Source organism: Podarcis cretensis (genome assembly GCF_951804945.1).
Source record: "Podarcis cretensis genome assembly, chromosome: 1".
Taxonomy (NCBI): domain Eukaryota; kingdom Metazoa; phylum Chordata; class Lepidosauria; order Squamata; family Lacertidae; genus Podarcis; species Podarcis cretensis.
The window spans coordinates 118259594-118403772 of record NC_137170.1 but is presented as its reverse complement, the minus strand read 5'-3'; the positions used below and the strand labels follow the sequence as shown (position 1 = coordinate 118403772).

Below are 144179 nucleotides of genomic sequence, written 5' to 3'. Positions count from 1 at the left end.
CAACCTCGGTTTAAGCCGGTAGATCATTCATTACGTGATTAATTTGCAGAGATTTCAAGGCACTGCGTTCTGTCTGTTATTCTAGAAGGAGAGTGAAGGGAGGAACGGAACGAGAGATAAGATGATACATCGATGGAATGATTGCTACCTGCTTTAAGCTGGTCTGGGTGTATATACAGCCCTTCTCAGGGATAGCGCAGGCAAAAGTGAAGGGGATGTTTTGCAAAATAGCTCAACCTTGGTTGTTTCTTTTTGAAAACATTGTTTAAACAGTCTCTCTCTCTCCACGTGGGTGATAATGTAGAATTTATTTGTTACAATAAGAGAAGAAAGACACAGACAGAAGAAGGGAAATCTGTTTAAGTAAACAATAAAATAGATTTACTGTAATAATGATGATATTTACAAGTTCATGTTGGGGAAATGGTATGGATTTTTAAGCAAGCGGGTTACTGACTAAATACTGGCCAGGGCGCTTTAGGGATACGCTGGTAAGGTTTCTGTCACTCTGGGATTAACCCAGTTGGAGGAAGAATCCTTTATATCTTTATCAGAGAAAAGATTTTATAGAAACATAGTTGAAACTAGCAGTAAGGATGATCGTATACAATTACATGATAACTCTGACTGAAATATTTAATCTGGCTGGCTTTTATTACAAAAAGAATTTAACAAAAGAGGCAAATCAGCAATTGGGAGGGGGGGATTGTGTTGGTTTTTCACCTTTATATGCAATGCCTGCCTGTGTCCTTAACATTCTCATAGCTAAATAGAGATGCAATGCGTGCATCCCTCCCCCCCCCCAACTATGATCAGTGTCATCTATACATGGAAAAACAACAATACGAAATGGTTTTGTTTATTTTCTTTCTCCTCTTTCCCTCCATTGCAACAGGTTCGGGACAATGGAAGGGCGTCTACAGTAAGTGCACTTTTTTCCCTCTCCTTTTCGTGTGTGCAAACATCGCCTTGTCAACGTTTGAGTTTGTAAACAGAGATGGTGTGTTTCTGATGTTTCTGCAAGGCTGTTTTGTACTGGACGGCTCGTGGGGCTTCAAGCTTGCTCTCTCTCTCTCTCTGTCTCCCTCTCCCATCCTCCTGCGGTCTGTGGCTGCAGATCACAGCAAACGCTGATGGTGCAGTTTCTGGGGAGATAATTGCAGGTGAAGGTGCCCATCTTTGTGCCTCTCTTAAGCTCTTTCCAGCTAACGAGCAGGATTAGCATTTTAACAGGATAAAGTCATGCCGCGTTTCCCTGTGCAAATGTTGAATCTATCATGTACCAGGGCAAGCACTTCTACTGGTTGGCTCCTCTTTTGGTGGAGATCCAAAATACGGATTGCGCTTGCCCTCTCGGTACTGCAGCCTTTGAGGATGAACTAATGCTCCAACGAGGAGTTATGCTCTAAATGCTGTTGTATCTCCTCCCCTTTTATTTTGGGCATAAAGGCCTGCTGCTTGCAATGGAAAGGTGCACTCCTAGTCAATACGCATAGGATCGCAACCAAGGCTGTGTTAATGACGTTATTGTTAGGCGTCAGTGAAGTGTTCCCGAGATAGAGTGGTTGACATTTATATGAAATACTGGAAGAAAGCAGATACAGACTGCTATCTGAACTTAGGGGAAACAGGAGGTTAAAATAATACGAGAGGGAGGGTTGGATTTCAATAAAGGGGAAAGGAAGAAAGGCTATGATTAGTTCAATGGTTGCAAGTATATGTGGCTTAATTATATGTGGAGCATGAGTTCTAGCCTGCTGTCCTGGGATACAATACATTACTGTACCTCCCTATTTAGAAAAAAAGGGAAACCAATATAACCATATGTTACTCAACCTCTAAAAGCGATTATTTTCGGCACAACATCTTTCTGTCTCCTTTATGCTTTCCTTCCTTAGCTCTGAGCCATTTACTTTGCTAATTTTAAATCCCAGCCTGATACATCGATCTGCCTGTTTTAAAATCACAATATTGTGCTGTGTATGGCTTTTGGATGGCTTTAAACCACTAAGAGGGTGACTGGGATTTCCCACATTTTCTTCCTTCCTACTGAAATCCCCCCCTTTTTTTGCCCTTGCCTCAGTTTTCTTTGGCCAGCCTTAAAACTTAACAAGAAAATAAGCACCACCTTTTCATTTTGTATCCTTCCTTCCTTCCTTCCTTCCTTCCTTCCTTCCTTCCTTCTTCTTCTTTTAAAAAATATTCCTTAAACTTAGCTGCAGCATACTGATTATGAACCAGAATACAAAAACGGCCTGGTGGATCAAAAGAATTTGTACGGGCAGTTGAGCACGAGGTGAATGTTTAACGCTTTTGTTCATCAATAACTCCTTTGGCTTTGACCTGTCTGAGCAAGTCGCGCAATAAGGTGAAACGCAGGTCACAGCGTCTAACAAATATGAAAATCTGGGCTATTGCACAAAATATTCGAACGATTCTTTTTAAAAAATGTTTTGTTTTGTTTAAATTAAAGAAAGCCCTTTCTCCGATTAGTCCTGTCCCAGGCCACCCCTTAATTCCGCTTTCCCCTAGAAGTAACATTTGAAACTGTATATTCTGTAGAATTGGACCGTTTTGCATTTCTTGCTTAAATACTTACTCATCAAAGGGAGCAAGAGTATGGAGTACCCACGCATTCTTCTCATTAGAAATAAGAATGCCTCTTTAGCCAACTCAGAGAGCAGGTACTGATTCAGAAATCCGTAAAGTAATCCACTTGCTCTTCCATTTCTGTCCCAAGGAGACCACCTTCTGGAAAGAAAAAGCCACCCCTAATTCCATGAAAAGGAGCAGGTCGTTGCTTAAAAAGCCATTTGCTCACAGATGCTTAACGATATATATGCATACATGTCTATAGATACATACATGTGTGTACACACACATACACATATACATATATGCACACACACGCAGACACGTACATATATTCCCATTCACTCTCGCTCTGATTTATCCCAAGTTGGTTTGCTTAGAATACCCAACAGAGGGAGAATGGAAGGGAGCTGACCGCAAGACAACACAGAGGAACCGGGTCAGCCACAATGCATGAACTTTTGGAATCCTGTGTGTTGCCGTCGACAAAGTAGAAATAATGAAACGCTGGGATATGTTTGTAAATGATTTAAGATGACCTCTTGCCCTGCCCTTCACCATCAACACTATTGCATGAAAACCAAAGGACAGTGGTGTGGAGGTTCCCCCCCCCCTTCTTTTCATAAGGCTCAGATACTCTCCGCAGTTAGGAGAATATTCAGCTTGAGGGTAGTGGCATCAAGGTAAAAATACAAAAATAGAAATAGAAATAATTCCATTTAGTTGTTTTCAGAAACGAATAGTTAGCTTTCGCCTATATAAAGGTCCCTTTGCATCAAGACTTTTATTATGGGATTGAAAGGCGGATTGTTTAGATCAACATCATGCTATTGACAAAAAATAAATTAGCTGACAGCCTTTCTTTTTATTAAAACTGTACAGTTATTATTTGAATGGTGTGTTTTTTAAGCGCAAGTGCTTTAAATGCTGAAGAATCCAGAGCTATTGTCACGTAGATTATCTGAAAATCCCGTCGTGAGAACTCGTTACATCTTGAAAAAGACCAAAGTCACAAAAATGACACTTTTTTGGTATGCTTTCCTATGAAATCATTATATTTTTCAAATCCATAATTTCAGACCTTTACCCCAACAGAGAGTAGTATGAATTCCTCGCGAGCGAGTCAGAGGGATCAGGACGCTACAGTGACGCTGCCTTTGTTACCCACCCTCTGTAGACGAAAGCAAAATGTTATTACGTTGTCTATATATACCCTGTAGAACCGAATTTGTGTGGTGTTTACATAGTCACAGATTCGATTCTAGGGGAATATATGGTCGATGCAAAAACTTCACCTTTCTGCAAATGGTTATAAGTTATAAACATAGAAGATGCTCAAAGACACATGCATGTTGGATGCTATTGCCTCACTCTGGTATACTAGGACATTAAAAAAAATAGTTCTATATTTGTTGCTTATTTTTTAAAAAAAATATTACAGTTATTTATATCTCACCATAAACCTGTTCGTATTAATATAATTAGTCTGCAAAGAATTTGTGAAAATGCTAATTGGGCGGTTAATATGTGCTTGCAGATAATAATAAAGGGTGGCTAAAGTAACTTTGATAATACCGATTTCTGTATTCGTTCCCATGCCCCAATTTTCTCCAGATTTTTATGTTAACGTTGGACGCCAATAGAAACAGTCGCCTCGTTTTCTTGTACTCTGAAATAAGGCTATGAACAATTTGAATATTGGAATTATCTTATTAAAGCTTTTTTTAAAAAAAAAACAGCCATTTTTTTTTAAAAAAAACAGCCTTTTTTTAAAAAAAAATTTTTAGGTTGAACTTTAGAGGTCTCAGGATAGTTTGTTATCTGCATGGAGTTTACAAAAACAGATTGTTTCGACACTTGCAATGTAAATTCGAAGCTAGTTACTTATTGCCTAATTTTGTTCTGCCCAACTAGATGCTGGTAACTTTTGGTTGACCCCTGCCAAACAAAGGCAGAGGAGATCCATTGTACATCATATTGCCCTCTTGTTTGATGTCTTCTTCTGATTTTCTGTCCTTTCCCTGGTTTTCGACGCTTCCTTCGCTCCCCTTGCCTGAACTTAACGCTTTGGCTCTTGATTGCTGAAATGTAACCAACTAATGTTTTCATATGATCCCCGAAACTGTAAACCAAAGGGCATCAAAGGTTAAGAAAGTCAGATGAGACAAAAGGCTTTGATTTACCTGGGGGAGGGGGGGAAGAGGGCAGATGGGGTTGGGGCGTGGGTGTCAGGGAGACGGCCATCTATTGATGAATCGTGTTTTATGGTATTCATATCTCTTTTTGGAGGGAGGGAGGGGGGGAAACCACGCGAATCATCAGACAGCATGTGGGTCCACTTGATTACCCGTATATTATTTAGTGAAATTTGTGGAAATTATGAGGTGCACACACAAATCCGGTGATAAACCTCTCTGCCTCCCGATTGGCTGAGCAGGTCACATGGGCGCCTAACTTTATTCAGTTGACAGCAAGTAGGAGGGCTCTCTGGAAGGAGAAAAAAAGACAACACGAGAAAAATTAGTATTTTCTACCTTCCGAAATTAATGGCCATGAGTTCGTATATGGTGAACTCTAAGTATGTGGACCCCAAATTCCCCCCTTGCGAGGAATATCTGCAGAACAGCTACCTTGCTGAGCAAAGCTCAGACTATTACGGTGCCTCGCAAGGCTCTGACTTCCAGCACCAGGGAATCTATCCACGGTCAAACTACAGCGAGCAGCCCTACGGTTGTAGCAATGCCCAGGGCTCGGCAGTGCAGCCGCGGGGTCACGGGCAGGAGCAATCCGGCCCAGCGAGCCACTTCCCCGGGCAGGCTGAGCACTGTCCCCCGCCTCCAATGCCCGCCACGAGGACCTGCAACCAGCAGCCCAGCCTCAAAAGCCCCAACGGGTCATCGCCACCAACAGCAGCAGGAGCAATGAAGCAGCCAGCGGTGGTTTACCCTTGGATGAAGAAAGTCCACGTTAACTCAGGTAAGCATCCCCTTCTGCTACCCACCTCGCCCACCCCACCCCACTCCGCCTCCCCCTTCTTGATTCATTACCCCACCTCACCCCACCCCTCCAAAGTCCTTTCCAGGCTTCGCGACGCGGGTTGAAATCGAGGTAGCCAATTACACTCGCCATAAATTTTTATGGCCGGGGAAATAGGCCTCTTGGTCATGTGGTTGTGGGCATGAGAATATTCCATTTCAGAAAGATGCTAGAGATATTTAAAGGTCCGCTGTTTCTATGAGGGAAGGAGGGGGGTTAGTGTGTGTGTGTGTGTGTGTGTGTGAGAGAGAGAGAGAGAGAGAGAGAGAGAGAGAGAGAGAGAGAGAGAGAGGAAGAAAGCTTGGCCATCTGTTATTAGCAAATGTAATGGTGTATATAACGGCCACATGGTTACCAGAGACTCCCTTTTCTCTCTCTCTCTTCCTTAACGCCTAATGAGAAAGTCAAGATTAGGCTGTGGGTTTGCTGTTGTTGTTGTTGTTGTTTTGGAGGGTTGGTTGTTAAGCCCTGCCTGTGGTTTGTCTCTCCCCGCTCAGTGAATCCTAATTACACCGGAGGAGAACCGAAGCGCTCCAGGACAGCCTACACGAGGCAGCAAGTCCTCGAGCTGGAGAAGGAATTCCATTTCAACCGGTACCTGACTCGGCGCCGGCGGATCGAAATCGCCCACACGTTGTGTCTCTCCGAACGCCAGATCAAGATCTGGTTCCAGAACAGGAGGATGAAGTGGAAAAAAGACCACAAACTGCCCAACACCAAGGGCCGGTCCTCTAGCTCTTCCTCGGCCCCCAGCCAACACTCACAGACTGTCTCCAAGGAGCATCAGACAGACTTGACAACTTTGTAGGGAACTTGGAAGATGGTCCGTTTCAGACCCGGTTGATTCGGAACTGAACTGTCCAGGATACACAAACAAACAAACAAATATACAAACAAGCACCCAAACAAACGCACATGCCGGCTGAAAGCAGAAACCTGCACGTAGCAGCCAACAACTCCCAAATTGTCCTCACCCTGCTTTAAGGTACTGAAGACAAATCCAACGATATTATGGACTTCGTAGGAATAATGCAAAACAGCACAACCATTCACACTCAAACAAACTCTGCATCCAGGTGGTGAGAAAGTGATAATTATAAATATATATATAGATATATATACAGAAAGAGAGAGAGAAAGATAGATAAAAGTATTTTTAAAATAAAACTCCTCTGCCGACACACAGCTATTGCACCATTACAAACGGAATCGTATTGTGTTGTTTCGTCTGGGTTCTCCAAGGAGAGAGGTTTTTTGGGGTGGTGGTGGAATTGATTCTCTTAATTTCGTTATTTCTTCCTCCCCACCCTACCCCAATGCCATTCCGGGTTGTGCATTTGGGTAAATCCTAAACAGAAGTCTCTGAAAACCTGTGAACTCTTCCCCTCGTCCCCCGCTCATCTCCGCTGTTACCGTTAATTTTTTTGTTTGTTTCTTAAGGGGAGGGGAAAGCGTTTCCATCCTTCTAACTTTTCAGAAATATTTAATACAAATATGATGTGAAACGGGTTATTTTATTGTTATTTTTTGTACTGTATTAGCGTATTTATTTATTTCTTGTTTAGGAGAAAGAAAAAGTTAGAGAGACAAACCAAAGAGAGAGAGAGAGAGAGAGAGAACGCAAGCGTGTACTCTTCCTGCCTTTCAATGTTATTCAGTGTTTTTATCTCCCATAAAAATAGAGATCTTTCTCTCCCTCCCCCACCCACCCCCTGACCCCCTTTTTAAAAATAAAAATAAAAATCTGTATATAGGCAAATGTTTTCTAGCTTTTAGAGACGAGGAGCAAAGCATTATTATCGTTTTTAAATGAAATGGATTAAAAACGTTTCCTTTTGTTCACGCGTTATACTTTGAGCCAAGGCGGGGTTGGAGGGAGGGGTGTTGTGTGGGAGGAGGGACAGAGCAAATTATAAACAAAAGGAAAGCAAAACGGGAAAAATGAAGTCAATATTTCAAGGGATTTGTGATATGGGGAACAAACAAACAAACAAGGTGGCATGGTGTTTATTATTACTATAATGTTTTGAAGTAAACCATCGTGTTGGTTTTTCAAAGCAAAACAGACGAAACAAAAGCCCAGGAATGAACTGCATGTTTCGGAAGGAAATGCTTGTGTTCCTTTTTTTGTTCACACCTAAATAGGAAATATTGGATCTGTTTTAATATAATTTCAGAGGAAGCGGGTAGGCTTAGTGAGGGAAGAATATGCTCTAATAGCATACCTCGGCATGCATCCATGCCTTTTATACTATTGTGTAGATCAACCCAGATTTGGCTGAAAGTATCTCAACCAATGCAAACCTTACATAAACGATGCTAAAACCGCCGTCCTTTCCAATTACAACTTTGGATAGGAACGAAGTAAATATAACACGCCTCCCCGCAATCAGTATGCTAAGTTTCGGGAAACTGAAAAAAGAAGAAAGGTAGATCAGCTTGTTTGTTAAGTTCGCATCCCTCTTAAATGAACAGCCATTGCCCAGGCATGTTGATTTCGACGAGAATTCTAGCACAACCCTAGCTAGACATGCCTACTCAGAAGTAAGCCCCGCAGAAGTCAATAAGACTGACTCTCAGGTAAGGGTGCATAGGCTCGCCAACCCACTCAGCCTACCGAGTGTTGCAAGAGAATTCTGAATTCCAAGAATTGACATTTCTGTGTTCTAGAATGGGGTCTTAGCGTGGTCTGTGTTGTTTCCTCCATGCCAAATAGCCACATTGGGTTCATCTTATAATCGCATAGCCCAAGTTCTGAAGGCTTTCCTTGATTAGAAAAAGAGATGGGAGGGGAGAGAAGAAGAGAGATGGATGTGTCTAAATAATAGGACGAGAGGCACATATTTAATGTAGTGGATCATGGAAGTCACGGCAGTTTGGCAGTTTCTTTTGTGCTTTTTTCCCACCAAAGTAACCAAGCAGGCTTATTTGGAAGACAGTCCTTAGACGATCAGTAGGGCTTACTTTGAGGTATTTAGGATCGGGGTCTTAGAAGGCTGTGTTCTTTTGTGTTGGGTCCTGGAGCCCCTTCTTTGTTCTCTCTCTCTCCTCTCTCTTTTTAGTTGAGTCTACTTCTCAGACTCTTACGGGGGCTCCCCTTGAATATCTGCCCGTCCGTGATATTAAAGATGGATATTCCTGCATTCACTGCGCGTCATTGTCTATGACAAAAAGCGCCCAGTTCATACATAGTGGAGACGTCTTCTTTTCTGACGCCTTCACGTTGAGAGGCTGAAAAGGTATTTTACTGAAGTTCGGGCTAAATTGTAGAAACAGGTTCATCCAGAGGACACGTTTTCCCCCCTTCGATTCGCCGTATTTCAGCCGGGAGGAATGACCTCTGAACCCTTAACCTCTTGGACCTGGAGTTCCCCTTCCTTTTCTGCTGGCACCGAAAAAAGTACCAAGAGAAAAACAGGGCTTGTTGTCAAGACCTAGCCTCAAATTTGGAGATCTAAACCCTAAAATCATTTTTTTTAAAGGGGGGAAGCATCCTCCCTAACCCCAGATTTTCACTGCGCTCAGATTTCATCAAGTCCCTTTCGAAATCTTCCTCTCAACAGAAGCTCTAGGTTAGATTGATTTAAAAACAGGGAAACCAACCGTTGTTTACATATGGCCTGTGTTGAGTCGTTTTGTCCCATGGAAGCGTGTTGTTTGGGAAAGAGCAGTCAACAACCCTAGCTTCCTTGCAGTCTAAAGCCCAAGGCAAGACTGCCTGAGCTTTGCGGGGCTTAGTAAACGTCTGGTCCCTGGGCACGTTGATTCGGAAGTAAATCCTGCGTTCAGTGGGGTATTCTCTAGTAACCGCGCAGAGTAATATCCTAGAAAGTAAGTAAGGTTGGTGGCGGTGGTGGGGATAATCTGAGAAACGGGAGGGAAGGAGAAAATGGATTTCCTTTGTGTGTCTGCGCGTCTCTCCATCCTGAACACGTTTCACTGGGAAGTTCTGGTCCATTGACTTTATTGGCCTGGACTTCTTCCTTAAACGTGCTCAGGATTGCGTTCGCGAATCCTTTGTATATTTACTCAGAAGTAGGTGTAACTGATTTCAATGGGGCTCAGTCTATGGCAAATATGGCCACGCTGCCGCTGAAGGTTGGTTTAGCAAAAGGGAAGAGGCAGTAATGCTCCACTGCTTGCAAGGAAACAATCCCTATTAAACCCAGTGGAACTTGCTTCCGAGTAAACATGTTTCCAGTGGGGCTGTCAGTAGGACAAATTTGACTTCACAATGTAGCTCATCCATCCCCAACCCAAATGACGTGAACTGAAGAACGTGTGAAGAAGAAAGGGGTGGGGGCAGAACTCGGCCAAAGTCCTTTTGTAATGTAAATGTCCTCTGGACAAATGTTTGGTTCAAACTCTTAAAGTTGTGTTAGGGGGGAAAAAACCCCTTTGAGCTTTCTTCTTCTTCTTGAAGTCTTAAATCTTGGTCGCAGTGATGTTGGTCCACTCTTGAAAGAGAGTGATGGAAGTGGGAGAGTATCAAAGGGTTTCTGCTTGATGTAAACATTTGGCCAAAAATGATTTTAAAAGAAAACGACGCACACAACCTTACCATCCCATTCATTTCCTACAAACTCTTCTCACTTTTCTGGGGGTGAGTGGAGCTGTTGATGAAAGTATTTATAATGATGGTACTTGTTTTGAACTATGCAGAGATCGTCCTGCTACCACACTGAAGATTGTAGGGGAATATTTTCTTTTCCCCTTGGAGACACAAAGTTGTATATTATTACCATGACCTCTGTGATTAAGCTGCGTTGTCTCTACGGCAGTTGTGACCCTGAGATGTTTTCTAGACTTTGCCAATTTTTTTTGCTGCCTCTGATTAAAGAACTATTTATACAAATGGTTTTCCGTCTAAGTCCTTTTTAAGCATACATGTTTGACACGCACACACCGAAATAAATACTGGTATTCTATTGTACCTCGATCAAAAAAAGCTTTGAATTGATAGCGACCCAAGAGAGGCGTGCTATCTTCTAATATCCTCCCTTGACATGTTTGCCATCTCATAGTACAGTAGAACTCTACAAACAGTAGCTAAAGAAGTATGCAGGAAGAACCTATCTTACCCTATCCTGTATTGAGAAGTAAGTATCGCTGATTTCAATAGGGCTCATTTCCAAGTAAGGGTGCAAAGGCTTGCTGCCTTACATTGGAAACCCAATTATGTTTATATTAAACCCACTGGGTTCCACAGGCTTGCTTTCAAGTAAGTTTGCATAGGGCCTTTTATAGTTCAGCCCAAGCATATTGACTCAGAAGTAAATTTCACTAATCCCAGCTGCAGTTGCTTCCAAATAAATTTATTTAGGGACACAGTCAGATTTGGAATGAAACCTCACTGTTTTCAGTGGAGATTATGGCTGATTAATTGTGGATAGGGAGGGGGGGCATGTGTATCAAAAGCTGTGGCAACCGCCATTTACATTTAAATGTATTTATTTTACATATTTCTATCCCACCTTTCAGCCAGGCTCCCAGGATGGTTTACAAAAATAGGAGAAAGGAAGGGGGGAAATAAAAATATATAATAGGTGACAGCATGTTAAAATAGGCTGTGACTTTGCCTCCTTTCACTCTCTTTCCTAAGCCTTTAATATTATCATATATATTTGACAGTATCCTACTTATTTCAGTGGGCCTTACTTCCAAGTTTTCGCCATGATCCCAAAAAACTTGTAACTAATTCCTTAAGTGCATATGCAGCTTGGGTGGCCTTTCTCAGACAGCAGGCCCTCCTCCAATCTCATAACAAGCTGATAGGGATTTTGAAAGCATTTTGTGTGTGTGTGTTTGTATGCAAACTCTCCCAACTTAAAAACAGCAATTTCCCTCCAGCTCAACAAAGCACCTAGGTGAGATTAATTAAGCTCTTTGGATCTGGTCCAGTGTATTGAAGATTAGAGTCCCAATTATTGCTAAAGCCTTTTAGTCAATTTTTAGGGCATCAAGTCTCAGTCTGAAAACCCATACTCACTTACCTTACTTCTGAGTATAGTGGGTGGGTGGTTGTATTCTTGGTATGGATATACTGTAAGGCACACGAGTAGCTGTAAGGGTAGCCCAATATCATTATTAAATGTCACAGATGGGAGCCTGAGGATGAAAGGCGATGGTATCCCTAAGCCCTCCTGATGAGCTCATGGCTTTGAATATTATGGTACATTGCTCTACACACCACATCTCATATTTGATTGGCAAAAGATGCAAACACACTCCCTCAGACTTAAAAAGTTTGCCTTCCCTGCTCTCAGGTGAATTGCTTCCCAGAAATGCAATCCTATACTGTAGATATCTTTTTAGAGGTAAGTTCCACTGGGTTCATTTGTACATACTCCCAGGTAACTGGTAGTGGATGTGTTATAAGTAATGGATTTTAATAGGTGTTTTTTCCCCAGCTGAAAATCCAATGCCTGCTTACTTGGGACATATGTTTAATTGAACACCACTGAACTCACTTGCTTGAGAGTAAGCACACACAGAATTTGGATATTAGAATTCTAGCAAAATTAACTAATAAGTGGAATTTATTCTCTAGCTGGTTTTTTTTTTGGACTGCAACTTTAGACAAGAATCCACAAAACTGAGATGTAACCTACATGTCGCTGAAACGTATGGCAGAACTCACCTTGGCTTTAGTGGTTTTAACAGTTTTAATGGTGCTGGGATTAGTCTCACTCAGTTGATGAATGGAGTAGTTCCAGAATTAATGTGGCTTAATAATGTGCTGGCAACACAGGAGTCACAATCAAAAATGGAGGCCTTCAACACATTGATATCAATTGCCTTCTGTTGTACTTAAGAGCACAATAATAGCTGATCAGACCAAAGCCCCACCTAGTCCAGCATCCTGTTCCCACAGTGACCAACCAGAGGCTTATGGGAAGCCCACTGATAGGACCTGGTTGCATCAGCACTCTCCCCACTTGAGATTCCCAGCAACTAGTATTCAGAGGCATACCTGCTCTGACACCAATGATAGCACATAGCCCATGGCCATCTTGACTAGTAGCCACTGATAGCCTTATCCCACATTATCGTTGCTGTGTTAACTGATAGAAGGTAAGGTCAATTGGACCCATCGTACTTGTTTCTGTGTGATAGGTGGTATTGCTATATAGCAGGGTTTCCCAAACATGGGTCTCCAGCTGCTTTTGGACTACAACACCCATCATCCCTAGCTAGCAGGACCAGTGGTCTGGGATGATGGGAATTGTAGTCCAAAACAGCTGGAGACCCAAGTTTGGGAAAGCCTGCTGTATATGAATCAGAATCATTCTGTGAAGGAATAACCGCCCAAACTTGAAGTCCACACTCTGCAGATAGAAACAGGCCTCCCCTTTTTTTTGTTCCTAGGAACCTATTATCTTATATTCCTTAGGAATCAATCTGTAGACGACTTGAGCACTCAGAAAGTTCCTGTAGACTTCTAACATGAAAGGCTCCTCCTTCCTTCCGACATAAACACCCCTGACAGCAATAAAGCATTTATCTGTCTAGGAGGTCGATGGCGCTATTTTTATCGGATATATTTTGATTTGTTTCCCCCCTCGCTCCCCCGCCTTCTTCCCCCTTTTACACATGTTGACTTGTCTTCTCTTGGAAGAGCAGCCAAAACTGGAATCCAAAACCAAATCATCCAGCCTGGAAGAATGAAAACAAGGAACCCCCATCCATGTATTGGAGCGAAGTATGATTTCCCCCCCTTTTAGACAGGAGAGACTGATGAGGGATTGTTGTGTGTTTGTTTGTCAGCGCACCGCCACAGCCACGAGTGGTAAAGATTCAGGACACAAATTTACGCTGAAGGCTTCTCAGCTGCCTTGTGCTCCTCCCGTTGCCATCAATTCCAGTTTGTATATTGCCTCGCCGCTAGTCCTTATGGTGCGGAAGCGGGGCGGGGCTGGGGGGGGGAGAGGCAGGATCCAGAACAAATCCTCTCTACAGTATAGTAAACAGGGACTTTTCAATGGAGCGCCTCAAGTAGCTTCCATCGGCCATGTTTGCCAAAGCTCCCCCCACCCCCGATTTCTTTTATTTTCTTTCGTGCGTGTGTGTGTGTGTCAGGAAGATGGTGGTAGTGGAGGAGGTGGAGGAGGAGGAGAGGGTTAAATCTAACCATGTAGACCCAAATCATCTTTTGCTAGGGAAGAGTCACAGCAGACAGCCTCTCAAAGTGCAAGGAAGATGATAAGAATAGATTTTTCTCCAAGTCCTGACCACGTGATGGGCGAAATAATTAATTCAGCGCGTCCCTTAAGAAACACGGAGTCGTCATTAATCTGCCAAGCAAAGGACTCTATCAGACTTGAAAACTGAAGAGATCCCAAGAATATAATATACAAAGGGGCGCAGGCTCTTTCTATGCACACCTAGCTCTTTGGCTACAGCCGAAGGGGGGGAAATTACCAATAATAAAAGAAAGAAAGAAAGAAAGAAAGCGGAGCTTGGTAGGTACACATTTTCTTTCTTTCCTTTTATATTTCGAAATCCTTAATGAACTTAGCTGTCAAATGTTTGACAAATAGGGGCCCTTCTCCTCCTGATTTGCAACTCTGCCCTAGTCAGAAGCTGTAGTAGGCATATTGGGGGGGGGGGAGAGACACCCCAATGTTTACTCTTTATTATGAGATATTCTGGTACTGAATAAGGAAATGATCTTTCTATGTTCCACAGCAGAAGAGAAAGAGAGGAGAGAGAGAGAGAGAGAGAGAGAGAGAGAGAGAGAGAGAGAGAGAAGGGAGGTCTGTCCAAAAGCTGCTTGTGTGGGGAAATGGGTGAAGATTTACTGGTTGTTTATATCTTACTGGGAACAATGATAGCTGTCAGGGCATCTGCTGCCCCATTCTTAAATGGTGAGAAAAGGCCCTGATCTTCTTTTCAAGCGAGGGTCGTAAATTTTTTTTCCCTTTGCGTCATAATAGAAGGCTATAAAACGGAGTTGAAATTTTACCCAAGGCAGACTTTAAGCAAGAGATAATGAATTCTAAGGGCACTCCACCGCCGCCACCCTCCCGACCCGGTTAGGCTATACACTATGGTGCCGTCACACAAAGACGTGGGTGATTTCAGATGTTCCGTTCGGCATTATATTTGTGGGGAGGGATGGCGTTCTGGAACCATTGAGGGGTGGGATACCTGAAGATGGGGACAGTCCCACTGGAGTCGGCATTGAATATTTTGTAGAAGACACCCAGCCAGTCTGGGTTTTGTTTTGTTTTGGGTGGCGGGGAAAAGACTCGCTTTAGCAAATGGGAATTTTGAACTGCAGTGCGTGTGTCTGTCTATGCATTTGTGTGTGTGCACATAGATAGAACTATACACGCAAATACATAGGCACATATACATATATGGGTGTGTATATCACAAAGCCAAGAGCTATCTTCCTAAGCCTTTGGCTCTTTGGAAATGCTTTGTTTTGTTTCTGGCAAGCGGTGTGGTCTTTCTTACGCGTTACTTGGAGAGCTTGTGTGATAATAATAATAATAATAATAATAATAATAATAATACATATTTTTATTACTTCCGCTATGTGTCAGGACAAAGACAGAGTTTCCTGCGTTATGAATTATACATTCAAACAATAACACATTAATTCAATTATTCAAAGATGACAAATGCTTTTGGTTTGGGATAGTGACCCAGATTTGCTCTTTCCGAATTTGTCCACGCGCGCGCGCACACACACACGAGCAAAGTTTATATATATCTTTCTGGTTTGTCCCAGAAAGAATCCCAAACTACACAAGAGACAGAGCAAGAGACACAGACACAGAGAGGGAGAGAGGCAAAGAAACGGAACCTAAACGGAAAAGGCCCTTTAATGATAACGCTGATTCCTGCGTATCGCCCAGTATATTTTATCAGTTTGACAATTGCCGGGTTTATTGTTATAAATCATCGTAAGTAATTCCTGGAAGGGTGCGATGCTGATCGCCTGCGTTTGTGTGTGTGTGATGGAGGGGTGGTACGACGTGGAAGGGGGAGAAAGAGAAAGAAGGAGGCCCAGCAAGGACTGTAAATCTTTCCATTTTATTGCTCTATGAACATATGCTTGGACTGAAAAAGCCTTAGATCCTTTACGGAGGCACATCTCGGCCAAACTGGGAGTCCCCCTCACCTCCCGCCCTCTCGGTGAGCTTCACACTTGGCTTGCAGCGTTTTCAGCCTTAATTTCGTAGGGTTGTTGCTTGCTTGTTTGTTTTAGCCGCATAATTTATAGGTGGCCCTTCTGGAAGGTGCGATCTCCACCCTACCCCACCCCCCTGAAAATATTTAGAAGTCGCTTCTCCCGCTTCTTCTTCAGCATCCTTATTCCTTTTATCTCTGCTTGATTTTGTTAGTATGCGTTTCTTAGGTTAAATTATTTTTGGAACCAGCTTTTATTTCCGACGCCGACAGGTTTTACAGCTAGACGAAGAGACATCTGACAGGAACTATATAGAGGGCTCCCAATTCAGCTCATATGCTTCGTTCCCACTGGAACCATCGGAGGCAATGGGATGCAATCCTGAGTACCTGGGATTTACCTGGAATTATGTCTCACATTCAGGAGCTTACTCCCCTGTGAGCATGCATGTAGTCAGACTCCAGAAATGCATAAAACGCGGCTGGATCCTGTGCCCGCAGGTTTTAAGTGACAGCAGATTCTTGAATATGAGTTTCTGCTTGAGCTTTGATAACAGGACTACGATTTATCTCCTCTTCCACCACCCACCCACCCACCCCGTGTGTGTGGTGTGTGTGTGTTTGTGTTTAAAAAAAAGAGACTGGTTTGCAAAGTCAGGATAAAGCAGAGTAATTTAGATAAATGCTACCACACACTTATGGTGCGTATTGTAAGGTAATACATTACTGTCAAGTTCCCCATGCTTTGGATGGTAATGAAATCTTAGGAGATTCTAGATTAGGTTGGGCGCTTTTATAGCTCCAAGTTACTTTTAGAGACACTAGACAAAAGAGCTGTAATAGTAATCATCATCATCATCATCATCATAGTAACAACAACAACGCTGCGCAATAATCTGACTTGCTTCGGACATTATTTGTGTGACAAACTCGCGAGATGGTTGTATCTGAAGAAGGTTTCTACACAGACGTAAATACAAGCGAGAGTTAGGACAGAGTAGGACAGAGATCAGATGCTTCCCCAACACCAGGAGCTCTCTATTAAGCCATGAAGACAAGGTTGATCTTCAACCTTCATCGTAGACCAAACCCAACTTTGCCGAATTTGTTTGTCCCCTACAACAACAAGAAAGGTGAAAAGAACGAGATTATTCTATACAATGGAAGGGTAACTAGGACAGAGTTACAGCCACCCTCTATCGTCAGTGGATTTTACAGAAATAGCAAAGCAAGGCAAGCCCACACATCTTCCTTCATTATGAAACTATAAAAATTATTTTGAGGAGCAATGGGGAACAAGCCCCACCCCTACTATTAACATGAGCCCCCCCCCCCCGCAATTCGTTGTGATCGCGGGTTATTATAACCCTATAGAGATCCTGGAGCCAAATTTGCTGTGATGTTGGTTCAACTTGCCGCGAATATCCGACAAGGTCTGCAAACCCCCTCCCCAACCTCAACCCCAATCTCTCCCTCCCTCCCGCCGCCGCCGCCGCCCCCCACGCCCGCTCCTCCTCATCACCATCCCTACCTACTCTGTGAAATAGTTTGCTAAGGTGATGAAGCCAATGTGGATTTCTAAAGAGGGCTCTGAAAACTACGCTGTGTGTGTGATGCCCCTGGGCACTTGGACGGTGAATGGACACCTTGACTAGAGCAGGTTATTACGACTCGCTCCCCGCCCCACCTAGGAAGGTTTTGTGGGTGCCTTTGGCCCTGTGCGTTAGCCCACCCCAGCTCCGCAGCCCCCTAGACCGAGGATACATGGGGGAGGATTTACAGAGGATAACCCGAGTGAAAGTTCCAGCCTTAATCAGAACCATCTCCTCTCTCAGGATCACGTGAACAAATATGCTTATATTTTAAGGCAGCGCCTGTATTTCTTATTACCGAAGGCTTCTTCGGCGGCTCTTTTTTTAAAAAAGATAATATATATAGCGCTATAATTGAAAAGATGATGCGTATGTGGCCTCATCGCTTGTTATTTACAAACAAAGCAAAACGATAAGCTTGACCAGCTGGCTTTATTTTTTTATTCCATGGGGTTGATTGTGAAGGATTTCCGAAATTATTATTAAACCTAACGAACTCAGAATCCATTCGCCCTCTTTTATTGGAGCTGCTGCAATCTTGGCTTGCTCTTGAAAAAAATATATTCTACCGGGAATACTGGTCTATGGAAATGCTCGAGCAGACCCGCAAGATCAGGTTTAGGAGTGTATTGTCTGCAGAACAAAGGAGGAAGGATATATCTTCCAAGCTGAAAGCGCGCAATTTCTGACCGAAGAGGACAGTTTTAGGATACAGGTAAGCGACTGCATGAGCTTGAACAAAGATGGAATCCTGAATCCCAGATCCCCTTTTTTTCTGCCCGCCCCCCACTCCCCACCACCAAGGTAATGGGAGATGAAATAGAACGTGCTAGTAGTCTATAGAACTATATATATACATGTATAGACGTAATAATATGTTTTGTTGTTGTGGAGGCTGTAGTGGTAGTAAACTTAGGGCTTTTCTGCGTTGCATTTCCCCAACCCAAGACATCAAGTGCTGGGGTGACCTGGAAGTGGGGGGAAAGAGGATTTTCCATTAGGCACTTCAAAGGAAGACATATATTTGTGTTCAAACAAGAAACCAAAAAGTAACAGTTTGGGTTAGGATTCATGACCTATGGCAAGCATCCTATATATTTCAATGGCTCTAGACTGCTCTGTTAGCCTCGGACTGTCAGACTTAATGGAATCCTCTCTCATTCACTGTGTGTGTGTATATACACATGCATATATATATATATATAATATTCTAAACACAACTAGTGGAAATCGTGTCACTGCCTATTGCTTCTGGTGGCTCTTTCTGGAAACGTTGACTCGCCCTTCATATTTCGCGTTTGTTTTACAATGAATCTGCCACCTTCTCTGAATTGTTCCCTCCCGCAAGAAACAAACAAAAGCAAAATGCTGGGGGGTGGGGGGGGGGAACCACTTTTTTGTCATACTTCTGAAATATTTTTCATGGCTTCATCTACAGCGGCGTTTCCTAGGGTCTGTGTATCTGCCTGTGTGTATGAACCACCCCATAGTCGAAAGAAATAAGAGCTACAACTCATCAGAGTTAGGCGCAACCAATCCCACATATAGTAACAAACAGTGCAGCCGCATCTGCGCCGCCTGTTTACTCGGAAGTAAATCCCACTGAATTCAACGGGACTTACTCCCTAGGTGCCTTTGGGACTGCAACACAGGTGTACTGAGCTCTGTGCTGGACTGCGGCCAATTGCCATCAAGCAGGGATCACATTATTAAAAATATCGAGTGGGTAGGTAGCTCATTTGTCTTTTACGCCGTTTCTTTACATCCAAAGAAACTCGATCCTGTTTAAAATCAGGGGCCTTAAAAGCCACTCCGGTTTAAATCCACTTTGAGAGCAATCTTGCACATTGAACTCAATGCAGATCACTCCCAGGTAAGTAATGAAAGGATCGCTGTCTTACTTGGATTTCAGTCTAGATGATTTCAGTGGGAATTTACAACTAGCACTGCGAATAGCATCCCGGTATTCTTGAATCCACAGCATTTTTACTTGGAATAATCGAACTGATTTCAATGAAAACGTGCTGCATGGTAAGCGTGCAGCGTTCTGCTCATGCAGTCCAGTCTTAATGGACGTTCACTTAGAGGTTAAGTCCAACTAAGTTCAGTGGGACTTGCTCCCTAGGAAGTAATGCATAGCTTTCAGCTCATCGTATGATCATGTAGAAAAGGAATGAATAGACACATGATTTTTATGTCGTTCCCCCACGCAAGTTTCCACCACTCCGCACATCCTACACATAGTGTTAATTCGTATTATTTTCGCTAAACAATGGAAAGGGGAAGAAAGCAGCACTTTGGTAAATGTTCTGCGCTGGTCTCTATCAGAAGAGGTTTCGAAGCAAGCGACTTTCCCACCCCCACCCCCACCCCCACCCCATTCCACGCACCTTTAGAGTCCCTTTTGCCTCCAAGCTGCGGGCCTGACAAGTTAGTCCGCTGAATCCAATTACGACAAGCGGCATTTCATTTCCTTACGCGGCGGAGGAGTCTCCTGCTTGGAACTTCACCTAAAATTTCAATCATCTCTCTCTATCTTGGAGTGGGCGCGCGCTAGGGAATCCTCAGAGATCGGCCCTGGGGTCTCAGCAAATCCCTGACAGCCCTTGGGGGAGAGCTCAGGCTTGAGGTCTCGGTTTCTGGAAGCCGCTTCTGCTCAGGAGGCGCCCAAGGCTGCGGCAGAAAACAGGAAACTCGGGCGACAGTTTGCGCATCAAAACAAACCCCAAACTAGCATGTTAAACATTTGCTTTGGCTTACTCTTTCTTTGTTTTTTCGTTAAAGAGAGAGTGAGAGAGTTTCCCATCAGCATCTTTCTGCGTTGTCTTATTGCTGCTGTAGAAGGATTCAGAAGTCGATAATTAATTAGACACAAAATGAAAACTTACCACGTTAATCAACAGCGGGTAACAATGTCTGCCTTTTTTTGTATGTGCAAATAATGATCCTTCAGCTCAGGGGCTTCTCTGATGCTGACCACACTCCCCCTTCAACTTAAGCTTTCTTCTTATACTGTACACACGCACAGAGGCACTGCTTATTTCTAATGAACTGCGTTTTTAAAGGGGTTAGGGCGAAAAAAATAAATAAAACCACTTAAAGTTGACGTCCGCCCACGTGGATGTATTATATAAGACGTTTGCTGGGCACAGGCCTTGGAAGACCAAAGATCTGGTTAGAGCATCGTGTGTGACCAGCCAGCTCCACTTCCCCACAAACTCCACTTTGTCGGCATAAATTAGAGGTGGCTCGGGGAAAGAGGGAAGGAAGGGGCTGCTTTGCTTCCCAGTTGGGCTTGGAGAGGGATAAGAGAAGAAAAGTTGGAATCTCGATTCCTTGCCAGCTCTTGGAGGGGGCTTCCGCTGGTTGTTCATTAAGTGGTGAGTTATTGCTATACAAGCCAAAGGTCATTTCAAAGGCTTATGCTTGTTAGATATTTCTCTTTATAATGAGCCGGGCTTCATCGAGGAGGGATTCCCCACCGCCTGCCCACTTGCCCTACCTACTAGCTCTGTTAATGTTCTTCAAAGTTCTTAGTTGGCAGATTTCCGATGCGAAATGGTAACGGTAGCCCCAAATTAATGGCGCGAGCTGGTTTTCTGGGGAGGGAGGGTAGGTAAATCACTCCTTAGCATCAGCAAAATAATAATAATAATAATAATAATAATAATAATAATAATAATAATAATAATAATCTGGCTACGTCTTGCATGGAGCAGCCCTCGTGTGAAAAGTGCAGAAGGGCTGCTAAGATTCTGGAAGGGGTGTGTGATGGCCGGGTTTTTCTCCCTGTGACATACCCAAGCTCACTACATCCATACATAATGCATGAGCCTCGGGTTATGGCGCGGGGGTCTCCCTGCTAGCTTTCCATTCTTCGGAGTAGAATGCTGTTGCCTTCAACCCTATTTTCCTTGTCTTCATACGCCTGATGCATATGGCTTTCTGGGGCGCGGGGTGTACTGGCGCTGGAGTACACCAAACCCGCTTTTTGTGGGTGCTTGTAAAGTTCCTGCTCACAACAACTACAATTTTTGGGGAGGTATTTCTTCTCCATTCTCAGCCGGGCACATAGAGATGCTATGGAGCCCTGTGCATGTGTGCGTGTGAAAAAGATTCTGAAAGTTTGAGTTCAGGGCTTCTGCAATTCCTTATTTCCCCAAATGGTTAAATATTAAGGGGGGGGGGGGAGAGAGAGAAAAGCATGTATGTGTGCATGGATGCGTGTGACTCTGATTCTGTGTAGATTTGCACACAGAGTATATCCCAAGCTCAGAAAGTTGCTCCAGCACTTTGGGTATAATATTTCAATAAAAAGAAAGTTAGACATCATTTTTAACAAAGAAAAAGAAACCCGCTTAAAACCGTAAAGTCAAAGAGGACTGCAGCCCCTCTGCGCACCTATCTGGGAGCATGTCCTATTGCATTATACATGTATTAGCTCTGCCTAATATATACATTATTTATGATGCCCCTGGTTAAAAACGCGACGGGGGGGGGGTCCACTGAGTTTTCCCCTTTGTTCCAGGTACATCTCCACGTTTTTTCCAAAGGAATCTGAAGATCCTATCAAAAGTGTTACAGATAAAATACAGTACAAGAAAAAACGTAACTGTGGTGAGTGTTTGTTTTTTTAAAAATATGGTTTCGGCTACATTTGTTACTTTTCCTTCTCCACGTGAGGTTTAACAGTAGATGATGGATTTTAAATGGAGCAGGAAGCGTGTATTTGTGTGTGTGTGTGTGGGGTGGGGGGAGAATCCTGGCAGTTCATCCCCCTAGGAGCACTAATACACATGATACTAATACACATGAACTGACAATCGATTTTTTTTTAAAAAAAATATATTGTTAATATTCAGTGGCCTCAAACAAATACTTGGAGTACATAGATAAAAGGTTATTGCCACGGAGGTTATTTTGTTTTGCCTAAGCAGAATTGATATCCTATCATGCCGCTTCAGTAGATCATTATTAAAGATGGTGGTGGGCTAGGAAAAGCCTTTGATGAAGCTGTACCACAAGGATCCTGCTCGGTCCCACAAAACGCAGATGCCAGCGACCGTCTAAGGACGTGAAACCAAAGGCTGGAGGAAAATGTAGTCATGATTCCGCACTAGCTAAGCATTTCAGATATCTGCCGTTGAACCCTGTTGGGTTTTAACGTGCTCCGTTTTTTTAATGGATCATGCCCCGTTCCCCCAACTCGAGGTTTACTACACAGTTACGCTCGAAGTAGATTTACTCAAGGAGCATACATAGTGTCAAGCTAGCTCTCTTCCCAACACGACGTATCTTCCCCAAGGCTACAGATGAAGTCTATGCCTATATATATATATATATATATATATATACAGTATATATATACATACACACACACACTGTATATATATGCCCTTCGAGCCAATGTACTGAGAGAGCATGACTATGTTGTAGACTGCGAGTTACTGGAAACAAACAGATGAACAGAAGGAAGAGAAGCATCTACATATCATCATAACGCATGAGCTCCTGTGTACAAGCTCATAACACCGAATATACACAATGCCTCTGCCAGCATGGCGGTGATAGCCAAAATGATCCAGTAGGACGGTGATAGAATATGGCAGTTATGGTCAATTTACATCCATCACCCATTTCTCTCTCCCCCTCCCTCGAAGAATAGCTCATTTCCTCAGGCTCTTTCCTGGCGGCCGCAGCGGATCGCTCGGTTCAACCCTGCATTTCTTCCCAGCAAAGACCCGGAGAGTCCTTCCGTCGGTAGAAAAGGGCTTCTCCCGGACTCCGAACATACTTAGAGGTTGCCACGGCGCGGTGTGAATATCAGCCTTGCTTTAGAAGCGGGGAAAGCGCCAAAAGGACAACGGCTCGGCCCTTTTATATACTGATCTGCCCCCTCGTAGGCTGCAAGAGAAGGGAATTTTTTTGCAGACTGGGGCATTCTTTCGCCGGTCTCCCCTTCCTACGCAGCCTGTCTTACACTCCGCCGTGCCCAGGTCTTTCCCTCCCCCCACCAGCCCCCTTCTTTTTCTTTCTCTCTCCTTCTCCTACTTCTTCTTCCCCCCTTCGCTGCTTTCATTCCTTACTGAAGCGTTTACTGCCCTAGCGCCAGCAAGTCATAAATTTTGCTACACAGCACCGTGACAGGTGCATTGATATGCGCAGTGAGAACTCCGGCTGCTTATTAACCACTCCTCCGGCCTCCCTCTCCCTCTCCCTCTCTCTCTCTCTCTTACTGCTTTTTATTTATTCGAGATCATATTAGGTATTGATCCCCAGCAGAATTAAGTGTAGTGGACGCATTAGTAGAGGACTTGCTTCGTATGAATATGCGGGTTGGGGATCCGATCGAACGCAATTGTCAGCGCCCGGGAACTTGTCAGAAGCGGAGTTTGGGGGCTCTTCTGTGGCACGTGGTGTTTTGTGCGTGGTGGTGGGGTGTGTGTGTGTGAGAGAGAGGTGTGTGTGGAAGGGGGTAGGTAGTTGCTGAGACTCTCATTCTCCGCCCCCACGCCCCGTAGTCAGTTTGATTTGGAGAGATTATTCCTCGCAGTGGATTGAGAGTAGTAGTAAGGGAACAATGGGATCCATTACTCTGCCTAATAGCACAACGGTTCAGACAAGGTTAACCTCTCTAGATGCTTGCAAAAGGAAATTCGAAACACGGGCACGGATATTTTGTGGCTTCCTTAGGCTCGGGAGCGAATTCTGCTCCCTGCTCTGCCTCCCACGCAGCTTGTAAACAGTTCGGGCCAAACCACTAAGTGCTTGGGTGTTACCTACGAAAAGAACCCCATTGCTTTTAGCGTATGACATCCTGGCAAAAGCAAAACGTGCCATTAGGGTTGTTGTTGTTTTAAAAGAGAGAAGGGAAGGAAAGAAAATAAGGAAAGAGGGAGAAAATGTGCGCGCGCGCGTGTGTGTAGATCTAAAAAGATGAGCCACCAAACAGTAGAGCATTGTCCATGTGATTTATGGCCCTTTGCCTCCTTGTTAGGTTCAAGCAGAGTTCACAAGCAGTTGGTATTTCAGAAAAGAAATAAAGCTCCTCAGTTTTGCAGCAATATTCTCTCTGAAGGCTTCTTGCGCTATTTGGGAGAAACCTGGTTTTGTTGAATGAAGCAGGAGGCAGCGAGAGGGTGCTGGGTTGGAATAAACAAAAACAATTCAGAGCAGACTACCAGTGAATTTGTAAATGGCTGAGGGTTGAACTTTCTGATTATAGATGACCATTCGTGAATAAATAAGTGATTCAGCGTGATTAGATACATGGAAGGAAATCATGTAACTCCTTATTGGTCTTTCTTCATCTTTGTTAAAAATTAAAAAATCCGTATCCTTCTTGTATTTCATGGCATTTTGCAACAAACCGTGTGTGTTTATAGATATAAATTTCTTCCAGTGTTTGAGGATAATACTTCATGCATCTGATGAAGGGGACTTCAAGACCAAGAAAGCTTATGCCACAATAAATGTGTCAGCCAGAAAAGTCCCACGAGACTTTGATGTTTTTGTTGTAACAGACTAACACTGCTACCCCTTCTAGAAGTGCTCACTATATTTTAGATTTCTGAAGGAGGTGGAATGGATATATAGAATATGTCCTAAATTGTATTTTATTTAAAGTTGCCTTTTTTAAAAAAATCACCACTCTTAGGCTGAAATTAATACTGCCTTACCTAGGAACGATTTATCATTTATCCTAAAAAGGTCTTTCCTCTGAGTGGACATGTATAGGATTACACTGTAAGGAACCTAACTGAAAGAACCAAAATGTGTCCAAACCAACCAACCCACCCAACTATTGTTCTCCAATTTAAAATGCAGGCACCTGGAATGTTTTGTAGGTTAAAGTGAGGGTAGTAGATTATGACAAAGATGAGAAAACATAGTAATTAGGAATGTTTTATGATAAATATGTTGTGTGATAAATTAAGTTGTAGCTATGACATCCATAAATGATTATTGGGGAGTCAGAAAACATATAAGGCAAAAAGAAAGATATCCTATAAATACAAACAATGCAAAACTGTTTGGGGGAGGCTGATAGTGACAGACATCAGCTTGTCTGGTATCATTATCAGAACACTACATTTTGTGATCATAAGCTGAGTTATTTGGATGTAAACATCCAGATTCACCAGCACTCAGTCAGCTCCCACAGAGATTTTAATTTCATAGGATTATTTGGGGACCAAAAATGCAGGGGTTCAAAGCTGTAACCACACAATTAAATAATTGGAAATTGTGCCTTCAGGCTCAAAGGCTTATGAATTGCATCCTTTAGCAAACTTGCTTGAGGGGTAGCATTTCAGACAGCATTTGGAGCTGACAACTACTTGCTGGTTGTGATCTTAAAAGATGCAATTCAGTGCATACTTTAACTGTTAGGGGAAAGTCCCATACAAACTCAGTAGAGATTTTAAATAAAACAGGGATGGGATTGGACTGTTCATCACTTACTTGTGAATAAATTTAAATTGAATTAATTCGGTCTTATCTCTGAGGAATACATTTATAAGGGATGTGCTAGGAACCCAATGATCACTGATTGCAAATGACACTTTTCATCTTTGGAAATTAGGAGTTTCAGAAAATATTTCCTAGACATCTCAGTTCTAAGCACAGATGTAAATTCAATGGACTGGCCTATTAAAAATATACTGTATGCTTCATACAAGGTATCCAAACTATACACTGATAAGCAATTATCTATTTATCTTTTGAATTCTGCTCCAAAAAGCTTGGGTCTCCATACATTCCCCAATCCATTTTATCTCCAGAATTTCCCTATAAAGTAGTTTAGTTTGAGATATAGTGGCTGGCCGAAGTTACCCAGGGTGCTTCTGGGTTTAATGGAGAAAGGAACCCAAGTTTTTCCAGTCTAAGCCCATAACTCTGAGCACCGCACACATATTTTTATATTTTGGGCCACAGATATGTCTAAGCACACTCATCAGAATCTAGAAAATAAGGGGGGGGTGGTCTTTCCCCATAATTGAAGAACAATCCCTTCTTCCAACACCCACAAAATGCAGGTTTTTATATACAGGAAATAGTGGAGATCTAATGCTACATAATACAGTAATAAGGGATTTCCCCAACCAGGAATCTTTCCTGCATGGTAGTAAACAAACAAGAGACCTTTGCAGCGAAAAACCCTGCCCTGCAAATCGCTTCTCTCTACTTTAGATAGCTTTTGCGTCAAAACAATCTGCAAGAAACCTTAGTTGAAATATCTCTAAAGACTAGGAGCTAAGGTAGCTGACCTATGTATTTCTTCTTTATATTGCAAATGAAAGTTATTGAATGCCCTTAGTTACACTTTAACTTCGTAGAAATCTTCCCAGGAAAAACAAAGCAAAACACCAAGAGACAGGATTTACAATAGAGATGGAATTTTCTCTGGTTTTTCAGGTTCCAGTTCTGGTTCAATCCATCATGTCACTCCTGGCTCACAAATAGTGGCGCGCATGCGTGACTTGAGGAAAAAATAAAACCCCAAGGGTGGGGGAGTGAAGAGACAAAAAAGGAACAACAACAAAATGTTGGTTAATATTTATACCAAAATGGCAAAGGGATAGAATGTAGAGCCCATAAAAAATGCCTCCGGCAAAATAAAGAGATATATAATAATATGGTAGAAGAAAATAATATTGTAGAAGTGTTTGGTTTTCGAGCACCGTAAAAATATATATATGCAAAAGCAGTAAGAATTTGAAGGCTAGAAATGAAATCACTTGAACAAACTTACTTTTGTAACAGCTGATCCAAGGTAATTTAGCACGCCAAGCTAAATGATAATTCTTCCTTCTTTGCAAAATACCTGATCCTTTAAAAAACAAACATCCACACCCATTACATTAGGAATAACATCAGTTTATTGTAATACTAAAATAAAGTTATGGAAAGCCATCCTTTAACACTCTGTTTTTGGGAAATCAGAGGCAAACATTTCACTCCTCTTCACCCTAGCTGGACAAAGGGAACATTGTACAGAAGGACCTATGCCTTCCTAACTCTTCAGAGACCCGTTTATCCATTACTGTATTCGGCTTGGTTTGGGCATCTCTTTTAGCTGTAGAGTCACCCACCCCCTACACTGTTAGTTGGAGGCCGGTACAATTTATTTCAGAGTTGTACACTTCCAGTGGCAAGAGTTCAAAACCCATGCCACTGTGGCATAATGGCTCTGGACCACTCATTTTTTTACACCCGATTCCCGAAACCTATACCTGGAAGAGAAGAAAACCATTGATTCCAATGGATCGTGCACCCCGGTTAACTGTGTTTAAGAGCGGGGTGCATTGCTAATTGTTCTGGAATGCGCTCTTGAGAGAGAGAAGGGAGAGGTGTTTGGTTGTATGTAAGCGAGGCCAATGGTGAAATGCACTATACTGTATTAGAGAGCGTGCAAAAAACGTCCGTGGGAATTGGCAGGAGAGGGCACCCAGTTACTTTCTTGCTAGGGGAGAGGGAGGAGCAGTGATGAGGGAGAGGGGGAGTCATATGGAAGTTTGGGCTGGGCAAGATTTCCGACAAGGGACCCAGCGGAAGAGGCGATGCAAGGATGCTGTATGAGGGTTGTTTACCACGTGGTGCATGTGTGAAAGAAACCGTGGGGGATGGGGACTGTGTGCAGGGAAGAAATATAAAGGCTACTGTTCTGTGCAGAGTTATGCTACTTCACTGGCCTTACGCACTTCCTGCCGCAACAAAATGCTTTTCTAGGGTGCTACGCTAGAGCCGAACCACCCTTCAGACCCCTGGAAACAGGGACGCCAACTTAAATAAAATATGGGGGCGCGCGCATGTAAACCCACATAACTAATCACATGACATGGCGCGCATACACTGTTTAAATGACAATGTCTATCAACTTTGGGAGGAGGGTTGACTCCCTCAAATATTTTATTGGGGGGGTTGAAGGGACCTCCTTGGCCCCTAGGAGTTGGTTCCTATGGACCCTTACTGGCAAGGGAGAATGGGTACGAAGATCGTGTGTATGCATGTGTGCGACAAAGCAACTTTCCCCCTCTGTTGGGGAGATCGCTCGAATCTCAGAACACAGCTGGACCACTGTTTCTGTGAGCATTATAAATAAGTTTGCACCTGTTCCGAGACAGCACCTTCGCAGAGCCCTCTGGTTTTGTCCGTTTTGTGCACGCTTGAGAAGGGGCGAGGGGATGCACGGATTGCCTCTGGATTCCATCCAAGTGTACACGCGTGTGTGATTTTCATGGCGCGGCCAGGAGTCCCACATGATCAGAACGTGCCCGAGCCGGTGAGCTTGGCCCTAGTATAGATCATGAATGTATGAAGAGAATCTATAGTGGTTCCCTGGTTGGGGAATGCTTCCCCCAGGGAGATTCGCCTGGTGCCTTCATTACATATTTTGAGGCGCCAGGCTAAAACGCTCCTCTTCAACCAGGCCCTTGGCGGATTAATATTCCACAGCCTTTTAAGTATGTCTATGGAAAGGCGGAGTTATCGTTTTGATGTCTTGGTTTAAATATTGACACGCATTTTATCTTGTATTTTATTCTGTGAGCCGCCCTGAGATCTTGCAGGAGGGCAGTGTATTAATTTGATTAATAAACCATTAATAAGACTTGTGAGAGGCGTGCCAAATGAGGCCACGGAAGTGTTTTATGAGGTAGCCTTGTGAACATATGACTGGCATGTGTTTGTGCGTGCGGTGTGAAGGTGAAATCGAAAGAGCTTGTGTGGTGTGTGATGGCGAAACTGGAAAGGAGTGCGAGAAGGTGAAATTCAAATGGAGTGTCTGTGTGTGTCGTGAAGGTGAATTTGGAACGGGAAATGTGTGTGTGAAGGTGAAACTGCAACGGTGTGCGTGTTTGTATAAGAGGGCAGCTGTTCCTGAGCCCTTTGCCCTCCTAGGTAGTTGCCAACGTGTGAGGAAACCACTTCCCGCTTTCCCCTCAGGCGCTCGCCCTCCCCGCTCCCTCACTGACGGTTGTCTCGTTTCTCTCTTGTCTCCGCGACCCGCCCCCATCCCGCTTCTCTCTTTTCCAGGTGGCTTCTGGGGCAGCGACTGGCCGAGGCCCGGGGCGCGAGGGAGGCCAGGCCGCGTGACGGGGTGGGCGGCGGCCCATGTTATTTGAGCGGGCTGCCGAGGCCTTGGCGACGGCGGAGCCCACCATGCAGAAGGCCGCCTACTACGACAACGCGGGCCTCTTCGGGGCCTACGGCGGCTACAGCAAAGCGGACGCCTACGGCTACCCGCCGGGCCCTCCTCAGCCCTACGCCCAGCCCGCCCTGGACACCGACTACGCAGGCTCGGCCTGCTCGCTCCAAGGAGCCGCCGCCGCCGCCGCCATCCGGGCGCCTCCGGCCCACAAGAGCGCCGAGCTGAGCGGTAGCTGCATGCGCCCCACCGGAGGCGCCCAGGGAGGCCCTCAGCAGCCGCCGGGCCTAGCCGAGCAACAGCAGCAGCAGCAGCAGCAGCAGCAACCGCCGCCTCAGCAACAGGCTCCGCCCCCCGCGCTGCCGTCGCCCTCGCCGCCCAGCAGCAACCCCGCCCACTCGGTTCCCGCCAAAAAGGGCAAAGGCGGGGCCAACGCCTCGGGCGGCTCGGCGGCCACGATTAGCAAGCAGATCTTCCCGTGGATGAAGGAGTCCCGCCAGAACTCCAAGCAGAAGAGCAGCTGCGCCCCCGCAGGTACCCAGTCGAGCTCCACCTCCTGGGGAGCAGCAAGGCCCTCTGTGCCCTTCAAGGGGGTTTCCCTTGGTTGCTCCAGTCCAGGCACACCGCGAATCAGAGAGCAAGAGGCAGGAAAGAGAGAGCAGCAGCAGCAGCAGCAGCAGGAGGAGGAGTCCTGCCAAGCGAGGGGCTGTAGCTCCGCTTTGCATGCAGAAGGTCGCAGGTTCGATTCCCGAGTGCCTCGCTCAGTGGTGCTGTTCAGAGCCGCTGCCAATCAGGGTTTAGGCAATTTAAGGGGGGGGGGCCAACCTGAATAAAATATTGGGGTGGGAGGGGGGAGACACCCAGGTAAGCCCCACCCTGCATAATCATTCACAAGATGCGGTGCGCACACACACCATTTGAATGGCAATGTCCATCAACTTGTGGAGGTAGCCCCCTCAAATATTTTATGGAGTTTTTATGGCCCTTAGGAGTTTGCTCCTATAGACAATGCTATGAAGTGGATCCACCCCAGTGGTCTGGGTTTGGGTTGGATGGACCCAGCTGGTCACCTGCAGAGCTCAGGGCAGTTCACAAGCTAAAAACAACAACGTAAAAGCACAAAATACATTTTAAAAAACCCCCTGAAAACAGTAACAACAAAAGCCAAGCCTGGATAGTTCAGTTGGTGTGATCATGGTGCTGATAATGCCAAGCTTACAAGTTCAATCCGTATATCGGACAGCTTTATATTCCTGCATTGCAGGGATCTTCACTGACCACTGGTCATCCCTGGTCTTGCTAGTTAGGGATGATGGCAGTTGTAGTCCAACAACAGCTGGAGACCCAAGTTTAGGAAACCCTGGCCTAGATGATTGTCAGGGTGCCTTCCAACTCTATGGGTCTATGAATCTAATCCCCTTCCCCTCCACCAGCACACCAAAGGCCCATCTAGTCCAGCATGCTGCATCCTGCAGTGTCTAACCAATGACAATGGGAAGCCTCCAAGCAGCACAGAGCAGCAAGAGCCTTCTTTTGCCATCTTACCCAATAATTGGCAAACTGTTCCTGAACTTGGAGGTGGTGCAGAACCTTCATGGCTAGTAGTCATTAATATGGGTGTACCCAGTCCCCCTTTTTAACTCCCCACCCCCCCAATATTGAAGGGAGGAGATCCATCTAGAACATCAGAGACCAGGCTGTGACGTTTATCTGACTCCCCCAGCCCTGCAAGATACAAGTAAGTTGAAGACATCTTGCTGGTCTTTGGGAGAGCCATGCAAATGGAATGACTTGTCTTGGCAACATTTATTTCCTCCCCCCTCCAGCTGTCATTTGAACGTTCAGCCAGAGGGCGAATTCTGTGCGACTTCAAAGCCTACATTGATGATTTCATATAGAAATTGCACCAGCCGAAAGATTTCCTCCTTTAATATTGCCCTTCCCTTGCCCCTTCTCAAAGAGGTTAGTTACCCAAGTGCATTTAAGGGGTAAAGTCTCATTTAAATAGATGGGAATTGGTTTTCAGTAAGGATTTTAGTCTGGGGTAGGAAGACAAAAAATTAAATAAAAGTGCAAGGGCGGGGAATGGAATGTGACAAACTCCCGCTCTTTTGTCATTTCAAAGTTTAGGCTCGCAAGGATCCCCACTGCAAAACGCATTGCTAGAAGTCTTATTTTAAGAGGTGTCTTCTTTATTGAAAGTGCCATTTGTTTAAGAACTTTAAAAATTGCTAAACATAAGAAATATCCAAAAAGTGTACAAAATGCAAATAACCCAACACAATAAAAAATGAAAATCGATACAACATACAATATCACCAATTTGCATTCCAAGTGTCCAGCTTTCCTCTGGCACATTGCAGTCATCCACAGACCATAGAGCTTCCTTCTTCCCACAATTCCCACCATTTTGCAACTTATCCATGGTGCTTTACATCAGATTCCAAGAAACAATGAACCAATAAATCCCCATCTTTATTCTAGCAGGCCGGTCTCTTCTCCAGATCCAGAGTGGACCGACCACCCTCCCTCTGTCCCTCCCTCCCTCTGTCCCTTACTTGCTTGCTTGCTTGCTTACTTACTGTACTTACTTACTTAGTGTTTAGACCGCTCTTCATTCTAAAAAAACGACAGAGCGATTTACAATAAGCACAATAAAGCAATAAAAGTATCAAATCAGTTATAACTCCCCCATCACAAATAAACAGTAGCGGTCCATCACCTTCTGAGACCTTCTGTCCCCAAGCGTGTGTGGCCTGCATTTGGCGACTCTGTCCTCTGAAACCATCTTGGTGGTGACAAGGTGGAGACCCAAGCATTCCTCCCCTTATTTGGCATGCAGAAAGTTTACAGACTGTCTAAACCCGAGCAGTGTCAAAGGTGTGTACAAAATGCAAACACGCAGTCTAACAAAACATGTGTTTATTATGCAGACACGCTGACGTGGTCGCAGATCCAACCACTGCGACCTTCTCCCCTGTCTTGAAATGGCTGCTGCCAACTTTCCTGGGGAAAGGGAGCCTGGAGAGTTGTAAACCCGGATTCTCCCCCACCCCGCGCGCCCGGCGCTCTTCCTATGGGAATCCCCCACTTCTGCTGTCTTGCTAGTTAGAGCACCGCCTCGGAGCTAATGAACGCGCCTGATTTCCTCTTGTTAGCTGTACCAGAGGCGGCGGCGGCGGCTCCATTGTCTTCCAAGTTTGGGAGGCCGGGGCCTGCTCCTGTTTGGGACCAGCCAAGAGAACCTTCCTGGGCTCTGTCAGGGATCGATCGATTCTTCCAATTAAGTTAGATGATTTACAGCTCTCTCATCTGGAACTGTAACTTTCCTAACCCTCTGAGAACCCCGGAGTTGGGAGATCGAACCCCATTCTCATTGTAGACACTGTGCGACGGAGGGAGGGAGTGTTGTCCGCAGCTGAAAACCTCGACTGTAGCACCGCCCGTCTCAAGAAAATAAAATAAAATCCAATGAAATCGAAGGATTTGAGGGAAGTGTCGTTTGGATCACCCTGTCCCTAAATCACGCCTCTCCCGTGCGGATATGAGGCAGCGACCCTCGCTAATTAATGGCAATTGTGCACGGGGAGGACATATCCCGGTCCTTTCCCCGTCCTGTTTCAGTTCGCTTTGAATGTCCAGATTTAATACTATGGGGAAAGTGTGGGTGGGTTAAAATTTCAGGAGGAGAGGGACCTTCAGGAAAAAGAAGATCGTGAACAGCTAAAGATGTTCCACAAATAGAGGATAATACCAATTCGGGCAGGTCTCCCGCAGTGTGGGAACTGCGTGATAATAGCGATTTGTGCGCCTCTTTCGCTCCGCGCCCCGCAAAATTGGCACCTAGTCCTCTGCTGCCCCAGAGTGCCAAAGCATTTCCCGTCCCTCCCTCCCCCGGCCGCGGCAATGTTAATACTCTCAGGCTTTGTAAATTAGCCAGCCAGCCAGCCAACCTCCTCTCTTTCTTCTTTCTCTCCTTTTTGGACAGGAGAGAACTGCGAGGACAAAAGCCCCCCGGGCCCCGCTTCCAAGCGGGTGCGCACCGCCTATACCAGCGCGCAGCTAGTGGAGCTGGAGAAGGAGTTCCATTTCAACCGCTATCTGTGCCGCCCTCGCCGGGTGGAGATGGCCAACCTGCTGAACCTGACGGAGCGCCAGATCAAAATCTGGTTCCAGAACCGGAGGATGAAGTACAAAAAAGACCAAAAAGCGAAAGGAATTATGCACTCCCCGGTAGGGCAGTCCCCAGACCGGAGCCCGCCTTTGAGCGGGCCCAACCATGTAGGATACTCCAGCCAGCTGCCCACCGTCAACAGCTTGAGCTACGACGCCCCGTCGCCGACGTCCTTTGCCAAATCGCAGCAAAACATGTACGGGCTGGCGGCTTACACGGCGCCTCTCAGCAGCTGCTTGCCCCAACAGAAGAGATACCCAGGCGCCGAGTACGACCATCACGCCATGCAAAGCAACGGCGGCTTCGCCAACCCCAATTTGCAGGGCAGCCCCGTCTATGTCGGAGGGAACTTCGTTGATTCCATGCCAGCCTCTGGCCCCATGTTCAACATCGGCCACCTCTCCCATCCTTCATCTGCCAGCGTGGACTACAGCTGCGCTGCTCAGATCCCAGGCAACCATCACCATGGACCTTGTGACCCCCATCCCACGTACACAGATCTCACTTCTCACCACACAACTCAGGGAAGGATTCAGGAGGCGCCCAAACTGACGCATCTGTAGTAGACTGGAACGCATTCAGAAAGAAAGAAAGAGAGAGAGAGAAAGAGAAAGCGAGAGAGAGATTGAAATGCATTCGCGTTTAAATTACCTCACTTTGCCCCTGATGTTGCAGTATTACTTTGAGTATTACAGTGGGTTTTTTTGTGTGTCCCTGGTAGAAGCTACCTATTTCTTGTTTTCTTTGGCGACCGAGTCCATGAAAATTATTTCCGCCCCATCCCCCATCCCTTGTTGTCCTCTTAAATGTTTTAGCCGTTTAAAAGCATGGCAGTGCAATATCCTTAACAAAAATAAATAAATCTAAACATTCCCTCAAGGGAGTAATAATTGGTAACGATGTACTGGAAGGTAAGTTGTAGAAATCCATTAGAACTCGGGGAAAGTGAGTCCTGATGAGGTGTTTACAACATTTGGGACCAAAACGGAGACTTATTTCGAGAGTTATAATTTATAAGATTTTTTTCTCTAGTAATGTGAAAGATTGCTTTGGACTTAAATAAGATGTATTTATTATTTTAAGAGGAACCTTTTTTTTTTTTTGTATCATTGATTATTTAATCCTGGTCTTCAATGTATTTATGTGGATATTTGTAGAGTTTCTTCACACCCCCTTTCCCCCTTAACTTGGGAAGATTGATTCAGGTCTTTGGTGACTATACATTTTCACCTATTTAGTATATTTGGTCTGAAATAGAAAGAGTAGTTTTGAACAGTTGTAACAGTGGCTGGTGTTTGTAGTTTATGTAAGGATTAAGCAAATTGTAAGTCATAGATTAATACAAAAACTGAAACATTACACAAAAGAGCCGATACATTTTTTATTTTAATATATATCTATCTATATATATCACATGTTTATTTATTTCAGATTGTTTGGTATGGTTTTACTTAGCATTAAAAGCTACCTTATATCTCATATATTGTTATATTCTGCTATATAGTGGCCAGTTGACTGTTTGGTCTTTGACCAACTTCTGCATACATAAATTGGTTCCTTCCTATCTGTTGCACACACCATTTCGTCTGGTTGCTTGTTTATCATTTTAAAGTTTAAAATATGCAACACCTTCAGACTTACATTTAGGAGCAATATAATATTGTTGATGTAATTAGGATTTTCTTAGCAATTCAGGCTAAAACTGTTGTTTCAGTTATTATTTTTGTTACTATTATTATTATTATTTATATGATATGATATTTATGCTAACCATAAATCAATTTTGTACAAGTCACTGGAAACGCGAACTTACTTTTGCTGAACAGGGAGGGGAGGGAAGAAGAAGAAGAAGAAGAAGAAGAAGAAGAAGAAGAAGAAGAAGAAGAAGAAGAAACTTTGAATGAAATATTGACAATCAAGTATCTACAAAGGAAAGACTGCGGTAGGGTTTAGGAGAGGAAGTCCTTCTGAAATGCTCAGAATGGCTTTCGAGATAGGAAATTAGGTCTATCAATATTTAATATAGTCTTCTGTAGCAGACATTGGTACAATCCCTGTGTAAACTAATGTTTCTGCCCCAAGCCTAGAAGGGACAGGAAACGCAAACATCCTCCCCCGCCCCACTCTTCCTCTTTATTTGTATGTTGCATTTAATCTCTTACTGGGTTTTATAAAGCTTTTCTCAACATGAAAGTGGCATTAGGTACACGTTAGAAGCGATACATGCCCATTAATTCAGAAGGAAGCATCCCTTATCGCTTTAAAAAGCACTCAGTTAAGATTCAGATCTTTTGAAGTCCCACAGAACAGTAGCAAAACCTCACTTTTCAGTTTGACTAATAATGCAGCTCCATCTCTCCACGTCCTATGATGGCAACTACTGCAATTCTTTTTGTGTGTGAGAGGTTTTTACTCCTACATTTGTGTCTGTCTAGACAACGAGGATGGATATGTATATATATAGTATAACATATGTATATATATGTGTATATATATATATATATATATATATATATAATATTCACCTCGTTATCTTTTTTTTAAAATACCATGTTGTTAACTGAGAGAAGAGGGGGAAATGTATCATTTTGTTAAATCTCACTTTTACCCAAGTGTTGTAGATCTGTAAACAAAACAGAATAAACAGCTTCAAATGAAGAAATATTTTAACCACTTCCAGATCTAAAGTGGCTTTCTATGGCAGTTTCTGTTTCTTCCAGCATTAAAAAAAAATAATCAGAATACAATAACTAATAATACGCACAACTGGTGAGCTGCTACAACCACAACAAAATGATTTTCTAATATGTCTTCCAGGGAATTCCCGGCAACTGAATTGATAAATAAATAGTGCATGTAGATTTTATTTTTATGTTCTTCATGTGAGGGCATATTTCACATACTACTATAAATCAAAACATTGCACAAAGAGTCGAACCCTGTGGGCCCTTTATGGTCTAGTGTGTCACTCAGAAGGCATCCGCTGAGTCTGCGGGACTGGGAGGCCCAACGTGTTATCCACAGCTTAATGTTTTATGGGCTCGACTTCAAATGGTGCCTTGGCTGGCTTGCATTATTATTCCCTCTTAAAGTCGAGTAAAGGGGACACTATAATTTATAAGCATCGCTGGGAGGGATTATATACTAACACACACACACAGTTCTGTACATACGTAGAAAAATTGGGATAGCCTTTCTCAAAATATTCATAGCACTCAATTGGCACCCTCTCAATGGGGATTTGAAGAGACTGTGCTATACATATATACATTATAGCCTTCATAAGTGAGTCTCGAAATCATACATTTCAGGGCTTGTGTAGGAGTATATTGTTAGAATTGGCATAGGCCTCCCTTTAAAGCGTAACCCAATTAGTGTACTGGGCAGCGACGTCTCCCCTTGGCTCTATTTCTGCCCCCCCCCCCGACTCAGGAGGCCAGCCCCGGAGGAACACGTCGAGGCTAAGCAAATTACTTGGCCAGAAAGCCCCATTGATTAAATTGGCGCTTACTTCCAAGTAAACAGCTGTGGGATCCGTGCCCGAGAGCGAGCGAGAGAGAGAGATGGAGGAGAGGAGGGACTCTTCATAGAAGTCAATGGCAACTCTCCCACGGATTTTAATGGCTCTGCTTTAAGCTCAAAGACGTTTCTGGCACAACATCCCTTTGGCTTTCGCGCCCATTTCGGATCGTCATAAATGATATACAACCCGTTTCCACACCTAACATAAATCTTGCTCCGTTTAGCTTCCTGAATTGCTGGGGTGTTATCTGAATCAAATACAATGTGCTGTAAGCGGGTCCAATAATATTTCTCTCCCCCCCCCCCCCGCACCCCTTTTACAAAGAGTCAACAGTCCTTCTCCCCAGGAGCATCTAAGCCCATGTCTTTTCAAGAACATCAGGAGGAAGGTTGCGGGGACTTGCCTTTAAATGTAACTCATCTTCATTTTAGCTGCGCCAGATTCCTGGCCAAAGCCAAAAATGTGCTTTTGGAGGACGCCAACATTATCCCCCTCCCATTTTTTCAATGGTTAAGGTGAAAAGAAAGAAAAATAGGAACGAGGCTACCCTAACAAACTCCCTTCTCCCTTCTTAAGGGGAAACAAAGTCTAAATTTTGAAATAGTCTTCCTCTTTTGCCCTTAATTTTATTGCGTAGCACGCCTTCGCTTTTAATTCAGACTTACACACTGCAACCCAAAGTGGTAAACTCGATTGTGGCTTATTGTGGTATTGCATGTGGGCAGAAAGAAGCTAGGGCGACAAGGGAAGATCCGCGTGGGTGTGAATGTGTGCGCGAGAGAGCCTGAGAATCAGAGGCACATGCCCCCCACAACCCCAGTTCTCTCTTTAGGGGTGCAATCCTAAGAGACCCTTCTGGAAAGTAATATTGGGTGAAGTCAGCTGGGTTGACTTCTAAGTGAACTTGCTTAGCATCGGCCCCATAAGTCACCAAGTCACATAAGTCACCATTTGTTTTCCTCTTCATTCCCTTCAGAAGGGCATCCACCCCCACCCTCCTTGAGTACCATTTCGTGGTACTTACTCCCGGGAAAGAAGCGGGCATGGGACTGAACCTAATGTTTTGACACCCAAGGAGCAGCCAACACGGATCCGTAGTAGCCTCCTGCCCGTCGATTCGGAGGCGATTCCAGGGCTCCGGCTGTTCTAAGCAGGGGAGGAAGGCAGAGCGAGGAGCAAACATTTAGACTAGATTTAGCTCCCCATTTTTATTCGCAGGTATCAGCCCCTCCGAATGGGAGGAGAGGGGCCTTCAGCCCGTTCCCTGGTCTTCCTCCTGTGCTTTGACGGGCTTTGATACTCCCACACTTAGGTAAAGAAACGAGGCGCTGCATCTTTCCCGGGTCTCCTTCCTCATTGGCTTGGAGTAAACCCTGTAGCTAAGCAACGTCCGTCGGATAGGACACCACTCGACGGGGTCAGTGGGGGATACGCTTTGCTGAAGGTATTTGCAAGGCGACGTGGATGCTACAGCAGCCTACCCGCTGCATAGAGGCTGCCCGCCTGCCTGCCTGCCTGCCTTCTCTCGTTGGCTCCTTCCCCCTCCCCTCCCTCTCTCCCTCTCCAACTGTAACAGAGCTGTGTGCAAACAAAGGGGCCTGGTAGCCATTTTTGCACAGGAATAATAATGCAGAGGTCGCCAAGGAACAAAGCAAAGAGGCGCCTCTTCGGTTTAGAAGGTCCGCTTGCAAGGCACAAAAGCGCGCACGGTTTATTTGCGGCGTAGCATTTAGACGTTAGACTAGGAGGCCTCCCTTTGTGGTATGGAGGATCTTTAAAATATAAAAATAAAAGAAAGGAGCCGCCGGTGAAAAGAACTTAAAACACACATAAGGCAGCTCTCCCTTCTCTTTGCCCTCCAGAAGATAGTGCGCACTACAGGGCTGAAGTAGCCAAGACGCGACCAGAAGAGAGCCTTAGGCTCCAGTCCTATATACTTGCTTACTCCTGAGTCTAAGCGTGCATTGTCCTGTTCACACTGTTCTAGCAGTAAGCCGCATTGAACCCAGTGAGTATACATGCATAGACCGTGTATTTCCTGCCTTTGTGTACTTACTCTAGAGTAAGGCTTCCTGAACCCAGTAGGTCTTAATTCTGAGTGTACATGCCTAGGTTTGGGTTCTACAAAGCATTTCAGATACTTGCCAAGGCTGATTAGTACTCCTTTCTGATTCATGGAAGGCTGCACTCCGGCGAACGCTTCCTTAGGATGAAGTCCTATTGGACTCCGCTAGGCTTCCTTCCTTGTCAAATACACAGGATCCGCCGATTCGGCTTGAGTAGCACCTAACTAGCATGAAACCCAGGAGGAGGAGGAGTGCTGGAGAGGATCCTGCCTTTAGAATGCTTCTTCTTCCCAATGTCTTTTGGAGCGGGTGGGTGTGAATGAGGACGTTAAAATCCCTTAAAGCAGGGATTCTATTACTGGGTGCAATCCAGTCAAATTTAAGCCCTCTTCCCCCTTTGGTTTCAGGTAATTCGAGGCTCTCCTATCCTATACTGTACATGTTTAGTCAGAAGCAAGCCCCCTGTTTTCACTGGGGCTTACTCCCAAGTAAATGTGAACATAGCAGGATAAACAGATATAGGGGTCGGGGCTGCGCAGGAAGATAGCTGGATATTTCTTCGATTTCTAGCATAATAAATAAATTGCAGCGCAATCTTATGCATGTTTACTCAGGGAGTAAGTGGCAGCGTGTTCAGTTAGGAAGGATGAATGATCGAGACGCAGATCACGCCATCCGTTTACGAACGAAGGTGTATATAAGCCTTTCTGAAATTTCACATCAATTGCAATGGTAACCGAATGTGCGGCTTTATTTGCTCCCATTTGTAAAATAGCTCTGCTTAAATAGACTCTGCAGCGTCTCCTCAGCTTTTCCAGAATTTATTCAGCTAGTCACGTGGCCGACCTCTTGGAAAGAAAGGCGGCTTGAGAAATGAGCCTTTTAAAACCCGCTCCGATCCACCGCGGAGATAAACTGAAGTATCGCCGTGTCGTTTAAGATGATTGACATCGCGATCCAAAACCTGCAAGTCAGTTTTACTAAAATCTAGGGGATATACTTCAAAGCAAAGTTGGCCTGGATCGGAATATCACTCACTGGACTCAGGGCTAGTTCGAAGTTCGCTAGTTCGCAGCCAGGCAACTTTGGGAAAAAATTAGTGGCATATAATGGGGTTTTGACAGGAGTCTTCATACTTTACATTACCGAACCAAATTCATTATTTGCAGCTAAAATCGGTTTTCTGTAAAGGGTTCACAAGGGTGTTTACACCAGTAATATTATTTCTAAACGCTGTCTTGATTAGCACTGGGAATAATAATTAGTTGCATGCAAATGACCACTGGTCCATCTGCAGATTAAATGTGGACTCCTTTCTGGAATTTTTTTCCACGTGCAAGTGCTGTGAGGGTAGTTCTCAGCTTTCTAATAAATCTCTTGATGCTGCCCCGGCAATAAAAATAAACAGGCAAGGAAACAAATTATAACGTTTCTATTGATTCAAAATACAAGTGACATATATCACCCCCAATTCACGTTTAAGACAACGTCCCCAGTAATGAATGCCCCTCCGTGGTCCTTTAATCAGTAGAAACATCTATATTCATTAAATTCCCTTCTCAAAATAGCACTTATTTTGAGGCATTAGGACGTAGACACATGTGCACTACATGCGGGTAGGAGACACCCATATTTTTATTTTTTTAAAAAAACACACACCGCAATTATGTAGAAGGATGCTTCACTAGAATTGGTGGAACCCAAGTACAGTGCTACCTCGGGTTAAGTACTTAATTCGTTCCGGAGGTCCGTTCTTAACCTGAAACTGTTCTTAACCTGAAGCACCACTTTAGCTAAGGGGGCCTCCTGCTGCCGCCGCACCGCCGGAGCACGATTTCTGTTCTCACCCTGAAGCAAAGTTCTTAACCTGAAGCACTATTTCTGGGTTAGCGGAGTGTGTAACCTGAAGCGTATGTAAGCTGAAGCGTATGTAACCCGAGGTACCAATGTAACATCCTACCTTAAACACAAAAGTAAAGGTCAGAAATAGGATCGGAGAGTACTCAGTTTGCTTGGGACAGGGAAACATAGAGTCATAGAGTTGAATGGAACCCTGAGGTTCATCTAGTTCAATTCCTTGTACAATAGGACGAATCCTGCCCACAGCCATAACTAGGTGGACTCGAACCGCTAACCTTCTGGTTAGCAGCCAGACGCACTACCCCATTGAGCCACAGGATATAAGCGCAGGGTGGTTTTCAGTTCCGTTCAGCATTGTAGCATTCTGGCTGCTACAACCTGATCTTACGCCTAGTTACTCAGAAGCAGTCCCACCGGAGTCCCTTATCATATGACCTATTGCCAAGTAAGCGTACAGTACTTAGCATCGAAGCCTTGGTGGTTTGGCACCCAATCGTCACATACCTCTCGTGGGAGAGTTCCACCAAAGGCAATGGGGCTGAGCAGAGTGATTGAAAACGACCCACCCCAAGAGATTTAGAATTCAATTGAGTTCAACAACCAACACGTAAAAGCAGCAGCCTTTTGCTTGACAATAATTCCAAAATCTTTGCGTCTGTTAGGACCAACCCAAACGTCACGACATGGTGAGCTATAGAGAAAGCGGCTCACTTGAACTCAGGAGGTTGTATCCAATGTTAAAGATAAAGGGACCCCCGACCATTAGGTCCAGTCCTGACCGACTCTGGGGTTGCGGGGCTCATCTCGCTTTATTGGCCGAGGAAGCCGGCGTTTGTCCACAGACAGTTTTTCCGGGTCATGGGGCCAGCATGACTAAGCCGCTTCTGGCGAACCAGAGCAGCGCACGGAAACGCCCTTTACCTTCCCGCCGGAGAGATACCTATTTATCTACTTGCACTTTGACATGCTTTCGAACTGCTAGGTGGACAGGAGCAGGGACAGAGCAACAGGAGCTCACCCTGTGGCGGGATTCGAACCTCCGACCTTCTGATCGGCAAGTCCTAGGCTCTGTGGTTTAACCCACAGCGCCACCCGCGTCCCTGTATCCAATGTTAGGTCCATGGAAAAAAATGCACATGGCTAACCTGAGTAAATTTATTTCAGTGGGTCTGCTCTGTGTCGAAGTTACTTGACGCCCACTCAGGCATAGGATATAGGTGCCAAAGTGCTTCCCCCTGACTAGTTCCCACCCAGAAGTGTGTTTCGAAATGGTGGGGACGGGGAACTGATATCACCCATCCTGAGCACGTTCCTTGGAAGTTAAGTCCCACTGGTGGCACTGACAGGGGCCTGTGTTCAGGTCGGAGTCAACCTCAACCGCCTAGTCCAGACTTCCAGTGCTAACCCCCAGCCCAGCCCCCTTTGCCCTCGCCCGTCTCTCTGCTGTGTGCAGGGTCTCTAGCTTGCCAGCTGCCTTCTATTCTTTTCTGTCCTGGAAAGTCTGTGGAGCTAAGCTGGACCGCTGGGGATTTTTGGCAGGGGCTAGGAGGTTGCAGGAGGGAAGGGCACGGCACATTCGAGCAAATGGGGAGAAAATAACAAGAGAAAATAAATGCCAAGTCAGTTAGCACAGTAGTTGTTGTTTTTTTTAGCTTCTTGGAAGGAAGGCTGCCTTTGCCAAGGACTCTTTGAACTGCATTCATTTGGGCTGTGCCAAAGAGCTTCAGTCAAAGCTGAAAGGGCTGGATGTGTAAATACTTGTAACCCTTCCTATAAAGTTATTTACGTAGGCGGAGCGGGGGGAGGAAAGAGTCTAATTGCGCGCGCGCGTATTTAAATCCTCCAAGTGAATGATTTTTTTCTAAGCGGGGCTTCTTCGGTAATGAGGAATGCGAGGCATTTTATTTGTTTCCATTTTCCGCGCAGAGGTAAAACTTTTCCTAGGCTGCACTACTTCAGGTTGCAGATGGGGTCTGTTTTATTTTATTCCCGCACTCTTCTGAATGCATGCTTGAAGAATGCCTCCTCCCCGGTGTGGTGTAGTCCAGGACAAAACTTGGCTGTTAGATTTCAGCGTTCCATTCTGCAGAACGTGGAAACCGAACCCACCCACCCCACTCCCAAACTCTACAGCGCAAGACCACGATTACGCGCTGCTCCAGCCTTCGCGCGTATACTAAATCATGTGCACGGTGCGCACCCAGGTGCATACGAACCAACTCCTAGGGGCTGAGGTACCTTCGGGCCCCCCAATAAATATTTGAGGGTGGCCCCCCCAAAGTTGATGGACATTCAAATAGGGCCCGAGCATCTTGTGATCGATGATGCGGGGCAGGGCTTACCTGCCCTCTCCCCCATATTTTATTCAAGTTGGCACCTCTGCCCGGGTGTACTCTCAATCAGGGTGGTAAATAGATGGATTCCATCACCTCCTCATCCGCCCTTTCAGCCAATCATTGGGGCCTCGTCACGTGGGGATTCTGTCCTGGACTCCTGTGGTCATGAAGTGGTGGTGATTAATGAGCACAGAGAGGACCATTGTCTAGTGCTTTGGGTGGGGCAAAGCCATCGGTGCCAAGATGCCTTTGATCAGGGGCACCACAACATCACTTAATGTCAGGAGATGGAAATCCACCCATCCGGTCCCAATCCGGATCAGCTACGTCAGGCATGTCCAAAGTCCGTTTCGGGGGCCTAATCCGGCCCGCTGGTCGGTTTAATCCGGTCCCTATGGCAGTTTATTACCTGGGGTTAAATCCTTAAAAAAAAACCTCAGCAACTTTGGTTGGCCCTTTGGTCGGCCATTCACTTCATCAAATCTGGCCCTCTGTGAAAAAGTTTGGACACCACTGAGGTACGTAGACTAGGAAAAACTCTCTCTTTTTTGCCAATTATTCTTTATTGATTTTCCATTTTTTAACCCAGTTATACAAATTATACATTTTATTTGCAAATTAATACAATTAATGCAAAACAGAGTCAGCTTGCTATACGAACCAAAAGAGCTCTGGATCCCAGATCCATTCATTTAAAACCCTGTCGTGCGGGTCTGTGGTGTGACAGAAGGAGAAGAGGCTACAGTACTGTGCAGAGAAGAAATAAAGGCCTTGTGCAGAGTTAGGCTACTTCACTGGTCTTCCGCGCTTCCTGCTACAACTAAAATTCTTTTCTAGAGCGCTACGCTAGAGCGTTGTGGCAGAACTACCCTTCTGACCCTTGGAAGCAGCGGTGCCAACTTGAATAAAATATTGGGGGGGGGGTCCCTCAGGTAAGCCCTGCCCCACATAATGTATCACATGACATGGGGCGCACACAGCATTTGAATGGCAGTGTCCATCAACTTTTGGGGAGAGGAGAACCCCTCAAATATTTTAGGGGGGCAAAGGGACCTCGGCCCTTGCGAGTTGGCTTCTGTGCTTGGAAAGCAGATTTTTTTGTGGCACACAAAGTTTGTGCCACAATAAACCGGTTCAGGCTGCTTTTTCTTATATACAACAGTCCACGATTAGGGTGGCAGTTGCAGTCGCCTCATCCAAACCACACCGTCAGAAACATTGCAGCTTGAGAAAAGGAAGCCCCCGACGTCTTTCACCAGGCTCCGTTTTGCCTTCCAAGGCGCAGAAACCAGCTTCCTTCCAAAAACCAAACAACGCCCCCTAACCACACACAGCACAATGGTTTAAAAAATAAATAAATCAAGAAGGTTCTGGCTTGGAATGGCAAACGTTTGCCAGCAACAACACCAGGCCAGGCGCACTCTTGGAAAGAGTCTCCTCCTCGCGCAATCCCAGAGCTCCGGAGCCTGAAACCAAACAATAGCGCGCAAGAGTGCGGGGTTTGGGGGGGGGGGATATTCGCTCTTTCCACTCTCGCTTCACTGCGTGGCCCGAGACGAGTTGGCGGAGCCTCTTTGTGCGACCACGTGGCAGGCACTGCGCTCAATCATTAACCCAGCGCCGCCTCTGGAAAGGCGCGAGAGCTCAGCCAGGTCTCCGCTACTTTGGGGGCCTCAGCTACTTTCATCAGGAGAGAGACTGAATGGTAAGTTGATCGCCAACAAGCAACAAATCTCTTCCTTGGTTATTCACCAAGGGAAGCCGCGTTTTCCAGTGGGGAAGGAAGGAAGGCTGCGTGTTCTTCCTTACTGCTGGGAGCAGGGCAGTCGCGGTGAGACAGGAGGGCCGACGGGGCGGATTTAAAAAAAAATTTTTTTTTAGTTCTATGAAGAGTTCATCAATCACTCCGTGTGTGCACTTTTCACTCGACAGCAGCCCCTCCTCCTCCTCCCGCTCGCGTCCGGGGCCAGATGGGATTCAGCCAGAAAGCACGGCCAGGAGGAGCCAGGGAGAAACCAACGCGCCTTCTAATATGCACCTACTAATCTCTTGGCTGGGACGCGGGTGGCTGTGGGTTAAACCACAGAGCCTAGGACTTGCCACTCAGAAGGTCGGTGGTTCGAATACCTGTGAGGGGGTGAGCTCCCCTTGCTCGGTCCCAGCTCCTGCTAACCTAGCACGTCAAAGTACAAGTAGATAAGTAGGTACCACTCTGGCGGGAAGGTAAATGGCGTTTCTGTGCGCTGCTCTGGTTCGCCAGAAGTGGCTTAGTCATGCTGGCCACATGACCCGGAAGCTGTACACTGGCTCCCTTGACGACTGGACCTAATGGTCAGGGGTCCCTTTACCTTTAATCTCTTGACTCCTGGGCTGCCAGCAGACAGCAGCGAAGGTGCAACCGGATTCTTCTGCTAACACAATCAGATGTAAGCGGGGTGGGGTGGTGGGTGGTTTTGAAGAAAGGGGAGAGATCTCAGACTTAGTCAAGCCACCCAGGGAACTTTCCACCACTGTAAACTGCAAACCCGCCCGGACAGCTTCTCAGGACTTGCTGAGTAGGGAGAAAACATACTGAATGTAACCTCCAAGGAGATCTATTCATTGGACACACAACCTGTGCGTGTGTGGCCATGGGCGTAGTCAGGATTCTTGTTCCCGGTTGTGGGGTGCAGCTTGGCTATGCCCATGCATATGGCATAGCCCACTTGGCTTCGGCAAAGGTCTGGATTTTCATGAAGAGTTGGGCTTCCCGAAACCATTGTGATGCTCACCAGACTAAGAAGAGGAAGTGGCTTGGCTGTTCTACCCCCCCAGCCTACAGTTCGCAGGCCAACAGGAGAAGCAACAGCCCTGGTGAATATGAGAGCTGCAGTACCTTGGTTCGTACACTGGGAGCGCTAGAGACTCTGCCCTCCTTTCCTGCCTCTTCCTTTCCCAAAGTTAGAACTCTCAGCCGAATAAAGGATTTATTGGTTTAATGATCCACACTTCCATCTTTTCCAGGAAAAATGTGGTTTCAGGGTATTTCTGTTTGGTATAAAAAGGCACATCAAGCTCCACTAAGCCCCGAAGAAGAAACACCCTAAGCTTTGTCACCACCCAGTTTACTCCAAATACTTCTTTCTTACACATATAATTATTGATTAACTTGCCCCACCTTTTTTCCAGGAAGATCAAGGCAGTGTGTGTAGTTCTTCTCCTCCCTCCATTTTATCCTCACAACAACCATATGAGGTAGGGTAGACTCAAGGTCATCCACTGAACTTTATGGATGAGCACTGGCACTGTGGGTTAAATCACAGAACCTAGGACTTGCCAATCAGAAGGTCGGCGGTTCAAATCCCCATGATGGGGTGAGCTCCTATTGCTCGGTCCCAGCTCCTGCCAACCTAGCAATTCAAAAACACGTCAAAATACAAGTAGATAAATAGGTACTGCTCCGGCGGGAAGGTAAACAGCGTTTCCGTGCGCTGCTCTGGTTCGCCAGAAGCGGCTTAGTCATGCTGGCCACATGACCCGGAAGCTGTACGCCGGCTCCCTCGGCCAGTAAAGCGAGATGAGCACCACAACCCCAGAGTTGGTCACGACTGGACCTAATGGTCAGGGGTCCCTTTACCTTTACCTTTACTCCCAAGTCCTCGTCTGTCACTCTAACCACTATACCACTCCTCCCTTAAATCCAAATACCACATGAAGTACAGCTTCAACTAATAGTTGATATGAAATGTAGTGTCATTTCAAGTATGAAAGGCTTTCTCCCCCTTCAAGGATTTCCAATACATGTCAACAAAATCCACGTGCGAAGAAACAAAATAAAAATAGGCTTTTTTTTGCCTATCATTCATTAAAATGCCCATGAATATGCTTTTTCCAGAGAGATGTGACATAATTTCTGCCGGCTCACCTTTCCAAAAAGTTGTATCACTTTAGGTATTCAGCCCAACCCACAGCCTCCCACCATATGAAAAATAAAATAAATACAGAACTATTCTAAATGTTCGGCGGCAACACAATCCCTAAACCTTATTCCATTAAACCCCGCTAACAGAAATAGGGAATTAAGAAGAAAATATTAACCATGACCTTTCCTTCTAATTGACATTGTAAGTTATCTCGCATTTCCTTTTGCATTTCAAAAATGGAGTTTTTGAATAATGAAGCCCTACGCACACAAATCTTGGCCTGAGTTCCACTGAATACAAGTAGACAGGCATAGGATCACATTTTAGGCTGCAGTCCTAAGCACAATTGCTAGGGAGTAAGGACCACTGAACTGAGTGAGACTTCCTTCTAGGGAAACATGCTTCTAACATGCAGTCTTCTAATAAGTCAATGGTCGAATGGAAATATAATTTAATGTAGTTAACTAACAGATTTGCTGGTTAAAAAGGCACTTGGTTAATAGGCCTGTTCCTTTTCTTGTTGCTCATCCAAACTGTACAGGGATAAGGGAAATGTATGTTACTAAAGTCCCTAATTTGCTGCAGCAGCATGTGTGTGCTTATGGTGGGGTTTGCCAACTGCTGACTCAGTGTAATGGGTGCCAAATGTGTCATTATAACAACAGCATTAAAGGCAGATGAACTGATAGAACACATGCTCAGAACTGGAGCATTAGCATTACTGAATATTTCTCTGAACGCTGAAACACTCAGGATTTTGAAAAGGAGGGAAGGAAGAGATCTTACCAAATAATTTGTGAACAATCTTTCTTTTAAGTCACTTTTTTTTAACACACACACTTTTTTAATGGAAACACCTATCTTCTCAGACATGTTTTTAAGGAGGATGTGTACGAAGTTCTGCAAAATCAGACATGGGTCATGATCCTGTACATGTTTACACAACCGTCCTACTGAGCTGAGTGGGACTTCCCAATAAGCCTGAAAAATAATCATTTTATGAAATCAGCTTTGTGTCCCGAGGCATGGTTGGCTGTGAGTCCTGTAAGATCTGTTCCCTGCCTTGCTGGCCTTTTTCCCTGGGAGGGTGGAGCCCTGACTGACTCCAGCTACAAAGCTGAAGCTACTGACATGGCCAGAAATCATATTGGCTGTGAGTCCTGAAAGACCTGATCCCTGCCTTGCTGGCCTTTTCCCACCAGGCCTGGGAAGGTGGGGCTCTGACTGACTCCAACTACAAAAGCTGCTGAACAGACTTGTGTTGCGGCATTGTTTACGGTGCTTTGTTGAGTTTTATTGTTATTGATATTAATATTAATGTTTGTGTCTTTATATTTAGATCTTCTTATAATTTATGTAGAAATTGTTTCAATTTGGTTGTATGGAAATATTTGCAAATAAATAAAATGCATTAAAAAGTGGCTTATTTTTAATTGATGTAGCAAACATTTTCTCCTATTTCTGACATCCTTTTAAGTTTTCAAAATCATGCCTAAAAACAATAGGTTCCGAAAGATGCCATTCAGAGTCCCATGAAGCTGATGCTAGAGAAACACTAGTAAAATTTCAAAAGGCCACAGTAGAGGAAATTTTAGTAGGACCAACATTCATTTTACAAGGAAAGAGCAAATTTTTGAATTATCCAGAATGAATCACACCTAGGACCAATGATTCACATAAAGGTTTTGCTTTATTTATATTATAGGGGCATATACCTCAGTCTGCAGCCACATTGGAATGTGAAGTGCCCAAAGCAGTAAAGCAACCAAGACAACAATAGGAGCTCTATCTATCTATCTATCTATCTATCTATCTATCTATCTATCTATCTATCATCTATCTATCTATCTATCTGCAAATCAATTAAATACAAAAGGCTATTGTTGCACGCCACCCCAATCTCCAAGTGGTGTGAGATTCCAGGGGTTCCAAGTGATCATCCAGGGTTCATGTTTCCTTTTAGGAATGAGGCACAACAGAGACTGTGGTGTCTTTATGATATATGGTTTACTTACACATAAATACAACCTGAGCCATGATGGAAGGATTCACAGCATTAACAGCCCAAAGATTGTCCTGCTTCTCCCAGAGCTGGCAGCCTTGGATTCAAGCAGAAATCACCCATGGCTCTCTCTCTGCCTTTCCAGCATGAAGCTCCCCCACATCATAGCAAGCTCTGCCCTCAAACTAAGAGCTGCAGGAGGAACCCCCACTCATTTTCCACCTGGCCCAGAGCCCCCTTTCGTTTATTCTCCTAATGACCCATCTCCCAGGTGATCACCTGAATGCGGGAAGCTATCTGGCTTGATTAGCTTCTAACATTTACTGGATCCCGGAGTTTAGAGGGGTCAGGCACTGCTGAACTTCTAACACGATTATAAATATTTAAAGGTGAAATCCTATACACTCTTATGCACACTTTTGGTAAGTCCCAGTGAATAAAATTAACTCCTGGGAAGATATGCAGAGGATTTATGCAATAGCAGTAAACATACACACATTCCTACCTGCTTCTTGGAATCCTCTGTCAGTCTCATGAATGGTAGTGGGAACTGCCACACCTTTCCATATTGTCACAAGTGTGAGTCCCCCTGATTGTATCATATACTGTCTGTCTCCTACTGCAGCTCTCCTCCACAATATCAGGCAGTGCCGGATTTACGTATAAGCTAAATAAGCTAAACAAGCTATTCTTGGGAGAAAAGAAATGACAAACCTAGACAGCATCTTGCCAACAAAGGCCCGTATAGTTAAAGCTATGGTTTCCCCAGTAGTGATGTATGGAAGTGAGAGCTGGACCATAAAGAAGGCTGATCACCGAAGAATTGATGCTTTTGAATTATGGTGCTGGAGGAGAATCTTGAGAGTCCCATGGACTACAAGAAGGTCAAACCGATCCATTCTGAAGGAAATCAGCCCTGAGTGCTCACTGGAAGGACAGATCGTGAAGTTGAGGCTCCAGTACTTTGGCCACCTCGTGAGAAGAGAAGACTCCCTGGAAAAGACTCTGATGTTGGGAAAGATTGAGGGCACAAGGAGAAGAGGACAATAGAGGATGAGATGGTTGGACAGTGTTCTCGAAGCTACCAGCATGAGTTTGACCAAACTGCGGGAGGCAGTGGAAGGCAGGAGTGCCTGGAGTGCTCTGGTCCATGGGGTCACGAAAAGTCGGACATGACTAAACGACTAAACAACAACAAAACAAGCTATAGCTTAGGGCCCCACTCTCTTGGGGCCCCCCCAAAAAAATTAAAGGAAATGAAACCTGGATGTACATTTCCAAAATATAAGACAAAAAACAAATAAAATAAAGCCTACATATAGCAACAGTGTTTTGTGTTTTGTAGGCTCCTATGATGTAAGTAATGGGCCCCGCCTGCTAGCCAGCTCCCTAAAATATCACTGGTTTGCTCATTTCTATACATAGGGTACCTACATTCTGCATGGACTGGTTGCTTGGCAACATGTGCAAAAGGCTTTAGATACCTATTAGGTCCATAAATTACCATATAGCATAAATTCAACACAAAAAACAGCGACAATTTGTTGTTGACAAAGGACAGCTGGACATATAAAGGGCCCCGTTACCTTCAGTAGCTTAGGGCCTCATCAAGCCTAAATCCGGCCCTGATATCAGGCTACTTTGTGTGTGAAGAGGGAGCACTCACACAAACGGTTTAATTTTGCTGGAAGTGCTGGGATGTAAGCAACACCCCCTTTCTTGTCCTTTCTGCTACCTCACTGTGATACACATGGAGACCAGGCTCTTGTGGCTTTCTCACATTGTGTCCTGCAAGCTTTTTGTATCCCAGACATTCTTCTCACTCTTGGTCTCTTCTGTGCATCTGCACCTGCAACCTTGAGTGTTCCTTGAGTTGTCTAAGCTCATTTCCTCTGTGGGAACCTTAATGCTGCGACCAGGGCTGGCCCAATACATTCTGGCACCTGCTGAGGTGAACCACAAAATGGTGCCCAGCGAAGAAGGGGTGAGTGAAGATCTACATCAGGAACGAGGGGTGAAGGTGGAGAAAGATCTGCATCGGGACCTGCTTCTCCTGTGAACACTGCTGCCTGAGGCAGTCGCCTCCCCTGGCCTCATGGGTGGGCAGGCCCTGGATGTGCCTTTGCACTTTCAGGCTGCAAACCTATGCAAAGTTGCTTGGATGCAAAGGCCGCCGAATGCAATGGGGTCTTCTTCTAAGTAAACTTGTGAAGGATCAGACTGCGCACTGGACTGCACAATGGACAAACTGTCTTTTTGTAGAAGGACACTCACAGTGGCGACTCAGATGTTGTGCACAATGCAGCTGTTGTTACTGAAATGATGTTTTGTTTTGGAAACTTACTTTCTCACACTTTTTATAGGGCAAAAATGGTTTGCCGGGGAGAAAAAGCTTTCCACCCTGTCTAGCCCCATTTCCTTTCTCTAGTTCCATATTGCCTTTTGTGATATAGAGGCTGGATAGCTCAGTTGGTTTGAGCATGGTGCTGATAATGTCAAGGTTGCAGGTTTGATCCCCATATGGGACAGCTGCATTGGACTACATGATCCTCAGGGTCACTTCCAACACTATTATCTATTATTCTATTCCCCCCCCCAATAAATTTTTATTTGATTTTCAGAAATATACACATACAACAAAATCAGTTCTAAATTCAAGTGTCAAAATTACTCTGAATCTCCTGACTACCCCCACTTCCATGAGTCCTTTTGAATCTATTTTCAGCTGCATATCACTGCTTCTCCAAGTTTTTGTCTTTCTAAGTTTTCCATACATTCTGTTCATTACAAGTGTATTTAAAATCCTTCTAATGTTTTAATGTGCTTACAGTGATCTTGTATACAGTGGTACCTTGGGTTAAGAACTTAATTCGTTCTGGAGGTCTGTTCTTAACCTGAAACTGTTCTTAACCTGAGGTACCACTTTGGCTAATGGGGCCTCCCGCTGCCACGCGATTTCTGTTCTTATCCTGAAGCAAAGTTCTTAACCCGAGGTACTATTTCTGGGTTAGCGGAGTCTGTAACCTGAAGCGTCTGTAACCCGAGGTACCGCTGTATAAATTAGAAACTTTTCCCATTCTTTTTTAAAGTTCTTGTCTTCTTGATTTCTGAGCTTCCCAGTTAATTTTGCTATTTCGGCATAGTCCATCAACTTGATTTGCCATTCTTCTCTGGTTGGGATTGTCTCTTCCTTCCATCTCTGGGCTAGTAGCATCCATGCGGCTGAATTCTATTCTACATCAGTTGTGTCAAAGGACACATACTTCCTCTTCCTTCAAACCATATAGGATATTTTTAGAAGTTCGTATGTATTTGTGCCTTACTGAGGCCTTGCTTTATCACTCCAGAGAAAATCTGAACAAATGGCTACTTCCCTCACAGTAAGGCTTGCTGACCATTTGATGAGCCATTTGTCCTCCACCTTTTCTGTTTCTTTTAAAAATTTAATCCACGTGCTTCATCATTCCTTCTTCAGAGTATATCAGCTTCCTGTATTTAAGAGAAAATAAATGTTAGCTTTCTATCAGCCCCCATCAAATCTATAGCACAAGGAAGACAGCTTAATTTCTGAGCTATATGTATATCTGGTGAGATATACACAGTTCTTAACCTATATACGAAGCTCATTTTTTAAAATACAAATGTTCTTCAATTTCACATTTAACACTGTTAAAATTAGAGTACACTTCAGTCCTACCAGATTGCAGTGCCACTGTTGCTGATGGCTAGGGGGTAAAGAATCCCGTAAAATAATAAAAGCATTATATATATGCACACAAACACATAACACACATTTTCAACACACACTATAGCAAAGTAAACCATCAACCATTGGTGTGTGGTATAGGATATGTCATTTTCTTTGCCTAAAACATGTCAGAAGTGGCTTCTGGCCACCTTACTGTTCCCCTATGAACCACAAAGACCACAGAAAGTTGTAATAAAGCCTTCCTCTTTATAACTACAGCCACCGTTTTATATTCTCCCAAAGCATTATTATTTTTCCTTGTTCTTTTTTAAAGCCTCATGTTTTACTAGAAATATTGCACAGGATGTGAAAACTATCATTTAGGTGCTTTTGTTTTAGCCAGGACTTTCTAGGATTTGTGGGATGTAATCCACTGGGAGCAGTCAAATACAACATTCCTTGTTTTAATAGAGTGGACATGATTAGGGATATTTCATCCAGCCAGTCGAAACTTCCTGTTCCTCCTGGCTGGAGCATCCTTCCTTATGCATGTGATAGAAGGTGGGCGTGACCTAACCTGTCCAGGTAGCAAAAGGACGAGTCACGCAGCAGACCTCCCTCTTTTTTACTTCCTTTTTCGTTTGACCAGCTTCTAGCTAGGACTGCTCTGCTTTCATCTAGCAGAAGCAATGGGATTATTCCCCCATTTGGGGTAGATCCACATGTACATATTTGTAACTAAGTCTGCCTTCAGGGATCACACTGAAGTAAACTTCTTTTATTGACTTTGAATGAGATTGTGATGTCTTTATTCTTTTAAGAGGGATTTTAAGAGGAACGTACAATTCAGTCTGAGACAGATTGAATTGTATAATAGTGAGAGGCTTACACAAGCCTGCAACCAGCTATCTGCTGTGCATGTAAAAAGGGGAATGTAAACTGCAGATGGTGACAGCAGCCACGAAATTAAGAGACGCCTGCTTCTTGGGAGGAAAGCAATGACAAACCTAGACAGCATCTTAAAAAGTAAAGACATCACCTTGCCAACAAAGGTCCGTATAGTAAAAGCTATGGTTTTCCCAGTAGTGATGTATGGAAGCGAGAGCTGGACCATAAAGAAGGCAGATCGCCGAAGAATTGATTCCTTTGAATTATGGTGCTGGAGGAGACTCTTGAGAGTCCCCTGGACTGCAAGAAGAACAAACCGATCCATTCTTAAGGAAATCAGCCCTGAGTGCTCACTGGAAGGACAGATCGTGAAGCTGAGGCTCCAATACTTTGGCCACCTCATGAGAAGAGAAGACTCCCTGGAAAAGACCCTGATGTTGGGAAAGATGGAGGGCACAAGGAGAAGGGGACGACAGAGGACGAGATGGTTGGATAGTGTCTTCGAAGCTACAAACATGAGTCTGACCAAACTGCGGGAGGCAGTGGAAGACAGGAGGGCCTGGCGTGCTCTGGTCCATGGGGTCATGAAGAGTCGGACACGACTAAACGACTAAACAACAACAACAACAACAAACTTTGCTAAGTAAAGAAACTTGCTGGTGCAAGTTAGGAAGGATATTAATAAACAATATATCCTCTCCTGGAACCCTGAACCCACAGGATTCAGCTTCAGAAATTCTTTTCACCGTAAGAATGTATGAAAATAATCTGTTCCAGCATCCTATTCTTACAGTGGCCAACCAGATACCAGTGTGGCATAATGTTTAGAGTGCTGGACTGGGGTCTGTGAGATCACAGCACTCAATCTAACCTATCTCATAGGGCTATTGTGACGATTAAATAAGAAGGGGGAAGAACCACGTATGTCACACTGAGCTCCTAGGAGAAAAAAGTGAGATATAACATGAATAAATAAGAAGCCTGTAAACAGGACACGAATGCAATTGAACTATTGTCAGGATTCAGCCGCCAAACAGGACAAACCTCAACAGAATGGCTTAGAAAAGGCATAGACTGGATTGCCAGCATTTTAAAAAATGCTCCAGGTGAAGAGTTCGTCTTCCTCACTAATGAGTCACAGAGCAGTCAAGGATTATATAGTAGGGCATTGTTTTCAAAGAGAGCTGAACCCTGGTGTTCATTTCCCTACAGTTAGGCAATGGTAACAGGCAACGCTATAAAGTAGTAAGAATGGGCAGCTTGAAAAATGATCCGGTCTGAGATGCCATCTTTATTTTTCAGTGCTTTAGTCATATTTATGCCCCTCATTCTCAAATGAGTATAAGGCTACCTCATCTTACCCTCAGAACAACTCTGTGAGAGACAAGGTCATCCAGCGAATTTCATAGCACAAGTAGGAATATGGACACAAATTTCACCTACTACTTTGACTAGGGACGTGGGTGGCGCTGTGATCTAAACCACTGAGCTTCTTGGCCTTGCCGATCAGAAGCTCAGCGGTTTGAATCCCTGCGATGGAGTGAGCTCCCATTGCTCTGTCCCAGCTTCTGCCAATCTAGCAGTTCGAAAGCATGCCAGTGCAAGTAGATAAATAGGTACCGCTGCAGTGGGAAGGTAAATGGCGTTTTCGTGCGCTCTGGTTTCTGTCATGGTGTTCTGTTGTGCCAGAAGCCCTTTAGTCATGCTGGCCACACCAACCCGGAAAAGCTGTGTGTGGACAAAATCTGTCTCCCTCGGCCTGAAAAAGATATAAGTGCTACAACCCCATAGTCGCCTTTGACTGGACTTAACCATCCAGGGGTCCTTTACCTCTTTTTTTATAGGACTAATGGCTTATCTTCCAATATATGTACAGCACTTAGAAGTGTTTACGTGCTTTGTATGCATTATAAAATAAATAATAATAAAGTACCCCCCACACTAAGTTACAAATATGTGTGTGTGTGTGTGTCTCCTTTTGAACAATTTGAATGATAAATTAGTTAAGTTAGTTAAGTCAGCTAGTTTATATCTTCTTAGCTTAAAATCACAGAATTGTAGAGTTGGAAGCAAGGATAGTCCGCCCATGAGAGACAATGTGAGGTGACCATCTCAGGCAGCAGGATCCCCAGGGGCAGCAGATCCCAATGTAGATCCTTATTTCTCCCTTGTTCCCAATGTCAATTTTCGCTCACCTCTTCTTTGCTGGTGGGGAGGGAGACGGCATTTTGTGGTTTGCCGCAGGTGCCAAATTGCATTGGGTCAGCTCTGGCTGGATGGGACAGGAAGGGACCCAACTTGCTAATGTTATTTATGCTTACTCAGAAATAAGTCCCATGGAGTTCAGTGAGGTTTACTTGCATGTAAGTGTACTTAGCACTGTAACCCATAGTGGGATTACTACTGAGTGGGATCACATTGTAAGGCTGCAATCCATGCACATTTACCTATAAGTAAGCCCCATTTACACAGTGAGGCTTCAACTCTATAATCACTCACCTGGGAGTAAACTCCACTGAACAAAAACGGGGTTCAGTTTTAAGCAGACATGGGTGCGAATGAGCTGTGGGAAGTTTTAAGCAAACATGCATTAGATTGAAACTAAATAAAATAAAATAAAGAAATTCCTTCCAGTAGCACCTTAGAGACCAACTAAGTCTATTTCTGAAATTATTTTGCTATCAGGAATCACAAGACAGAGAAACCAGTAGGAGTTGTCCCCTGTAGAACTCATGAAAAGAGGAGGATGGGGACCAGCCTAGAGTTAGTAGGCTCTGTCTGATGTTGGCTCTCTGTCTTCACCTACTGTTGGGCTCTCTGTCTTCTGCCCTACCAGTCCCAATGGGTATCAGTCACCATGGCAATAGAATGCAGTGTGGTTTTACCTAGCCTCTACCAGCATTCAATATGGAGTTTCCCCCAACATGAATGGTTGTTTCTAGACTCATTTTGCAGCTTTGCTCGCATTTTCACCCACCCTGCTCTTCAAGGCTGGACCAAGACAAATTCGGCCCACCACAAGATGCAAGGGACCCAAGAGTAGTTGAGTTATTTTGGCACTGGAGGTGGAAAATCCCAGAAGTCCTCAGGCAGTACAAGTACAATAGGAAGAGAATTAAACAACTAGCAATTTGCTTCCCTTTCATGACACCCAGAATCAGCTGCCTGAGGCAGCATCACTTTCCTCATGGTAGGGCCGGGTTTGCAACAAGGATGGAGGCTACCTTTCTGTAAATGAGAAGGGTCCTTTGCGGAGCCAAGTCTTCTTCAATACACACTGCAAGCGACTTCTCTACCTAAGTGCTCTCTATCATGTGGCCTTTTGTTTCTTTTACTTCCACGACAGCTGGAATATACTTCTTTGAAAAACAATCCCCCTCGGCACTAGAATGACACCAGTGCCTGAAATGACAGAAGAGTTTTGCAAAACTTCAGACCACAGTCGTAAAACCCCTTCATTCAACTGGGCCTACTGGGAATGCTTTAGAAGTAAATGGTATCACACCCGAAGCTACAGACCCTACTTATAAACAAACTGCTGGGTGCACACATTATATTGACTTTTTGGCATAATCATATTATTCAGAAATATTTCCCAACCAAGCTCGATGGGCTGCACTCTTTAGTAGGAAGCTGGTGTAGCTTAGTGACTAAGAGTCTGAGCAGCAGTTCAATGAATCATTGGTTCAGATCTCATGTTTGCTATCATGGGTGTACCCGGGAGGGGGGCGAGCTGCCCCCCATCAAGTAAATAAATAAAAACACTTAACTAAAAGTAATAATAATTCTAATATTTGAAACTGAAATGCTCGCTGAGGTCACTTGTACCACTGAATGGTCATTCAGAACCTTTTGGATAGCAAAGACCTGACAATGGACTTTGCTTACTGAATGCGCACAGAAAAGCTGCATTGGGGAAAGGAGGAATTTTGAGAAGGAAGTGCTGAAAAGGCTTTCAGCAAATCCAATAAATCTTGTTTTAATTTAGATTTTTTTAAAAATAAAAAGCATGTTCTTTGTAATTTTGCAAAATATACTCGTTAACCACATGAAAGGTACTCCCTGTTGTTCGTTTCTTATTTAACTTGCTAGTTTTCAAATGACTGAAGATTTTGACAGATTTTTCTGAGCCCTTGGGTCAAAAGAAAAGAATTTAAAACAACTGAGCCAGACAGAGGATGGTGACAGGTGGGTTCCCTGTTGTCCCTAACATAAATCCTGGCTATGCCCATGTTTGCTATGAGTTCACTGGGTGGCTTCAAACAATCCAGTTTCTCTCCACCTCAGTTCCACGTGGGGATAATAGTACTGACCTTATAACAGGTTGTTGGAAAGATAGCAATGCAATTACATTGACGTGAATACTCTAAAACTGCAATAGGTAAACTCTGCCCTCCAGATGTTTTGGGACTACAACTCCCATCATCCCTGACCACTGGTCCTGTTAGCTAGGGATGATGGGAGTTGTAGTCCCAAAACATCTGGAGGGCAGAGTTTGCCTATGCCTGCTCTAAAACAGGGATGGGGAACCTGCGGCCCTCCAGTTGTTGCTGGGCTAGAACTTCCTTCATCCCTGACCAGGCTGGCTTCTATGATCCAAAGACATCTTGAGCTGGAGTCCAATAAGTTCTGGAGGCAGGACTGGTGTGTCCCATTTTGCTGCTTGAGGTGAAATGGGAAGTGCCACCCTGCCCTGCCGCTGCCTCCGCTGCACCACGCCACCTGCTCTGCCACCCGTGTGGGTGCTGTCTCAGGTTTCTGCCACCTAAGGTGGCTGCTTCATTCCACCTCATGGGTGGGCCAGGCCTATCTAGAGAGCAGCATGCTTTCAACCCAAGCCATACATGCTAGGCTCTAGGGTTGCCTATGATTGCAGCCTTATTTGTATGGCAACAAGTTGAAAGCTGTGATTGGCTTGCAGCATAAGGCTGGCTCCTTACCCTGCAGGAGCACCCACAGAGGCCAAGAAACTATAATAACAAGTGATGCCTCTATGATTTAGAAGCTCTGTTAACTGATAGTCTGATCTTATTGTTTACACCAAAGGAAATGTGTTCAGTAGGACTTGATCCCAGGTTTGCATTCATAAAATAGCAGTACTGATCAGAAACAGAGTTCACCAGTGCTCAACAGCTGAACTTTGCAATATGTACACTCAGCCAAGCATATGTGAAGTTATGACGGAGAGGCTTTGAGCATGCTCTGCTGGTTATTCCATGCATAGACATGGCTCCCTTTGCAGCAGGGCACTGCAGGGTTTTATCTGTTATGGCACCCCAGTTGAAGACCTTGCTTACATTAGAGGTATGGCCTACTCCCTCACTGATATCACTTTTCCCCCTGGCCTTCAGGGACTGGTGAAATGGCTAGCTATTTCGTTAGCTGTGGAATTTGTGGGATGTGATCCATGAGAGGCAGTCAAGTACAACATTCCTTGTAATGCTAGAGAAGACATGCGAGGGAATGTTTGGTCCAGCCAGTCGAAACTTCCTGTTCCTCCTGGCTGGAGCATCCTTCCTTTTGCATGTGATAGAAGGCGGGCGTGACCTAACCTGCCCAGGTAACAAAAGGACGAGTCACACAGCACACCTCCCTCTTTTTGACTTCCTTCTTTGTTTGACCAGCTTCTAGCTAGGACTGCTCTGCTAGCTCTCAGCTAGCAGAAACACTGGGATTATTCCCCCATATGGGGTAGATCCACATGTGCATATTTGTAACTAAGTCTGCCTTCAGGAATCCAACTGTGAACTGATGTGAGTAAACTTCTTTTATTGACTTTAAATAAGGTTGTTGTGTCTATATTCTTTTAAGAGGGATTAAAGGAAATTTGCCTGGAACGTACAATTCAGTCTGAGACAGATTGAATTGTACAATAGTGAGAGGCTCACACGAGCCTGCAACCACATATCTGCTGTGTATATATAAAGGGGAATGTAACTCTCCTACATAAAGGAACTTGCTAGCGTAAGTTAGGAAGAATATTAATAAACAATATATCCTCTCCTGCCACCCTGAACACTCCCACAGAATTATGTACTGCTAAAAATTGTTGGACCAATTATTTATGTTTATTGATGATTTTAAGGTTTTATTGTTGGTCCTGGATATCAACCTGGGAAGCTTTGTTGAGATGCAGTTTAATATTTTCTTTCTTTTTTTTAAAAAAAATATATCTTGAAAGTTCAAAAAGTACATCATTATATGTGCACTAAACATTGTGAGACGTAAATAAAAGAAGAGAGTAAGAAAAAGAGAAACAGATCCCATGTAGAAGGGAAAATAAAGTGGGGAGGGGGAAACCCCCCAAAATGTATTCTTTACAAGGTTGTTATTGTACTTCACCAGATATTAACCCAGTGCTTTTTTTCTGGGGGGCAGGGCGCAGGGGTACGCATACCCCTAAACATTTTGTGAATCTAATGAGAGTACCCCTAAACATTTTTTTAAAAAGAAAAAAGCACTGTCTTAACCTATCACAGTATTTGTAAGAATGGATTCCAAATATCATTGGATTTGTCCATGGCAAGTCTGTGTTTATTTTTCCAATTCATCAGTATCAGTCTTTTTGCTGTAGCTAGGGCACGAAGAGTCTACTTGTGTTGTCTTTTTGTAAGGTTCCATGTGCTGGGTATATAATTCAAGAATATATTTTGCTCTGTAAATGTAAGATTGTTCCGTAAAGTTCTGGGTGATATCCAACTGTCATATCCAGAGTATGATAAAGAGTGGATATACAACTAGTACAAAAACAACTACTTGGAATACATTACCCTTACTACTGAAGCAGACATCCCTCCCCAGGGAAGGCCTTCTATGCAGGGTCCAAGACATGGTTTTCAATCAGGTGTGAATGGCAGCTCTTCTTTTTCTGAAACTACTGATTTTAAATACAAAAGACTGAGGGGTGGGGGGTCTTCTTGTGGGATGTGAAACACAGAGCAGTCAAATACAACATTCCTAGAGTGGCCATGTTTGTACCAGCCAGTTGGAACTTCCTGTTTCCTCCTAGGCTGGGACAAACTTCCTCCACATGTGACCAGAGGTGGGCGTGACCTTACCTGTGCAGGTAACATATGCACAGGGCTGGCCACTATCTCTCTCTCTCTTCTCCATCTTGCTTTCATTGTAGAAGCATCAGCTGCTCAGCCTGATATGCTCTCTTGGCCTCCAGCCAAGTGAGGACAAAGGAACTATCTCCTTATGGGATAGATTCCAAATGTATATATTTTGTAACTTAAGTCTGCCTTCTGGGATCCATCTGTGAACAGAATGTGTGAGTAAACTATTTTATACCAAGACTGTGTCGTGTGTATTCTTTTTAGGAAGGAATAAAAGGGAATTACAAGGAAACTTACTTTAGAGACTTAAGCAAGCCTGGCAACAAGTTATCCGCTGTGTAAGTTTAAACAGGGAATGTTACTCTGCTAAATTATAGAACTTGATAACGCAAGTTGGGAAGGATATTATTAAACAATATATCCTCTCTTGCCTCCCTGAACATTCCCACACTTCTTGCATAGACACCTGGATTCAAACACACCTCCAAAGTAGAAGTTAGACATCATCAGAACTATGCTTTGAAAAGCCAGTACTTTGTTACTGTTTAGAAACAAATCAGGATGATCATCTGAACCTTTGGGTGGGAAGGGAGTAATTTTCTGCTGTAGCAGGAAAATACCCCGTCTGCCCCCCCCCGCAAAAAAACCGGGGAGGGAGGAAAAAATTCGCCATTTGTAAGCCCACTTCCTTTCTCTTCTACTATGCCAACTGAAAGCAGTCATTAAAGCAAGAAGGCTGTTATTATTATCAAGGGAAACAAGGAATCCCATTAACATCGCGAGGCCTCAGATTCACTTGCAAAGACCCACAGAGCACTTACTGGCTAGCCGAGGACCATTAATAGCTGCTCCGTACAGTAGCGCGCATTGTTGACACCACCCTGGTCTGTTTTGGCTTCCGGATGCTTTTTAGCCTAGCTCAAAGAGTCATTCGAAAGCGCACGCGGGGGCGGGGGGGGGGAGAAAGATGATGTGCTTCAGTTCTTGGAGCAAAGACAGAAGGAAAAGGTTGCAGCGAACCACCCTCACTCCAATAACTTACTTTCACTGGAAACCACAGTGCTGCCGTTCACATCAAGACAGGGAGGACCGAGGACTTTAGACTGAGTGGAGAACTTCGCCCACCTCACTCCCCTTTGAACTACAGCTGCAGCAGAGTGGAAGCACCTGCTATATTATGTTCCGGAAGAACCTCGTCCCGTCTTAATGTCCAGCCTGGCAGGACGAGAGCTTACACGTCTTTGGCAGGGCAGGGCAGGATGGAAGGCGGCAGCGGTGCGGGAGCGCGCCAAGGTTTGGAGCTCCCCGCCCCAAACTGGAGTGAGGGAGAAATTGCTGGAGAATTGACTCAGCGCAGTTGAGGAAAGCAGTTCCAAGAAGTTCAGGTTGACTCCCAAGTCGGTGCGCGTAAAGAAGACTGTAGCCTCGTCAGCCTAGAGGTGGAGGAACCCCGAGCCGAGGTTATTTGTTATCCGTTCTTTGGGAAGCGAAGCCAGAGGTGGCACCGAACAAACTATTCAGCCTTTCGCTCATCAGTTAGCATCAAGGACTCCCTAAGAGAGAACAGTGTCAAAAAAAATGTGTGTGTGTGTGTAGCTGGGGCAGCGGTGCCAACTTGAATAAAATATTGCGGGGGTGGGTCCGGTAAGCCCCGCCCTGCATAATCACGGCGTTCATCATGGGGCGCTCGCACAAGAATGGCAATGCCCATCAACTTTGGGGGCTCGGGTCCCTCAATTATTTTATTGGGGGGACGGACACGAAGGGACCTCAGCCTCTAAGAGTTGGCTCCTATGAGGTGGAGAAGATAAATGATTGCTATAGCAGTTCTTAGAGCCCCGACCCTATTAGGTGCGCCTAAATTCATCAGTGAGCATTAAACAGGATTAAAGTCCCACTTTTTAAATTAATATTTTATTTCATAACCATTCCTGTTAGATGTTGAGACACAGCGATTTGGCCAAGGCAAGCGGATAAAGAGAGGATTCTGTCTGGTAATCCTGTCCTAACTCTGAAAGCAAGTTCTGTAGAGTTCACTGACATCTACTTTCAGGTCAAGGGGACCTCTCTCTCCCCGCGCCTAAACTTAACACCAGACTAGTTCTCACTTATTTTCCAGCCCAGAATAACCTCTGGCTTGGAGCCTGAACACGGGCACTCTTCCATTCATTCTTGGGGTGGGGTGGGCGAGATGCTTAATGGAAGCGGACTAGTTAGTTACCCTCCCTCCCAGCTGCTTCCCAGCCCTCCTTGCCCTCCGCGCGCGCCTTATCCCTTGTCCCAGCGGCTTATCCCTTGCTGAGAAGGCTCGGATGGTGATCCCGTTTGCACAAAGTCAAACTTTGGTCAGAGTCCCCTCTCCGTAAAAGCAACCTCATTCCAGCGCTAATGAGAGAAACGGATCTCTTACCACACTTACCGGGCTCTCTCTCTCTCCTCTCTGGGTCCCTAACCGTCCTCGGAGGCTTAGGCATGACTAGGCACCTCCCTGCGCCCCCACCCACATCGCTGCTGCTGCTTCCTGCATCATCTTCTCCGTTGGCAAAGTTGTGGCTGGTGATGCCCGGGACAGGTCGGCTGCATCCCAGGTCGCGCGCCTAACTCGCGGCTCCCATTGGCCAGCCGGCGAGCACGTGCCAGCTCCCCTGGCTCTATATTAGGGCACTTATTTACCCTCCCAGCCAGCTTTACCATGGTTGAGGGAGGAGGAGGAGGAGGTGGTCCAGAGAACGCAGCGGGCGCCGTGGCTGCCTCGTAGTCGCCCTGCTGCCCTTTCTCCGGCGCACTCTCGTCTTGCTCAGGGACCCGCCATGAACTCCTTCCTGGAGTATCTCGCGCGGGGCGGAGATGGCTTGAGCTTGGCGACTAAATTCGGGAGCTCCGAGCCCGGTGGCGTAGCTCTGCGGCCGCCCTGTCCCCTGTCCGCAGGCGGGGAAGGCGCCTACCCCACGCCGGCTGCAGGAAGCTTGCCGGATTTATCCCCGCGCTCGGCGCAACCGCAGCAACAGCTGGCGCCTTGCGCCCTGGCGCGCAGCGCTTTCGCGGCGGCAGAGTACAGCTTGCTCCGGCCCGAGGCGCCTTACGCGGCCCCCGGCGGCCCAGACAAGGCCGGCGCTCCCCTACACTACGCCACCACGTCTATCTTTGCGGGCGGCGGCGGCGGCGGCGCTTACCTCCAAGTGGACTACGGCGCGCTCAGCGACACTTTCCAGCCTTGCGCCAAGGATGCGCCGCCCCCGCCGCCCCCTTCCTCGGACTTCTGCGTCAAGGCCGGCTCCCGGATCGCGCTCAGCACCTTCGAGTGGATGAAAGTCAAGAGGAACGCGCCCCCGAAAAGTAAGTGTCGCGCCTTGGGTGGGCGCGCCAAGTGAGCTGTGGGCTGTCCAATACTCGGGTCCTAGCGTAGGAGGCAACTCTTAAGAGTCCCTTCGCCCCCCAAAGTTAATGGGCATTGCTATTAAAATGGTGTATGTGCGCCACGTTTTGTGATCTATTATGCGGGGCAGGGCTTACCTGGGCCCCCAATATTTTATTCAAGTTGGCATCCTTGGGTCCTGGGTTCTGAGCCTGAAACCGACATGTCGCACCTCCCTCCTGGTTCTGCGCTGGTTAACTCGGAAGTGAGCCCCACTGAACTTTGTGGAGCTTACTCCCAAGTACCTGTGCAATCTTCCATTCTGGAAACAAGTTTTGCTGATGTTGACGGTACTTTTCTTCCATTCAATGGAAAAGGGTTTTAAGATCTGGCGGGAAATGAAAGGAAACTTGTTCAAACCCTCGTAAAGCATGGACCTGGGGCTTTCTTTTTCCCCGATGTAAAAGAGCCTTTCCTGAACTTGGATCGCTTCCATCTACCTGCTTCTAAGGCTGTGACCCTAAGCGCATATCTTTGGAAGAGCAGCTGGTTGAAAGCCAGGAAACGCGTTTGGGGTGGGGGGTTCTTATTGCTTAACATAATTCATGTTCAACGGACGTGGCGCACGGTGCGCATCCCAGTGGCGTAGCGTGGGGGGTACAGGGGGGGGCCCCGCCCGCACCGGGCGCAACATCTGGGGGTTAGGGTTAGGGGGCGCAAATCCACGGGTTAGGGGGCGCAAATCCACGGGTTAGGGGGCGCAAATCCACGGGTTAGGGGGCGCAAATTACTTGCCTTGCCCCGGGTGCTGACAACCCAAGCTACGCCACTGGCGCATCCCCACTTTGTCAAGCCACATTGACTTTGAAGTTAAAACAAGCACACGTGGCGGTTCTTCAGCATAAGCCAATCCGGGTTTCATAGAATTGTAGAGTTGGAAGGGACCCTGAGGATCATCTAGTCCAACCCCCTGCAAGGCAGGAATATGCAGCTGTCCCATACGGGGATCAAACCTGCAAACTTTGGCGCAGACCTGGGTGCGTTCAGACGCTGTGTGGTTAGAACCAGCGCCAGGTCCCATGATTTGGGCATTAATTCTCTAACAGTTCCCTAACTCTCTTCTTACCCCATAGCAGGCAAGCTCTCCACCTATGGATCTCCCAGCCCTCCCAGTGCTGTCCGGACCAATTTCAGCACCAAGCAACTCACGGAGCTGGAGAAAGAGTTTCACTTCAACAAGTACCTCACCCGGGCCCGACGCGTGGAGATCGCCAAATCCCTGGGCCTCAATGACACTCAGGTGAAGATCTGGTTCCAGAATCGGAGGATGAAACAGAAGAAAAGGGAGCGGGAAGGGATGGTCGTCCCTTGCGCTGCGGTGCCTTTTCACAGCCCCACCTCCGAGTCGAGCCCGACACAGCCAGCGACGCGTTCTGCTCCCTCTTCTCCAGCCAAGGGCTCGCCCTGACGGCTGTGGAAACAGAGAGAGTCGTTAGGAACAGCAGGAGGCTGAAAAGACTCGAGAGAATTAAACAACAACAAAAACTCCAGATAAATCCGAAAGCTCTGAATGGTGTTAAATCGTGCACATTCTAAGACGAGGGGATTGCTTTGTTTTATTTAGAAAGACAATCATTGCACTGATGTTGTTGCACTCCCCTTGGGGAAAAGGCTGGCTTTATCACGTGTAGAATGAAGGATGTTTGCTGCTTTTACGCAGAACTCGCTCAAGGCACAAATGGCACCGTCTGACTTGTTTACAATTTATTTATTTGCATTTCAGGGAAAGCTGCTCTTAGGCCGCTGTGTGCTGCTAAACTTTGTGATTGGCCTTGCTGAGTTTATTTGACCTTAGGCTTGCTTACTCACGAGGAAGTCTCGTGGGAAATACTACGGGCAGAAGATCTTAGGCTTGCTCAGCTGGACCTCTGATTGTTTTGAATCTTTGTGTGTTTTCCTTTTTTTGTATGTGTTTTGGAAAGAACCCAAGGGTGTGTGCGCGTGCGCGTGTTTGTGTGTGTGTTTGTGTGTGTGTGTGTGTGTGTGTGTGTTGTACAAAAGAAACCAAAGTTAGAGAGCCATGTGCTTCATAAAAGGGCTGCTCTCTCGCCTTTGAAAAACTTTCCTTTTCAAACGTTAGGCCTTGGTTCGAAATGTCTTTTGAAATACTCCAGGGCTTCCCAGTGCTGCTGCTTCGAGGTGCCTGCATGTAAACGTAATCATTAGCTAGAAAGCAGTGGTGGGTGACTTGAATTCCTTTTGCTTTGGAGGGCTCGGCTGTGGTTCTAAACAAATCTGTGCTCTCCGGAAACATCCGGCGCAACCAAGTGAGGCTTTCAATAAGCAGGTTGGCTTAAGATGGGGTTTCCAGTGTAATTAATGTCGTGCCGGTTTTTTTTTTTTTAATATAAATACTGGTTTTAATTTTTCATTAATAAATGCAATTTCTTGAATGTTATGTAGCAAAGCAAAGAGATTCTGAGATGGATGGACTTCCTTTCCATTGACTGTCACTCTTTGCTTTTGCTTTTGGTTTTGTGTTGGCTCAGCAAAATGCTTCTCTTAATTACCGTAAGTTTTCAGCTGGTTTCTCAAAACATAGAACTTCTCTTCATAGTTCCTCAAATAGCCCGCGAGGTTCTTTCTTCCATTCCTTTAACAACAACTCCTCGCGAGGCCTATTTTAGTTTTTCATGGCGATCCTTCGTGTGATAAAAAGAAGTGGAAAAGAAGGTTGTGGAATAACAACCAAAGTTGGCACGGGCAGCTGAGGAGTAAGGAGGCAAGAAAAGGTCACTTCTGATTATAACTTCCAGGTAACTCCTAGACTTGGATAATCTTAAACTGGTGTCCTGGTAAAGACCTTCTGGTTACGATATTGGCCACTTGATTTAGTACAAAGTCTTCGACATTGCCCCTTAGGAATTCGAAGATAAATCGCAGAGTAATCCTAACCATGTCTACTCAGAAGTAAGTCTTATTGGATTCAATGGAGGTTATTACCAGGTAACGGGGTTAGGATCTGCAGCCTCTCCCTCCCCGCACTTCTCTTTGTGTATGAATATAGGGCGGTGTCAGTTAAATAATGTATCCTGCCTTAATCTTTTGGGGGAAGCAACCCATGACTGATGAACGGGAATAAAACATTGTGTCTCAGGTAAACATGTAAAGTGGGGGTGGGGATCGGATCCTGTTGTGAACCCTTTTAAATGAAGACCATGACTTTAAGAAAAAAGTGAAATTTAAGAATAAAGTTTGACTGGGAACCCATTTATATATGTCGTTTAGTTATACCGTTGTTGTTGTTGTTGATGATGATGATGATTTCTAAAGGCATCTGTGCATCAACAACTGAATGCTAGTCATTTTTTTCAAAAAAAGGAGCCATGCCAGACTCAGGTTTTCAAGGGGTCTCTGGGTTCCCATTCCAGGTCTTTTGGAGATGGCAATGTTCCTTTGGAGGGGCACTAAGGTCTGCCCCCAAGGGAACGGTTCTATAGAGCGGCACGACTCATGCCTCGCGTAAGGAAGTCCACAAGTCCTTGGATATTAACGCTGACTATCACTAACCTATTTCCAAACCATTAGGAGAAAAAATCTCAAATCCAAGTATTTGGGCACAGGCTTGCAGTCGCAGCGGAAGTAGGTCCAAGCGGATCCGGTTGGCACTTACTTCCGAGTAAACTTGAGCAGACTTGGCAGCATCTGGGGGCACCAGAGGGGAATCTGTTGCTCCGCTGCTGCTGAAGGCATGGGCGTAGCCGGGGGGGGGGAGGGCGGGCAGGGGGTAGCTGCCGGCCCTAAATCAGTCAAAACCAATACAAAACTGAGGTTCTGCCCGCCCTAACAAAAATCATGGCTACTCCCATGGCTGGAGGCCAGTCATACCTGGAAGAAGCTCTTCGATCTTTCACACCCCATTGCCTTAGTTCGTTGGAACCTTTTCTATAGCAAGCAAAACTGTAGCAAGCAAAAGCTGGCGCACAACCTCTTCTAGAAATAGGTGGGGTGATCTGACTGCTACTTATATTCACACGCACAGCGCGATCCTAAGCAAATTATGGAGAAGTTTGTTTTACTGTGTTCTGAGGGGGCATCATCGAGTACGGTTGCAATCCTAAACGTACCCATTTAACTTAATTTTTAATGCTTGATGTTATATTATGTTTTTATACGTGTTGGGAGCCTCACAGAGTGTCTGGAGCAACCCAGCCAGATTATTATTATTATTATTATTATTATTATTATTATTTATTAATTAAGTTAAATAATTGCTTCTGAGAAACCTCGTTTAGGTTCGCGTTGCCTCTAGCTTAGGACTTCAGCTTCAAATCTGAAATTACAGACACCGCCTTTGTTTTAATTTAGGGGAAATCCTGGAGCACAACCTGATCATTCTGATCTCTGGGAGAGGCAAAGAGCAGACAAAGAGCCCGCGCGATGTCTGCCTAAATGCAGCAGGAAAAAGGGCTTTAATGTGCAGGGGAATATATTGTAAAATATACGACTGCTTTCATGCCGTCTTAGGCCCTTGAAGGAAGAGGGGTCAAGCAGAGTTCATGCGAGAGAAGGGAGGGGGTGGGCTCCCTCTCCTGCCAGTGTTTCCTATGAGAGGAGCACAGGTGGGAAAGGCATTGGAGTATAAGCCCAATCGTGGAACCTCGGGAGCAAAGGTGCTGGCTTGAGCTCAGATGTCAAGAGAAGTGAAGGGCTAAGCCGGTTGCCCTCTCTATCTTGCCCCACATAAAATCACAGCACTGATAGGGGGCACCAAGGCTCATCTAACCCCCTACAATGCAAGAGTTGCTGGCAGGTGACCATCTACCTCTGTTTTTTTTAAAAAAATAACCACCATTTAAGGAGCATCCACCACCTTCTGAGGTTGTCCGTTCCACTTTCAAAGAGGCCACCCTAAAGTTCTTCCTAATGTTTAGTCGAAACCTCATCCTGCCTTTCTCTTTGTCATTGCTTCTGGTGTCTCCAGGCCAGTCCACAATAAGATCTCACTTAGTTGCAAGATGACAGGGGGTTAAGGGGCCGATTCGGCTGCATTACAGAGACTTGGGTGGCCAACTTTTTTTTGGGGGGGGTGTGTGGACTTCACCCAGCTTTGCCCAGATTGATATTCAGTACCCCATCTGTGCATACTGGAGGGCTGGGAGGTGGGATATTGCAGTCAATACATAGAGCTTCCATCTTCTTCATTAGGAAATCTGCCGACTTGGGAGCTGGGTGTGAGGGTCTGCATTTGGTGCTGGGTAAGAAAACAATGGTGCTGTTAGTGTACTCCCCCTCCCACTGCCCCCACAGGAGGTAGTTTACAATGTGGTTTTGGAGGGTCCTATTGGGAGACTTCACTGTCCATGTTGGGATGGCCTTGCTTTGTCCAGGGCAGGACTTCATGGCCACGATGACAATGATGGGGTGTCTCTGACTCCCCCAGTAGGAGTGAAATCCGACTGTGCCCTGTACTAGCAGTATAGAGGTGTAATTTGAAAACTATTTTATTTGCTCAGGACTTTGGGATATAGTGGGTATTATTTCTGACTCTGCTGCTTCTTGTCTTCGAACTGTGGATGATAATGCTGTTTGTTTTTGTTTTTAAAAAAGTTTTATGATTGTATTTACATTGTGGGACATAAAACTGATGAAATAAAATAAAGTTGCTACACAAATGAAGTGTCTTGTGCTACTTTAAAGGTTAACTCTTCCCACTCTACAAATATAGGATTCTGTGACATAGGCATAGCCAGGATTTATGCTGGGGGCAGAACCTGAGTTAGTCAAGTATTGTACTGCTCAGAGTGGCTAGGGCAACCCAGTAAGATGTGTGGGGTATAAATAGTAAAATAATCATTATGGAATGGGATGTCCCTATTTTCATTGCAGAAATGTTGGAGGGTATGTAATTGAAAGGGGTTCACCGTGTGACAGGCTGTACAGCCAGCACATTCCTTATTTTGTTTCTCTGCAACTGCTTCAAAACCCAGCTACCACAATGCTACAGCAGACCTATTGAAAATGGTTTGATAGGTACCTCACAATGGAACAATGACAAAGCAGGAGAGTGCTGAGATGTTTGGATTCACTTCAATACTCCTTGGCCAGGGCCAGCCTAACTGCATAAAGAGCTCAAGCAGTTGCTTAGGGTGGCAATATTGTTAGAAATGCTGATGCAGCACGATGCACTCTGAAGAACTGGGAGGGGTCTTGGGAGTTCATGGAGCTCAGGGTAGAATTCTTAGTATCACCAGGTGAGGCTGGGAAAGACCCCTTCCTGAAACCCCAGAAAGCTGCTTCCAGTCAGCGTCAACAACACTGAACTATATGGACCCATAATGGCCTGGCAGCTTCATATGTTCATACATGACACATCTTTATGGGCTGGCAAAGTACCCTGGATTAGTCTTGGTTTGCTACTGTTTTTTGCCTTTATGGTTCCCAAGTGGAAGACACATAGGCACGAAGAAGGTTATGAGAACAGGAGAGTGGCATGCAGCACTGTTGTTGTTTAGTCGTTTAGTCATGTCCGACTCTTCATGACCCTATGGACCAGAGCACGCCAGGCACTCCTGTCTTCCACTGCCTCCCGCAGTTTGGTCAAACTCATGCTGGTAGCTTCAAGAACACTGTCCAACCATCTCGTCCTCTGTCGTCCCCTTCTCCTTGTGCCCTCCATCTTTCCCAACATCAGGGTCTTTTCCAGGGAGTCTTCTCTTCTCATGAGGTAGCCAAAGTATTGGAGCCTCAGCTTCAGGATCTGTCCTTCCAGTGAGCACTCTGGGCTGATTTCCTTAAGAATGGGTACGTTTGATCTTCTTGTAGTCCATGGGACTCTCAAGAGTCTCCTCCAGCACCATAATTCTGTAGCTCCCTACAAAGTGCCGACCTGATCAGCTGCTCACAGTTGCCTATAGCCACTCTAGACTCTAGGCAATTTCCTATTACTCTGAGGGTATCTTTCTTCACTCTTTGACCTCAAGGCAGGATGGGAGAGCTGGTTCTCCAGAGTGCCCACTGAAGCACTCTGCTTCCAGAAGCTCTGAAGCACTTAACCCCCGCCCCACACTGAGGCTACAGTCATAAGCACACACTTTGGAACAAGTCCCAATGAAATAAGGGGAATTTCTTTGTGCTAAGTGTTGTGGCCCACAGAGAAGTGCTTCATTAGTGCTTTGTAAATGTGTTTCAACTGGCTTAGTGTTAGGTTAGCTGGGAAATTTGACATCCCTCAAACAGAAGAGCTGGGTTGGATCAGATTAATGGACCATGCAGCCCAGTGTCTTGTTTCCAGCAGTGGACAGGCCGTTGTGGAAGTCACAGTCAGGTAACGATTGGCTTTCAGCCAGAGAATGGCTAGAAGTCATTGCAGGTCCTAGAGTCCAGGAGTCATTGACAGTTGCTGAGTGACATTGTTAGGTAACTTCCACACAGTAAGAGAATTATTATAATTGGAATCTGTGGAGTTTCTATTGAATTGATGAATAGCTGAATAGACCTAAGGACAGAATGATGCTGTTCCGCCTTCCTGGTATCTAGAGATAATGGTCGGGGAGCATTGGGAAATCTCTGTGTTGCTTCCTTTCTGCTTTTCTATAGACCAGTCTCAAGTCTCCAAAACCACTCAGAAATTCATGTATTATAAACATTCTAACAATATTCTTTGAAAATGATTGCTTTAAGCTTCGAAGATCCATTGGGATGCTCTTATCTCGCCACTTTTATGGCTCATATATACATCTTTTGCCAAATGATGATTTGTTTTGATTTTTGTGTGCTGTTCTTCCAAGAAGAAAGTTGAGTTCAAAGCAGGTCACAACAATAATAAAGCACAAGAGAGGTAAATGACAGGTTAGTCAATATATCCATATGAACATATCAAATGAACAAGAACATAGTGAAACAGCGACAGGCAATTTAAATACAAAAAAGGATGATCTCCAACATAAGTCATATTCAGAGTAAACCCAAGTTATTCAAGCTCATTGATTTCACTGGGTTTTACTCTGTGATTAATATCATCATCATCATCATCAATAACAGTAGTAGTAATAATGAAAAAAGGATGTATCATGAAATCAATATTATAATTTCTAATCAAAGAAGCTTAAAAAATAAATAATTAACAGAACTGTATAAATAATATAAAGTGGGGAAACTAATGTGGTACCATTCAGATGCTGCTGGAGTCTAATAACTACAATTATCACCTACTAGCATGGCTATTGGGACACGGGTGGCCCTGTGGGTTAAACCACAGAGCCTAGGGCTTGCTGATTAGAAGGTTGGTGGTTCGAATCCCCGCGACAGGGTGAGCTCCCGTTGCTCGGTCCCTGCTCCTGCCAACCTAGCAGTTCGAAAGCACGTCAAAGTGCAAGTAGATAAATAGGTACCGCTCCGGTGGGAAGGTAAACGGCATTTCCGTGCGCTGCTCTGGTTTGCCAGAAGCTGCTTAGTCATGCTGGCCACATGACCCGGGAGCTGTATGCCGGCTCCCTCGGCCAATAAAGCGAGATGAGTGCCGCAACCCCAGAGTCGGCCACGACTGGAGTTAATGGCCAGAGGTCCCTTTACCTTTACCTAGCATGGCTATTCTTTTGCACAAGCACCATTGAATGGAAATAGCGCAAGAACATAGTAGACACGTTATCAATAGTGGGCTGTCATGGGCCAGTTCTCAGATCAAGGGTGGAAACCTATTCATTTCTACACTGAAGGAAGTCCCTCTGTGGGGCTCACTTCCCAGTAAATGTGCGTAGGACTGCAGCCTTCCACTTTCCCTTATGGTGAAATAAAGTGGACAAAATTGAGAACTGATAGCCAGTAAAACTTGGCGAGCTCAGACAGTTCTTCCTTGGAGTTCCCGTTCATTTCAATTGCTTTGTGCAGAAGGGCTTGACTGTGACTATTATAGACAGTGGTACCTTGGGTTAAGAACTTAATTCATTCTGGAGGTCTTGTTCTCAACCTGAAACCGTTCTTAACCTGAGGTACCACTTTAGCTAATGGGACCTCCTTCTGCCACTGCACAATTTCTGTTCTCATCCTGAAGCAAAGGGTACTATTTCTGGGTTGGCGGAGTCTGTAACCTGAAGTGCCTGTAACCCAAGGTACCACTGTACCACCTTTACTGAGACTGTTGCACAGACTTCATTTTGTACATCTTCCTAGAGTGAGGTTGCCATTATTCCCATTTTACATTTTGGAGAAAGAAGGGAAAGCTGTAATACAGGAATTTGCCAAAGGCCACCCAGTAAGCAGAGAAGGAAGCCTCAAACTGAGAAAGAGCCTTCTGACATGCTGCTCTCTCCCCCTCGTGCCATATATTTTCCCGAATAAACAGATACACATGTTGACCTTGTAGTGGGGACAGCTCTATATCCATCAAAATGACACAGCCCAAATATTGAGACTTGCCTGTAAATTATGACTGAGCCACGCAACTTTTCTTACAGCAGCCGGTGAAGGGATAAGGGATGAGAGAGGCTTTCGATGCCAGGCACTCCTTAAGGATAATTTCTTGCTGTGTGATACAGGCAGTTTAATGAGGCCTTATTTCCTGATGAACAACCCAAAGTGTATAAGTGTTAGCTACTGCTCCTTTGCATTATTCTGTCAGTGAGGGGGACCCAGAGGAATGAGATAATGCAACTCATGTGCCAATTCCTGAATAATTAAATTAAAAATGTCTGTAATATATATGGGCATATACACATGAGACAAATAAATGATAGATAAGGGTCTAGCATTCAATTCATACAACATTAAGCCCAGCAGTTGGGTGCCGCATATGTTCTACGGATGCCAAACAATTGAAAGCAGGTTGTAGGTTATGCTGCAAGGAATTAAAGCCTGGCTCAGAATTCTCAATGGAATCGGAACTCACAGAAAAGGCTTCTGCCATCATCTCCGTGAGTTCTTAATACCTCTTGATTCTCATGTTTATAAGTCTATAACGTCTAGTTGTTTGGTCTTACTTCCCCTCCCCAGAAGCTATTTTATGTTTCAGCTTTCTTATATCTTACCAGATCACTCTCCAATGTTATACAGAATCAAGGACACTCTAGATAAGAAAAGACTCAAAATGATAATTAGGGATGCCTGAAGATTATAGATAATTTAGTAAAGCAATCTGGCCACTAGATGAAGTGAGAAATGCAGGCCAGGATCATAGAAACAATAACCATGCTGGTGCAAAAGTATGTTCCATTTGTATCAATAGATCTTACCTCCAAACATAATGTGTTTTAATAGCAAACTTGAGTGACTGAGTGCCTATTGGTATGGAAATGTAACAGGGCAAATAAGTAATGAGGTTGTGGTTTCTGAATACCAGGGGAACATTTTAGGTATGGAGAAGTGTATATATTTTCACATTAAAAGACAACAAAACATTTAGAACCTCCCCCCCCCCAACAACCCAGTGATCTGTGAGCTTCCAGGGTTTAGGAAATATCAGTGGCAATTGAGCTTACAGTATAGAGATAAAGAAATACCCCTTCCCTCCTAGATGTTTTGCCAGCACAAGAGGATTGAATCAAACATAGTACTAAGTACCTGTTCTAACTGCAACACTTTTCCAATGATGGGAATATACTGTAAGTTTCCACTTGTATAAACACTGAAGCAGCCTTATATAAAACCACGTTTCACATCTGAACAAACCAGTCCACATGCAGAGAACGGCATTTCTTTTTAGTACAGAAGCAGAAGGTCCTTTCTACCACGATACCGGCTAGAGTGAGGACCATCCTCTGAGAGTTGTCGTAATTTGCTTCAGCGATAAACCTATGAGCAAAAACAGGGAGAGATAGAACAAGCAAATGGATGGACTGATGGACAGCAGACAAAGAAAAAAGAAGGTTGAAATATACAGTGGTACCTCAGGTTACAGAAGCTTCAGGTTACAGACGCTTCAGGTTACAGACTCTGCTAACCCAGAAATAGTACCTCGGGTGAAGAACTTTGCTTCAGGATGAGAACAGAAATTGTGTGGCGGTGGCAGCGGGAGGCCCCATTAGCTAAAGTGGCACCTCGGGTTAAGAACAGTTTCAGGTTAAGAACGGATCTCCAGAACGAATTAAGTTCTTAACCCGAGGTACCACTGTACTCAGAGTTGAGTGTGAATTTCATGCTCTTTATTCAGCTCATAGTAGCAATGGTTGAAACATTCCCCAAAACGTCTAGCTATACTGTATATACATTATTTACACAATGGGCCCCGCATGATTGGCTATTTCCAGGCTGCTCCTGCAGGCCAATCAGGTTGCTGATTCACTTCATCCAGGAGCCTGATGGGCTGCTCCTGCAGGCCAATCAGATCGCTGATTCACTTCCACCAGGAGCTAGATTGGGTGGCTCCTGTGGACCAATCAGACTGCTGCATTCTGGATCCTATTGTTCTAGGATTCAGCTCAGTACATAACAAAGGTAGAAGGAGAGAGAGATGAAAACAGAGAGATAGATAGGATGACTAGAATCTTGGGGTTTCCCGTGATAGAGGTCTGAGGTTCTCCAGAGACACTTGACCAACAAGTTGAGACTTGTTACTTAGTGCTACATTAGAGTACTCTATAATGTAACACTATATAAGTAACAAGATGACAAAGGTATATTTGCATCTAAGTCATACGCAGAGTAGACTCACTGTAAACAATGGATTTAAGTTAGTCATGACTTTAATGGCTCTACTCTGAGTATCTTAGTAAAATGCAATCAATTACCTCCTCCACTGCCCTAATCAGTTGTTCTATTCCTTACCTTAGTTTCTGTCTTTGTGAAATAGTTGTGAATAAAGAACTCAGTGACACAGTGTGTACCTAGTGAGTTGTAGTGTCTGGCAGCTCACCAGCTAAAGAGATTCTTGCCTGGACGAGTCAAATCTGGATTCACAAGGACCAATCTCCAGCATGAGATTAACTGGAAATTATTTATTGGCCATCATTAAAAAACAACAACTACAGAATATGGAGCAGTATTTAATGAGATTCCTTCCAAAGCAAAGTGGAATGAGAACTTAACAAATATAGTTTAAAGGTATAGTGTGTACATAGTCATAGTCGTATGTTGAGGGTCACTAGGATTATAGCCGTTTCCAGACTGTTAATATTTTTTGGGTGGGATTGAATCTCATACTAGCAAATTCAGGTAACACAATTAAACCTGATTTGTAGCTTTTGTACAACAATTCCTCTTCCCTCCAGAACCAGACTTTTTGAGATAAGGAAAATGATGGGGAAACCACTGTGAAGTGTGGGATAACACTTGCTTTGACACAACGTTGTATAACCTCCTTGCAAGTGAAACAAAGCGAATGCTCATTAAAACAGCAACATTGTCTAACCTCCCTGCAAACATATTGAGATGAATGCTCAATAAACAGGTCATCTGGAAGCATCCTAAAATAAATTTCTCTGCAGCAAACTAGACTTTCCAAGATTCTTTAAGCCATGATAGATTGGTGCAGAGTTATTAATGAAAAGGGCAGCCTGCTCTAAAGTCCAGTTAAACTAAAGCACTTGAATTTGTCCCATCTGGACACTTAATTGTTACAAATTTGTCATTTTAGCTGGGAAAATTAAGTGAAACATTCAAGTTCCTCAGCTGATTGGCTCAAATAGTTTCCAGGGCAAGTAATATCTGAACATTGATTGTGACATACATTGATTAAACCAGTAAAGTGGATTAAACACAGTGTGTGCACCTCAATTCAATGCACACTTATCCCCACTGAGTTCAACGGCGCTTACTAACAAGTAAGTGTCTGCTATCAGGTGCTACCCCAAAATGGCTCGAAATACGTCAAGGTGCCTAGTGAAGAAAGTTTCATCACTGCTACTTTCACATATTAACAATTTAACATCCCTGCTGCAAGAAGCAAAGTTACCGGGAACCAGGCAGGGGGCCTTCTTGGTAGTGGCACCCACCCTGTAGAACGCCCTCCCATCAGATGTCAAGGAAATAAACAACTACAGTGGTACCTCGGGATGCGAACGGGATCCGTTCCAGAGCCCCGTTCGCATCCCGAACAGAACATAAGACGTGACTGCGTGTCTGCGTGTGAGTGGGTCGCGTTTCGCCGCTTCCGCGCATGTGCGTGACATCATTTTGAGCACCTGCGCATGCGCGAGCGGCGAAACCCAGAGGTAACACGCTCCATTACTTCCGGGTCACTGCAGAGTGCAACCCAAAAGTGCTCAACCTGAAGCGTATTTATCCCGAGGTATGACTGTATCTAGCTTTTAGAAGACATCTGAAGGCAGGCCTGTTTAGGGAAGTTTTTAATGTCTGATGTTTTAATGTGTTTTTAATATTTCTGTTGGCAGCCGCCCAGAGTGACTGGGGAAACCCAGCCAGATGGGCGGGGTATAAATAAACAAACACATTATTATTATTATTATTATTATTATTAGGGAATGAGGGGTCTTTGACCCAACCCATAAAATATTTGAGGGCCCCACCCAAAAAGTTGATAGGCATTGCCATTCAAATGGTGTGTGTGTACTGTGTCATGTGATAGATTATGCAGAGTGGGGCTAATCTGCCCTCCCAAATATTTATTTAAGATGACACCCCTGTTTGTAAGTGAAACCCATCACATTTATTTCTCTGCAAGAACACTTAGCAACGATTCCCCAACTGCCTGAAGCATCTTTGAGCAGCGAACACACAGTGAAATAATAGGCAGCTGCTTCACATCATCCCTGTAAAAACACATGGTGACCCTATGGTGGCTTTCCTCCTTCTGTAAAAGGGTGTGCTAGGTTTTATTGTGCAACTGCTTTTGAGATTGCAACGACTGAAGATGTGCCAGATAAAAGGAAGGGGGCTTAAAGGCATGTTTGTTTTCATACACATTCAGATGATCCAGAATAATGACTATTTCTTGCACACATTCAGATATCCTTGGAGGAGGAGGATAGACAAGCAATAAGCAGATTGCCAAACTATTAAATCATTTGTTGTTCCTTTGCATTGTTCCCATGTGGCAGTCAGACTTAAAAGACACATTTGACAGGCCAGTGGTGGATAACTCAGTGGGGAGAAGTTCCATAGTGACAGCAAAGGGAATAAACACCCATAAGGCCAGCCAAATGGCCACACATCACAAACAAACACAAACAATTTAATCTTATTCAGAGTGGCTTTTTCTAAAAATACCCATTGCAAACAACTTTGTATATTATTGTGATGTAGCTTCAGATACATGCTGAACAGACGGATGAAATTTTGGAGAACCGAAATAATCTAAGGGAGATTATGTGAAATCAGCCACCAGCAGTCCTGTAATGCTAAATCGACACATGCCATAGTCAGAATATGGATTGTTGCAACAATGTCTAAATTAACATATTATAGAAGAACAATTTATGATCAGCTAAATGGATTTTTAGAGCGATTGACTTTATTTGTGATGTACTGGAGCAATACATTTCAGGATAACACAGCACTTTTGCATTACTATAATTATATATGTGTAGGATGCTCTTTAATTATATTTATGTATAAATTATTTTTTTAATGAAAATATTTTCTTCTTCTTCTATTCACAATCAAAATTCTTCTTCTTTAAAGGCACAACATGACTCCAGATTGCTTCCATCTTCCAAACTCAAGCTATTATTAGTGAAAGTCCGTATAGCATAAAAGTTAAGCGTGTCAGGCTGGGAAGATGGGGGGGGGGGGGTTAAAGCCCCACTCAGCTATGAAGCACACTGGGTGACCCTGGACTAATTTCATTATCTCAGCCTAGCCTACCACACAGAATGTAAGAAGACTTGCTGGGCTCACCCTGTCCTTTGGGCTATAATTTATTTTCACTGGTTTTAATATTGTATTTTTAAATAACCACGATGCATCCTAGGACCTCATGGCAAAGGGTGGGCAAGAAATCTAAGAATTACAACAACAGCAGCAAGGATACTTATCGCTAAGCATTGGAAAACCCAAGATCTACCCACACTGGAAGAGTGGCAGATGCAGCTGATAGACTATATGGAACTAGCCGAGATGACTGGCAGAATCCGAGACCTGGGAGAAGAGAAGGTTGAAGAAGACTGGAAGAAATTTAAGATTTATTTTAAAAAGTATTGTAATTTGGTTGAATGTTAAGAAGGATGCTAGATCATAAATAATTGACCACCATTAAATTAGATGGAATTAGGATGATAAGTAGATCGAGGAAAATATAAATCATTTGGAGAACAATTAGATTATGTTTAAGAGAATGGGACCTAAGAATTTAAATAAGATGATAATTTGCTGGTTAAAATTTTAAGACGATGTAAGTGGGAGCGGGAGATGTGAGGAAGTCCAAAGAGGTTTTGAAAATATGTTATGATATATGCTATATTGTTGACTATTATTGCATTTGTATTCAAAAAATCTTAATAAATATTTATAAAAAAAAAAGAAATCTAAGAAGAACAAGAACACCTGGATGGCTCGGCTGGTTAGAGTATAGTGCTGATAACCCCAAGGTTGCAGGTTCGATCCCCAGGTGGGACAGCTGCATATTCCTGCATTGCAGGGGTTGGACTATCAGCGGTTCTCAACCTGTGGGTCCCCCAGATGTTGTTGGACTACAACTCCCATCATCCCTGAGCTCTGGCCTTGCTAGCTAGGGGTGATGGGAGTTGTAGTTCAACAACATCGGGGGACCCACAGGTTGAGAAAGGCTGGACTAGATGATCCTCAGGGTTTCCTTCCAACTCTGTGATCCTATGGACATAATATGCCAGAGAAGGAGGAGATTCAGGTATTAGAGGATTGGCAGGATAAGTATAGAATAAATGAAGTATTGCCAGTAACGTAGGAAATCTACTTACCACCAGCATTTAATTTACACTACAGTGGTACCACAGGTTAAGTACTTAATTCGTTCCGGAGGTCCATACTTAACCTGAAACTGTTCTTAACCTGAAGCACCACTTTAGCTAATGGGGCCTCCTGCTGCTGCCGTGCTGCCGGAGCCCAATTTCTGTTCTTTTCCTGAAGCAAAGTTCTTAACCTGAAGCACTATTTCTGGGTTAGCGGAGTGTGTAACCTGAAGCATATTTAACCTGAAGCGTATGTAACCCTTTCCTGCAAGAAGCTCAAAGTGACATACATAGTTCTTCCTTTCTCCATTTTGTCCTCACAACAATCCTGCAAGGTAGGTTAGACTAAGAAACAGCAACTGGCCCGAGCCCCCCCCCCACATCAAGCTTTATGACTGAGTGGGGATAAGAACCCTGGTCTCCCAGGTCTTGAACCACTGCATTACAGTGGAACTTCAATTTAGTTACCCACTCCCATCTCTATTTGAGTGGCTCATCAGAACTTTTTCATATAATGTAATCTTGGCACAGCCCAACCTATACAGTGGTACCTCGGGTTACATACGCTTCAGGTTACATACGCTTCAGGTTACAGACTCCGCTAACCCAGAAATAGTACCTTGGGTTAAGAACTTTGCTTCAGGATGAGAACAGAAATTGTTCTCTGACGGTGCGGCAGCAGCAGGAGGCCCCATTAGCTAAAGTGGTGCTTCAGGTTAAGAACAGTTTCAGGTTAAGTACGGACCTCTGGAATGAATTAAGTACTTAACCCAAGGTACCACTGTACAGTTAAATGGCAGTGCGGGAATTGTTAGGAACCATTGTAGATTACTATGGATTTAACAGGTTAACTGTTAAATTAATGTTAAACTATTGGCACAGCAGTGAATCCTGCAGCTCTGTAGTACTGGATTCAATGCATGTCATGATCATATTCTGACTGCTGAATGTGCACTGCTTCACATGAAGTGGCATATTTCATTATTGCCAGAAATGCCTGAAAAAGAACTGAAATGAGGTAACGTGTCAGATTAATTTGATATTTCCAGTATAAACTATATCTACCATCTATGAGAAGTTATTGCAACTCCCCAGGGGCTCCCCTCACCATTGATCACAATCCAAGATTTAAATTAGAAGAGATGAGCAGTTGGCTGAAAAGGCAGGTGCTGATGATGAAGATCTTGACACAAGATTCCTGTCACATGGACAATGCGGGGCCTTTTATTATGTCTTTTTTTTGTCAGTTGCAGTAGGAAACTGGACACAAGATATTATCAGCTGGGGGGAAAGTCCTTTTTATTCATGCCTGATCTGAAAGGGCGAACATTTAATTTATGTGATTGAATTCTGAGTGCCAATCTGGGATAGAGCTTGGTGTCAGGCACCCAGGCCTCGGGGCAAGCGGCAAACAGAGAGGCAGAAATCACACAGGCTGAAGTAAGTGCTGTCAATTGTCAGAAGTCAACAATTCTGGTATGGGTGGAAGGGTAAAGCCCAAAGAGGGTCTGGGAATACAGATAAAAACCAGTGCTTTTTGGTAAGTTGAGGAAAGGATAGAGCTCAGCGCAAAATATGTGGTGTGGTGTAGTGGCGAGAGCACCTCAGAGACTAGGGTTCAAATCCTCAAGCAGTCATGAAGTTCACTTGGTGACCTTGAGCCAGTCACTATATTTCAGCCTATAAGAAGCATGTATGTCATCTTGAGCTCCTTGGAGGAAAGGTGAGATATTAATGTAATAATAATATTCATCTATGTTGTGTGCAGACTTAAAAAGAGGGCACCTTGCTTTTCTAGCCCTGTATACCTGAAGGAGCATCTCCACCCCCATCATTCAGCCCAGACACCAAGGTCCAGCTCCGAGGGCCTTCTGGCAGTTACAGTACCTCATGGCAAGGTTATGGGGAACCAGGCAGAGGGCCTTCTCAGTAGTGGTGCCCGCCCTGTGGAACGCCCTTCCAGCAGATGTCAAAGCGATAAACAACTACCTGACTTTCAGAAGATATCTGAAGGCAGCCCTGTATAGAGAAGTTTTTAATGTTCGATGTTTTACTGTGTTTTTTTAAATTGTTGGAAGTCATGTTTAAATCGTTAGAAGGCAACCTAGTCAGATGGGCGGCAACTTCTTCTTCTTCTTCTTCTTCTTCTTCTTCTTCTTCTTCTTCTTCTTCTTCTTCTCCTCCTCCTCCTCCTCCTCCTCCTCCTCCTCCTCCTTCTCCTTTTTCTCCTTCTCCTACACTGTAGTCTGATGGGGCACAGGCAAGACTTGTTGGTTCCTCTTTTCCAACAGATTGCCTAAGAGATGACAGCAGAGCTGGAAACTTTGTCAGCCAATAGCACCATGTTGGTTCTCTGCTATTGCCTGACGTAGTCCTGGCAGACCATGGACCCTGTTGAGATGGCCCAGATATAAAATTATTATTATTATTATTATTATTATTAATAATAATAATAATAATGTGGTACCTCTGGTTAAGAACTTAATTCGTTCCGGAGGTCCATTCTTAACCTGAAACTGTTCTTAACCCGAGGTACCACTTTAGCTAATGGGGCCTCCCGCCACCGCCCAATTTCTGTTCTCATCCTGAAGTAAAGTTCTTAACCCAAGGTACTACTTCCGGGTTAGCAGAGTCTGTAACCTGAAGCGTTTGTAACCCGAAGCGTTTGTAACCCGAGGTACCACTGTAATTGATTTATACCCCACCCATCTGGCTAGGTTTCCCCAGCCACTCTGGGCGGCTCCCAACAGAATATTAAAAACACAAAAAACCACCAGTCATTAAAAACTTCCCTAAAGAGGGCTGCCTTCAGATGTCTTCTAAAAGTCAGATATTTGTTTATTTCCTTGACATCTGATGGGAGAGCATTTCACAGGGCAGGCGCCACTCCTGAGAAGGCCCTCTGCCTGGTTCCCTGTAGCTTCACTTCTCACAGTGAGAGAACTGCCAGAAGGCCCTCAGAGCTGGACCTCAGTGTCCGTGCTTAACAATGGGGGTGGAGACACTCCTTCAGATATACTGGGCCGAGGCCGTTTAGGGCTTTAAAGGTCAGCACCTACACTTTGAATTCTGCTTGGAAACGTACTGGGAGCCAATGAAGGTCTCTCAGGACCGGTGTTATATGGTCACAGATAGAATTGCCTTCTGTGAAAAGCAGGCCTATGGTGAGGGAGAAGCAAGATAATGCCTGCTCCACAGAACTCCATAATTACACATTCAATACTAAGTAATGTTGCAGCCGCTGCTGCTGCTACTATTACTACCCACGTTTTATGTAATGCAATTAAGCGACAATAGATACTGTGTGCACAGAGCTTCCCTGAACATAGATGTACATGAACCAGCCCCTGCTTTCACAGAAGTGCCTTAGAGTTCCACTGTGCACCATGACATAAAAGCTTCAACAGAAATGGCATAATTTATACAGCCCACAGATTGCATTTTATTCCACCAAGTGACACCTTTGTCTTTAAAAAACTCAGATATAAATACTGAGTGGAGAACAAACCTTTATTTAATATATAAATAGCTACTCTCCATAAGGTCACATACCACTCTTCATGGTAGATACAACCTGAGGTGAAATCCCCATAAAAATCTCTCATTAAATTGCTTCCTCCCTCTCTCCTTCATTGAGAGCTGCAAGATTAGGCCGGAGATAATGACTAGCTCACTGTGAAAATATAGTGAGAAAGAGCCATGTTGAAATTAGATCTAGACAATGTAGTAATGAAAAGCACTGGCCAATATTGTAACGGATGGGGATATTTATCATAATTCTGTTCATTATGATGGATTGTTGGTTTGAGGATTAGCCACATAACTATCCAACAAATGGAGGCAAATCATATGTTTGAAGGTGATGACATTTACAACATAAGTCATGACGGATGTAAAACCCGTTAGTAACATAAACAGTGTTGGCTTCTCGAATATTGCTGACAGTTTAATTCTGCTTCTGCTATTAAAATGAAATATGAAGTAAGAGGGATAGAAAGCCTGCGGACATTGGAATTATTGGGGTATACAGCGTCAGCCATGCTGTTAGTCAATGCTGGTCAAAGTCAGATGCATGAGAGGTACTCAGGAATCAAGGTGACTTGATGTATACAGCTAAATCATGAGGAATTGTAGGGGTCCAGTATTGTGGTTGTTCCATAATGTGGAAGGATCCCATAAAATAATTGTGCAGGAGCAGATTTTCATAAAGATACAGAACAACAAACTGTATATTCTTAAAATTCAGTCATGCATCAGTGGTCTCATCAGCGCAGGACTTTGGGTCAAAAGTCGCAGGGCCCCATCAGTTTTTTAAGGAACTGAAAATAACATTACCATCTAAAGAGCCTCACCACAGGTTTCTCAAGGCAAATCTAAAAAAAAAGTAGTATAAACACCGACAACTGGGAAACACTGGCCTGTGAGCGCTTCAGCTGAAGAACAGCCTTTACCAAAGGTGCCATGGACTTTGAAGATGCTTGAACTCAAAACGAAAGGGAGAAACATACTAAGAGGAAGGCATGTTTGGCAAATCCTCACCGTGATCAACTCCCGCCTGGAAACCTATGTGGAAGGATGTGTGGATCCAGAGTTGGCCTCCACAGTGACTCACTGTTAAGACCGTATTCATGGAAGATACGAGCGATCGCCAAAGAAGAAAGAAGCCTAAAATTACTAAATTGTGTCATAATATGAATATAATTTGAGTAAAAGCCTTTCCAGATAATCACTTAACAGCACAAATTCAAGAAAGAATAGGTGTGTATGGCCTCTCACAGCTGAAGTCAATGGCTTTGGATGTCTCACAGTGCAAATGGGAACAGAAAAGTGGCTCACATTTATCTCTGGCCCTCATTGGCAGTGATCAAGTTCTCAATGCAGCAATGATTCAGACATTATAAAGATACGCGGGGGAACAGAAAATGTGAGCCACTTTTCTGTTCCTGTTTGCAATGACTTCAGCCACTGACTTTAGCTGTGAGAGGGCACACAGACCTATTCTTTTTTCTTCTAAGAAAGTTTTGATCTACGTCAGTGAGTGTGTAGGGCATGAGCAGGACGGTTCTACTCAGTGGTAGCCCCATAGGGTTATTCTTTTATTTATTTTACAAATTTACGAACTGTTTTACAGCTCAAGGCGACCAAGATAAAATTGAAAAAGAAACTTCAAAGAACAATTTAAATCATTTCTTCAGACTCTAAAAAGAAGAAAACCATTGCTACAGATGTACAATTGATATTTCATAAATGACATGATCACACCTCAGGAAAAGCCTTCTTAGGCAAAAGCATCTTCAGTAGGTGTCTAAACATCATGGCACTGGGTGTCTAATTTTTGTTCATTCCAGAGGGCTGGAGTGACAACACTAAAAACCCTGTTTCTACTACAAACTAAATGCACTTATGGGGCATGGGATACTCCTGGGGAGTGAAGTTGCTGAGCTGGGATATATACTGGAACTCATTACCTAAAACAGGGGTGAGCAATTATTTTCACCCTGAGGGCTGCATTCCCAAAGAACAGCTTTCCCAGTACAACATGCCCGTGGTGGGTGGGTCCAGACCCAAAAGCAGTGGGGTAATGTGATTCTTAACTTTGTACAGTAGGCTACATTCTAAAAGGTAAAGGTACCCCTGCCCGTACGGGCCAGTCTTGACAGACTCTGGGGTTGTGCGCCCATCTCACTTAAGAGGCCAGGGGCCAGCGCTGTCCGGAGACACTTCCGGGTCACGTGGCCAGCGTGACATCGCTGCTCTGGCCAGAGCCAGTTTACCTTCCCGCTGGTAAGCGGTCCCTATTTATCTACTTGCACCCGGAGGTGCTTTCGAACTGCTAGGTTGGCAGGCGCTGGGACCGAGCAGCAGGAGCACACCCCGCCGCAGGGATTCGAACCGCCGACCTTTCGATCGGCAAGTCCTAGGCGCTGAGGCTTTAACCCACAGCGCCACCTGCGTCCAGGCTACATTCTAGCCACACAAAAAAAACAACCAGAGGTTTCTAACTCCCCCCCCCCCATTTCTCCATCTGGGCAAGCAAGTGGCATTATTACAATTCCAAGGACAAAATCATGCCAGGCAAAAAGCACTTGAGGAGGGGATGTAGCAGTGCCAGTGAGGACTGAAACCTGGGGAAGGTGGCATGGACTGGGAAGAGTCCTGAGAGGTCTTGAGGTCTGCGGTTGGCCTGTGGACTGTAGGTTCCCCACTCCTGACCTTAAGCATCAGCTGTCATATTTTTAAGAAGTAATGTAAGACCGTCAAAGTTGTGATTCAATGTGGTGTTATTTCTTCAGTACCCCCTTCATTCTTGCTTTGCTTAATGGCAGTTACATGCTTCAGATCAATGCTATTTTGTTATTAAGTTTTTATTTCTGGGTTACATTCTTATGGAGTGCTCTGCATGCTGCTTTGAGCAGCATATCCTGGACTAAAACTCAACTCCAGGCTTGCCTTTTCATGCTTAATTTCCCAAAAAAAATGTGTGTGTGTGTGTGAGAGAGAGAGAGAGAGGAGAAAGGAGGATGCAAAACTTTGCTTTTCATCCTGGAAGCTTGCTGATAATCACCGTCCTTCCCAGAGAGGTAGCTGAATTAGTCTATCACTGCAAAAACCAGCATCTCGTGGCACCTTAGCAACTTAAAAAAAAAAAAAAAGACGTAAGATTTCATGGTCTTCATAGAATCATAAAATTGTAGAGTTGGAACGGGCTCCAAGGGTCATCTAGTCCAACCCCCTGCAATGCATGAATAAATTCAGATATATGAATTGTTTTCAGCAGAGCAAATACTTGAATTCAAATTCATGAGCAAACACTTGGAACAGCTGAACAAATACTTGAGCGTACAGGGAAAACAGTGGGGATGTATTATTATTATTATTATTATTATTATTATTCCTAGGTTTCACTCTCAGCCTTGGGGTTCCAGAAATAATAGCTAATCATCATCATCATCATCATTCCCGGTGTTTCAGGCAGGTTTTGCGGGCAGAGGGGGCTCAGGCGCGGTGGCACAGAGGGAGCATTGCGCTTTACTGCTAAAGCGCCCGAAGTCCCCCCAGGCAGCCGTGCGCGCTCTTGCCTCCCTCCCTCTCTCTTTCTCCAGGGCACCGACGCCGCCAGCCGGGCGAAGGGGTGGAGCAGGCCCCGGATGCACTTCCCTCGCAGGGTTGTCGGCGCAGCCGCAGTGCTCCGCTGGGTGCCCTTAACCTTGCGCGGTTTGCGGCGCGGCCCGAGGATCCGGCGCACGGTGTGTGCGCGCGCGAGAAAGAGAGAAGGCGAAGGAGAAGGCGACGCTCGCGGGGGAGCTGTGCCCGCCCGACCGCCCGCCTCCCGCGTGGAAGCATGTCTCTGGTGGCGGAAGCTTTCGTTACGCAGATAGCAGGTGAGGAGAGGAAGAAACGGCCGTAGCGTAGCGGGGGCCGGAGTGGAGCTGCAGGGGCCGTGGAGCAGCGCCCGGGCAAAATTGATTTTGAGCACAGATAGAGGTGCTTTGCGCGCGCCCTTCCAAAAAGGCGCTTTGACCTGGTGGGAGTGGCTGGGCTGTGAAAGGCAAAGTGGACCCCCTGTTTTTCTTGGGGTCTTGCTTGCTCCCACCTGGTCGAGCTACTTTGAGGGATATTGCTTGAAAACCTGCCTGCCTCTCTCAAAAAATAAATAAAGCAACCGTAGGGACTCCATAGGAAATCTAATAGGCCTTAAGAACTGTTTTGAGTTCTCATGGTTTGGTTGCCATAGCATCAACAGGAGCCTCTGCTTTGGCTACTTTGTGGATGTTCCCTGGAGTAAAGTCCTATCTGGAGTCCCAGTTTGTGGCTAGGGTCTCCTGTGACAGTGCTGGATTTACATACAGTATAAGCTAAACAAGCTATAGCTTAGGGCCCCACTCTCTTGGGGGCCCAAAATTTTTTTAAAGGAAAACAACGACAACTGGATGTACATTTCCAAAATATAATTAAAAACAAAATAAAACCTACATACAGCAACAGTGTTTTATGTTGTGTAGGCTCCTATGATGTACGTAATGGGCCCTGCCTGCTAGCCTGCTCCCTAAAATATCACTGGTTTGCTCATTTCTATATATAGGGTGCCTACATTCTGCATGGACTGGTTGCATTGGCAACATGTTTTCATTGATAAACCAATTCTTCAGATTCAGTAAAGGCAGCCTACCTTGAACAAATCTTTGGCAAGTGTCTGTCACAAACCATATTCAAAATTTGAGAGTACCTCTGTGATATACGCTGCAGTGCATACCCATCATTTGGTGGAGGTTTGCTATTCACTGTCTATTAACAGTCTATTAACTGTACAATCCTATACATGCCTAAAAGGTAAAGGGACCCCTGACCATTAGGTCCAGTCGTGACCGACTCTGGGGTTGCAGCACTCATCTCGCTTTATTGGCTGAGGGAGCCAGCATACAGCGTCCGGGTCATGTGGCCAGCATGACAAAGCCGCTTCTGGCGAACCAGAGCAACACGCGGAAACGCCGTTTACCTTTCCGCTGGAGTGGTACCTATTTATCTACTTGCACTTTGAGGTTCTTTTGAACTGCTAGATTGGCAGGAGCAGGGACTGAGCAACGGGAGCTCACCCCGTCGCGGGGACTCGAATCGCCGACCTTCTGATCGGCAAGTCCTAGGCTCTGTGGTTTAACCCACAGCGCTACCCGCGTCCCTATACATGCCTACACAGAACTAAATCCTATGGAGTTTAGTGGGGCTTCCTCTCTTGAACTTTTGTAGGAATGTAACCCAAATAGGGCTGAGTAATATCTTGTTTTCCACATCATGATATATCACCAGCTAAACATTGTGATATACCAATATATCACACTGTCTGAAATAAGTATGGAACTATGTACTTTGTGGATGTTCCCTGGAGTAAAGTCCTATCTGGAGTCCCAGTTTGTGGCTAGGGTCTCCTGTGACAGTGCTGGATTTACATACAGTATAAGCTAAACAAGCTATAGCTTAGGGCCCCACTCTCTTGGGGGCCCAAAATTTTTTTAAAGGAAAACAACAACAACTGGATGTACATTTCCAAAATATAATTAAAAACAAAATAAAACCTACATACAGCAACAGTGTTTTATGTTGTGTAGGCTCCTATGATGTACGTAATGGGCCCTGCCTGCTAGCCTGCTCCCTAAAATATCACTGGTTTGCTCATTTCTATATATAGGGTGCCTACATTCTGCATGGACTGGTTGCATTGGCAACATGTGCAAATGACTTTAGATACCTGTTAGGTCCATAGAATACCATATAGCATATATTCAACACAAAAAAACAGTGACAATTTGTTGTTGACAAAGGACAGCCGGATATAGAAAGGGCCCCATTACCTTCAGTAGCTTAGGGACTCATCAAACCTAAATGCGGCCCTGCCTGTGGCTTCTGGAACTAGGCGTGCTAAGACCCAGTTTAGGCTGATTTGCCAGGTGTGGGATAGCCTGGCCACAGTGACCTCATGTCTGGACTACATAGTGTGCTGTATGTGGGACTGCCCTTGAAGACAATCTGGAGGCTGCGGCTAGTGTAGAATGTGAGCTCTGGCAGCCCGGCGGGGCCTTCTGAAAGCCCTGCACTTTTTGCCAGTGAGCTATTGGGCCCAATTCAGTACTGGAATAAGGTAAAGGCAAAGGGACCCATGACCATTAGGTCCAGTCATGGCCGACCCTGGGGTTGCGGCGCTCATTTCGCTTTATTGGCCGAGGGAGCCGGCGTGCAGCTTCTGGGTCATGTGGCCAGCATGACTTACCCGCTTCTGGTGAACCAGAGCAGCGCACGGAAACGGCGTTTACCTTCCCACTGGAGCAGTACCTATTTATCTACTTGCATTTTGACGTGCTTTCGAACTGCTAGGTTGGCAGGAGCAGGGACTGAGCAATGGGACCTCACCCTGTTGCGGGGATTCGAACCGCCGACCTTCTGATCGGCAAGCCCTAGGCTTTGTGGTTTAGACCACAGCGCCACTCGCGTCCCTGGAATAAGGTAAAGGTAAAGGTACCCCTGCCCGTACGGGCCAGTCTTGACAGACTCTGGGGTTGTGCGCCCATCTCACTCAAGAGGCCGGGGGCCAGCGCTGTCCGGAGACACTTCCGGGTCACGTGGCCAGCGTGACAAAGCTGCATCTGGCGAGCCAGCGCAGCACACGGAAACGCCGTTTACCTTCCCACCAGTAAGTGGTCCCTATTTATCTACTTGCACCCGGGGGTGCTTTCGAACTGCTAGGTTGGCAGGCGCTGGGACCGAGCAGCGGGAGCGCACCCCGCCGCGGGGATTCGAACCGCCGACCTTTCGATCGGCAAGCCCTAGGCGCTGAGGCTTTTACCCACAGCGCCACCCGCGTCCCTGGAATAAAAGGTAAAGGTAAAGGTACCCCTGCCCGTACGGGCCAGTCTTGCCAGACTCTGGGGTTGTGCGCCCATCTCACTTAAGAGGCCAGGGGCCAGCGCTGTCCGGAGACACTTCCGGGTCACGTGGCCAGCGTGACATCGCTGCTCTGGCGAGCCAGAGCCGCACACGGAAACGCCGTTTACCTTCCCGCTGGTAAGCGGTCCCTATTTATCTACTTGCACCCGGAGGTGCTTTCGAACTGCTAGGTTGGCAGGCGCTGGGACCGAGCAGCGGGAGCGCACCCCGCCGCAGGGATTCGAACCACCGACCTTTCGATCGGCAAGCCCTAGGCCCTGGAATACAATGCCCTAAATGACTTAGGGCCCAAGTACCTAAAATAACGCCATTCCCATCTTGAACTATGATCGGCAGGTGAGATCTTGTTAGTGCTGTTGCCACTTTCTATCAGCCTGTGACAGGGCCTTTCCAGGGGTAGCTTCCTGTTTGTGGAATGCCCTGCTTGGTGAGGTACATCTGCCTCTCTTGTTTCCAGCTTTCAGGAGGAATCTAAAAAACGTTTCTTGTTTACCCATGTGTTTGATGGCTGAAAGGCACTGTTCTTGGCAAGGTTGAAATCACTGGTTGACAAAGTGCTTTTAAAATGCTTTTAATAATGTTTTTGGTCTTGGTGTGTTTTCTGCCCTGGGCTTCTTTGGGAGGAAGGGTGGAATATACTGTAAGTTGAATGAATGAATGAATCCAAAAAGCTGGAACAAATGGCTTGCCGAAAACTTTTTTATTGCACCAGGCCTACACAGGCAATTAAGAAAGCATATTACCACAATGGTTAACTGTTGTCTGTTTTTAACTTTTTTATATGCTTTTCATTGTAAGAAAGGGAAATTTTGCCAGGCCAAACCTGTCCTCCAAGCTAACTAGCAAATACTGCTCCAGCAGCTGATGATTTAGGGTTTATGTCCTGATCTTCTGTAATATGTACCCAGAGCAACTATAAAAAAGAATATTCAAGAATAAAAAAATTTATATGTGAATTTATTTACATAGCCAGATATTATTGTTTTGATAATGTTACACTTAAATCCAGTTTCTTTATTTTTTGTAAAAAAAGAACCTAGCCAGAAATTACACCAAGGATATGTTATCCAAATCTCAGTTAATCATCAAGTATGTTGTGTTCTTGAATCTGGATATAATTCACAACTTTTTTCATTTGAACTGTCTAAATCCTTCACCAAGTGTTTGTCAGTAGAGGCATCATAGTTGACTACAGCATGTTGCTTGTTCACACTATGTGACTGCTGCATCAGCTCACAGCCACATTTGCCAACAAAAATAATCCCTTGTGGCAGCCTATGACAGGTGTCTCTACCTCTCACCCAAAACCAGGATGTTAATCTCATTTTCTGCTTAGTTGCTAAATTCTCGAAAGGCTCCGTCATTCATATTCTGCACAGTGAGGATGTGAAGAGGAGCAAGTCCCATTGAGTTCAGTGGGACTTTACTCCCAGGTGTAAGATTGCAGTTTGCTGTTTGGAAAATAAGGCTTCTTTACTTCCCTGAATTTGTGAAGAACATTATTTTGGGGTGTGTTGATATACTTCCATAGGATTACAGTTTTTAAAGAGGTATCCACACACGACTAGTTCACACATTACATGTGTGCATGATTTGTTACCATGTGAATATCTGGCAAAATATATGAGACATCTCCTTTGAAAAGTGCTGAAGGAGCATCTCCACCCCCATCGTTCAGCCTGGATACTGAGATCCAGCTGCAAGACGTGAAGCTACAAAGAACCAGGCAGAGGGCCTTCTCGGTAGTGGCACCCGCCCTGTGGAATGCCCTCCCATCAGATGTCAAGGAAATAAACATCTGACTTTTAGAAGACATCTGAAGGCAGCCCTGTTTGATGTTTTATTGTGTTTTTAATATTCTGTTGGGGAAACCTAGCCATATGGGTGGGGTATAAATAATAATAATAATAATAATAATAATAATAATAATAATGGATTATCACAACTTTCTTTTTAACCTAGGATTGCTAATTTAACCTAGGATTGCTAATAAGTGTGAGCCAGATTACTGGTTGTTAACAGGGCTGGCCAACTCATGAGGCAAGGTGAGGGGACCGCCTCAGGTAGCAGAAACCACAACAGCAGCAGATCCCAATGTATATTTTTATTCCGCCCTTGTTCCTGATCTAGATTGTCACTCACCCCTTCTTCCCTGGTGGGGCTGGTTGTGCCATTTTGTGGTTTGCCTCAGGTGCAAAAATGTCTTGGGCTGGCTCTGGTTGTTAATATATTCATAATCAGCCAATAGTTCCTTGGATTTATAAGACTCATTAAATACTAGCAATCATGTACCTGGCTTTGCTCAATAATTTTAAGAATCCAAAAGTTGAGGGCAGTTTTGAAGGTTCAGTTGACCATCTTAATTCAAAATGGCATCCAACTGTATCCAAACACAGAAGAACTCCTGCTCCTTGAGCTTGGGTCTCCAACTGCATACGATCAAACAACTTGCTAAAACATATAGTTGATTCCCTGTGAAATACATGGATAAATACTTAAATAGGTAGTTTGGTTAGTTTTGTAATTTACAATATAGTGCAGTGATGTGAAGGGAACTTAGTTGGCCCACTCAGGCCTCAGAGGTTGGCCAACCAGGCTGCTTTGGGTGATTGCATATATGATAGCAGTCCACGGGAAAGTTATTGCCACTGCTCAGGAAATTGCCTTACCTTAGAATAAGTGACTATTTCTGTTAAATGTTTGTAAATTCTTTTCTTGTAAGGTACTCAGCACAATGCAAGGCTTTGCTTAGAAGCTGATAAATGTTTTGGATACTTTGGAAATATCAGTAAAATAATAATCCTTTTGCTGTTGATACCTACTGTTAGAAGATTAAAATGGATCCCACCAAATCTTCCGGAAGACCATCTCCTGGATTGTTACATAAATCTCCAAAGTCCTGTTGCACTGCAAGGACATGTTCACCATATGGCCCATCATAATCTAGTGTTTCAGAAGTGAGTGGAATGAAAAATATTAAGAGCCAATCTGTAATATTGGTTATAGATACAGTGGTTCAAACTTTTGCTGAGCCATAAGGCTCTCTGGATGGTCTTAGATAAGTCCCTTTTTCTTTGCTTGACCTTCCTCCAAAGGTGTGTCAGGATCATAGAATTGTACAGTTGGAAGTGGCCACGAGGGTTGTTTAGTCTAGCTCTCTGCAATGCAGGAACATTTCCCCCAACGTGGGGCTCAAACCCACAACCCTTAAACTGAGAGTCTCATGCTCTACTGACTGAGCTGTCCTGGCGTAAGGTCTATTGTTGTGAGAATATAATGGGGATGGATGAGCAGAACCTTGTATACACCACGCTGTGCTCCTTTGAAGGAAAGGCAGGATACAAATGTAATAAAAGAATTGGATATCCAGTACTCCTTCATATGTACTGCATTGAACATCTGAAGGCAGCCCTGTTTAGGGAAGTTTTTAATATTTGATGAATTATTGTATTTTAATCTTTTGTTGGAAGCCACCCAGAGTGGCTGGGGAAACCCAGCCAGATGGGTGGGGTATAAATTATTATTATTATTATTATTATTATTATTAATTTTATTATTTATTATTTATTATTACAATAGTTGAAGTTCATGTATTCATCACTTTAACCCAATGGGGCTTTAGTGTTCACACAGATGTCATTCAGAAATAGAAATAAATGAGAATCTGAATAAGTACCTCTTAAAAGGATAATGGATTTATTTTCTGTTTCTCTGTTTTCTGTAATACCAGGTCCCTTATTTTGTATGCATGGTGGTGCATTCATAATTGAGAAAGTTTTTATATCGGTAATAAAAATGAAATTTGATTGGCTAGTAATAGAAGGTCCTGTTCGTGAAAACAATCACTTTGTCATGCAGTTCCAATTAACTGAAACTGCTGTGGTGATATAGCAGCTATAAAACATTGATATTCACTGCATGTGCATTAAAACTGCTCTAGGGTGATTATATTATATTTTAATTTTTTGAAATGTATTTAGGAGATTTTTCTTGGCCCAACATTGGGTCATGACTTTTGTCTGGATGTTGACTCCCCGCCCCCCTTCTTTAATGGCCTTCATCGTCTCTGGAGAAAGTGTATACAGTCTCTCCCGGTCTTAATAGCTTTGCTTTTCATGCTTGTTCATCTGGACTCCTTTAAAAGCACAGAGAATGTTAGTTTTCTAAAACATTGCCCCCTCCACTTGGGAAGTTGCGTTTGTTTGAACATGCTGAGCAGAGTCTGTTGCTCTAATGCACTAATGATTAAATATAAAATGATGACCAAATCATTTAAGAAGCGATAAGAGGCTTTTCGCGATTATGTTGACTGGGTAATGAAGAAATCATTTGCTTGCGTTTCTTTCTGCAAAATCTTACGGGTTTTAGCTGCGGATCAGCACAACACTGCTTTCTCACACCAGGGAAGCAACGTATTTTCCTCTGTAATGTTATAAATGGTAATCGTATGCCTTTATTTCAAACTGGTTGTCACACAAGGCAGTGCCGTGTTCTGTTTTGTGGAGACGTCTAGTGTAACCTGTTCTCCCATAGACACGTGACGATTTATAGAGATTAATCGTATATGTATCACTCTCAGGATAAGAAAATGAATTTCCCATGCCACTTGGAAAGTGAACATCTTGGTTTTCAGATGGTATCAGACCTTAATCTTTCTTAAAGCAGCAACTTTGCTGAAATATCAGCTCGATAGTGTTAGGCCAGAAAAAAAAACTGTTGCAGATGTGATAGATTAGTGGATGCAAAGAAGAGAGAATTTTCCTAAGCTCTCATTCGCTCTTTGTAAATGAAAAAGAAAATGAGGGGATTTTCTTTTCTGTGGTTGCTGCAGTGGGTGGGGAAGAGGGACATATTTATTTACCAAAGTTGAGAGATTTCCTTTCTAATCTTATACTGTGAGAAATGACTTAAAATGAAAACAAAAGCCAGACATTCACTGCATGCTGGCTGATCCCTTATATTTGCCAGACGTTCCCCTTCCGAGCACCACAGAGTTGTTTAAAAATAAATCTCTTCCATGTAATTTTGATGTATGAGGTTGAACCCTGATTGCACTCATAATAAATATGTAGAATGCCACACAAAGTGCTTTTGTAGACAAAAAGCTACCTCTCTCCAATAAGGATTCAAGTAACAAAGCAGACAGGATAACAAATGTGCCTATGTTAAACTAAAAAAACACAGTATTAAATTGACATGTTGTACAATGTCTGCGACCAAAGTGTTGAGAAAATTTGGATATAAAAGGAAATCCCTCAAATACACAGATATGTTGGAAACCTTTTCATTTAACCAGTTATGTAAGCTGCATTTCCAACGTTTCTAATTTATATAACTTCTCCAAGGCTGAAATGGGTTTTCATTGATAAACCAATTCTTCAGATTCAGTAAAGGCAGCCTACCTTGAACAAATCTTTGGCAAGTGTCTGTCACAAACCATATTCAAAATTTGAGAGTACCTCTGTGATATACGCTGTAGTGCATACCCATCATTTGGTGGAGGTTTGCTATTCACTGTCTATTAACAGTCTATTAACTGTACAATCCTATACATGCCTAAAAGGTAAAGGGACCCCTGACCATTAGGTCCAGTCGTGACCGACTCTGGGGTTGCAGCACTCATCTCGCTTTATTGGCTGAGGGAGCCAGCATACAGCGTCCGGGTCATGTGGCCAGCATGACAAAGGTGCTTCTGGCGAACCAGAGCAACACGCGGAAACGCCGTTTACCTTTCCGCTGGAGTGGTACCTATTTATCTACTTGCACTTTGAGGTTCTTTTGAACTGCTAGATTGGCAGGAGCAGGGACTGAGCAACGGGAGCTCACCCCGTCGCGGGGACTCAAATCGCCGACCTTCTGATCGGCAAGTCCTAGGCTCTGTGGTTTAACCCACAGCGCTACCCGCGCCCCTATACATGCCTACACAGAACTAAATCCTATGGAGTTTAGTGGGGCTTCCTCTCTTGAACTTTTGTAGGAATGTAACCCAAATAGGGCTGAGTAATATCTTGTTTTCCACATCATGATATATCACCAGCTAAACATTGTGATATACCAATATATCACACTGTCTGAAATAAGTATGGAACTATGTAGAGCTGAACAGTAGGGCTGGGTGATATATGTTTTTCAACATTGCGATATATCACCAGCTAAGCTTTGTGTTATACTGATATACCATGATGTCTGAAATAAGGATGGAGCTGTGTAGAGGCACTGGCTGGCTTCACAGTTTTTCCTGCATTGTGATTTTTGCATAGCGCGCGCACACACACAAACACATATATGTTGCCAGGTGAAAAATGAGAAACTGATATCACAATATAGACTTCAAACTGGTTTTGAGTGATATATAGGCCAACCCTAACATGTGTCATGATGTGTTACCAGGTTAAAAATTATGAAACCAATATCACAATATGGGCTTCAAACTGGTTTTGTGTGGTATATTATATATCGCCCAACCCAAAGCCCGAGTTGCAGAATGATCAACAGCACAGCATAGGAAGGCAAGTAGAATTGCAAGCCGGATTATAGCCTATAGAGCCAGGTATCCTCCCTGTATCTGTCCAAGAGGGCAACTGGCAGTATGAAGAGCACATCTTGAGCTGCATACTGGGCCATAATATCAGATACCTGACAGCAGCATATAAGCAAGTACAGTCGTACCTTGGATCCTGAACGCCTTGGTACTTGAACGTTTTGGCTCCTGAACGCCGCAAACCTGGAAGTGAGTGTTCTGGTTTGCGAATGTTCTTTGGAACCCAAATGTCCGACGGGGCTTCCGCGGCTTCCGATTGGCTGCAGGAGCTTCCTGCAGCCAATCAGAAGCCGTGCTTTGGTTTCCGACCATTTTGGAAGTGGAACGGACTTCCGAGGTATGACTGTACTCTGGTTTTGGAATTATGTTATCAGACGTATATTAACAAACTGGCACTTAGGTTTATGAGGAGAGGGAAAGAGCAAAGAAAACAAACTCATGTGAGCCAGTGGAATACTCTTAAGAATAATTGAACACTTATCTTGTCGAGTAGGCGACCAGGTTGTTACCCATTATTTTTTTTTAAAGGCCATGTGTTGGATCCAGAATTCACTCCTGTCAGTGAGAGCACCCCCAAGGGCAGTTGCATTCAGAGGATGCCCCTGCTAGTGGGATGGGAGGTTACTTTTTGCTAGTTTTCCCCTACCCCCGGAAGCCCCCAGTGCCATAGAGGGTTGAGTGACTTTCAGGCCTTTGGTGGCACTGGGGGTTGCAGGTGGAGGGGGAACCTGCAAAAGTCGCATTGCCTCTGTCTGCCAGCTTGAGTCCTCACCTGTATCAAAAGCCTTCCCATTCTATCTGCAGAAGGTGAACTCTGGATCCTGTGCCATGTTTTTTCTTGTACAGTGGTACCTCGGGTTACAGATGCTTCAGGTTACAGACACTTCAGGTTACAGACTCCGCTAACCCAGAAATAGTACCTCGGGTTAAGAATTTTGCTTCAGGATGAGAACAGAAATTGTGTGGCGGCGGCAGCAGGAGGCCCCATTAGCTAAAGTGGTACCTCAGGTTAAGAACAGTTTCAGGTTAAGAACGGACCTCCAGAACGAATTAAATTCTTAACCCGAGGTACCACTGTACCATGATCCCAGTTGAGTTTTGGGCATGGGGTTGCATCCAGAGAACTGAGCAGGAGGGAAATTTCTGCTGCTTCCGTTTGCAAATTCTTGCACGAGAGGAACACTCTAATACAGTAGATAGGTTCTGCATTATGCTCTGCAAGCAGAATAGCATTTTGGGATTTTGTTGAGTGAAAAATGTAAAAAAATCGTTTGTGAAAGATGTACTTCCATGAGCTTAAGTTCTCCTTATGTGGGAAGCTACCTTTGGACCTAAACTATGGATTTTAACTAGAATTTGTCATTGGGCTAGCAACTGATTTACTGTGCTATTCTCGGTAATTACTCAGAAGTAAAGTTCAGTGGCACTTACTCTCTCTAAGTGTGTATAGGATTGCAGCCTCAGTTAGGGCGAGGAAAGATGATAGATGTGTTCACCTACTTCTGAACCCAGGAATATTTTTCATTTTCAAAATAAAGTGTATGTGTGGGGGAGGGGTTTGCTACATTTTTAAGAGCCTTTGAATCTCCATCTAAATGAACTTGTTTTCTTGACCCTTTCTGGCGAAAGGTCTGAGTACATCTTGAAATTGATCGTGCCTTCATATAGGTATTTACGTTGGATGACGATGATGAGGCAGCTAATTCATAAAGGGATGTATTTGTGCATTCTTTATTGATCACTCCTAATGGATGAGAGTTCTTTTTAACTGTTGTTCCAAACTGACTGCAGGCTTATTGAAGTAATAAAGGCTAGTTTAAAATTATCAGCATTTTCATGTGCCTGTGAGGCAGTAGAAGTATGGTTTAAAATTAACTTTTCTATTTTTAAAGGATAGCAAACAGGTGGTAGATTTGCCTATGCGTCTTTCTAGGAAACAGGTCATTAAAAAAAAAAAATCTCCTGTGGAATCCATAGCCTTCCAGTCGTTGTTTGACTCCAACCTCCAGCATTGCTAAATAATAATAATTATTATCATTTATTTATTTATTTCATAAAATTTACACGCTGTTTGATTGAAAAACCCTCACAGTTGTTGCAGATATGGCCATCTCTAATGGCCACAGGTGACGGCAGTTGTGGTCTAGGAACATCTGGAGATGTTCCACAGGTTCCACATCCCGGCCAATGTAAGTCCTGCTGGGACAAGTGCTGCCTGCTGACCCAGCATGACCCCTGCTCAGTTGGGTTGTGAAAGTTATGCTGGGCGATCCCTGGCTGAGCCAGGATGAAGATGTATTGTTGGTGTGGTCCAGGCTCACTGAGGACAGCCCAATATCCGTCCATTCCAAATTTACTGTACTCATACTGACTGATTTTGGGTATGGATTGTGCTGTAAGTCTTCCTAGCTTTTGCTGAGCTTCACAAGTGTATTGGCAAGGCAGCTACAGCAGTGGCTTGCCTCGTCAAAAGGGTATGGGCGAACGTGATGCCAACGATCAATACCAAGACCAAGGTTTACCAGGCTTGTGCGTTGAGCACGTTGCCCTAAGTGAGTTGTGGGCAACTTACAACTGCCAGGAGCGACGCCTCAATGCCTTCCACATGCACTGTGCCTTGATGATTTGGGGCATCATATGGCAGGACAAAGAGGTGCTTTCCCAAGCCCACATCCCCACATGTTTGCACTCCTGTCTCAGCGATGTCCACGCTGGCTCGGTCATGTCCGCAGAATGGAAGATGGCAGGTTCCCCAAGGATGTGCTCTATGGGGAGTTGCCTTCAGGCACCAGGCCTGTTGGCAGACCAGCCCGACACTATGTCTGCAAATGAGACATGGAGGCTGGCAACATCAGCCCTGCCATGTGGGAATTCCTTGCAGACAACTGCAATGCCTCGAGACAGACAATCTAAGTTGCGTTCCCATAGCAGTGACCAGAGGAGGAATGACTGGTGGGAGGAGTGTGGCGTTCGTACGGCGCCCCCGGTCGTCTCACGGACTATTCACCCGTACACCACTAAACCACTGCCACCAACCAGATTCCCCCTGGTAAAATCACTTCAGTCTCAGTCAGCTTCTCAATTAATAAAGAAGAGTGTATTTTATTTCAGACACAAACAAAACTTTTAAGGCATTCCAAATGTTGTTGCTCTTTACTTTCTTAGTCTTATATTCCTCTCTCTATCTCTTCTACCTCCCCACACTCAAGAACCCACTGGCCTAACTATCTCTTTATTACCAACTGCCTTTCCCAACCAGCCAACCCACTAAATCCAACCAATTACCCACCCACAACTCCCATCCAACTCCTCCTCGAACTCCTCCCAGAACTGGTTTTATAGTCCCACTGACTCCACCCCCCTGGGTCCTGACTGGGCAACCTGGTTAACTATTTCCCCTCTCATATCTGTTAACGTCACAATGAGTGCAGAGAGAAGAAATGGCATGGTGCATCTGCAGCAGCACAACCAGATGCCTTCATCTGCCCCAGCTGCAACAAAACATGTCTCCCCTATATTGGGCTCTACAGCCACAGCAGGTGCTGTAACTCTCCAACGGTTTGATTTCACCCGCCAAACGTGCACGCCTCCATTGTCTCCTGAGACTGATGGATGCCAACCCAGACTTCCTAGCTGTGGAGAAAGATCACACAGATCAGTCCATAAAGTTCTCCTCTCTCCTGTGAATAAGGCATTGATATATTTTGCTAGCAAAGGACTTCTTTTCTCTCAAGTCTTAATTTCTACTAACTAGGATGGCCAGAGGTCAAACTTTCATGTGTTGTCCACCTTCGTGCCGCAAAGCAGGCAACCTGTACGGGCAAAATAACAAGAATATTGTGCTTGCATCAGGTATGTATGTTTGGGAAAAATAGACATGTTTTTGTGGTGGAAACAGGAAAAGGAAGGACCTTGGTGAAATGCTACAAAGCTTACAGAGGTGCTTAGGTGTCTCTGTGGAAATCTACGTTCAATCTTTACATTTGCGAATAAAACCAAATACTACAAAATGCTCTAAGTCTCCAGTCTTCCAAAGGAATCCATATCCAAGCCAGCACTACTCCTGAAGCTTCTTATTGCTTAGAGCAATGAGCATCATTGCAAGTCATTCTTGACGCTTCCCCCTTCAAACTAAAACCAGTTTTCATTTCTTGAGTCGCCAGCCATGTGCTTGGCTTTCACCCTTCCCCTCCCTTCCCCTGGCATTAGTGTGATTTAGGTGAGATGGGCAAATAACAGCTAAAGACCGAAAGAATCTAGTTGCTGAAGGATAAACTTGGTTTGACTTCATTATTAGACAAATGATAAGTTTGTGTGGACTTATTATAACATTAATCAACCTGATGGATTGGAAATATGACAGAACTGAAGCAGCGTGTAATATTAGTGCCTATTATTCTACAAATTATGCCTTCACCTATTGTTCGCAAGGCAAGAGTCATGCTGTATATTAAAAAATGTTGTGTGCATATTTTCCCCTCTCTTGTTAAGATACCTCCCACCTCTTCACAGTTCTCATTGTTTTTCTTGCTCTTGCTAATTTGGAGGCTGTTGCCTTAAATCCAAAGATCAGAAAAAGCATGAGTAATACTGGGGAGCTGTCCTTCGTTTAAAATGAATTGATTGCTTTTATTTGGGTTTATAGCCAACCCCTCCATTCCAGAAGCTCAGAATGGGCAACAAAAGCAACCCCCTCCCAGAAGAAAAATAATAATGGAATTCGCTGAAGTTTCTCTATGCTTCTTCTGTTTAATCCTGACCCTCAGAGGCTATTCTAAAAACCGGCCATGAAAATCTTCTGAATGCATTAATACAGTGGTGCCTCGCAAGACGAAAAGAATCGGTTCCGCGATTCTCTTTGTCTAGCGGTTTTTTCGTCTTGCAAAGCAAGCCCATTGACGGCTTAGTGGATTAGCGCTATTAGCGGTTTAGCGGCTTTTAGCGGCTTATCGGCAGAGCGGATAAGCGGATAAGTGGCTTAGCGGCTTAGAAAAAGGGGGGGGAAGGAAAAAACCCCCGCAGGAACTCGCAAGACATTTTCGTCTTGCGAAGCAAGCCCATAGGAAATTCGTTTTGCGAAGCACCTCCAAAATGGAAAACTCTTTAGTCTAGCGAGTTTTCCGTCTTGCGAGGCATTCGTCTTGCGGGGCACCACTGTACTTCCATCAGCTTTATGGACTGGCAACTCAGTTATGCTGTCTATTTGTATGGGTGGAATCTAGAGTGGTCCTTCAGTTCATGGTGAAAACAGGGATCGTGTAGAGGCTTCCCAAGGAAGGGGGAAGGAAAAGATTTCAGTTGATTTTCCCTTCCATGACTCCCATGCTGTTCAGAAGGATCCCCCAACCTCTCTTCTTTCAAGGGGCACAGGAATTGTTTATATTATTATTAACTGTACTTATTAAAAACAAGCTTCTAAAACTAATTTTTCCTGTTCAGTACTCTGTAGAAATCTTTATACAGTACATTTGTGTTGCCTCTCTCATCTCCAGAATTTATTTCTCCAGGGTGCAAGCTTTGGTGTTAAAGTAATAAATGTTGTAACGAAAGAAAGTTTCGCTATAACACTTGGATATGATTAGTTTTTTTCCAGGCGCATAGAGTTACAGATGTGTGTGAATGTATTTAATATTAAAGGTCAGGTTGCATTTGTGATACTAGATGCTTTACGGTCCTGTCCAACTTTTCTGAAAAGACAGGCTAGTATATTGCAAAAAGTGGAAGGGGCAAATAATTATACGCTAGAGTGGTTTTGTTAGTATTCTGGTTTCTGGATCATGTAGAGAGTAATGTTTCTGACTGCAGCAAAAGCATTAGTTGTGGTAATTAAGTTGAGCCAATCATTTAAAGTTTATTTTATATATGAAAATGATTTGTATCCTGTGTATCCAGCCAAGTGGTATCTAAAGCAGCTAAATTGAACAGTATCTTAATTTTTACTCATAGACAACGCATTTGAATGCGGATTAGTTCAGTGTGCAATTCGGGCATTCAGGCCACCATGCCTTTTAACCACACACTGCAAAGTGTACGGCGGCTGGCAGTGCTAGCCTATCAGTACTGCTGATCAGTTGTTCAGTGATATGCATTCGTATGGTGCATGATGAATTGGTGAGACGCAAATTCTCAAGAGTAAAGACAATTTATACTCCCTTGTTTCCCCTTTTAATATAGCATAGCGAAGAAATGTTGTACGCAACTGCTTTTCACGGTGGGTTTTAAAAAGGCATCTTTCCCTGCTCCCACAATTTTCATTGGTTGCCATTTCATCATAGTTTTATCTTTATGTCGCCTTTCTGCACACTCACAAACAAACAATAAACAAACAAACGTGCTAAAAGTGGCTTACCAGAAAGAGAATAGCAACACATCTCAAAATCAGCAATCGGAGGAGCAATTTCATCATAACAGGAATAATGAGACAGCAGCTTAATAGCAAATATATCAACAGTGTACATTACACATCCCGGCAACAGCAGAAACAACAAGGGAGCTTGACAGTTTTATTTTGGTCCTGTAAACGCACCTCCCGTGATGTTCCTCCCACATATATTTCATGTGAATCTTATCTTTATGAATGGCTCCATATGTGTTTAGCTTCCCAGACAACTTTTTAAAGTAAAGCTGGTTTAAAACAAAACAACAAAGCAAAGCAAAGCACACATACTAAACTTTTCTTCCACTCTCAAATTCTCAGTTCTTCAAACATTATTCTCCTGCTGCTTCACTTGAAAGGCGAGAGAGCCTGTTAAGAATATTTTGGCACCTTCTTCAGAAGGTGTACTCCCTTGTGCATGAATGCATCCTCCTTCAGCATATTCTTCCATTTCTTTAATGCTTGATGGTGTTTCATTCAAAACTTAAGTGTGTATTTTGACGCTTCCTCCCCCCCTTCATCCTTTTCTCAACCATGTCAATATCAATTTGATTAACTCTTCTAAAACATGTCATCTTCGCCAGTAACCTGTTTGCCACTTTATCTAGGCTTCACCTTTATATTATCTGGGTTTTAATTTTGCAGCGCTAGTTTGCCAGGCCTTTTCCACTTCACTGAGGTCGAAACTGAATTTGGCATAAATGCATCTAACTTTTGCAGGGTTGTTGTTGTTTTTAAATGCAAATGGCGTCAGCTGAGTGGGGAGCTGGTAACTGACAGGGTCAGAGAAGGGTGGAATCTTAACCATTTTGTCCTGCTGGCATATTGGACTCAATCCCTCTTCTGAAGCTGTTTGCAGAAAGGAGAATAAAGGGGTTAGGGCAATTGGATGTAGATGGGCTTACCTGTAGTGAGAGGGTAGAGAAGCTCATGACCACATGTTGTCGTGATTGGTAGGTATTTTGTGGTTTTGCCATTTTATATTGTTTTGATTGATTTATTGTGTTTAACATACTTGTAACAGTCAGTATCCAGCTAAACAGATCCACTACTGGATCTGCTTGTGAAAGGATCTGCTTGTGAAAGGATTTCTGCTTGTGAAAAGCAACTTTCCCTCTCCTCTTCCCTGCCCCACACCTTTCCAAATCTGCTCTGGATGATTGGAGGAAATCCCCAAAAGTGATTGAGGATAGGGAAGAGAAGTTCTGTGGTGCAGATGGAAACCCTTGTACTAACAGATCTGTTTAGCTGGATACCACCCATTGTATCTTTCTTCTTTGGGGTCCTTGGGCCCCAAAGTGGTATATAAATATATTATAACAGTAACATACTCTAATGGTTTGGCAGATGTGCGATTTGATGTGTGTCATATAATAGGCATGTTATGGTGCTTATATTGGTAAATGTTTATTAAGGTGCAGATCTTGACGCCTCGCCTGTCTAGGACAGGGTTTCCCAGACTTGGGTCTCCTGCTGTTTTTTTTGGACTACAACTCCCATCATCCCTTGCTATCAGGACCAGTGGTCAGGGATGATGGGAATTGTAGTCTCAAAAAACATCTGGAGGGCCGAGGTTGAGGAAGCCTGATCTAAACAGAGAGGGTTCTGGTGTTTTTTGTTTTTGTTTTTAATAATAAAAACCCCTAATGACTAATGCTCATTTTGGCTTCTTTAAATTCTGAATGAATCCAATTCTTTTCTTTCTCCTTCTGCAGCTGCAGAACCTTGGCCTCAGAACGCAGCATTGTATCAGCCGCTGAAAGGTAAGTACTTTATTTTTTGCACTTAACGGGGGGGGGGGGGCTTCATTAAATATGCAGCGATGTAATTAACTGGAGCCTGGCGAGTGCGAAGGGGGGGGTAAGTGGGGAGAAAGAACCTTGTTAAAACGAGCATCCTTTGTGGTGGTCGTCCGGCCATAGGTTTTTGCTAAACTTGTACCTGCCAATATAAGCCAGCTATTCATGGCCTTATAAGGTCCTTGGTTTATTATTGACTCATTATATTGGCTGCTGTAGGCAGTGTAAAATGATGTGGTTTGCAGGCCCAGTTGGCAGATTTACCGCGCCAATAGCTGAGGCAGCAGATTTTTGAAGTCTTGTGGTAAAGTGGGCTCCCGGTAAAAAGGAACTGTTAAAATGTATAGGCTAGGATGGTTCAGGCTCCCTTTAGCAGCTCTTCATATATCATCAGATCACATTATGGCCCCCATTTGGGGCTCAGCAGCCTGCTACAGTTGTCAGAAGACTGCAAAGTAATGAAGACTAATAGGTAGCAGCCCTAGTCTTCTAAGCATGGGATTTTTATTGCTGTGTACTTGTCATCTTTCTTTTGTGTGACAGACCTAGACACAGTGTGCAATATTAACTGCAAGCTGGTTTATATATATATATTTCTGTATGCTTTTACTTTTTAGCAAGAGGAATTATGAAGTTGTTTGTTTTTATTTCTATTAGGAAATGAATAATTGCCCGTTTATTTTATTTTTTTAAAAGAAAAAGCCGAAGGCATGCGCACACACAAGAACTTACACACACACACACACACACACACACACACACATGCATATCAGTTAGGGATTTTAACTGTTGGGACCATACGATAAATTGCAGGGCAGAGCTAAAGGAAATATTTCTGAGACCACAGGCTTCCTAAAGCTACATTAATGTAATGGGGCATGTGATTCGTGTTAAATCAGTTTGTCTCCTTATGTTTGTACACCATTTATTTTTGCACCCCCAAATGATCTGCAATTATCCATTGGGGAAGGAGTCATTATTTCCAATAATTGTCCTGCACTTTATTTCTTTATTTTACAGACGAACAAGTTTTGCTTTCTGATAATGCTGCTTGTCTTGCTGTTCAGGTAAAAGCATCGTTCTACTTTCCTACTTGGCACGTGTTAATGTATCCGAGAACAACTGGCCCCATCCACTGAACATTTCATTAATGCATGCCCTACTGAAATGAAAAAGGACTTTTGCACCGTTGTGTTGTATTGTGTTCCCGTTGGATGTTCACGGGCAATGCTCTTTTCTCTCTGGAGGCGGAGCAAAAATGTGAAGCGAAATATTTTATCGCACTTCAGCTGCGTCTAGACAACGTGGTAAGCCACAAACCAGGGCTTACTGTGAAAGAGTAGCATGCCAATACATGCTTCCGAATTGTTCCCACCGTGATTGTGTTAGCATGAGTAGGAATAACAAACCACGAGCCTTCTCTCTCTCTCTCTCTCTCTCTCTCTCTCTCTCTCTCTCTCTCTCTAAAATGTCAAGGGGAAGGAAGATGCAGAATTGCAGCTGAAAATGTTTGAGGATTTAAGGTGAAATTGAGAAAGATAATAAACTTACATTTAATTGGCTAAAAGGGTTGTTGAAAAACTGTAAAATAAGGATGCAAAAAGGGTGAGGTATGGGGAAGTCCGAGAAAGGAGGCTTATGAAAATGAGGTTAAGAATTTATATTTGTGTGTTTCTCTGTACTGATTGATGTTTTATGTTGTGGTTGTCGTTTTGTTTTAAAATTGGAAAACTAATAAAAATTATTATAAAAAAAACAAACAAACCACGAGCCTTGGCGTTCCGTGAGGTCCGAACCAGCCCTTGTGGTTTGTTTCTCTCCAAGCGTGCTGTGACCCGGAAGCCAAGAACAAACCTTGGATTCAGATTGCGGTTTCTTTGAAAAGAAATGTCACTATCGCTGTGCATCGCATTAAGTCCTGGCTCATGGTTTGCTGCTTCCTCTTGCATTAGGGTAGGAACGCGCTGATGGATGATTGGGTAGCATGAACTCGGATGCCATTCTGTCATGGCAAGCTATGGTTTAGGGCTTGTCATGGCATCCAAACAGGACTGCTGTTCCCACCTTAGGCGTTGTCAGTGACATTTGGGCCAATCATCCATGACAAGACGTACTTTTTGAGAGAGGAGCAGCAGGACACAAGGTAGCAAGCGGCAATATTGTCCCTAACACAGGATGAGCTCATGTATTTTATCCAGAACCGTACGAGTACAGCATTAGATGTCTTGCAATCTGCACTGACTCAAAGCAGGGCCTTAAGTGTAGCTGCCCCTCATAGACTCATAGAATTGTAGAGTTGGAAGGGACCCTAAGGATCATCTGGTCCGGGGGTCAGCAATCTTTTTCAGCTGTGGGCCAGTCCACCGTCCCTCAGACCATGTGGTGGGCCGGACTATATATTTTTTTGGGAAATGAACAAATTCCTATACCCCACAAATAACCCAGAGATGCATTTTAAATAAAAGCACACATTCTACTCATGTAAAAACACGCTGATTCCCGGACTGTCCGCGGGCCGGATTGAGAAGGCGATTGGACTGCATCTGGCCCACGGGCCTTAGGTTGCGTACCCCTGATCTAGTCCAACCATCTACAATGCAGGAATCTTTCGCCCAGCCTTGTTCTGTGGAACATTTCTGCCAAAATACAACACTAACCCCAGCCTTCCTAGCTGGATGAATAGGTCTCTGCTATGAGTGCCTGTTTACTATTGGTGTGTGTTTTTTAAAAAATCTGCTGCTATTTTGCATATAGTTTTAAACTATTTTTAGCTGTTTTTATTGTCCTCTGTCCATTGCCTTGGGATGTGTGTGCAAGGAGATAAATAGACAATAATATATCCATATACAGTGGTACCTCAGGTTAAGTACTTAATTCGTTCCGGAGGTCCGTTCTTAACCTGAAACTGTTCTTAACCTGAAGCACCACTTTAGCTAATGGGGCCTCCTGCTGCTGCCGGAGCACGATTTCTGTTCTCATCCTGAAGCAAAGTTCTTAACCCGAGGTATTATTTCTGGGTTAGCGGAGTCTGTAACATGAAGCGTATGTAACCTGAAGTGTATGTAACCCGAGGTACCACTGTACACCCCCCCTTCCATATCTGTAGGCTTCCCACTGATGTCATTTGGATATTTATCCTCTGCTATATTTTATAGCTGACCCACCCAAGTTCATGCTTTTGCAGTCAGAGGAGTATTTGTATACAAAATTAAACCCTTATACTCTGTAAAAGTTTATATGCAAGAACTAGCAGCCTCTGGTGCCTTATTCAGAATTAAAATTGGGTAGGATGCCCAGTTTTTCCATAAGCATTTGCTGAAGAAGTGGTTTGGATTAGCATTACATGCAAACTGAGCCAAAGTCAAAGTGAAAAAGGATATTTTATGTGTCATAGAGGGAAGATACAAACTTAATACTACTTGGAATTGTACTACAGTCGTACCTTGGTTGACGAATGCCTTGCGACTTGAACGTTTTGGCTCCCGAACACTGCAAGCGCAGAAGTGAGTGTTCTGGTTTGCGAACGTTCTTTGGAACTCGAATGTCCAATGGGGCTTTTGCAGCTTTCACGGCTTCCGATTGGCTGCGGGAGCTTCAATCAATTGGCTGCAGCCAATCGGAGGCCTTGCCTTGGCTTCCGAACATTTTGGAAGTTGAACGGACTTCCGGAACGGATTCCATTTGACTTCCGAGGTAGCACTGTACTTGGAATTTGAAACAAACAGATGTGAACCACCCTGAAACCTCTGTGTATAGGGTGGTGTATAAATTCAATAAATAATAATAATAGTAATGTCTTCAGAGCTGAACAGCGCTGTTAAAAAGGTGTTTTGTTTTCTCTTTTCTCATTTATAAATGGGGGGGGGGGAGGGAACAGTGATGTAACTGTTTGCAGTGTTGAAAAAACAAAGTTCATAATCGTTGTGAAATGTTTCCATGCTCTGTATTAAAATGACACTCTAAAACGTAAGCAAAAAGACCTAAAACCGAGGGTGATAGCCAGTCTTAGTTATACTCAAGAGTAGACTTCATGAAGTCAATGGACTTGAAAGTCTATTGATTTTAATAGGTCCACTCACTGGACATTGATCTAGGACAAGTGAGTAAGAACTAAGTGAGATTTACAGCACAGTCCTATACATGACTACTCAGAGGCAGGAATCCTAGGCACATGTACTTGGGAATATGACCTACTGTGTCTGAATGGGAGTTACTTCTGAGTAAACATGTACAGGATTGTGCTTATCAGAAGGCATAGGTAAAAGGTAAAGGTACCCCTGCCCATACGGGCCAGTCTTGCCAGACTCTGGGGTTGTGCGCCCATCTCACTTAAGAGGCCAGGGGCCAGCGCTGTCCGGAGACACTTCCGGGTCACGTGGCCAGCGTGACATCGCTGCTCTGGCGAGCCAGAGCCGCACACGGAAACGCCGTTTACCTTCCCGCTGGTAAGCGGTCCCTATTTATCTACTTGCACCCGGAGGTGCTTTCGAACTGCTAGGTTGGCAGGCGCTGGGACCGAGCAGCGGGAGCGCACCCCGCCGCAGGGATTCGAACCGCCGACCTTTCGATCGGCAAGCCCTAGGCGCTGAGGCTTTAACCCACAGCGCCACCTGCGTCCCATGAAGGCATACAAAGGCATACAAAGATGTAAAGGTTTATTAAAAGTAATACATAACAATAAAGCCCAAAATGTAAAAAGTCACATTCAGAGAAATGTTTGAAAAAAGCAAGAAATTTACATGTTAGTAAAACTATGCTGCAATCTTTTTAAAAAGTGTTTTTCAATTTTTAATTCAAAAAGGGGTGTTAGATGGGGGAAGTGAATAAAGTACATAAATAATACTAATTTTGATGGGTGACACTGATCACAAGCACCCCCAATTATGGGGCACAATTGTAGTTAATAATATTGATTTCCACAAATGTGGAAAGCGCTGTTATTTTGATAAGCAAATATTAGTATAATATATAATCATTTTAGCTAATCCTTGGATAAAGAAGTAGATTACACCATTAAAAGTTTTAAACCCTATATTATAGTTTTTGGAATACACATGTGTATATAGAGCAAGTGTTAATAATTACTTTCATCAGCATAATAATATTTTTAAAACAAGGTCCCGTCCCCCCCCCCGCCGAAGGAGTATATTGTTTGATTATTTCCATTTTGTTGTTCTACACATGCCACTTAGATGATAAATTAACCATAATATATTAAAAGAACGTCTTTATCTTCAATATTCTTTGGTCTGACAGCTGATAGTAGCCATGACTATAAATATGATTTCAACAGATATCTGATTTTAAACTTTATGGAACAATTTTCTTTGATGTAAGGGGATGGTATCTGTTTTAAGAATCTGTATTAAGAATACACTGCTGATTCATTTTTTTTTTAAAAAAAACATACTTATTTTTCTAAATAATAATATTGCTCCAATCTGTTAAGGTTAGTTTACTAGCTATTTTTAAGCAATGACTAATGAAAATATCAGTCTGGTTATCTCTTTCTGATGTTCAGACTTGCATGTTGTGGTGGAGACAATGGTAATTATTATTTACTGAATTTATATACCAGCCTATACCCAGAGGTCTCAGGGCGGTTCACAGAACAAAACAATCCATTCTTCTTACATCTTGGTTAGATTGATGTGAAACTTAGTTGCGGTAAAAACGTAAAGGTAAAGGGACCCCTGACCATTAGGTCCAGTCATGGCAGACTCTGGGGTTGCGGCGCTCATCTCACTCTATAGGCCGAGGGAGCAGACAGCTTCCGGGGGTCATGTGGCCAGCATGACTAAGCCGCTTCTGGCGAACCAGAGCAGCGCACAGAAACGCCATTTACCTTCCCACCGGAGTGGTACCTATTTATCTACTTGCCCTTTGACGTGCTTTCGAACTGCTAGGTTGGCAGGAGCAGGGACTGAGCAACGGGAGCTCACCCCGTCGCAGGGATTTGAACTGCCGACCTTCTGATCGGCAAGTCCTAGGCTCTGTGGTTTAACCCACAGCGCCACCCGCGTACCACCCATAATGTGGAATGTGTTTCTTGTGGAGCTGCTTGATATATGGCCAGGCCATACAAAAATTGCCAGGTGCCAAGGCGCATTTTGCACCTGGCTATCAGCCACTTGTGACCAAGTTAAGATGCTTGGTCACTGGAATGGCTCCTGATGTCTTCTGGGTATCCATGGATCCCCAGCTAGGAGGGTCAGTTGTTTGGGATTCTGGGAGCTGTGGTCCAATAACATCTGGAGGCAGCTGGTTGGGAAGGTCATCATTTACAACAAGAGCCCCTTTCAGACATTTGGAAGGAGGGAGTTTCTGAAAGTAGTGGCAGGCTTTGTCTCCCCACCCCTGGACACATTTTGTCATACATCTGCAAGGCACCTATACAGTGGTACCTCGGGTTACATACGCTTCAGGTTACAGACTCTGCTAACCCAGAAATAGTACCTTGGGTTAAGAACTTTGCTTCAGGATGAGAACAGAAATCGTGCTCCGGTGGCGCGGTGGCAGCGGGAGGCCCCATTAGCTAAAGTGGTCTTCAGGTTAAGAACAGTTTCAGGTTAAGAACGGACCTCCGGAACGAATTATGTACTTAACCCAAGGTACCACTGTACTCCTGAGCATCTGAAAGGGTCTCAGGACGTTGATTAATCTGTGGTGTTTCAACCCTTGTCTCTTTCTGTGAGTGTGTGTGTCTGTTAATTTGTGAGTTTCACTACAAAGGTAAATAAGTTCTGTTGCACTTTAGAGTGAATGGCGGCAGGGGTGGGGTGGAAATGCTGTACGTTCAAATACTGGGATGCAGTTGGCGCTGTGGTCTAAACCACTGAGCTTCTTGGACTTGCCTATCAGAAGGTCGGTGGTTCGAATCTCTGCGATGGGGTGAGCTCCCATTGCTCTGTCCCAGTTCCTTCCAATCTAGCAGTTCAAAAGCATGCCAGTGCAATTAGATAAATAGGTACCACTGTGGCAGGAAAGTAATGGCATTTCCGTGCACTCTGGTTTCCGTCACGGTGTTCCTGTTGCAACAGAAGCGGTTTAGTCATGCTGGTCACATGACCCAGAAAGCTGTCTGTGGACAAACGCCAGCTTCCTCGGCCTGAAAGTGAGATGAGCGCCACAACACCATAGTCACCTTTGACAGGACTTAACCGTCCAGGGGTCCTTTACCTTTTACCTTTACCTTACATTCAAATACTGGAGTTTAAATGATCCAGGATTGCAAAAGCTCATACTCTGCCTGTAACTCCATTGCAGGCATATTAGTCCTTGTGGTCCAAACTTTGAGCTAGCTCAATAGCAAAAGCTGCAGCCATTTCATACTGAGTCCAAAGTTACCCAAAGTTAACTATTCCATTCTGTTTTTTTATTCCTACCCCCAGAAGATTTAAGTTGAAAGCCAGCCTCATTAGAATTCACTATAGTGGTTTGATATATGCCCCAGATACCATTCATTTACTACCGAAGTTCAGTTTTATCACTGTTGAATATGAGGAATTGCAAAAGGGGGGGAGACACCAATTAAAAGGGTTGAATTTTGAATAGCTTCCATTTAGAAGCTGTTTCTTTGTATGTGAGGGCGAATATATTTAGTACCAATTCAATATGATCCACTTCTGCCTTACTGTGCGAATAGCTAACAGTTAAGGAAGGCTGCATGAGTCTACTTTAGGTGGTCTTTTTCCTCATTCTGATTTCTTGATGTTTAAAAAATGGGATATCCTTGACAGTGTGAAAGTTTTAGACTGCAATCCTAATCAGCTGGGCTGGCTTCTGAGTAGACATTGCACTATTAGTATTGTTTCAGCTGTTCTTTTTCCATATGTTCTTCCTGCTTGAAATCAAGGGTAGAAGAGCATCTTGAAAAATAATTCCCAGCCTCTCTTTTTCTTGCCAAAGTGCAGGGGTTTTCAAACACTGGAGAAGTCAGGCTCTTGTCACTTAGCTTTCTGTGGGTTGTATCCAATGTTAGTCATACTCAGAGTAGAAGCACTGAAATTAATGGACATGGCTAACTTACACAATTAAAATTATTGGACCTGTTTCTGAGTAGAATTTAATTGGATACAACCTTTTGTCTTTTTTTGCACCATGAACTAGGAACACTCTGTAATAACACTGTTGGCATCTACAGTGGTACCTCGGGTTACATACGCTTCAGGTTACATACGCTTCAGGTTACAGACTCTGCTAACCCAGAAGTAGTACCTTGGGTTAAGAACTTTGCTTCAGGATGAGAACAGAAATCATGCAGCAGTGACACAGCGGCAGCAGGAGGCCCCGTTAGCTAAAGTTGTGCTTCAGGTTAAGAATAGTTTCAGGTTAAGAACAGACCTCCAGAACGAATTAAGTTCTTAACCTGAGGTACCACTGTATTTGCCAAACCTCCATTGAGGGACAATGGAGTGCGCCACCGGGGGTGAAGTCAAACTGCTGTGTTAGCAGCACCAAAGTGACCTCCCTGGGGTGCAAGCCTGGGCAGTGTGTATGGATTTGAAGGGAGCGATCTCTTGTCAGGGGCTTCCTTATAGTGAGTCTCACCTAGCACAGGCAGTGACATTCCACAGGCCTGGACAGAAGTCCCTTGTAGCCCCTTCTACCTGAGATGCCGTATTTTTCGCTCCATAAGGCGCACCGGGTCATAAGGCGCACCTAGTTTTTAGAGGGGGAAATCAAGGAAAAAAATATTATTCCCCCCCCCCAGCCCCAAAGAGCAGCGGACAGTCCCCCCCCCCAGCCCCAAAAAGCAAAGAAGCCAAGGCAGTGAGCGGTATCCATCCTGCTGGCTGTCTTGGCTTCCGCTTTAGCCCCGCTCAGCCTCTCCGGTTTAAGGAGCTCCCTTTAAGGAGCGCGCGGTTCCTGCGGGCTTTTCTACGAGGAGGGAGAAGGGACTGACTGGCTGCGTCAGTCGCCTCTGGGGAAAAGCCCGCAAGAGCCGCGCGGAGCTTGTGTGTGGCTCTTGGGGGCTTTTCCTGCCTGCCTCCCCACTGCATTCGCTCCATAAGACGCACACACATTTCCCCTTACTTTTTAGGAAGGAAAAAGTGTGTCTTATGGAGCGAAAAGTATGGTAATTTGCAACTGGCAGTGCAGCAAATTGAGATGTTTCCGAGTACAGTGGCGCCTCCGGTTACAAACTTAATTCGTTCCGGGGTTCCGTTCTTAAGCCGAAACTGCTTGTAACACGAGACGCGCTTTTGCTAATGGCGCCTCCTGCTGCTACTGTGCTGCCGGCGTGCGACTTCTGCTCACATCCTGGAGCAAAGTTCGCAACAAGGGGCATCTACTTCCAGGTCAGCGGAGCTCGTAACCTGCAGCGTTCGCAAGGAGGGACGGTACATAACACGAGGTTCCACTGTATGTCACCCTGCCACTAGCCAGCTGAGAGGCCCTTCAAATCAGTTGTGTATGTCACCTGCCATCCCAGTCCTCTCAAAGGAGGGCCATAACATTACTAAAAGTCATTGCAACAGGATGGCATGGGCACTACCCAATAGGAGACCATGATATTAGCACAACCGTATTCTATGCAGTGTTCCAAACTGCATTGTTTCCCAGAGTTGAGGGATTAGGAATGGATCCCTCTGTTCCCCCGCAACAGAAACATGATTGAGGAAAATGTTGCCATGTAAGAGGAGGTCTCAGGACGCATTTGAAGGTCAGCAGCTTGCTTTTTGTCAACAGTGAAAAAGAAGACTGTTTTATATATTACTATGCAGAAAAAAAGACAACTCTGCAGGCAACCTGGTCTTGGTTTTACTGATTTGTGACTTGTAATGTGAATTTATGATTTCAACTTTGTGACCTGAAACTGTGCTTGTTGCTCTTCGCTATGGAGAGAGAGAGAGAGAGAGAGAAGGAAGGAGAGAGGGTCTGAACAGTATAATGAAAGCCTGACAATCTATTCTTTAACCAGAATAATAGCTGGAATTCTTCATGATTAGAAATACAGTATCAACATAATCGATTTAACAACATTACATTGTAGCTGAAAATAGACTGAAATCCCTAGCCAGGCATCCACTGTGTCTGAGCGAAACATCTTTCATATGGTTCTAAGATGAAATTACCCCTGAATGAATAGCATCTTCATTTATCTTCAAAACCTCCTCTGTGTTACCAGTGAGTCTACCCTTCTCACATTCTGCAGCAGGAATTACATTATACCATTATAGCAGCATTCCAGTGCAGTGTAAAATAAATTGTTTTGGAAAATGAACCTGGCTTTGCAATAAATTACATTTACAGGTACAAAAGAATTTGTTACTTTGTTTAAAGTAGTCACAAATACAATTAAACTCTTAATTTATGTTAAACTACAAATGTGGCTATTACCATAACTGGATTAGGAATATAATCTGTCACTCCAAGTACGATACTGAACAGTTTTCATTTATAATTGCAGACAGACTTTTCACTTTACAGGGTCTGCTACTGCTTGATAGGAAAGCTGGAATATTTCGTACATTTGTCCAGGGTTTTTTTTAAAAAAAAATTCAGACACGCTTTTCCACCCCAGATAAATTGGAGAATAATCCCTCAATTGTCATTGCCCAGCTTCCCCTTTGTTGTGCTTTTCATGGAGGAGAACAAGAGGGAAAAGCAAATCCCCTTTTTCTCTCCCCTGTCACGCTGGCATTTTCTGGAGCCGCGTTTAAAATATTACTCATTGTGATTTAACTTGAATCTGTTTCAATATATTTGTAAGATCAATAGTGTGCAGCTTAAAAAACAACAACTGCTTGGTACATGGGCATCCCATGTACCCTTGTTCCTTTAGGGTAAAGGTAAAGGAACCCCTGACTATTAGGTCCAGTCGTGGCTGACTCTGAGGTTGCGGCACTCATCTCGCTTTATTGGCTGAGGGAGCTGGTGTACAGCTTCCGGGTCATGTGGCCAGCATGACTAAGCCGCTTCTGGCGAACCAGAGCAGCGCACGGAAACACCGTTTACCTTCCCACCAGAGCGGTACCTATTAATCTACTTGCACTTTGACGTGTTTTCGAACTGCTAGGTTGGCAGGAGCAGGGACCGAGCAACGGGAGCTCACCCCGTCGCGGGGATTCGAACTGCCAACCTTCTGATCGGCAAGTCCTAGGTTCTGTGGTTTAACCCACAGTGCCACCCGCGTCCCTCCTTTAGGGTAGTGATGGCCAAACTCAGCCCTCCCTCCAGCTGTTTTGGGACTACAATTCCCATCATCCCTGACCATTGGTCCTGTTAGCTAGGGATGATGGGAGTTGTAGTCCAAAAACAGCTGGAGGGCCAAGTTTTACCATCACTGCTTTAGGGGCACATTCTCTCCTATCATTGCCCAACGCATGTTTGAATGTTTGTGGAGATCCTTATGCTTTGCTACTGTGCATGAATCTGTGGACCAGGGCACAAAGGGTGTGTTAGCAAAAGTGCTTCACTGCCACCTTTCTCTTCATTTGTGTCTCCCTAACGCAGGTGGCGCTGTGGGTTAAACCACAGAGCCTAGGACTTGCCGATCAGAAGGTTGGTGGTTTGAATCCCTGTGATGGGGTGAGCTCCCATTGCTCAGTCCCTGCTCCTGCCAACCTAGCAGTTTGAAAGCACGTCAAAGTGCAAGTAGATAAATAGGTACCGCTCCAGCGGGAAGGTAAACGGCGTTTCCGTGCGCTGCTCTGGTTTGCCAGAAGCGGCTTAGGCATGCTGGCCACATGACCCGGAAGCTGTACGCCGGCTCTCTCGGCCAATAAAGTGAGATGAGCGCCGCAACCCCAGAGTCGGCCATGACTGGACCTAATGGTCAGGGATCCCTTTACCTTTACCTTTAATTTTCTATTGTGGCAAAAGAGCCCTCTCTGGGATTTGATCCACACGGCGCAACCTAGACAAGACTTTGCTTCAGATGTGGCTAGAAGAGGCCAAACAGATGTCTGACAGTCCGGGGTCCCCCAGTCCACAGTTTCAGATCTTAATGATTCTAATCCATTTGTAGAGCCCGGATTTAGCCTTTAGGCAGCACAGCTGACTAACATTAGGGGACACAGGTGCATGTCACCTTCCTATTCTATAGGCTGACCTATCATGCTTGACCTTCATGCTTGACCACTGGTGTTGGTGATGGGGAAAGAGCACATTTCTCTGTGCTTCATAAGTTTAAATGCATAGTGGGCTGCCATTTAGTTTGTGGGTAGAGTTGGATGAAAAAAATCACCATTGCTTGCAAATAGATTTAAGCCTGGAAGGATAGCTAAAAGCAGCAGTGTTTGCACTGGTTGTGTTCTCATTCATTCATTTTAAAGCTGCAGGAATCATTACTTCTGAACCATGAAACAATAAATGAAAGACAGTAAGCGAAACACACTTCTTGTAAAAATTTTCTCATTTTCAGTATGGTATAGAGAAAGGGAATATAATTGTCGCCAACAATTTATTTGCATGCTGCTTCTCCGGATTATGCTCAAAGCAGATGACCAAAACAGTATATGCAAGTGTTAAAAAAGAGCTCAAGTATGTAAAATATATTTCATTATATCAAAATCCTTACTTGCAAGCTAGCAGAAGCGTAATAATTACAAAATTTCCTAAACATATGAAAAGTACTCCTGTCGAAAATGAGAACAGTTGCCGATATCTGCATTTAGCTAACAAATTTATTCACAAATTCATCCAAATCACTAAGGTATCCGCAATAAAAAAATGCATTAATTTTGAAGCGTTACAATTTAAACCAGTTAAACTTACTCAAAGGCAATTAAAACAGCAGGCTGTCTTGGTTATGCAAAAGTAATTGAATAAAGAATACAGACCATCTTTGATACTAACGTATTTGCTGTAACAGCAACTAGAGTAGTAAAAATGGGGATTTTGATGTGCAAAATGTTGGAGCCTTATACTGACAAGTCCCATATTTACCTGCTTTGGCAACCAACTTTTAGAAAAACCTATATTGTAGGTTAAAACTCCTGACAATTTTAATTTTTTTAAATTTTGCCTTCAGATAACCAGTGCAATTTTTTCATTTGCTCTGCTTTTCTTTCCAGGCCTTTTTGCAAATGTGCAACTTGCCAGTCCAGGTGGTTTGTAGGGCAAATGCTGAATATATGTCCCCATCTGGTAAGTGCAACACTCATTTACATTACACCTGTGGTTGGAAACTATGGCAACAGTATCTCATCACGCAGACCATGAATGCATGTGAGCTTGCATCTTGTTCTGCTGGAAAGGAATGAAAATAATGTGTTTCTACCTTTTTATTTGCTTGCATTATAACAGTAGGTTTAGGGCCAAGGCAGACAGTTCCATGTGTTTAAGTACCAAATGATTCAAATCATAGTGAATGGGGTTGCGAGAATTTGATTTTTAACTTCAAAAGGAGCCCGTGGAGAGCTAGATATTGGAAAAACTTAGAAGGCGCCTCTCTGACAAACCAGTACAAGAAGTTATGGCAGCTAGAATTTGATGAAAAACAGGCCAGCCTCTGAAGCTGGCTTGGGAATTGACATGCATGGGCCCTTTTGTGGTGGTTTGGTGCAGTTTTATTACATTCACGGCTCCAAATTACTGCAAAGGACTTCACTCTTCCTACCAGCTTTTCTGACTTGTCTGAATATCATTTGCTTCATCCTTCATAGACAACCAGAGCTTTGACAACTGATTGGAAATTGACCCTGTTTCCGGACACAGACTCTTGTAGAGGGCGATATAATGATAAAAATTAATTTATAGAGGGAGGACCCATGCGTGATATTGTTTATTATCAGAGAGGAGTTTCCCATATTTCTGGAGTTTTATTACAGAGCTAGCAGCCTGGAAGTGGCCAGCCCAAGGCAAACATAGTTGCACACTTATGTGCATCGATTGTAGAAACCAGCTATGCCAACTGCAACATCTGAGTTGGGTCTTTATCAGTTGAGTTGATTAGAAGTATTGTAAGAGTGGACTCGATGAAACAGTGTGCCCAACCCCCTAAATTTATCACCTGGGGGTTTTCTTTCCTTGGGACCTGAAATCAAGAGGGGAGTCTCTGTTGCTAAACAGGCTTAACTCAGTAATGTTCATTCCTTTCAGTGGGTCTACACTGAGTAAAAATTACTTGAATTATCACCTTTTGGCTGTGAAAGCCTCTTCCCTTTTATGGGATTCTGTTCCTGAGGGTTTCATGGTTGGCTCTGCTTTCGTTCTGTCCATCTGTTAAGAGCCTTCTGAGAGCACTGAAACGCTGACTCCTGATGCAGAAACACCAAAAGACCATTCTTTATATAGTAGCTTTGTGGAAGTAAAGTCTGGATCGATAAAACCATTGAGAGGTCTGTAAGCTCAAAAAGACCCTGCATTATTTTTGCAATGCATGCCATAGTGCAGATGCATCGATTCTTGTGACTGCTACTTTGAACCTGAGTAAAGCTCTATAGACAGCTAGACAGTATTAACTATTCGAGGGGCTGTGTTTGCATGTCATGCAAAACCATATTTTCAAGTTGGTTTGTTTCAAACAAGCCATAGTTTAATGTTAGCTACAGTGTCTGCTGAAAGACAAACTGTGGCTAAGCAAAATCAGAAACCAAAAGCTTACTAACTCCTCTGCCTGGGAGGAGCAGGGGGAGCAGACAAGTCCAACAATTGCCTGTGTTCATTCATGTTGCACCAAACGAGGAGTGGGGAACATGAATAGCACTGGACTCCATTTCCCATGAGCCCCAGCCAGCAAGGCCAGTGGTTAAGGATGATGGGAGTTGTGGTCTAGCATTGTTTGGAGGGAACTACTACCCTTGGTTTAGTGTGAAGTGCAAATGTGACAATTACGCCTTAAAAACATTAAATCTTCTTTCTCGGCAGCAATAAAAAAATAGAACAAGGAACGAAATCCCTCACCAAATAGACTGATTACTGAAGGAGTGTCAGGATTACATACTATCTCAACCTCAGATATCTATGAAGTTCCTTTCTGTGCTCAGTTTTCTCCAGCTGAGCAGCAGCAAAGGTTGTACATGAAACTAAAGCCAAGCCCTTGTTGGTACAGGAGGGCCATTTCTGTTTTACAGCTCTCACAGTCAGACTAGGGTTCGAATCCTCCCTCAGCCATGAAGCTCAGTGAGTCACCTTGGGCCAGTCACCATCTCTTCGCCAGCCAGCCTACCTCTCAGGGTTGTTGTGAGGCTGAAATGTGGAGGAGAAGCATGTACACCACCTTGAGATCCTTGGAAGATAAAGGTGGCCTATAAATGCAATAAACAAAATTAAAAAGTATATAATACACACACCTAACGGGTGTAGTTCGCCTGATTAAGTGGTGATACCTTGACAAAACGGACACACAACAATATTCAAGGCCTAGAATATTCAATTTAACCTGCAAGTAGGAGTTAACGTATGAGCAGCAGATAATATTATAAATAAAGGAAGATTAGAGACAAAAATGGGTGGAATATCAGGAGACATAGAAGATCAAGGTTGGCATTGAATGCCATGGAGAGATGGATTTGGAAGTCTTAAGGAAAGATAAGTGATGGACAATGTATGAAGTATGTATAAAAGTTGTAAAAAAAATGCATAAATAATAATAATTTTAAAAAACTGGCACACATTGTGAAAGCTGACCAAGTGTAGAATCTACTTCAGTGGACGTTTCACTTCCACGCTTGCAACAGATATGACATAGGTGTCCTAGCAGTCTTTGATCAATTGTTACTCTGCTGAGTCTAATCGGTTTTGAAATGCCTTGAAGAATACACTGACAACTAGTTGACGGAGTCGAAGGGTGGCAGTCAGTTGTCACTGCAGGCTTACAGCACAAAAATGAGGCAGATATATTGGAAGATGGGCAGCTCTTGGGGTCAGCTGTGTGCTATATCTGAAGACTCTTTTAAGGTGCACTGCAGTGAACACCCCCCACATTTCTCTGCTGTGATTTTGGCACTTAACCAGAAGTAAGCATGGGAAGCTTTTCCAGGGAGATGTCCATCTACTTCTTGTGTATGTGGCTAAGGGTGTTCAGTCCAGAGTTCCTTGATTCTGCTTATCGGGTATGCAGAGGGTCAGGGTGGGCTGTGCAGATCACAGAATGAGTGTGATGGAGAGCATCTCATTGCAAAAGGACACAAAGGGATTCAGATATCCAACACTGATCCACATGTTTTAATTGCTTCCAAGCGTTTGCGTTTCATGGGGCTTTGTATTTAGGATGGGATCAACAATCACTGCCTGGAACAAATGCCAGAAGTATAATTTCCATACTAGCTATAAAGGCACAGAAGCTTTGGCACAACCCCCCCCCCCTTAACATGGCATTTGTTGAACTTTTGCTGATTTCATCTAGCAACCTCTCAGATTTAATTAGATCAATGAGTTAAAAGTGTTCTGTTTTTTCTTCTTTCACTCGCAGGGAAAGTGCCCTTTATTCACGTAGGAAATCAAGTTGTTTCTGAACTTGGCCCCATTGTCCAGTTTGTAAAAGCCAAGGTAAGGTGCATATACGAAACCTATTTTTCCTCAGCAAATTCTTGTTTTTGCAGTTGGGCTAATTAAGTTTGTGTTGATAAAATTATCCTGAGAACCAGAGCTCTAGAAGACAGGATAGCATCATTTATTTTGCATAGTAAGGCTTCTTCTAATGGCTCATAACAAAAATAATTTATTAACAAGCTTTAGGAAAGGTTCCAGTTTAGCAGAGAGAGGAGGGGAAAGGAGGGAGAGCTTTCCAGGCTCACATCTGCAGAAGGATATTTTTGTAGCTGTTCATTTAAACTTTTTAACTCTTGAGGGCAAGATTTGACTCCTCTGTCATGTCCCTTATTCTTTTCTCGTCAGCTGAGTAAAACTGGTGCCCTTAAAATCCAGGACAGAATCTTTTCTTGGTGCGAAATATTGCCTGTGCGAGAGAGACATTGACAGGGAGAGATTGTGTGTGTGTGTGTGTGTGTGTGTATGAATACAAAGTAGGTAATATTAAATGCTTTTGTTTTTGTCCTTTCTGTGGACTAGAGGGGCATGGATATATCATTCACGTGTGCACCTGTATTTTTCTGAGTGCTTCCTTCTCAGAAAGAGGTGCCCACAGGTGGTACAGCTTCAGGCATGCTTAGAGGAAGCTGATCACTTGGACTCATCCCAGTCTTTCTCCAGACCTGGTCACGGCACTGAAACCATCTTGGTTAACCCTGGTTAATAACATTAGTTAGGACAGGTATGCAGGGAGTGTCCCCCTATTCATTCTCCTTGAGCTTTTGGAGCCTGTTGATACTGTAGAGAGAGGAAAAAGGGGTTGGGGGTACTGTGTTTCAGTGACTCTCCTTCTACTTACATTTCCAGAAAGTCATTATGGGGCGACTGCTGTTTGGCACCATGGGAGTTGTCCTGTGGTGTCCTACAGAGTTCCACCTTGTCCCGAATGCTATTTAACATCTGTATCCTTGTTTCTTACCTATGGTCCATTGATCCCTAGAGGGTCCATGGATGAGCATCAGGGGTCTGTGAGCCAGATGCAAGAAACAATAAAATAAAATGTTTTATTTCCTTCCTGTTACTTTGAAGTGCTTTTATTTCAGCTAATCACAGAGTCATTTAAGCATCTAGTAGACGAGCATATGTCTTTGATGTCTCCTGTCCTTTTTCTGGAGCCTTTTGGCTAATTCTGTCCCTGTGGCCAAATTTCATCATGGTTTATTCCAGTAGTTACTTGTCTGTCTTTTTAGTTGAGATACTATAGGTTGACAATTCTATATATAAAAAAACTTGAACGCTGCTGTTTTTATCAAAGGAATGTGTTGGAATGTTGTCTGAATGGGAAAATTCCTTGAACAATGGCAGTCTTCCTGTATGTGTCCGCACATATACCAGGCCTTCCACAGTCTCCACCTAAAAATATTAATTGGTTTAGGTGGGGTTTTAGCTCTTTCACATATTTATGAATTATTCTTCCAACTATAGCTGCATTCTGAAGCCCCCCACCCAAAAAATATTTTTTGCAAGGTAATAATAATAATAATAATAATAATAATAATAATAATAATAATTTATTATTTATACCCTGCCCATTTGGCTGGGCTTCCCCATTCATCAGACAGCCTGGTTCCCTTCCAGTGCTGCAGTTATTTGAAGATGGGAGCCTTTGAAGTTCCAGTAGCCCTTCTGATCCTGCGCTCTTGTTTAGAAGATTGCTGCATGTGGGTTCCTGCCATTTTGGCAGGCCTGGAACTTGCACTTACGCCTTGGCTTCCACACACTAGTTCTTACGGAACAGAGATTCACTTTGTTTGAATCTTAAAATTCCACGTAATCAATGTTCACGTTGATTCCTGCTTTCTTTCTTTAGCCCTGTGGATCAATGCCGGTGCGTTTTTATAAGGCATCTGCATCATCATAATTTACTTAGGTTTATTTACAAGGAGGCTGTGGTATTTAGAAAGGCTACTTGTCTTGAAAGCAGAAGCAAAACAGGCGGATAGTTGGAAATCCTGCGTACTGGTGTACCTTGTGCTTTTCAGCTTTAAAATATTGCATTTCAAACTATAGGATCCAACATTGCACTAGCAGATGTGACAGGATTTCATTTCGCTTCCCTCTTGTCTTCAACCTCAACTCCCCAACTCCCTGGATCAGATTTTTGGGGTGCATGGGGTTTTCAAGGTGGGTGGAAAGAGGTGGAAAGACCCCTTTGAGCAAGCAGAAGTTCATTACACAAGCAGGACACAATAATTGGGTATTGCCCAGTACTTTTTGTAAATATATAAGATTTATTATAGAGCTGTATATATACAGTCGTACCTTGGATCCCGAACGCCTTGCAAGTCAAACGGTTTGGCTCCCGAACGCTGCAAACCCGGAAGTGAGTGTTCCGGTTTGCAAACGTTCTTTGGAACCCGAACGTCCGATGTGGCTTCTGATTGGCTGCAGGAGCTTCCTGCAGCCAATTGGAAGCTGTGCCTTGGTTTCCAAACGTTTAAGTCGAACGAACTTCCGGAACAGATTCCGTTCGACTTCCAAGGTACCACTGTATCAGGAACATTGCAGTATTCATTTCATGTTTCTCTGTGAAACTTCACTTGCCTTTATGATCTACAAAGCAGCATTCTAACGTGTAATGTTGCAATGCAGGGAGCTTTTGGAGTGAGCCAGAGCCCTCGACTTGAGTGGGCTTTGGAAAGGACCCAAACGGATCGTTTTCCCTGCCCTTCCTTTTCTCACCCCCCCTCTTTTCTCTCTCTCTCTTTGCCTAAGGGCCATTCACTTAGTGATGGGTTGGATGAAGTCCAAAAAGCTGAGATGAAAGCCTACATGGAATTAGTCAATAATATGCTTTTGACAGCAGAGGTATGGCAAAACACTAGTAATTTGTCAGTCTTGTGAAATGAATGATATTGGGGATTGGAGGGTGGGGTGGGGGGAAATAGAATGCTGTTTTCTTTGTGATGCTGCAAGTGAGTTCCTACCTACTTTATTTTTTAATAAAACACAAGGGTGGGCTTACGGTTCCAGCTAGGTTCAAAAAGCAGCACGCCGCTAATTTACATATTGCAATCTCAATTCCGTTTTCTCTGTCAAATGGGATTTTGTGCCTGCTCCATGTCAGAACTGGCAACCACCTTTCTGTGTTCTAAATATGATTATTAATGGCTTGCTTGGTAGGGAGGGAAGACAAAGCTGCAAGGAATAAGCTGTCTGTGTAACCTTACATGTTATGAAATTTTAGTATTCCTTGGTTTCCTAGCTGTATCTTCAGTGGTGTGATGATGCTACAGTCCAGGAGGTGAGTGATTCTGCAACATTTATCTTAATTAAATTTTAATGAGAAAACACTTTTGCTCACAACTGCAAGTCCCTACTCATAAATGAAACATAGAGGTTTATACCACTAATGATACCATATTTTTTTCACTTTAATTTTGCTTGCATACACATTTTGGGGGGAGCTCTATGTCATTACTGGATACACTGGTTTCAAAGTGAAAATGTTTTTTAATATAATTTTAAAAGCTTTTTTTTTTTAGCTGCAAGTTATAAATAATTGCATAAAATGGTGTATGAAAGCAGTGTCGTGGCAATAAAAGCCACAGCATCTTTTTTTCTTTGTAAAAGTGACATTTCTTTTCCACTTTAAAGATTACCCATCCAAGATATGGATCTCCTTATCCTTGGCCCTTGAATTGTATTCTGGCCTATCAGAAACAATGGGAGGTCCGACGTAAAATGAAAGCTATTGGCTGGGGCAGCAAGTCGCTTGATCAGGTCAGTCAGTCCTGCGCCAAACCTGAATGGGTCATATAGTAATGAAATATTTAAAAACAAGGCTTCAAGGACGTGTTGGTTTCTTAGTACATGTGCACACATGTGCACACACATACACATATGTAATCCATAATCTTAGAGCAGTTGCCACATGATTAAATAAATTTTGTCAATAAATTGTATGAGTTTCAGGCTGCAACCCTAAACAGAATTCTTGCGAAATAAGCCGGATTTGAGCACAGTGGGTCTTAACCTCTGAGAGACCTGCATAAGCTCCCAGTACATTTCCTAGCACAATTCAAAGTGTTGGTGCTGACCTTTAAAGCCCTAAACTGCCTCGGTCCAGTATACCTGAAGGAGTGTCTCCACCCCCATCGTTCAGCCCAGACACTGAGGTCCAGCTCCGAGGGCCTTCTGGCGGTTCCCTCGCTGCGAGGTTACAGGGAACCAGGCAGAGGGCCTTCTCGGTAGTAGCGCCTGCCCTGTGGAATGCCCTCCCACCAGATGTGAAGGAAATAAACAACTATCTGACTTTTAGAAGACATCTGAAGCCAGCCCTGTTTAGGGAAGTTTTTAATGTTTGATATTTTATTGTGGTTTTTTTCTGTTGGGAGTTGCCCAGAGTGGCTGGGGAAACCCAGCCAGATGGACGGGGTATAAATTATTATTATTAATTATAATAATAATTTATTAAGCATGCGTAGGATTGCGCTGCTTGGTCAGCTGATTTACATCTGCATGTATATGAAATGGTTGGGTTGAATCCAGAGGAGCTTCCTCTTCCAGATCCGTCCTAATTATTCTTAAGAAGGAAGCTTCTTCTGTGCTAGCAAAAAGAAAAAAGAGCAGAAAGGCCACTCACTGGAAATAGAGGTCCCATCCGCACCATTATGTTGAAAGCACATGGCTTCTCCCAAGAATCCTGCAAAGGAAATGGCATTGTCCATGGGGATTCCCATGGTGATGTCCTCAGTATCCTCCCCACGGTGTGTTTCAGCTGAATTAGGAATTTTGCCTGTTTCCCCTATTTTAATAATTAAAAGCCGTCTAAAGAGCTAGCATAAAAATGTGGTTGGAGAGAGACCTGCTCGTGAAGTTCTTCAGTGTGTGCAACCGGGATCTTTTCTTTCTGGTGGCAGAAGTTGATCAACTGCTGCTCCCCTCCGGACTGAAAAGGTTTGGAGAGGGGAGGGCATCAAAAGTAGAACTGGGAAGTCCCAATGTGCAGAGATGTGACCCTGTGCATCTTGGTTCAAGACTAGCTACGGCTATAGAAACGTGCCAATTGTATTAGTCGTTCCTGTTCGTTCTATTGTTTCTTTGGTTTGGTTTTTTATTTTATTTTACAAAAGCAGTGTATGCTGAGAAATCCCCAAGAGCTGCTTCATGTTGCACATGCAGCGTTTGTACCAGAATAAAAAGCGATTCTCTTCCCCGAACCACGTTGGGCACAAAAACGAATCTCTGCATACCTGAAAAGCTGTTTTGCATTTCACTTCAGCTTCCACCTGCAACACTCTTCTATTTGAAATCCAAATTACTCCGGTATCTACAATCTGTTCTAAACACGCAGCTAGTTTTGTATGGTCCTGTAGCCACCTGGCAAAAAAACACACAAACGCATTCTGCTTTCTGTTTATGTTTGCCATTTTAGGTGCTAGAAGACGTAGATCAGTGTTGCCAAGCCCTTTCTCAAAGGCTTGGAACGCAGCAGTATTTCTTCAATAAGAAGTAAGTTGCTTTCATATTTATATTAAGGAGTTTTTAGTCGTTGACAGTTGTGGAGTGCTTATTGAGCCTAGGAAGGCAATCCCTCTCCCCTCCAAAAAAACCTGCACCTCCTTTCCCAAATGAATGGATGTGTGGAGTCTGTTCTGCCACGTCTTTCCCATCTTTCACCCCACCCCACCCTCTCTTATCTGAGCCACATCCAAGGGCAAGCCAGGCATTGTTTGCACTGCTGGAACTAGGACTGTGCCTAGGCTGGGGAAAAGACTTTCTTACCCTATAGCTCGGTGGCAGCCAATATGGTGACCCTTCAGATGTACAGCTCTCATCATCTTGTATTTGCTCTTCTGACTGGGGCTGAGGGGAGCTGGTAGTCCAACAACATCTAAAGCAGGCTTCCTCAACCTCGGCCCTCCAGATGTTTTGAGACTACAATTGCCATCACCCCTGACCACTGGTCCTGCTAGCTAGGGATCATGGGAGTTGTAGGCCAAAAACATCTGAACGGCTGAGGTTGAGGAAGCCTGATCTAAAGGGTGCCATAGTTTATCAGCCCAACACTGGCAGTGTTTACTGCAGATAGCCCCTGCAAGCCACAAAAGGAAGCTCTGCTGTATAGCTCTGCGGTATGTACGGATAGTTTAATTTGAGCCCTGCTACTCCCTGGCTTTAGGGACGCGGGTGGTGCTGTGGGTTAAACCACATAACCTAGGACTTGCTGATCAGAGGGTCGGCGGTTCAAATCCCCGCGACGGGGTGAGCTCCCGTCGCTCGGTCCCTGCTCCTGCCAACCTAGCAGTTCGAAAGCACATCAAAGTGGAAGTAGATAAATAGGTACCACTCCAGCGGGAAGGTAAACGGTGTTTCCGTGCACTGCTCTGGTTCGCCAGAAGCGGCTTAGTCATGCTGGCCACATGACCCGGAAGCTGTACGCTGGCTTCCTCGGCCAGTAAAGCGAGATGAGTTCCGCAACCCCAGAGTCAGCCATGACTGGACCTAATTGTCAGGGGTCCCTTTACCTTTACCTTTACTCCCTGGCTGGACTTAGGATTGCTCTGCCCATACATTGGTAGGTTTGAAGTTCAAATATTGCTTTCGAGAATGGTACAGCCGCCTTTTAAAATGCAAAAATGATTCCAATACCAGGAAGCCCAAGTTACATTGATGATAAAATGTGACGTGTGTGGAGTAATCCCGGAGTGGATGTGCTGTTGCCACTGCTTCCATTATTTCCTACGCTGTGGAATTGCTTTGGCAACCAAATTTGAAGCAAAGAGTAGAAATGGGTTCATATTTTTATTTTGTGGATGCCAGAGGAACCAGGAGAGGTAGTAGACAACATAGGAAGATGTCTTCTACCAAGTCAGATCACTGGTCCATAGAGCTCAGGACTGATGGCACTGATTGCTAGTGGTTCTCCATGGTTTGGGGCAGGAGAAATTTCCACCCCTACCTTGAAATACCAAGCGCGGGACGTGGGGATCTTTGAATGCAAAGTATATACACTACTACTGAGCAATCACCCTTCCCTGAGGGTTGTTGTTGTTGTTGTTGTTGTTGTTGTTGTTGTTGTTGTTATGAATCCCCTCCCTGATGGTGTCTGGTAGAATTTTGTCCTTTAAAATGACAGTTCAGCACACTCTGTGGTCTATATGTGGAGCTTCTACTGATGCTTAGTATGAAATGCAATGGTTTATTTGTCTCTTTTCAGAATATTGTTTTGCCCTTTACTCCTAGGCCAACTGAATTAGATGCTTTGGTGTTTGGGCACCTGTTTACAATCCTTACTACCCAGCTGATCAGTGACGAACTTTCGGAGAAAGTGAAAGGGTATAGCAACCTCATTGCATTTTGCAGAAGAATAGAGCAACACTACTTTGAGGGGCGTGACAAAGACAGCTTGGCAACTGTTCCATCTCCGACACTGAGGCAGTCATTGATGACCTGAATGTTCTTTGGTGGCAGAAATTTGGCAAACGGATCTTTGATTTGTGCATTGTTTAAAAGAGACTAGTAACGACTTTGGAAAATTGGATGCACTGCACACTTTCTGTTTGAAAACTGCCAAAACTGTTGTAGCCCAAGAGTATGTCCTTGTGACTAATTCTACAAACACACATTACGATGAAATAATTAAGAGTTGGCTTTGTTGTAATATTAGCCTGCATGCTGTTTTAACATAACTCTAAAGTGTCCTTGAAAAACAATGTTGTATCAGAATTCAACAACAATAAAATTTATGACAACTCTGCAAAAACCTTTCTGTAATCTTTCCTTTTGCATTCTTTTGGGGTCTTCAGATTCTTACTGCAATTTTCATTTTATTCTGTAGAGTTAAAAGTTGAATACATGATTCAGATTCGCCCAGAATAAAATATTTGGGCTTCTTTATCTAACCAGTCATCGTTAAGAAGGATTAAGAAGAAATTTCTTACAGGCCAGATTTAATAATCACCCTAGCCTCATCTCCTCTCCTCCATGGCTTGAAGTACCATGAAAGTTTCTGCTCTGCCTTATTTTTTGTATATTTCTGTAAATAAGCACAGTATGCAAATAAGAGTTTGCTAACCTTTCCTCTAAATCTTGTTTATTACATGCTGGGTTTAGCTGATCATTTAGGCTTTGCCCTGCTTCAGGATTATTAGATTAGAAACAAACAAACTCTCAAAAACTTAATCAAAATAGAACCATCAAATCCCATTCAGAGCACTGTCTTCCTTGCCTCATTTTTGCCCTTCTCAGATTGATAAACCCAGCTAGCTCAGCTTTGTCACTCAAAATCAAAGGTGTTTTCCGTGGGTTTTTTAAAAAAGTGCTCAGATTTGAGTTCTCCATAGAAAAATAATTATTCAAATATGGAACAACCACCATAGGTTCTTGCCTATGCTTCCCGTGTCCAGGTGATTTTATTCTTTATGTAACGTGGTGGCTCTCTTTGTTGTTATTTTTCTTGTGTTGGTGTTGTTCAGATATGTTTCTTGTTTGAATCACCAGTAATCTCTTGGATGCCAATTTGCAGCAGAAAATGACTGCATGTCTTGTTCAGCAGCACCCCATCAGCCTTTTAACTTCTTCTTAAAGTCTGACACAATGCATTAACTCAGTTTGGAAGTGTCTTTCAGATTAGAAATCCCAGCTATCTAGAAACGATTTAGCAAGAGAATACTGATCTATTATAAGCAAATAAAGCATGCACAAATCTATTTGAGCCACTCAGACTGCACTTAAGGATATGGAGATGAGTGAATTATGTTGCAAACTCAATAACTAAAGGAAGATGAGCTGCAAGGCTGTAAGACTATTGCAGATAAATATTTTTTTGTAAACTAAGCTGTCTTCTTCTCAGTCCCCCGTATCACCCCATTTTCCGTTGCTCTAATTGAGTTATCAGAACACTCCATTTGAATTAGGTTAAGAATCATGAACGCTTGTTCAAAGGATATAGGACTAAGTACTTCCTACGCTCTTTTAATTCGGAGGAAATAACTAATGCAATCATGTTGCCTTGAGTGTATGCCTTGTTTAAAAAGCTTAGCGTTTCGAAGTTTGGAAAATTAATTTTGAAAGCTAATCAAACTGCCGTATAACGAAGTTCGGAAGCGCCATTGAATTGCAATGTATTCTTACAGCAGCAAGGAATGGAAGTTGTGCACACTTCATACCACTGATAGTTAGAATTGTAATCTTTAATCAGTGTAATTAATTCATTAAAGGTTTAGGCTGAAATTTAGACCGACAATTGATTAATCAGATTATTACTTGCACTGCAGGAAAGGCTTCCCGGACTCTGCTGCCCAGCACCCCCCCCCCCGGCACTTGCTAATACCCCGTCCCCATCCCCAGCTTGTCCATGTTCCTGTGAACATTGGGGAAGAGGCCTGCATGGACTTCATTCCTTTCCTTGAAGACTTGCCTGATTCCTAAAGCAGTGTCCCCATGTAGGAGACTGCTCCCCTCACTTGAGCTCCATCCTGGTTCCCTTGGCAGCTTAAATTGTGCTGAGGAAGGGGTGGAAGTACGCTACCGGACGGTGTCATGGTGGATGTAGATGAATGATGAGAGGAACTAGCTGGGGAACCAGTATGGGAAGAAGGCTCACGGAGTCAAGGGAACGGTGGTGGGGCGACAAGTGGTTAGAGGGAGAAGATGGGGAAGAGGAGCTGTTGGAAGCTGAATTTGGGACAGAGTGTGGAGGAGAGTCGTCCAGAGTTAGAAACTGAAGCAGGTGAGCAGGAGGAAGGAGGCCAATAGGCAGAGATGAGTTAGGCTGGTGAAGAGTCACAGGCGTCTCCCTCTCCTGTTGCAATCAGCTTCCCTCCCCACATCTCCCAGAACCAGAAGAGGGCTGAATAGGGTGGAGCAGTGGCAGGCTACACACAGGTACAGTCTCCGATTGCTTGGAAAAAAGCCCTGGAGTGGACTTGGAGGAGGAGGCGGGGCAATTGCAAACCAGTGCGATGGTCAGTGATCTACCCTGCTGAAAGTCAATGTTCTGCACCAGTTGCATACTTCTTGAAAATACCTCCAGAAGTAACCCTATTCAGAACCAATTCACTTATCTGGTGTGAGCATATACAATGTCCATGAGTGATATTCAACTAAGATGTACTTGGAGTAAAATTGAAGAAGTTAGTGTGCATGAGTAAGTTAGGTCCATTAATTTCATCAATATTATCTATTTATTATCTCATTGCATAAAATTTCTACAACACTTGATTGTTGTGTTTTTTTTAAAAAAACCACAGTTTACAGAAAGAGTAAAACAATATAATTATTGGTAAAAATAGTTACAAACAACAGTTTTAAACACCCCAAAAATTAAAATCAGCAATAAACTAAAAATAGATTGAAAGATACACCAACATTCTAGATATCTGGATAGACCTGTCTAAACAAAAATATTTTTAGCAGGCACCAAATAGAATAATAATAATTAATTTATACCCCGCCCATCTGGCTGGGTTTCCCCAGCCACTCTGGGCAGCTTCCAACAAAATATTAAAATACAGTGTACAGAGCACAGTGAAGGAGGCCGTCTGATGTCAACAGACAGGGAGTTCTAAGAGGTAATATCAAAAACTCATGTCTACATTACAATATATGTTGAATTTATGTTTTGTGGTACAGCGGAACAGCTTAATTTAAAGGCTTTCTTAGGCTCCCTTTGGGTCTATTCCTCTGATTTAGCTGAAACATTCTTCTTTGAACTAGCATTTGGCAACCAGCCTGGAGATAATGGGGATCTCATTTCAGATACTCTGAAAAGGTTTCTGTACTGGTACAAGGTCCTGGAGTCATTCTTGCCTCTTCCCTCCTTCAGTTTGACCCTTTTGTGTCCTTCTGCATGGACATTGCTGGAACATGTCAAGTGAAGCTCTTTGATCCATGCTGACTTCATAGTTTGTAAACTGCTTAGAGGTTCATTTACAATCAAGCGGTGTGTGCGTTTGATTTTGATAAGTTTTTAGCATTTTAATTTTTTTGTTTTAAAGCAGGCAAACTCGGCCCTCCAGATGTTTTGGGACCAGAACTTCCATCATCCCTAGCTAACAGGACCAGTGGTCAGGGGTGATGGGAATTGTAGTCTCAAAACATCTGGAGGGCCGAGTTTGCCTGTGCCTGTTTTAAAGTATGGTTGCGAATTTTTCTTACTGAAAAATTCAATAAGAAAGCTTTGAGGTTTTCTACAGCCCAACAACATGTAGATTTTTTGAAAAAAAATAAACATGCATAGATAGAGTAAAATAAATGTTATAGGCATCACATGGAGGGAAAAATCCTGTTGTTTAGAGGTTGTTCTGAAGCAGGCTTCCTCAACCTCAGTCCTCCAGATGTTTTTGGCCTACAACTCCCATGATGCCTAGCAGGACCAGTGGTCAGGGATGATGGGAACTGTAGTCTCAAAACATCTGGAGGGCCGAGGTTGAGGAAGCCTGTTCTGAAGTTTGCATGAATAAGCCAGAGTGGCAAACTCAGCATGGTAGGGACAAGGAATGCTGGCGGGCAGAATGCAGGTTGTCTCAACTTCTGATAAAGAAGGAGGGATGGTGGTGCGAGAGAGTAAAGTTTAGCATGGGAAGATGGAATGGCAATCCTGAACTCTTCTCTTGCTTAAACTACATCTACCTAGATCAGGCATAGGCAAACTTGGCCCTACAGAAGTTTTGGGACTACAACTCCCATCATCCCTAGCTAGCAGGACCAGTGGTCAGGGATGATGGGAATTGTAGTCCCAAAACATCTGGAGGGCCAAGTTTGCCTTTGCCTGACCTAGATCCTTTTTCTCCTAATGCAGCTTTGAGGTCTTAGGCAAAACCTTTAAGCTAGAAAAAAGCATTTTTGGCTGGGGGGTGGGGTGGGGGGAGAAAGAGAGAACAGGCATTGTTTTCCCTCTTTCTGTCCATCCTCTGCTTTTATAGGAATTGGGCATGGTCCTGATTCTAGCCCATGGGATGTGTCTCCATCTTGGCTACTTTGCTGCATAAACATCACCTAAAGGAAACACTTGCATGGGTACCAGTTCCCTTGGTAGCAAATTGCATCATGATTAATAGTTAATTAGGGGGCATCTGAGCAACTTGCCTTGATGTTGTCTTGAAAGCAATGAATGGGCCTCTAAGCATGTTAATGATAATTAAGCATTTGCATATAACTTATTCCAAAGGGCTTCATAACCATTCTGCAGTTGTCAAGAAAGTAACTGTTTAGGGCCCAAGCCATAACCTATGTCAGCATCAGAATCAACTTCTGCTGCAGTTTGGGCTTTATTCACCTTTATTGCTCTGGTGCTTTTCTATTTACATATGTATCTATCCATCTTTACAGGATTCATGCGCAAAGAAAAATCCTGATAGATGTGTGCCAGTATTCCTGTTCACAGGCAAATATACTTGGGAGCAGTGCACTGCTAAAGTAACACTCTTGCACCTTCCTGAGTGTTAGGTATTCCGTGGTCTGTGTTTGCTTGAGTCTGGACTAAGGATTCTGAGCCCCTGTGCTCTGATTTGATACATGATATCCAATCACAGAACATTTCAGGATTTGGGCCTCTGCCATTGGCCCTTAAACTTGTGAGTTATGATTTGCAGCTTGGAAGTTTAGACAGCCAATCACGTTGGGAGTGGGAGTGGCCCAGGCCTTCAGAAATGTATATAAGCAGTTGCTTTGTCCCTGTTGTCTGGTTCTGTTAGTTCAATAAAGGTTCTTGTTGTTATCACTGTGTCTTGCCTCATGGGAACCCACCTACACTTTACTGAGTACATCTCCGCTGCCACTATGGCTTAAATGGCAGACCCACCTACTTACGAGAGGAAGGGGGAAAACGTGTCACTTGCATTCCAGAGGCAAGTTTGGGTGGGAAATTCTCCGGTAAAGAATGGGGTTTTGTTTTTTTGAACAGATGCCTTGAGACACATGGCCTCTGTATATGTGTGGAAAAACAAAATGTCCTTACAGGTTTTAGGCTACTTAAGCTAAATAAAAGGTTGTGGGCCTATGATAGAACAGATCATCTTATTCTGACACACAAAAGAGCAGTTTTGCTAAGAGCCGAAATATTTTAGAATTTCTAGGTGGTTATCAAAAATACCCTGCCTGTCTGTCCCAACAACGTGACCCCTCAAGTGGATGGTGCAAAACTTAAGATAAAATGCTATAAAATCAAAATACCGTATTTTTCGCCCTATAGGACGCGCTTTTCCCCCTCCAAAAATGAAGGGGAAATGTGTGTGCGTCCTATGGGGCGAATGCAGGCTTTCGCTGAAGCCTGGAGAGCGAGAGGGGTCGGTGCGCACAGACCCCTCTCGCTCTCCAGGCTTCGCGGACCTCTCCGCAAGCGGCGGGAGCGCTCCCGTTGCTTGCGGAGAGGTGCCTGCATGCGGAAGCCTGGGCGCGCTGAGCTCAACGCGTCCAGGCTTCGCGGACCTCTCCGCAAGCAGCGGGAGCCAGCCCTGGGCTCCCACGGCTTGCAGAGAGCTGCCTGTTTGGGGACTGGGGTCGGGGGAAGCTCGGGCCTCCCCCGCCCCAGCCCCGTGCCTGGGGGGAAAATAATTTTTTCCCCTTTATTCCCCCCCCCCCCAAAAAAAACTAGGTGCGCCTTATGGGACGGTGTGTCCTATAGGGCGAAAAATACGGTACATAATATTAAAAGGAGTTTAGTAGAAGCTGCTACAAGTGGCAAGAGCACATACAAAACTCATGTATCGAAGCCCAAATTCATGATGCAACTCTACTGCTTGTGGGCATCCGGTGTTAGCCACTGTGAGCACAGAATGGTGGACAAGATGGGCTTTTGGCCTGATGGGAATTGAAGTTCAACAATCTCTGAAGGGCCATAGGTTTTCCACCAGTTGGTAGGGAAACTACTGCAGCACTACAGCTGGATTTGCTTGGTGGGTTACATCTGTGCAATTCAGCTGGGTTTTTGAACCTAATTCCAAAGAATCAAAGAACATTATTTTATTCATTCCTCCTTACTTCCCAATGTGACTTGCTTCAAATTTCAATGTCCCAGTTCCTGAAATCATTTACCAATGGAAAATTCTCAGATTCTTAAATTTAATATTTGGAAACTTAACGCAAAATTTTCATTTCACTATCACCGAAGAGTTGCTTAAAAAGTTGACCTGCCAACCCATACCAACACGCTACTGGAATGTCTTAAGTCGGCAATGAATAGCGTTTATTAAACTAACCCACAGTTGCCAGACAGTCTTCTCTTACTGTTGAGTTTTGGCCAACATTCAAGCTACAGTAAGGAAACCTACAAAAAGGAAGTTTATGCAGGTTTGTGTCAGAACACAACATCTAATAAGACATTAAAAAAAACGTTTTTGTGTTTGGAAAGCCAGTAGGTAAATCACTTGATCGGAACCAGATTGATTTCCCTCCCCCCATCTCCCCTTGGTTGTCCTTCCACTTTAAAAAGTTGTGCATCACACTGGATTAATCTTCCTTTTCTCCTTATAGCGTTAAGGGTGTTTTAAGAGGCGCCAGACAACCCCTGGTGCCCTTTGCTACCCTTCCCTTCAAATTCATTCATCCTGGGTTTCAAATTGCTGTTTTGCTGCACTAAATCTCATCTCGCTGCCAATCCACCCACATACACACGCGGGCCGCATGCACACACATGCGCAGCTGCACACTAATTCCAGCGGGTCAAAATCTGACCTTGATTGGAAGAAAATCTATCGAGTCAAATATTCACAGCAGAACGCTTCTGCCTGGCTACATGTCAGAAGCCATCTTGCTACAAATGCTTCACACACCTTGGAGTGCAGCTTGTGGAACTGATGAGGTGAAGAGTACTGCACAGCATTCCTGCGCTGGTAATCACAGGCCTGAAGAAACACATACATCATCTGCCACATGGGCTGGCGTTTCAAGTTGGGGGGGGGGGGAATTGTAAAAAAAACCTTCACATTGTGTAAAGCGTTGGACAAATGATGGCCATATGCATGTTTGTCTCTACACAGATGGCTCTGCAGCCTTGGCCTGGTGGGAGGGGAAGGAAGGAAGGCAAAAAAAAGGCTGAGCTAGGCTTTCAAGGGAGAGGCAGCTTCGTAGTGGTGACACAGTGTATGTCCTTTGCAAAATAATAATAATAATAATGGAGGAGAAGGTGACATAAATTATTTTGCAAATCGGTTGACGTACGCAGGCCATTCTCCTTGCAATAATCCGCACCGCTCTGTCAACTTAAGGTATGAACTTTGCCACGACCATTTTGTATCAAGCTTTCACCTGAGCTGGTTTTAAGTATTTGTTCTTCTGAGAACCAGTGAAACACCTATCCGAGTGTATTTTAGTCAAAATACCACTTGCTGTGCATTGCTGAAACTTGGAGGTGATTCATGTGTGTGTGTGTGCACGCACGCACGCACGCACGCACACACACACACACACACACACACACCATAACTACACCTTAAGCACACACTACCTCAGAGGAATCTGCTGCATTTAAAGGCGTGTCTATACAGCCAATCTCAAGCTGGTTTGAAAACTGCTTAATTGTCATGGCTTACAACAATGGGAAATTAGCTCTGCCCAAGGCATGATGGAGAACAGCAACAACTGGGAAAAGATAGATGTAGCATTTTACAAGGATAGGAAGAAACATCACAGGCAGAATAATTGCCACACACAGGAAGAATAAGAATATGTGCCCCATCTGTGGTTTTATAAATAATTTCATGTGTCAATACGAATGGAAGTTACTAATATTGCAGTTGTTGCATAAGGGATTGTAATCTTGACCGGAGTGTACCTGAAATTAATAAGATTTTGGAATGCAGAAATAAAGAAAATAATCAAACCATCAATTCTAGCATGCAGGGGGCCACCTAAATTATATAATTTGGTATCTGAATGGTATCTAATTGTATTAGAATTTGGCATTGTTATAATGAGGCTATTATTGGACTGTAATTGAAAACTAATAAAATTATTAATTGTCACGGCTCTCTTTCAGAAAGGATTTTGGAGGTTGTAATTGCATGAAAGCACCAGGGCTTCCTTACCAGGTTCCCAACCACCTTCACATAGCCTTCTGAAAAGAAACCAGTTTCAACGTGTTTTTATAGCATAGGTGCTAGCAGAAGAACAGAATTCAAGTTTTCTGGATCAGACTAATGTTTCATCTAGTACAGCATCCTGTTCTCACAGTGACTGACCAGAGATGCGTGGGAGAAGCCTGCAAGCTGGACAGGAGTGCAACACCACTCTGCCCACCTATTATTCCCAGTAACAGTTATTTAGAGGCATAATGTGTTATGTATAGTTGTTTAATTGCACATTGAAATGGAAAGTGGCTCTGTGTGTGTATTGCTAAAGGGAACATGGAGAATTCAATTGAAGCTAAGTAAGAGCTCTCTGAGTACCTAATGGGTTGATAATTAACTGTTGATATATCTCTGCTGCTCTCTCATATGGTGTTTAACTTTAGATCACATGAGAGGGGTATTCAGTTGCAAATCTCCATTTTGAGAGAGTAGTCTTTGTTCTCAAGCAGCTGGAGATCTGCTAATGAGTCTCTTCAGGAGAAAGCAGCCTTAGGCTAATGGAGGCTGGAAAGGGGGAGAGACCGAGTTTTGATTTTAGTTCTGGATGTTATTTTATATTTTTAAGATGCTGAGCATGTGCTTGGACATGACATTATGCAACTATTTGGATGTAACATTATTTGTTTTTGTGACTGAATAAAGTTCTGTTAGTAAAGTGTTAGAACCATATTTATGGACTGGACAATTTTTATTCCAAGAGGAGCCAGTTTTTATTCATCCTATTCCTTCAAGCTGCACAGTATTAATATCTGCAATCCAATGCCTCTGACAGTGAAGGTAAAACATGTGCCCACAGCATGCTTTCTTTTTTTGAGACTGATGCATATTATTCAATATGCCTACATATTTCTCAAGGCCAGAGAAAAGTGAAGATGTTTTTAGTGTTCTTTAGCTATCCTCAATGATGATGTTTAAGCATTAGAAGGTGCTGTGTTATGGTACGGTGTCTGGAGGCAGTTTTGGGATGGATGAGGGTAAACATCCCAAGTTAGACCCCAAGTCATATGGAAAACCACAAGGGTTGGGAAAGCTGGATGAAGGTGGACAATTTGTTCTGGATGTGGCTGCACTCTCTCAGAAGAATCAGGTACACAGCCTTTGGGTTCCCCTGAACACAGCAGTGTTAATGGAGGCTCACGCGTTGTTGGTGGCAGTGAAGTGATGCAGAACTTTTTCCACAGTGAAAAATTGTCTGTTTCATAAGTTCATAAATAATGATAACTCCAAATGCAATATTAGGGAAGCATGACAGTTTGAAAGTTGTAATTATCCCCTCACCCCCAGGTGATTATGGCTAGCAAGAGAAAATGCATTTATGTAGTGGAGTTGGATTTGTAAGTTGGGGATCTAGAGGAATAAAAAAATGATATCTCAGCAATTTTCAGTACGTTTAAACAAATTTAAACACTAGTAGGAGAAGTACAGATATTGCCTTGAAAGGCTTCCAATAAAAAATTCTGCATAATGTCACACGACATTAAGGGCACGTTAATCACTGCCCCCAAAATATTTCTGGTCACATAATTTCTGGCGTACTAGGACAGAATGCTAACACTGCATACTTTTTTTTAAGCTTTCAAAATACAAGTAAAATAAACATTCTACGTTTGTCACTCTCTAGGGGGCATCAGAAAAATTCAGCACATGCAGATTAACCTAATTTGCATAAAATACTCTACCGCACTGTTCCCGGTACCCATCAATTGGATCTTTGCTGACGAGGGCCTCTGATGCAGATCTTAAACTAATATGAATGGTACAATTCCCTACATGTCTAAGTTGGAAGAAAGCTCCTTGAGTTCAGCGAGAATTACTCCCATGTAATGAAGCCCCAACCAATGTCATTATGTCAGACAGCTGTTTTTTACTTTCCTAAAAATAACCCTCCTTATTTTTTGTCATGTCATTCAACAGAAGCTAGGTGGTTTTTATTCATTTTTACCGCTTGTTTCTCATGCAATGATGATGCTCCCGATTTCTGGCACAAAACCCTCATTTGTATACAAAATACCAGTGTAAATTTATTGATTATATATATATATATATATATATATATATATATATATATATAACCTTGCCCCCCATCTCACCCTACCCCGGGAAATGGCAGAGGCTATTGTCATTACTCCACCCCTCTGGTCAGGCCACACCTGGGTTTAAAGAGGCTGTAGTTTTCATTTTTAATCTTCTGGCTGGTTGTGACACAGTAATATGGAAAGTTCTTACTGCTATCCTTATGCCTGTGATTATGCAGTTTATATTTTATATTTTAGATGTTGTAAGCTGCTGTGGCAAAATGCACACACACACACACACACACACACGAAGAGGCATCTTCAAGAGAGTAGCTATCATGAAATGATGATCTAGGAAAGAACAGTCCTTACACTGTAGTCAAGGAACAGGCAAACACGCATTCCATTTTGTTTGTGTGGAAATTACCTGCAGTTTCTGGTCAGCAGAGAAGAATCTCATCTTTTCTGGCAGACCTTAAACTGGAAGGGTTTTTATAGTGTTTTTTTCTTTGAAAGAATATCGTCTTTTGTTTTGGGCAGTCATTATTACTATTGCCACTTTATATCCTCCTGATAAGTGCAGGCACTAAACCAGATAAATGCCTTGCATGCAAATTAAGTGCGCAAGCCACTGAACCTTGCACACGACCAGAAATGCTTGTGTCCATGGTTGTTTTCACATTTTGTCACCTAGAAGGAAAACTGGGCACATATGCAGGGCCAGATTTTGTTTTGATGAGGCCCTAAGCTATTGAATGTAATGGGACCCTTTATATGTCCAGCTGTCCTTTGTCAACAACAAATTGTCGCTGTTTTTTGTATTAAATATATCAGGCATCCCCAAACTCGGCCCTCCAGATGTTTTGGGACTACAATTCCCATCATCCCTGACCCCTGGTCCTGTTAGCTAGGGATGATGGGAGTTGTAGTCCCAAAACATCTGGAGGGCTGAGTTTGGGGATGCCTGTGCTATATGGTAATTTATGAACCTAATAGGTATCTAAAGTCATTTGCACATAACAAAATATGTATTTTATCAAAGTAATTGTTGAACTGAAATAGAATTAAGAAGAAGTATATTAATAGTGATTTTTTTTGAGGGGGGGGGGGCAAGAGAGTGGGGCTATAGCTTGCTTAGCTTATACGTAAATCCAGCACTGCACATATGCCAGAGAGCTCTAAATCGCAACCGCTGAATCCCATTCAAGTTGCAGTGGATTCTGGGGCTTGTTCTACACTTAGGCCTCATGGGGCAGTGCCATTTCACACCAGCACTCCTTGTGTGAAATGAAAGTGTGGAACACACCCAAAATTCCTGTTATACATTGCAGAGGAACAATGGGACTGGTAGCAAGCTGTCTCATTGAGGAATCCTGATACTTCCACATATGTGGTTCACAAGAAGATAGTCTTTAATGTGTGGCAATTTTTAATAGGGCTAGTTAATATTTTATATTTCTCATGAAATGCGGTTTCATTTCCTGGTGAATTTGAATGAAAGAACACGTTAGGTGTATGTAACGGGCTCCAACCTGTATCTATATTCTGCTTTCTTTGTGAGTTGTTCTGTGCTCTCTCAACTTTGATCTGCAATTTGGATTCTGAGTTGCTCCATAGGAAACAAAGCTCTGCATCCTCCTTACATTATAATGGGCAATCTAAAAATGGCTAGAACATTTCCCTCTTGGCAAAAGTGAATCAAATTTACAGGCATAGGAACCCCCTCCAGTGAGAATTATGCCTGCCAAATTGCAGACAAACAGGTCCAGGAGATTTTTGTGGGGAAAGTTAAAAGGGATTAACTATTTTACATAGAACTTTATGATGGCGTGGGTGGTCTCATGCTCTTTCTTAAAAGGTAAAGGTACCCCTGCCCGTACGGGCCAGTCTTGACAGACTCTGGGGTTGTGCGCCCATCTCACTTAAGAGGCCAGGGGCCAGCGCTGTCCGGAGACACTTCCGGGTCACGTGGCCAGCGTGACGAAGCTGCTCTGGCGAGCCAGAGCCGCACACGGAAACGCCGTTTACCTTCCCGCTGGTAAGCAGTCCCTATTTATCTACTTGCACCCGGAGGTGCTTTCGAACTGCTAGGTTGGCAGGCGCTGGAACCGAGCAGCGGGAGCGCACCCCGCCGCAGGGATTCGAACCGCCGACCTTTCGATCGGCAAGCCCTAGGCGCTGAGGCTTTAACCCACAGCGCCACCTGCGTCCCTTTCTTTCTTTCTTACCTTAATATAATTAGAGGTGGCCACGTGGAGCATCATACTGCTTCTACATCTTTTAAAACTTTGCAGCTTCACAGCACCCTTCCCTTTCTAGTGCTTCCTTGTGTCCTCTGCTGGGCCCTCCAGGTCTCCAATAGGTCTTACAATGCGAGGCTCTCTAGAATGCTGCCTGCAGAATTCTGAAGAGCTTTGGGCTTTTATTTTGTTAAAAGGAAAGCAACATATAATTCAGAAGCTTAAATAAAGCTTTGAACTTTTTAAAAGTAACTTTGACTCAGCAAGGGTGGGGGGTGATGATACTACTTTGCCTCATTATTTCATTCTCACACAGACCCCAGACACACCTCTAGAATATCTGCAATTTCAATTCAGTGGTAGACTTTAGTATTTCAAATTTCCGTGGCTTCCTGTGAGACACGAAAATCCTGTGCCCCCGCAGCCTCTTCCACTGGATGTCATAGTTGTCGTGCCAGTTTTGCGTCTGGTGCGACTGCATTAGTCGGGCTCCCTGAGACCCCCCCATTGTTCAATTAGTGTTTGACGGGTGACACATTTGCCAGAATAAAAGCAGTCTGTCAAAGTCAGACCAAGCACAAGACACTAAGAAGTGTCAAGAATATGGAACTTTGCATCTAGAAACTCCTTAATTCAAAAAGTAAACATGAAAGAAAGCTGGCAAATTTATCTAATCTGAAATATTTCTAAACATGCCCAAGGCTTTATCAAGTTGCGCCTGTGGGATTTTTACCCGCCAAGTTATTCTTCTATAACGTCAGTTTCATCTCCAGTTAAGATTCCTGCCATGAGCGTTACTATAACTTTTGGGCTAAATGCTTCAGCAAAGATCCTGCATATAGCCCCGTTTTCTTTTCTCCACAAGGATATATATCCTTATATGAAATGTTCGGCAAACTGGCTGGAAGAATTTCTCCCTGGACTGGGTGATTTATAAAGAATACGCACTGATCTGACAACGCTGGATGGATTATTAAATGTAATTCACTGTAGCTTTAGTGTCCTTTTTGCAGTGCTTCATCCCTAGATGCTGAAAAATACCTTTGCTTGAGTTAGATGGCCTCTTCTTTTTAATATCCTTGAGCAGATGGGACATAGACCAAAGTCCCCTCCTTGAATAAGAATGCACGTGCCAGTTTCAGCAGCCAAGATTCTTATTAATAGCTTTGAATTCAAGGGCTGTCGCCTGGAACAATGGTAGGATTGCAAGGGACTTCTCTCTGGTCATCAAACCCAAACCTTGGCACTGTGGTGGGACTTGGTAGACTTACCCAGCCTTTGACAAATGCTTATCCAAGTTCTGCCTAAGAACACCCTTGGAGTAGTTCCCACAAGCGTTCTAGGCAATTTATCCAAATGCAGGCAAGAAAGTTTCCTTACAGGTTAACTGACAGAGACCAGCCTTTGTCTTTCAGATCACCACTCCCTCTAATTATTGATTTACAGTGCAGTTTTACACATCTGCTAAGAAGTAAGCCCCACTGGGTTTATTGGGGCTCACACCATGGTAAATAGATATAGTTTAATTCCTCAATTAATTTATATTCTGCCCTTCCTCACAAAGGGAAACAAACAACAAAAAATAAGGAGGCCCATATTATTTGCCATATGATGTCTGATTTTAAATGTTTACACACACACACAACCACTCTTGCTATTATTTTTTTGCAACATGGCAGTATATAAATATTTGAACAAATAAATAACTGGATTTATTAGCCATCAAAGACTGTGAAGTACAGGTCAGTTTTAGTCTGGCATGTAAATGGCAACGGCGTTGGTGCCAGGCAAATGTATCTTGGGCATGGGCTCTGCAGTGTCGCCATTGTAGGATTCTTGAAACTACCAGTGATGTTTCCTTGAACTCCCCTTTCCCACCCCAAAAGCTCATTTGACCTGTGAGAGGGGACATTGCTGTTGGTGAGAAGCTCCCAAAGACGAAGGGAACCCATTACAAGATCTTTCTCTTCTTTGGATTTCATCGGATGTCTATAGAGGAGTTGCACTGGCTGGCTAGAGCAGCCCCAGGGCATCGAGGCCTGGAGACCATGCTGTCAATATCATTCTGAATGCATTGGCAGGCCCTGGATGACTTTCA

The 144179-nt window shown here is 44.1% G+C and overlaps 4 protein-coding genes across 10 annotated transcripts in view; all 4 read left to right on the top strand.

Moving 5' to 3' along the window:
* The window catches only part of HOXD3 (homeobox D3), a 50902-nt gene extending 15327 nt beyond the window's left edge, over positions 1–35575 (top strand). For 2 of the 6 annotated variants that reach the window (XM_079980706.1, XM_079980707.1), the window contains exons 2-4: positions 896–922; positions 29397–30042; positions 33497–35575. In XM_079980706.1, the coding sequence (XP_079836832.1) occupies positions 29475–30042; positions 33497–34245 (1317 nt within the window). In that variant the 5' untranslated portion in view covers positions 896–922; positions 29397–29474 and the 3' untranslated portion in view covers positions 34246–35575. Of the gene's footprint in view, positions 1–895; positions 923–17328; positions 20741–29396; positions 30248–33496 lie in introns of those variants that run through there. The other 4 variants (XM_079980711.1, XM_079980709.1, XM_079980708.1 and 1 more) reach the window with 4 other exon arrangements.
* HOXD4 (homeobox D4) lies at positions 4829–10692 on the top strand. Its single transcript, XM_079982891.1, has 2 exons — positions 4829–5568; positions 6126–10692. The coding sequence occupies exons 1-2, from the start codon at positions 5139–5141 to the stop codon at positions 6434–6436; spliced, it is 741 nt and encodes a 246-aa protein (XP_079839017.1). The 5' UTR covers positions 4829–5138; the 3' UTR covers positions 6437–10692.
* A 27946-nt stretch (positions 35576–63521) lies between the features above and the next one.
* On the top strand, positions 63522–67135 carry HOXD1 (homeobox D1). 2 transcript variants are annotated; one of them, XM_079982780.1, is made up of 2 exons: positions 63522–64341; positions 65497–67135. In XM_079982780.1, the coding sequence occupies exons 1-2, from the start codon at positions 63816–63818 to the stop codon at positions 65826–65828; spliced, it is 858 nt and encodes a 285-aa protein (XP_079838906.1). In that variant the 5' UTR covers positions 63522–63815; the 3' UTR covers positions 65829–67135. The 2 variants fall into 2 exon arrangements, with proteins under 2 accessions (XP_079838906.1, XP_079838905.1); XM_079982779.1 differs by having other exon boundaries at positions 65494–67135.
* A 20208-nt stretch (positions 67136–87343) lies between these two features.
* Positions 87344–129521, top strand: MTX2 (metaxin 2). Its single transcript, XM_079982808.1, has 10 exons — positions 87344–87560; positions 105248–105295; positions 106352–106398; positions 118354–118426; positions 121695–121771; positions 124529–124621; positions 125019–125057; positions 125411–125536; positions 127191–127267; positions 129002–129521. The coding sequence occupies exons 1-10, from the start codon at positions 87521–87523 to the stop codon at positions 129210–129212; spliced, it is 831 nt and encodes a 276-aa protein (XP_079838934.1). The 5' UTR covers positions 87344–87520; the 3' UTR covers positions 129213–129521.
* The last annotated feature ends 14658 nt before the right edge of the window (positions 129522–144179 follow it).

What these genes read in the sequence shown, in the direction of transcription:
- HOXD4 (XM_079982891.1), top strand. Translation starts at nt 5,139, where the DNA reads ATGGCCATGAGTTCGTATATGGTGAACTCTAAGTATGTGGACCCCAAA. An exon ending in GAAAGTCCACGTTAACTCAG is followed by an intron (nt 5,569 to 6,125) that starts GTAAGCATCCCC and finishes CTCCCCGCTCAG; the next exon opens with TGAATCCTAATTACACCGGA.
- HOXD1 (XM_079982779.1), top strand. Translation starts at nt 63,816, where the DNA reads ATGAACTCCTTCCTGGAGTATCTCGCGCGGGGCGGAGATGGCTTGAGC. An exon ending in GAGGAACGCGCCCCCGAAAA is followed by an intron (nt 64,342 to 65,493) that starts GTAAGTGTCGCG and finishes CTTACCCCATAG; the next exon opens with CAGGCAAGCTCTCCACCTAT.
- MTX2 (XM_079982808.1), top strand. Translation starts at nt 87,521, where the DNA reads ATGTCTCTGGTGGCGGAAGCTTTCGTTACGCAGATAGCAG. An exon ending in TCCAGTTTGTAAAAGCCAAG is followed by an intron (nt 121,772 to 124,528) that starts GTAAGGTGCATA and finishes TCTTTGCCTAAG; the next exon opens with GGCCATTCACTTAGTGATGG. An exon ending in ATATGCTTTTGACAGCAGAG is followed by an intron (nt 124,622 to 125,018) that starts GTATGGCAAAAC and finishes TTGGTTTCCTAG; the next exon opens with CTGTATCTTCAGTGGTGTGA.